This window comes from Podarcis melisellensis (assembly GCF_964234715.1).
Source record: "Podarcis melisellensis genome assembly, chromosome: 13".
Taxonomy (NCBI): domain Eukaryota; kingdom Metazoa; phylum Chordata; class Lepidosauria; order Squamata; family Lacertidae; genus Podarcis; species Podarcis melisellensis.
The window spans coordinates 35264856-35406271 of record NC_138545.1 but is presented as its reverse complement, the minus strand read 5'-3'; the positions used below and the strand labels follow the sequence as shown (position 1 = coordinate 35406271).

The window sequence follows — 141416 nt, the reverse complement described above, 5'->3', positions numbered from 1 at the left end:
AGCTAGTAGAGGAGTCCTAGCTAAAAGCTGGTCCAATGAAAAAGGAAGCGAAAAAGAGGGAAGGGTGCTGCGTGACTCGTCCTTTTGTTACCTGGACAGGTAAGGCCATGCCTACCTTCTATCACATGCAAAAGGAAGGATGCTCCAGCCAAGAGGAACAGGAAGTTTCGACTGGCTGGACCAAACATTCCCTCGCATGTCTTTTCTAGCGTTACAAGGAATGTTGTACTTGACTGCCTCTCATGGATCACATCTCACAGCATTCTGGCCTACGAACCGGCCCTACCATTGGGCAGAGGGAAGTGGCTACCTCAGGCAGCTGGTTTGGGGTGTCGTGTTGTTACGTCATTTCATGTTTTATTATTTGTGCCACCAGGAAGCGGGGGAGGAAGTGGGATTTCCTGCTTCAGGTGCCCAAACAGTGTGACCAACATTAGATGCTAATAGTCCTGGTTAGTAATCCAGCTGCTGTGGGGTTTGTTTGTTTTTTTACTACTCCCTTGGTAGGACATGAGTCTCTTAATTTCATGGCCGTGGGTTCGAGCCCCACACTGGGCAAAAAAGATTCCTACGTTGCAGGGGATTGGCCTAGATGACCCTCGTGGTCTCTTCCAAAGCTACAGTTCTATAATTTCCAAGTTGTCTTCAAAGGCAGCCCCGCATGCAACACGACACAGTAGTCTAGAAGGAATGGTGAGAGAGCATGGGTGCTAATTTGTTCTGACCACTAGCAGAAGCCGACAGGGCTGTCGGGCTCTCTGCTCGGCCAAGCTGATAAAGCTCATTTTCTTCCCCCGAGTCTTCGGAATCGCCTCCCGACGTATAACGACCTGAGCCTTTGATAAGGCTCCAAGGCATGTTCCATTCAGCAGAGTTTCCAGCACAGGAAAGAGACGAGATTTGATATACAATGAGATGAAAAAAATGTTAAGATATACTTTTGTGAAAAAACCAGAAGCTTTTCTTTTAGGGGTGGTAGGAAAGGACATAAGAAGAAAGGACTTTAAACTTTTCCAATATGCTGTAACGGCAGCCAGAATCCTGTTGGCCCAGAAGTGGAAACAAGAAGAAATACCGACGATAGAAGAATGGAGACTAAAACTGATAGACTATGCGGAATTGGATAAATTAACTGGGAAAATCAGATATACTAAAGACCAAAAGTTCATCAAGGACTGGGGGAAATTGGTGGATTATCTGAAAAACATATGTGGTATAAACACAACGTTAGTGGGATTTCAAGAGGCACTGTAAAAAATCAAATAAGTATTGTTTATTAAAAATAATGGGAGTAAGGAGGAATAATGGCAATATGAAAAAAGGGAATGCGTATTAAAGATATAAAAATGGATGACTGTCGGAGACGCTGAAGGAAGTTCAAAACAGGCATAATTTGTTGTATTCGGGTTAAAATGTATAACTGGATGAAAATTAATAAAATTTATTGGGGGGAAAAAAGGAAAGAGACGAGATTTTTGGGCTACATTGTAAAGAGTTTATTTCTAAGCTACGCAGTCAGAAAAGACATCCTCTCTCTATGAAAGCAGAGAGCAACTGGACAAAGGAACAAAGGAAACAGGAAACCACCAACGTCACATCCCGTCTCCTCTCCCTTGAGACTTCCAACAGTCTGGAAGCCCTGGAATGTAAACAGAGTCCTGTGACTCCAAGCAGCTGCTCAGTGGCAAAACAGAAACTAACAAGGGCATGGGGTGCTGTGAGATGATGTGTCGATGGACTGACTCAGTCCAAGGTAATTAGGCTAATTCTCAGGTCACATCCACCAAATACACTCATATACCACTTTAACAGTCATGAAGCATGCTGGGAACTGTAGTTTGCTAAGGGTGCAGGAAGCTGTAGGTTGGCGAGGTCAGCACCCTTAGCAAACTACAGTTCCCAGGATTCTTTTGGGTGATCCCTGACTGTTATCAGTGGTATCAGAGTGCTTTAAAGGCATGCGGTTGATTTGATCACTGTCAATCTGGTAGGCTGGGTCACTCAAAAATTAGCAGGACCTTGGACAGAGCCATACTAGCCATTGAAGTTATGCAGCCCAACTGAGCTTTTCCCTCTCCCAAGATCTGCTCCCTTGCTAAGAAAAAGTATTAAAGGAACCATGAATGAATGGGAACCATGTACTCTGTCAACACTCTTGCTGGGGGTGTGGTCTGTGTGTGCTGTTTCCAGACCAAGTGGACTTAGTTGGGGTGCTGGTGGAGGGAGAGATCTGTTGGCATACGTCCGTCTCAGGAGGCAATGGAGGAGTGTGCCAAGCTGTTGGAAGGTTGCAGCGCCTGCTGTGACTGCAGAGACCAATACGGGAGAGACATGTTTTGTTGCAGCAGGGACAGATGAAGGTGTCCGGTTGTGCTTCTGCAGATGCACCATGGCGTTCCTTCTCTCTGCGCTCCTCCCAGCGGTCATCCCTCCTCTTGACTGCCTGTCTCCAGGCACTGCGGTTGTCCACAAGAGATTCCTACGGGTTGATGTTGCCAGCCTTCTTGTCACATTTGTAGACACCTTTGTAGAGTAGGGTTGGTCTGCCAACAGCTGCCTGTGGAGCATGGCCTTGGAGACGCTGCCATCTTCCATTTCTGTGGACAAGACCAAGCCAGTGTGGACATTTCTGTGACAGGAGTGCAAACGTGCTGGGCATGTAGGCTTGGGAGAGAACATCTTTGTTTGGAATTCTGTCCTGCCGTGTGATACCCAAAATCCTTCTAATGCAGCGCATGTAGAAGGTGTTGAGGCGTTACTCCCAACAGTGAGAATTCCCTATAAATCACTATGTAAGCGGGTGGCACTGTGGTCTAAACCACTGAGCCTAGGACTTGCCGATCGGAAGGTCAGTGGTTCGAATCCCCGCAACAGGGTGAGCTCCCGTTGTTCGATCCCAGCTCCTGACTGTCTAGCAGTTAGGAAGCATGTCAAGTGCAAGTAGATAAATAGGTACTGCTCCAGCAGGAAGGTAAACGGCGTTTCCGTGTGCTGCTCTGGTTCTCCGGAAGCGGCTTAGTCATGCTGGCCACATGACCTGGAAGCTGTCTGCAGACAAACGCTGGCTCCCTCGGTCTCTAGAGCGAGATGAGCGCACAACCCCAGAGTCGTCCATGACTGGACCTAATGGTCAGGGGTACCTTTACCTTTACCTTTAAGCCAGAGGTTATCAACCTTTTTGAGTCCACGGCTCCCTTGACCAACTACATTCCTTCTGCGGCACCCCTGTGGGGCTCAGGAGTCCAGTTATGTCACCCCTCTCCTGCAAAGCTGGCAGCCTCTCACCCTTTTTTAGAATACTTTCCCTTGTGGAGGGTTCCCTCAGTCTCCTCTCCCCTCTCCTTGGGAGTCCTCTGGGCAGCCGCTGCTGCCACCCCTGGTCTCTGAGCTGCCCCCCCCCCGCCCCAAAGAGAGGTGCCTCCTCACACTGCCCCACAGGGGCCTGGGACTTCTCTCTCCATTCCCAAGAGCAAGGGCTGGTGGACTGGCTGGCTGACTGGGCTCCCTTGCCCACTTGCTTGCTTATTCCGAGGCCGCCTCAGCCCCTGGCAACCAGCACCCCCTGGCCAGCCCCAGAGGCACCATTCGCCTGCAGAGCTTGTAGCCAGGGCTGCAGCAACAAACAGCCACACAAGCCTTTGGGAGGCAGAGACATGAGAGGGCATCAGAGGAGGGAGGGAAGGAAAGAGAGGCAGAGGTCAGTGCTGTCTGCAGCACCCTTGACTATCATTCAAGGCACCACAGAGTGCCCTGGCACACTGGTTGAAAACCACTGAGGTAAGGTGGTACATGACCCCAGTCAAGCTTGCAAAAATTTACCACTTACCTGATAATAAATGTTGGAAATGTAAAGAGACTGAAGGTACATTCTTTCAACTATGGTGGACATGCCCAAAGATTAAGGCTTTCTGGGAAATGATATATAATGTAATGAAATGAAAAAGGTATTTAAATATACCTTCCTGAAGAAACCAGAGGCCTTTCTCCTGGGTATGGCCGGCCAATTGGTGCCAAAGAAGGATAGAACATTCTTTATGTATGCTACAACAGCAGCAAGAATACTCATCGCAAAGTATTGGAAGACACAAGATCTACCCACCTTGGAAGAATGGCAGATGAAGGTGATAGACTATATGGGACTGGCAGAAATGACTGGCAGAATCTGAGACCAGGGAAGAGAGACAGCAGAAGAAGATTGGAAGAAATTTAAGGACTATCTTAGGAAACATTGCAAAATTAATGAATGTTAGAATGACGTTGGTTTAGAAATTATGTGGTTTCCAGCTGTAATGGTTTAAGTAAATAGAAAAGAAAGGCTAAAAATTAAATGAAAAATAAGGGAGAGGATTTGCTGAATTAATAATTAGAAATTGGAATGCAGAAAGGGGAGTTATGAGGAAGTCGGGGAAGTAAGTTACAAGAAAATAAGGGATTGAAACTATACTTGTTTTTGTTTTTTGTTTGTTTGTATTGTTGTTTTGTTTTTATATAAACTTTGAAACTTTAATAAATATCTTTTTTTAAAAAAAGAAAACCACTGAGGTAAGCAGCCAATCGGCCTGACTTCAATCATACAACCCAACAACCCTTTAGAAATCCAATACAGTGGTACCTCTGATTATGAACATAATTCGTTCTGGAGGTCCGTTCTTAAGCTGAAACTGTTCTTAACCTGAGGTACCAGTTTAGCTAATGGGGCCTCTCGCTGCCGCAGTGCAATTTCTGTTCTCATCCTGAGGTAAAGTTCTTAACCTGAGGTACTACTTCCAGGTCAGCGGAGTCTGTAACCCGAAGTGTTTGTAACCCGAGGTACCACTGTTTATTTCTTAGTCTGGAAACGAATTCATTTCAATGGCCATTGTGTGTCCTTTGTTTAGGCCAAGGGTCAGCAAACTTTTTCAGCAGGGGGCTGGTCCACTGTCCCTCAGAACTTGTGGGGGGCCGGACTATATTTTTTTGGGGAGGGGAGAGAACGAATTCCTATGCCCCGCAAATAACCCTGAGATGCATTTTAAATAAAAGCACACATTCTACTCATGTAAAAACACACAGATTCCTGGACTGTCTGCGGGCTGGGCTGAGAAGGCGATTGGGCTGCATCCAGCCCCCGGGCCTTAGTTTGCCTACCTGTGGTTTAGGCTGTTCCCATCCTGGAGCCCAATACATTTTGCTGCCTGAGGCAGAGGACAAGATAGCACCTGCCTGTGTCCATTCCCAATAAGCCTGCCACTTGGCTCTTACTTCAACCCTGGAGTTGTGGCAGCATCTCGCACGGCACCAGAGGGCTCTCTCTAGTTTAGGGCAGATTGCAAACTATGCACTCACCCCTCCACATTTGCCGCCCGAAGCAGCTGCATCACTGCCTAATGGTAGGGCCAGCCCTGTCTCCGATCCTGCCCCCCCCCTTCAGAATCTATTCAGTGACTTGGAAGACTGGTGGCAGTGGGTGGGTGGGGGAGACTTGCTGTGAATTATTTGCAACTAATTACTTCTTGCCTCTATTTTTGTCCTCTCGTTCTTCTCCACTCCCACCTCTTCCCCTTCCCCTGGGAAGATGCTGTCATCTCCGACTCTGATAAGGCATTGCTGTTGTTTTCCCCACTCCCTGTGACACGTCGATAGGAAAGCAGGCTAAAAGCGGATTTAATTATATATAGGGGGTGTTTTCCAAAAACAAAGCGGTGATGGCGGCTGTATTGGCTGCTTCACCCTCCTCAGGTACAAAGCACTTTGCCATTCCTCGTGTTCCACATTACTGGAAAATAGCAAATGGGAGGGAGGAAGTCACACAAACCACCTCCCCTGCATTCAAGAGAGATCACAACAGATCTCTCAGCAGCAGTGGTGCCTTGGCGATCCCACCCTTCCCATTCCCCAGAATAATCCCCTTCCTAGATCAGAGCAAAAGTCTATCTCAGCAGCCTGAAGGGCCAGCATTAAGAATTCCCTTTCCATTAAGCAAAGGGCCATAGCTCAGTAGCTGTCAGAGAGCGAGCCGGCAGTAAATCACACTGTCAAAGTCGGACTTAACTCTTTATGAGCAGAAACAGGATCTCCACAGACTTGGCTGAGTTTCAGGCCTAATGAGCGCAACAGCTCATGCCCAGTAGGTCTTATCCCATAAAAATTCGCTGCCAAGACTGATCTGCCCATTTCAGCCCTCTTCTGGTTCTGGAAGGCAGGGGGGATGAGGAAGAAGGGAGCTTGTCGCAGCAGGAGTGGGAGACAGCTGTGACTCTTCACCAGCCTGACTCATCTCTGCCTCTTGGCCTCCCTTTTCCACTCGCTGGCTTCAGCTTCTGCCTCTGATTCTAGATTTCTCTCTGCCCCAGACTCTCCCAGCTCACTAAGCCCGGTCACCTCTTCATCTGCCAACACCTCCTCTGCCCAGTCTTCTCCCTCTGGCCACTCATCGTCATCCCACCAGCTTTCCCCAAGTTCTGAACCTCCTTCCCTTGGGGGTTCCCCAGCTGGTCCTCACACTGTTCCTCTGCATCCAACCACTGTCCATGACAGTGGCAGGACATCTGCGCTGCATGCAGAAGGTTACAGGTTTGATTCCTGGTGTCTCCAGATAGGGACGAGAATGTTTCATTGCCGGAAACCCTGGAGAGCTGCTGCCAATTGGAGTGGACCAGACTGAGCTAGATGGACCAAGCGTCCCATCAGAATCCCAGAATCCTGAATTGGCTGCTGTTATGTATTCAGTGGTCTGTGCTTGCCTGAGCTTCAGTCTGGACTAAGGATTCTGAGCTCCTGATTCGAGACATGATGGCCAATCACAGAACATTTCAGGACTTGGACCTCTGCCATTGGCCTTTGAACTCTGAGTCATGATTCGCAGCTTGGAAGTTTAGACAGCCAATCATACTGGGAGTGGGAGTGGCCCAGGCTTTTCAGAAATGTATATAAGCAGTTGTTTTGCCCCTGTTCCTCAGTTATGTAGTTCAATAAAGGTTCTTGCTGTTATCACTGTGTCTTGCCTTGTGGGAACCCAGCCACACTTCAGCTTCAGTAAGAATTCCCTTCCTAGACCAGAACAACTAGGATGGGGGACTGTGTGTTGAGGTTCCTCCATTGCAGGGGGTTGGACTAGATGACCCCTGGGGTCCCTTCCAATTCTATGAGAATAGAGGATTGTGCTCCTAAATATAACAACAACAACAACAACAACTTTTATTTATATCCTGCCCTCCCTGGCCGAAGTTGGGCTCAGGGCGGCTAACACCAGATATATAACATTAGTATAAAATCAAACGGGACATGGGTGGCGCTGTGGGGTAAACCACAGAGCCTAGGGTTTGCTGATCTGAAAGTTGGCAGTTCGAATCCCCACGACGGGGTGAGCTCCCGTTGCTCGGTCCCTGCTCCTGTCAACCTAGCAGTTTGAAAGCACATCAAAGTGCAAGTAGATAAATAGGTACCACTCCGGCGGGAAGGTAAACGGCATTTCTGTGCGCTGCTCTGGTTCGCCAGAAGCGGCTTAGTCATGCTGGCCACATGACCCAGAAGCTGTACGCCGGCTCCCTTGGCCAATAAAGCGAGATGAGCGCTGCTATCCCAGAGTCGGCCACGACTGGACCTAATGGTCATTGGTCCCTTTACCTTATAAAATCAAACAACAATCAAATTACTTCCTAAAAACAGGTCAAATCAAATGAAAATCTAATTAGATGGCTTTCTGCATCCGCCTTTCGGATAAGAGGACTGTCTTCTGGAAAGTAGGACCCAGGTCACCCTAAAGAAGACCTCGAATTATGAGATGTGCCGTCCTTTCTGACATGTTAAACCTCAGACAGAGAGGTTTGGAGTCAGAATGGAAAAGCACCAGGGCCACACAAGCAATCAAAGGAGATCAAATGCAGGCTTTTCTGCTTGGCTGCAAAGCCTGAAAAGTGATCAGACCCGACATGGACAAAACCAGGCTCCGGCCGCACAGATCATTAGGAGATCGAGGTAATTACACACAGAGCTGTTCTTCAGGCAAGGGGAGAGCTTGGCTTCCTATCCTTCCATCCATTAGCGATCTCTATTTCCAGCAGCCCGGAGGCATGAAGCCATGTCCCCTGAGCAGAGGCAGAGTCCAGGGGAAATGCTCACTTGATGAGCAAGAGAGAGATCGACCTTTGTCGCTCTGATTGTTTGGGAAAGCAGAGAAAGGAAATCAGCACGATTGTATCACGATTGTATCAGAAGTTCAGAAGGACAGACAGTTTGGGGTGGTGCAATTTCTTCCATGCACCCTGTCGCCACCCCAGATTTTGCACAGCTGTGACCCAAAGTAGTAGCCCCTTACATTTGGAAGGAGGGAAAACACTGTTTCCCTGTTGTTTTCTATTCCACACACACACACAGAGAGAGAGAGAGAGAGAGAGAGAGAGAGAGAGAGAGAGAGAGAGAAGAAGAAGAAGAAGAAGAAGAAGAAGAAGAAGAAGAAGAAGAAGAAGAAGAAGAAGAAGAAGAAGAGTAGTAGTAGTAGTAGTAGTAGTAGTAGTAGTAGTAGTAGTTTGGATTTGATATCCCGCTTTATCACTACCCGAAGGAGTCTCAAAGCGGCTAACATTCTCCTTTCCCTTCCTCCCCCACAACAAACACTCTGTGAGGTGAGTGGGGCTGAGAGACTTCAGAGAAGGGTGACTGGCCCAAGGTCACCCAGCAGCTGCATGTGGAGGAGCAGGGAAGCGAACCCTGTTCCCCAGATTACCAGACTACCGCTCTTAACCACTACACCACACTGGCTCTACACCACACTGGAGAGAGAGCCACAGCTAGTTCACAGCTTTTGCAGGGAGGGTCTTTACATACTTTTTTTTACATAGCATTTTATTGATATTCCAAAACTAACAAAAAAATACATAAATCATAACCAAATTTTTAAACCACAGTTTTTTTGGTCGATTTGCCACTCCCCTCTCTTGGTTCCATTGCAATATGCTTGTTCATGCACGTCCATAAAACCTTTTATACTTAACAATCCAATTTTAAAACCTTCATCTTATTACAAGTGACTTTTAAAAGTTGTTGTTGTTGTCTAGTCGTTTAGTCGTGTCTGACTCTTCGTGACCCCATGGACCAGAGCACGCCAGGCACTCCTGTCTTCCACTGCCGCCTGCAGTTTGGTCAAACTCATGTTGGTAGCTTCGAGAACACTGTCCAGCCCTCTCATCCTCTGCCGTCCCCTTCTCCTTGTGCCCTCCATCTTTCCCAACATCAGGGTCTTTTCCAGGGAGTCTTCTCTTCTCATGAGGTGGCCAAAGTATTGGAGCCTCAGCTTCAGGATCTGTCCTTCCAGTGAGCACTCAGGGCTGATTTCCTTCAGAATGGATAGTTTGATCTTCTTGCAGTCCATGGGACTCTCAAGAGTCTCCTCCAGCACCATAATTCAAAAGCATCAATTCTTTGGCGATCAGCCTTCTTTATCGTCCAGCTCTCACTTCCATACATCACTGCTGGGAAAACCATAGCTTTAACTATACGGACCTTTGTTGGCAAGGTGATGTCTCTGCTTTCTAAGATGCTGACTAGGTTTGCCATCGCTTTTCTTCCAAGAAGCAGGCGTCTTTTAATTTCGTGACTGCTGTCACCATCTGCAGTGATCATGGAGCCCAAGAAAGTAAAATCTCTCACTGTCTCCATTTCTTCCCCTTCTATTTGCCAGGAGGTGATGGGACCAGTGGCCATGATCTACGTTTTTTTGATGTTGAGCTTACCAATGTAAAAAAAAAAATCTATACCCAAAGCTTTAAAAAAATATGCATTAAACATTTCCCCCTTTTTGTAATAATTTGTCCTGCATAATTCAATAATTTATTTGCCAATCTTTATCTTCTTCCTTTACATCTTTACATACAAAAAGTGGTCATATTGGTTCATTGCCTGCCAAATCCACAGTAAAACAAAAACCTCTGTTAAGATCAGCTCAACAGCTTCGCCAAATAAGTGAGTGAGCTTTTCAAGTTCTCCAGAAATCCCCATTGGACAGGGTGTTAACAATAACAGGATGTGGCGGGGTGGGGGGGGGGAGAGAGAAAAAGTTGGGCAATTGTGCAAACTCCCCAGATCTATCTATAGAATTGTAGAGTTGGAAGGGACCCTCGAGGGCATCTAGCCCAGCCCCCAGCAATGCAGGAATCTTTTGCCCAACAAAGAGTCTCATACTTGACCGAATTGATGGTTTGAACCCAACCAGGGACAGCCTAAGGCAGGAGTTGGCCTAGATGCCCGCAGGGTTCCTTCCGATTCTATGATCTTTAATACTGCTTTCCAGCAGTGTTCACAGAACAGGTGTTAAGCTAATGTACCTGTAGTTTCCCTTCTGGACCCCTTACTTAGGAACTGGTGTTACCTGGTCCACTTTCCATTTTTTATATATATAAAATAATTTTTATTAAAGATTTTACATTACAAAAAATAAAAAAACAGAAAAAAGAAAAAATATCCAACAAAAATTGTTAAAAACAATCCTTCTTTCCATCTCCTTAACTTTCATTTACTTGTTTCTCGGACCTCCTCATACCACCCTTTTTTGTATTCCAAATCAAATTATTAATTCAACAATTTCTTTCCCTCTTTTTAATACCCAAATCTTATTCTTAAATTGTTACAATCTTAGATTTTTACTTATATAAACCCATTTTTTCATATTCTTTTGACCCATCACAGCTATAAACCGCTTAGTTCCAATCCAACATTATTCTAAAATTCCTTAATTTTACAATGTCTCTGTAAATAATCTTTGAATTTCTTCCAATCTTCCTCCACTGACTCTTCTCCCTGGTCTCGAATCCTGCCGGTCATTTCTGCCAATTCCATATAGTCCATCACCTTCATCTGCCATTCTTCCAAAGTGGATAGATCTTGTGTCTTCCAATATTTTGCGAACCTGGTCCACTTTCCAGTCTGAAGGCTGGTTCTGTGGGACAAGTTACATCTTTTTCCCAAGAAGACCAGCAATTTCACATTTGAGTTCTTTAAGAACTTTCAGGTGGGTGCTATCCAGACCTGGTGATTTGTCCTTGTTTTTATGTTCCCTTCCCTTGGGTTCCCTTCCGGGGGTGGGGGAGTTAGTCCAGGAAGAAAGAATGGCAAGTATTTACAAAATGTGCAGAACACACTTGAATCCAGATAGATAGATAGATAGATGGATAGATGATAGATAGATGCCTAACAGACAGATTCATAGTACTGTACTTGACAGGAGTGGAACTGGGATTCAGGAGTCCCTAGCTTGCGCTGTCCAAAGCTATTTCACTTCATCCATCACAACAATACACACATTAAAAAAGGATCTTTGATGTTCAGGAGAAATGAAAGAAAACCATAAAGTGTTTCTGACAGGTGGGTATTGACATGCCGGTGCCACTAGGGGGCAGAGCACAAACGGGACAAAGAAGAAGAAGAAGAAGAAGAAGAAGAAGAAGAAGAAGAAGAAGAAGAAGAGGAGGAGGAGGAGGAGGAGGAGGAGGAGGAGGAGGAGGAGGAGGAGGAGTTTGGATTTGATATCCCGCCTTTCACTCCCCTTCAGGAGTCTCAAAGCGGCTAACATTCTCCTTTCCCTTCCTCCCCCACAACAAACACTCTGTGAGGTGAGTGGGGCTGAGAGACTTCAAAGAAGTGTGACTGGCCCAAGGTCACCCAGCAGCTGCATGTGGAGGAGCAGAGACGCGAACCCAGTTCCCCACATTACGAGACTACTGCTCTTAACCACTACACCACACTGGCTCTCCAGAGGTGTTGTGTCCTCCTATCTGCAAACAGAAACACGCAAGTGGGGCTTGCAGCAAAATTGTTGCGAGGAGGAATGCTCCTGTTCAGGTTTCCAGACTGTTCATTCCCATCACCGGCACTCCTCTGTTCCTCCAGCACCACAACAGTCAGGCTTCATCTGCACTCAGCATTTAAAGCAATAATACCATACCACTGCAAACAGTTGTGGCTTCCCCCCAAAATCTAGGGCAACCCAATCAGATGGGGAGGGTACAAATAATAAAATTAATTTTGTTGTTGTTGCTGCTGCTGGTGGTGGTGCTGAGGGTTAGGAGGAGACCCCTATATCATTCGCAGAGCTATACTTCCCTGCGGACTCTGGGAATTGTAACTCTGTGAGGGCCTCTTCGCAACTATCAGCCCCCTTAGCAAACTACGGGATTCTTTGGGAGGAAGTTTAAAGTGGTATGATTCTGCTCAAACTGTATAGTGCAGATGGGGCCTCGGTCATGCCTGCGGAGCATACTCTGTCCTCATAGAGTTAGGATTGTGTTTTTTTTTTATAAAATACCGTACTTTTTGGTCTATAAGGCGCACCAGACCGCAAGGCGCACCTAGTTTTTGGAGGAGGAAAACAAGGGGGGGAAAAATTCTGAATCTCAGAAGCCAGAACAGCAAGAGGGATCGCTGCGCAGTGAAAGCAGCAAGCCAATTCTGGCTTCTGGGATAGCTGCGCAGCCTGCATTCGCTCCATAAGACGTACACACATTTCCCCTTACTTCTTAGGAGGGGGAAAGTGAGTCTTATAGAGCAATAAATACGGTATATTTTGTACTTCTGTAAACCTCGCAGTTGCCCCACCTTGTGTGTGAGAAAATGAGATGTGCCTCTTCCTACCTGCCCACCTGTCTCTTTCACACACACACACACACACACACACACACACTTGCATTTCTTCAAGGCCATTTAAAATTCCCTAAAATAGCAAAGCGGGCCATTTATAACGAAGTAGCAATCAATACGTTGCGCAAAAGCACACACTTTGCCAAGCAGTGAGAAGCTCAAAGGCTGCTGATCTGAGTTCCTTTCGGATGGGAGAGCACTGGAGATGGCGAGTGCCTTTGAAATATTTGCTTTATTTACCACAGAGGGAGAAGTGGAGGTATTTGTACAACACAGGCAGAAGATCCTCACTCCAGGAGCAAGCAGGGCACTGTAGCCCATCTTCCAGAGCCTTCTAAATTCCCGGACAAGATCAGAAGCAGAATTGACAGTTCAGATTTTAGGGATTAGTGCCTGTGCAGAAACCATTTTGCAGAGATTAAGGGTGTCTCCAAATTACCAGTTTATGGAGCATTCATCCTGATTTGCTTGCACACAGTTCTCAAATAAATTGCATCATGCCTGTTCTTTATTGAGAAAACATGTTTACAGGGAGGCTATAGGATGCTGAGCATACATCCTGATTTGTTTGCACAGAAGCTGTTAAGTTATGGGTGAACATATCAGACGACACAGCGATTCTTCAAACAGCTCTTGTTTATTCACAGGCCAGGACAGAACTGAACTGAAGGGTTCAGCCAGCCTGCTTATATAGAGCTCCAGTACAACATTACTGTAACAACTTTCTAAAACTATCCAATCACTGAACGTCACTTTCGATCCCTTATTTGCATAACTATCTACAGTATCCCCCTGCTGGCCCAAGGTGAGAACTTCAATACATAACAGAGGCAATATGTCTTTGCACCCCTCAGTCATTACCCCACACTTTTCAGTGTATCTCCCCACTTTCCTAGTCACAAGTAGACTGGTGGGGGGGTGTAACTGGATTTGATGTGCCAGAGCAACAAACACTTACCCCCATATATGCCCACTCAACCACTTCAATCAGTGGAACGGGCACTGATTCAGGTGCTTATTCCACTCTTGTAAGCAATCCATCTTTTAGTGTGGCAGCAGCTAGACTTTGGAACTCCCTGCCACTTGACACTAGGCAGCCACCTTCACCGTAACCTTTTCAGCTCCTGCTTAAAACATTTTTCCTTAGACAAGCCTGTTGGTTTTAATCACTTTCTGAATATTTTCAAATACATGTTTTTAACTGTTCCCTTTAAAAAGGTATTTTTTATCTTACAATACAGTCACTGCAAAGAAAAGAACAGACCCTCCAGGTGCCCTCTTTGTTCCAGGGACAGTCCTGGATATACAAAAGCCATCCTGGTTTCTGATTTGAGCCCGGAACATCCTGCTTTTCCTTAAAGGTAAAGGGACCCCTGACCATTAGGTCCAGTCGTGGCCGACTCTGGGGTTGCAGCGCTCATCTGGCTTAACTGGCCAAGGGAGTCGGCATACAGCTTCCGGGTCATGTGGCCAGCATGACTAAGCTGCTTCTGGCAAACCAGAGCAGCGCATGGAAATGCCGTTTACCTTCCCACCAGAGCAGTACCTTTTTATCTACTTGCACTTTGACTGCTTTTGAACTGCTAGGTTGGCAGGAGCAGGGACCGAGCAACGGGAGCTCACCCCGGGGAATTGAACCGCCGACCTTCTGATCGGCAACCCAAGAGGCTCAGTGGTTTAGACCACAGTGCCACCCGCATCCCTGCTTTTCCTTAGGATGTTCCTATTTAACTGTTCTTACCTTACAGTTTTATTTTATACATTTTATATATATTTTCTAAAGCCTTTCGAGGTTTTTCTTGCAATCAAGCGGTATATGCATTTCACTAAATAAATAAAAGAAATCGCACAGACCTAAATATCTGGTATGCGATTGGAACCCCTCCTGCAAAACAAACATTTTTTTGAGGCAATACAACCGGAAAGCACTAGATGGCGCCATTGGCAAATGCTTTCGTTGAACCGTCCGCTTTCTATTTGAGACAGAATGTTTTTTTAACAAACAAAAAAAACCAGGTGCATCCTAACAACTGCTTTGAATGTGCCTAATTTAGCTGCCGCAGTGCAAACAGATCGATGCTCTGCTGAGTTTGAGCAATGCCATGTCTGGGGCTGTGAGCAAGCGATGCCTTTTGGGAATGCACTGATATACGAAAGGTAGCAAAAGAAACATGATGATCCCTTGGGTCAGCTGTTTCTATTTCCCCAAAGACTCCCCCCCCCCCAGTAAACATAACCTTCAGTAAACATAACCCTCAAACCAAGGGCTGAAGGAGTGTCTCCACCCCCATCGTTCAGCCCAGACACTGAAGTCCAGCTCCGAGGGCCTTCTGGCGGTTCCCTCACTGCGAAAAGTGAGGTTACAGGGAACCACGCAGAGGGCCTTCTCTGTAGTGGCGCTTGCCCTGTGGAATGCCCTCTCATCAGATGTCAAGGAAATAAACAACTATCTGACTTTTAGAAGACATCTGAAGGCAGCCTTGATTAGGGAAGTTAAGTGTGATGTTTTTAATATTCTGTTGGGAGCTGCCCAGATTGGCTGGGGAAACCCAGCCAGATGGGCGGCATATAAATAATAAATAAATTATTATTATTATTATTATTATTATTATTATTATTATTATTATTATTATTATTAGACTACGTACAAACAAACCTCAGTTGTTGCTTTTGCTGTCGCAGATTATTCAGAGTTCTTTCCTTGGTACTTACTCGTTCAACTCTGTACCCTATGACTCTATTCTGTGCCCCACACAAGAAGGGACTGTGTGTTTCAGATACCTGACTGGCCTCAAAACAGAATTCAGCCTGAGTTTCAGAAGACCAAAACAGCAACAGTGTTAAACGGGGTAAATGCCTTCCCCCAGGCAAACGAGCATCCACAGTGCACTCGAGGACATATCTAAGTGGAAAAAAATCAAGGAGGTAAGTGACAAGTCAACCAGATGATCATCGCTTTAACCAGCGTCCCACAGTCTCAAAAAGGCAGCTGAGACGTGCAGCTTCCATTTCTGCATCTCAATTGTAGTCCATGAACAGCTTCCAGGTGGCAAAAAAAAGTCCATTGATTTTGCTTTGCCTTTGGCCAATTTTTATACTGAACGTCAGTTTTTCCTCCCAGAGCAAAATGATTTAATAGTCTGTGGAGCCATAACTCAAAAGTCCATTTGTCTACTGGTTTCCAACGTTTTGCAATTTCCAGGCATGCTGCTAATAACAAAAAAGGGTATTAATGTTTTATATACCAGGTCTTCATTTCCTCCCTTCTCTTTTCTCACTAGAAAAAAACAAAACAGAACAGAACAGGTTAAGTTTTACTCCGAGTCGACCCATCGAAATCAATGTACCTCCTAGTGGTTCAGCAATAAAGTTGCTGGCGCATTTGCAAAGCTAAGCAGGGTCCAATATGGTTTCAGATTGGATGGGGACCATGTGCTAAGATTTCCTGCATTGCAGAGGGTTGGACCATATGGTGCTTAGGGTCCCTTCCAACTCTATGATTCTATGACTTGGCAGCCCATTGGCTTGATCCAACTGGCTCTTCTTGCATTCTGGAACTGGGCTGTCTCACATTCACGCTACCTGCACATTTGAGCCGCTTCCTGGCTTCCTTCCTGTCCTCTGAAGCAGAGAACCAGTCTGTTCTGGGCTGAAACCACACCATACAAGGATCTCTCCATAGCAGCATCCCAAACAGACACATTCCAAAGGAGTGATGCATCGTTTTGACCCAGAAGCTGTGATTTCATTTCTAAAAAGAGATGCTGAAACCCACCAGCTCCATTAAACCCCAAAAGCTCTGCATAAACAAGATCTCTTTCGGCAGCGTGTGGACCACAGAGGCAGGCTTATTAGGGCAAACGGGACCCTGCCCTACCAACGTCCGTCGCTCCTCATTCTTGCCTTACCTGCCTGCCTTCTTCCTGGAGAGATGCCACCTGCCCTACTCAGCTAGAAAGAACAATATTGTGCTCCTCCTGGAGTAGCTTGTCCACCTTTGGCTCCCTGTCCCAAACTCAGCTTTCACCTGTAGCTCCTAGAAGCTGCCAGCATGCGACAGCAGCCACACCATGGGAAACGGCTTTGGCTGGCCGGCTAAACCAGGAGAAGGTAGCCAATGGGTCTCCAACCCTCAATGAGAAGTGTTATGTACTGAGGTTCTCACCCTGGGCCAGCAGGGGGATACTGCAGATAGTTCAGGTCCACATATGCAAATAAGGGATTCACCAGTGATTGGATAGTTACAGAAAGTTGTTACAGTTACGTTGTACTGGAGCTCTATATAAGCAGGCTGACTGAACCCTTCAGTTCAGTTCTGTTCTGGCCTGTGAATAAACAAGAGCTGTTTGAAGAATCGCTGTGTCATCTGGTATGTTCACCCACAATTTAACAAGAGGGATTTCCCCTGCATGCAAAGACAGGCTCCAGCAGAATGAGCGGACAAGAGCAATAGAGCCAGTGTGGTGTAGTGGTTAAGAGCAGTAGACTCGTAATCTGGTGAACTGAGTTCGCTTCCCCGCTCCTCCGCATGCAGCTGCTGGGTGACCTTGGGCCAGTCACACTTCTCTGAAGTCTCTCAGCCTCACTCACCTCACAGAGTGTTTGTTGTGGGGGAGGAAGGGAAAAGGAGAATGTTAGCCGCTTTGAGACTCCTTCGGGTAGTGATAAAGCGGGATATCAAATCCAAACTCCTCCTCCTCTTCTTCTTCTTCTTCTTCAATAGTGGGTCCAACGGCCAAGAACATTCTGCAGAAGGAAGTGAGGAACAAGTGGAGCTCCTCCACCTGGGAAGGGAGCCCATCTAGGAAAGGAAACGCTCTGATCCTCAACCTCCTCTGCCTTGTGGGGTATCTTCGGGAGGAGAAACAGCTCAGGAGTAAACACTACACAAATCCAGAGTAGAGTCCCTAAGACAGTTGGATGTCGCCTTGTATGCTTCCTTCTGGCAACTCCTGCAGCCCAACTGGTCCCAAACATCTTGCTCTGCTTTCCTTTGGACACATCAGCGAGGCAGAGAGGGAGGTCTTGTCTCTGAGCAGCCCAGGGCTGCCATACACACTTGCCCAGGTTTGTGCACCAGGGATGCCGCTAACACGGTGCTTTGACTTTACCGCTCATTGTCTCTCGAGACCAGGGGTCAGCAAACCTTTTCAGCAGGGGGCCGGTCCACTGTCCCTCAGACCTTGTGGAGGGCCAGACTATATTTTTTGGGGGGTGGGGGAATGAACGAATTCCTATGCCCCACAAAAAACCCAGAGATGCATTTTAAATAAAAGCACACATTCTACTCATGTAAAAACACGCTGATTCCCGGACCGTCCGTGGGCCGGATTTAGAAGGCGATTGGGCCAGATCCGGCCCCCGGGCCTTAGTTTGCCTACCCATGCTCAAGACAGATGGGTGCCAACAACTGCAAGTTAAATTATCGACCAGTCTATGGATGTTCGCAATGCAGCATGCAGGCTTTGGCGTTACACAGAACTCTTCTTTCCGGCCAAGATCTGTGTAACCTGGTCACATTGCAGTCATTGATGGAGACCGTCTGTCTAATGCAGGGGTGGGCAAACTTTTGTTAATCTCTTTTTTAAAAAATAATATTTTTTATTAATTTTAACATATCAATTATAACATGTACCACAAAACTTATCACCTACACAATATTTTTAGACTTCCATCAGCACCTCTGATGATCCACCGTTTTAACCACTTCTTATGCATTTCTTAACTTTATATTGCCTTTACATCTCTTAACAAATCATCCTCCCCCTTGTCCATTTTTACAATACTTCTAATAATACTCCTCACAAAACCTCTTGCAACCCTACAAACGCCGTCTGTTCTTCACAATTACTTTTCAAATAGTCCGTAAATTTACTCCAGTCTTCCGTGAATTTCTGGTCTCGCCAGTTTCGAATCCTTCCTGTTAGTTTATCCAGTTCTGCATAGTCCATTAACTTCGTCCTCCATTCTTCAATCGTCGGTAACTCTTCTTGCTTCCATTTTTGGGCCAATAATATTCTTGCTGCTGTTGTTGCATATAAAAAGAGCTTACATTCCTTTCTATTTATGTCACTCCCCACAATGCCCAACTTTTGTTAATCTCTTAGGGGTATCTGCTGGTTGTGGATGGGATTGGGTTCCCTTTTCTTGGTGCCAAGCAAAGCGTGGGGAGAGGAACAGAACACACTTGCCAGAGGTCTGACTGAGAGCATGAAGAGTGCTTTAGAAATTAGTCCACCAGCCACTTGAAACTAGTCCAAGAGCCACAGGCCGCCCACCTCCTGGTCTAATGGCAGGCAGCTGCTGTAGAATCCTAGAAGTGCAGCGATGGGTCTCAAGGGTCATCCAGACCAACCCCCTGCAAGGCAGGAATTGCAGCTAATCACTTGGCCCTTTCCTGAGTCCTGCCACCTGCCACCACTTCAGATCCGGTTATCAGGCAACTTCATATGCTCAGCTTGGATCAGGATCCTAGAATCACAGAACTGTAGAGTTGGAAGGCTCATCTAGTCCAAGCTGGAATCTCAGCTAAAGAATCCCTGGCAAACGGTGACTCAACCATTGCTTAAAAATCTCCAGTGAAGGAGAGTCCACCACCTTACAAGGGCTTCGAAGAGCTCTTACGTGTCAACCTCCTTCTTAAATTGTGCTGCCCAGAATTGGACACTGTATTCCTTTTTTATATATACTAATTTTATTGCTTTTTCATTTTTATCCTAATCACAGTTTCAATACACAATACAATAAATTCAAGCATTGCTCTAGCAGAGCATCGACCTCCCCCCGCCCCTCTTTCTGACTTCCATACATAATTACTTATTTCTTAGCATTTCTATAACCACTTTTTTTTACCTTCTCTCTTATTTTTGTATTTCCCCTTATTAAATGCAAATCAGTTCCATATATTCTCATTACAAAACATTTCAACTCATTCCTACAAACGTTTTCAGATGTTTACAATGTTCTTTCATATATAATATAAATTTGCTCCAGTCCTTCTGAAACAGTTTGTCGCACTGATTCAGGATCTTCCCCATCAACTTTGCTAACTCTACGTATTCCACCATCTTGCTCCTCCAATCTTCTAGTGTTGGAGGTTCCTGCAGTTTCCATTTCTGAGCCAAAAGTATCCTTGCAGCCGTTATGGCGTACATAAACTAATTCACATCCTTTTTCTGAATTTCATCTCCAATTATACCTAGCAAAAACGCCTCCGGATTTTTATTGAAATTGCATTTAAAAACCTTTTTTAATTCGTTATATATTATGTCCCAGTAGGCTTTCACCTTAGTACACATCCATCACATATGAAGGAAATTCCCTTCCTTCTCCTTACACTTATAGAATCATAGAATAGAATCATAGAATCATAGAGTTGGAAGAGACCACAAGGGCCATTGAGTCCAACCCCCTGCCAAGCAGGAAACACCATCAGAGCACTCCTGACATATGGTTGTCAAGCCTCTGCTTAAAGACCTCCAAAGAAGGAGACTCCACCACACTCCTTGGCAGCAAATTCCACTGTCGAACAGCTCTTACTGTCAGGAAGTTCTTCCTAATGTTTAGGTGGAATCTTCTTTCTTGTAGTTTGGATCCATTGCTCCGTGTCCGCTTCTCTGGAGCAGCAGAAAACAACCTTTCTCCCTCCTCTATGTGACATCCTTTTATATATTTGAACATGGCTATCATATCACCCCTTAACCTCCTCTTCTGCAGGCTAAACATGCCCAGCTCCCTTAGCCGTTCCTCATAAGGCATCATTTCCAGGCTTCTTTTGGACACCGTATTCCAAGTGTGGTCTGACCAGGGCAGAAGAAAACAGTACTATTACTTCCCTTGATCTGGACATTCTGCTTCACTTGATGCAGCCTGGAATTAGATTAGCTTCTTTGCTCTTGCATCACACTGTTGACTCACGTTAAGCTTGTGCTCTACTTAGACGCCTACATCCTTTTCACATGCACAACTAGCAAGCCAGGTGTCCCCCATCTTATATTTGTGCATCTGGCAATTCCTGCCTGGGTATACGACTGTGATGGCCTGGGATTCAGATTCAGATGCTGAACCTGAGGAATCCCAGCCTGCACAGGATTCCCCACTTCCAGAACCAGCTGAGCCGGGGCTGGGGCATGAGCCTGAAGGGTCCTCACCTGTGCTGGGTCCTCAGGTGCAGGCACCAGCTGAGTCTGCTCTGGCTCCGGAGGTGATGAAGAACCCATTGCCTGCAGGTGCTCCACTCTCAGCCCCGTCAGAGGAAGCTGAGGTTGCCTCTGGGTCCGGTAACCCTCCAGCCTCTCCTGAGCTCAGGGCAGAGAGGCGGAGGGAATTTAGTTCCTGCAGGAGGAGTACTCGCCTCCAGGCCAGGAGAGTCACCTGTGGACCGGGGCCGCCCTATGCCTCGGGGCAGATAAAAGCCAGCCAGCCCCAGTCCCAGGGAGCAACATTGTTGGTCGCCAGCTCCTGCCTGAACCCTGCCCTGCACCCAGCTTCAGCTTTTATGGACTGCCTCCATATTGCTCCTTCGACCACGGACTGGACTTGGACCTCGCCTCTCGGTTAACCCACGGAACCAGCACGGCGACCGTACATGCAGCAGCGAAGGAAGCTTCTTGGGCACCTAGGGTGGCACGGCCATAGGGGAGGGGCAAACCACCCATGGGGCAGGGTGGTGCACCCATAGGGACCGGACAGCCTACGGCTGGGGGGGAGGCAGCGGGTGGACAGCGCAGAACCTGCGGGGACCCAAGACATGTGGCTCAGGCACGCTGTAGGCCCTGAGGTGAATGCCACTGTCCATTTTGTCACCCGTGTCAGGGTGACACCCGGGGTAGACCATTCCCCCTCCCCCGCTTACATGTGTCTCTCATGAAATTAATTTTGTTAGTTTGGGCCCAGTTCTCCAGTCTGTCATGGTCATCTTGAATCCCAATCCTCAGTTACACAGAACCCTGCCTTGGCCTGAGGATGATAGGAAACCAGCCCTGTGGAAGTGAATTTCCATGGAGGTTATGGAGCTAATTAGGGTTGCCATACACCCGGAATTTCACGGAGATAGTTGGAGTAAAAGGTAAAGGCAAAGGATCCCCGGACAATTAAGTCCAGTCAAAGGCAACTATGGGGTTGTGGCGCTCGTCTCACTTTCAGGCCGAGGGAGCTGGCGTTTGTCCACAGACAGCTTTCCAGGTCGTGTGGCCAGCATGACTAAACCGCTTCTGGCGTAATGGAACACCCTGACGAAAGCCAGAGTGCACGGAAACGCCGTTTACCTTCCCACTGCAGCGGTACCTATTTATCTACTTGCACTGGCATGCTTTCGAACTGCTAGGTTGGCAGAAGCTGGGACAGAGCAACAGGAGCTCACCCTGTTGCGGGGATTCGAACCGCCAACCTTCCAATCGGCAAGCGCAAGAGGCTCAGTGGTTTAGACCACAGCAGTTGCGATCCGTGTCCAGGGAGAAATTGCTGAAGTGTCCTGGAAAGTCCTGACGTATGGCAACCCATGTCAGAAGTGTAGATTTTGGTGAATTTCTTTAAAAACAGCTCAAAAGCTTCAAAGGCTTAAGAACGTTTGTGTCTGGATTTTCACTTCTTGAAATATGGCAAACCTACCCCTGGATCCAACAGGGCTCTGCCTTGCTCTTGTTTTAGGGGTTAGGGCTTGGGGAATCCACACCAGAGCTTGAGTTCAGTCGGGGGGGGGGGGGGAATAGAGGTCTCAGAGGTCTGGGAAGGGGGAAGTCTTCTGGACAGGGTTAAATAACTAACCAGAAGATGGGGAAAGGGGGTGGGCTCAGAGCAGGGGACACTGACAAGACTGGGAGGAGCAAAGAAGAGAGCAGGAGACATAAATTGATGCACTTGTAGCTTTTGAGCTCTGCAAGGAGAGAGAGAGGGAGAGAGAGAGAGAGAGAGAGAGAGAGAGAGAGAGAGAGAGAGAGAGAGAGAGAGAGAGAGAGAGGAAGGAGAGACTGCGGGAGAAGCAGCAGCTTTCCCCCTCTTTTAAAACTCCCTTGCTTTTCTGATTACTGGCAAAAGACAGTGTCGAAGGAGGGATCATCAGGCAGGCAAGATGGGCACTCTCAAGCTACTCTTGGCTCTGATCTTCCTATCTTTGCAGATGTTTCATTTCGAAGGGGAAGCAGTGGTTATGCCAGCATCGCAAGAAGAGGAGGCCTCTTTGAGAGACCTAGCCCCCAAGGTAACTTTGGGTTACTCCTGGATTTGGGCACGGGAGGTATTTCGTGAGAGCACGGGCTTAACTGTCAACTTTCCTCTTTTTCTTCTCGTTTCTTTTTTGCCTTGTATCGCTTTGTTCCTCTACCATCGAAATTCTTTCGATAACACATTAATGGCAGCTCAGGGTCAAGTCCTATTGAAATCAGTGGGGCTCCCTTTCTCAAGCGAGTGGGGTTTGGATCACAGCCTCGGGGTTCGTGGTATTAAAGACTGAGAGACTGAAGGAATGAAAGTAGTGGTGAATTTTTTGATGGGTGTATTTTACTGCAAATGTGGGGAAACAGAACATCAGGACTGATAACATTCTCCCCTCCCCGCAACCCTCCAGGATGATTTTTAAGTATTTAAATAGATTAATACATTAATCGATTTACTGGACAAATCAACACTCTGTGCAATAAATTCTACACCTGCTAATATGAAAAAAGGGATATAAGGTCAAATAATTATATATTTATGCTCTACTGTCTAGCATAATAGCTGGCAAGGTGACTTACCAAAATTTCAAATCATTATTTTTGGGCATCCGGGAGTGTGTAAATTATAAATAGGATGCTTTGCACAGTCAGTTATGACAAGATAGACCTTTGTGCATGTTCTTTAAACCACTGGTGATGTTTCGTGTTGTTGTTGTTGTTGTTTAATTGTAAGCTGCAGTGAAAGTCCTCTGAGTGAAACTTGGGATATACAGTGGTACCTCAGGTTACAGACGCTTCAGGTTACAGACTCTGCTAACCCAGAAATAGTACCTTGGGTTAAGAACTTTGCTTTGGGATGAGAACAGAAATTGTGCTACGGCAGCAGCGGGAGGCCCCATTAGCTAAAGTGGTGCTTCAGGTTAAGAACAGTTTCAGGTTAAGAACAGACCTCCAGAACAAATTAAGTTCTTAACCTGAGATACCACTGTATGACTGTTTGAAAGAAATCGGTCGCTGTGTTTCACTTTGGCTGTGGTGTGCAAGGAGCTCTGCTGTTGACAGTCATGTAGGAAATAATCTTACATGCTAGGCAGCTGTGAAACACAAAAGAGGTCAACCAAGAGGTTGCCTTAAACAGTTGTCATCAATACAGAAGGTGGGACACTTTTGAGTTACAAAGAACACCTGATCAGGTGGATCAGGTGTGCTGTGCTGTTCGGAAGGTTACATACTTTGAACCCGGAACCAGTGCCTAACCATGCCTGGCACAAAACACAAGGCACAGAGGTACTGTGTACATTCCCACATTGATAAACATTGCATTTTCATGCCCCAGGCTCTTTTGTACAATATCCTCCTGCCTCAGGGCTGGAGAACCTGTTATGCGCCATTTGCACCACCCATTAGAAACACTCCTGCACCACTTTAACAGCCATGGATCAGCATCCTGGGAACTGCAGTTTGTTCAGGGTGCAGGCCTCACAGAGCTACAACTCCCAGCACCCCTCAGGAGTTCCCAGGATTTGCCTTGCCTTCTAAACATAGCTGTCAACTTACAGATTTGAAAATAAGGGACCGGCAGTCTTGAAAATAAGGGATCAGCAGCCAAAATAAGGGATCAACAATTACCATATTTTTTGCTCTATAAGACTCACTTTTTCCCTCCTAAAAAGTAAGGGAAAATGTGTGTGCGTCTTATGGAGCGAATGCAGGCTGCGCAGCTATCCCAGAAGCCAGAACAGCAAGAGGGATTGCTGCTTTCACTGCGCAGCAATCCCTCTTGCTGTTCCGGCTTCTGAGATTCAGAATATTTTTTTCTTGTTTTCCTCTTCCAAAAACTAGGTGCGTCTTGTGGTCTGGTGCGTCTTATGGAGCGAAAAATACGGTACTTTGATAAAATACATATTTTGTTGCGTGCAAATGGCTTTAGATACCTATTAGGTCCATAAATTATCATATAGCATATATTCAACACAAAAAAGCAACAATTTGTTGTTGACAAAGGACAGCTGGACATAGAAAGGGCCCCATTACCTTCAGTAGCTTATTTAAGGGACATCATCAATAAGGGACAGCAGCAGGACATGGCGCTGGGATAAGGGACTGTCCCGCCAAATAAGGGACGCTTAACACCTATGCTTCTAAAGTGGTCCAAGAGTGCAGTGTGTATGTGCATCCAAATGCAGCTGGACTCCCAGCTCTTACCAGCTCCAGCCAGCACAGCCAATGGTCAGATATAATAGGAGCTGACATCCAGCCGTATCTCACGGGAGGCACAAATTTAGCACCCATGTCCCACGGGGTCCTGTTTCTCAGATATGTACTTGCCCTAGCTTAGAGAGCTAGAAGAGGCTGTGAGCACACAATTGTTCTGGCTTCCACTTGGCAGTGGCAACCCTGGATATCTTGTCTGTGTTACCAGAATGGCTAGATGACTGTGCTTCCAGCTTTCCTGTGCCTTGAGCAGCAGCTCCACCTACAGAGATCAGCTTCCCTGGATCAGGTATGATGGCACGTTCGTGCCATGAGGTCTAGCAACTTGCTTCTTGAAAACATGGAGAACCTGCGTCTGCTGTGCAGATTCCAAGAAATAATCAGGAGGTGTGATCCTGGCCTCATTCCTTGGGGTGCTTCTCGAGAATGAGTTCTTGCTTGTCTTTCAAGCCACTCCTAAGTCAAAAAACCCTCTGGCCTTTTCCAGGATGACCGTCTGCAGAGGAGAGCCTTCCAGGACTTTGCTGACTTGGTGAAGAGGGGAAAACTCCAGCAGTTCTACGGCTTGATGGGGAAACGGGCCAGAGGTGAGTAAGGAGTCCTTGCAAGTCGGCCTTATAGAATAGAATCATAGAATCATAGAGTTGGAAGAGACCACAAGGGCCATCGAGTCCAACCCCCTGCCAAGCAGGAAACACCATCAGAGCACTCCTGACATATGGTTGTCAAGCCTCTGCTTAAAGACCTCCAAAGAAGGAGACTCCACCACACTCCTTGGCAGCAAATTCCACTGTCGAACAGCTCTTACTGTCAGGAAGTTCTTCCTAATGTTTAGGTGGAATCTTCTTTCTTGTAGTTTGGATCCATTGCTCCGTGTCCGCTTATCTGGAGCAGCAGAAAACAACCTTTCTCCCTCCTCTATGTGACATCCTTTTATATATTTGGCTATCATGAACATGGCTATCATATCACCCCTTAACCTCCTCTTCTCCAGGCTAAACATGCCCAGCTCCTTTAGCCATTCCTCATAAGGCATCATTTCCAGGCCTTTGACCATTTTCGTTGCCCTCCTCTGGACACGTTCCAGTTTGTCAGTGTCCTTCTTGAACTGTGGTGCCCAGAACTGGACACCGTACTCCAGGTGAGGTCTGACCAGAGCAGAATACAGTGGCACTATTACTTCCCTTGATCTAGATGCTATACTCCTATTCATGCAGCCCAGAATTGCCCTTTCCATTGATAATTTCCAGGGAGTTTGCAATAAGCAATAAAAAGACAATAGTAACAGAAATTTCTGCTATGTGACAAAGAAATTCAATAATCACAAGTGTTGATCTGCTCAAACAAATAACTTAATTTGTTTGCTTGTATTTGGGTTAGTAGTGATGTTATTGGGATGTGGGTTGCACTGTGGGTTAAACCACAGAGCCTAGGGCTTGCTGCTCAGAAGGCCGGCAGTTCAAATCCCCGCGATGGGATGAGCTCCCGTTGCTCAGTCCCTGCTCCTGCCCACCTAGCAGTTTGAAAGCACGTCAAAGTGCAAGTAAATAGGTAGAACGGCGTTTCCGTGCGCTGCTCCGGTTCGCCAGAAGTAGCTTAGTCATGCTGGCCACATGACCCGGAAGCTGTACGCCGGCTCCCTCGGCCAGTAAAGCAAGATGAGCGCCGCAAGCCCAGAGTCGTCCACGACTGGACCTAATGGTCAGGGGTCCCTTTACCTTTACCGGTGTTATTATCAGAGGCTGATTTAGGGGAGCGTGACTGATTCTCCTGCACTGGGCACCGTAACAATGACTTACAACGTAAGGAGAGAGGCATGGGACGGGAGGTGCCAAAATTTGGTGTTGCACAGGACCCTGCTAAAATTTGAAAGCACAAAGTCTGCCACTGGTTATTATGCTCCTAGTGCTTAGAGTGAATTTGTCTAAATAGGTCAAGCATTGTTGTTGTTATGGATTTTTATTGAGAGCAACATCTTTGCCTCAGGCAAGACAAAAAATTACGTATTTTGTGTTTTTATTTTTTTGCTGATCCCCAATTTCTTCTCTTCTCCCAGAGCCAACACAGGAACGGCCAAGCAGAGAGCTACTTCCACCTTGGGCATCTTAAGCGAGATCTGCTACTTGGTACCATTTCCTCCGCTGCTCTACAGCCCCTGTGGATATTACGTCGCCTGTTTCTCGAGTAGCCAAGAATGGCAAACATTTTGGGTGTTTTACAGTTCCCATTATATCTCCTTTCATTGTTAAGCACCAGCCTGGTAACATAAATGTGTTTGCGAATCTGTGGGCTGTCTTTGCTTTCTCTGCACCACGTTCTTGTGAAATAAAGCCAAGATGGAGCGGTGGCAGGTTTTTTTGTTTTGTTTTGTTTTCAAGTCCATCGTAGTGTTTGTGGCTTTAAATGGGGTTGGCAGTGGCGACTGGCATTCATTGGGACTGGTCAGGTGACGAGTGGGTCAAGCCAGTGACAGGTACAGTCAACTAATTCCAAGTCTTGTCTGCCGCCTGTTCTTTGCTGAGTTTTGCAAGGACTTGACTCAAAATTAAGAAGTTGGCAGATAATAGCCTTTGTCGCGCAGAACTAGTTGTCAGGTGGCAGATAGGTGGGGACAGATTGAGGTACTGGTAGGTGCTCCATTGTTTCCATTAGACCAGCCACCACTGGGGTTGAGAGTAGCAGTAATTATTATTATTATTATTATTGTTATTACCCTGCCCATCTGGCCAGGCTTCCCCAGCCACTCTTGGCGGCTTCCAACAGGATATTAAAAACACGATAAAACATCAAACATTAAAAACTTCCTTAAACAGGGCTGCCTTCAGATGTCTTCTAAAAGTCAGATACAGTGGTACCTCGGGTTACATTTGCTTCAGGTTACATACGCTTCAGGTTACACACTCCGCTAACCCAGAAATAGTACCTTGGGTTAAGAACTTTGCTTCAGGATGAGAACAGAAATTGTGCTCCGGTGGCACGGCAGCAGGAGGCCCCATTAGTTAAAATGGTGCTTCAGGTTACGAACAGTTTCAGGTTAAGAATGGACCTCTGGAATGAATTAAGTACTTAACCTGAGGTACCACTGTATTCCCGGAACTTGGAAGAATGTGAGCGAAAACAGGTTAGAAACACATGCCAGAAACCGATACAAGCAAATGGCTTCACCTGCATAGTTTATAGGGGATCAGTTTTGTTTGTTGCAAAACAGGCGATGGCAGGTTAAGTCTCCAAAAGTCCAAAGCTCAGATCGACACATTGCACAGACATTTCCCCCCAGGAATGATCGTGCTTGGAATACTAGAGCAGAGAACATGCTTTATTGAGAAGTAGATACACTGGTAGCATATTCTAACATATCCAGGAAACAGAGATTCACTTCTGTACAAGAATGGCCAACCTCCCCTCCCCACCTGAGAGGGCGCCACCTCACCATTTGCTAAAAACTAGAAGCTGAGGGTGCTGGATGACACTTGCCAGTAATGTGCACAGAAATCTAAACTTTGGCAGATTTAGGATGGCAATGAAAAGACAAAACCAAACACGAGAGCCAACCACAGGAGTGCTTGCGGAAAGATCTGTGCTAGAGGGATCGGCTTTCAACTGGAATCCATTTTGTCCCAAGATGGGAGACAAGGAGAGACATTTCTTTTTTTTTGGGGGGGGGGGAGAGAAGTTCGGCTAGAAACAAAGAGGTGGTGTTCCACACACGCAGCAGACTAGAGGCCAAAGACATGGCGAAAGGATGGCTATTTATGCCCTCAGGGTGTTTTGCTTCAAGTTGGAAGGGTTTTGTTTCGTTTGCCAAACCTTACAATCGAAAACCAGACTTGCTGGAAATGGACGGCAGTCTGAACGACAGGTGGAAAACACACTGCGCTCTCTGGCCAGGCATCCCCAAGGTCCAAAGGCTTGTGCCAAGGTAATTTCTAGGAAGGAAAGAAAATTATGTTCTAGGGATGACAAACAGTACTAAGATGCAGCCTGGAGTGAGGTGGTGCAGGGGGGCAAATATGTGACTCGCACACACACACACCCCCGTCTCTTTTGTGGCCTCTTTGGTTGCGCTGCATGTGACACACACACAGTCCAGCTTGGTCTGTGGCCCGTGACATGTGCCCTCAGACCCTGGGCTTTATGCAAAAGCACCTCAGCGTTCAAGGGGGTGGGCTTTTGGCCCCCCAAATGGTGGGGTGTCACCAGGCGACTCTGCAGTGCGGGGCAAATGCCACCAGACGATTCGCAATTCTGAAAGCACGCCAATGGCGTGTGAGGGGCACAGACCTTCAAAGAGCGAACCTGTCAAGAGGTTTCTGACTCTGTAAGGAAAGGGACCTCTCTGGCTGCAGCTTTTCAATGGGTTGCCCTCTCTGTGAATAGCAAGGTTAGGCAAAGTGTGCTCGGCGGAGGCTTCCCTTTGGTCTCTGAACACTTAAGGCGAATTTGTGAGCTTAATACCTAGAGCAGGGATGGGGAAGCTGTGGCTCAGCCCATCATCCCCTAAACTGGGGTTGATGGGAGCTGCAGTTCCCATCTCTGACTTTACAAGACATTTTTAAACGGCCAAGCACTCTCCTCTTTAACAGACAGCCCATCAGGTCCACCTACCGCACAAGCTTCCTGCCTTTCCCCTCCCAGTCCTTGGGAACAAGTGCCACACAGCTCAGGGAAGGGTTTCCGTCCCAAGCCGGGGAGTGACGATCACTTAAAAGATGGGAGGGCTCCCCTTGAAAAGGGGCACACCCATTATTTTTGTCAAACTGGGGCTACGTGTGCTTGCACACACACTTTCCAGGCTCTTGGAACTATTTTCACAAATGTTATAAGGGCGAATTTGTCTTGGGACATGCAGCCAGGTACGGCATCCCAGAAGTGTGGGAGAAAAGCAGCCTTTCTGGGGGAACTCATGCTTCTGCGAGACCATCAAGCGAAAGCAGTAGAGAAGGTCAGAAATGACGGGGTTGGCTGCCTGGCCGTGGTGGCCCTTAGGGGCTCTCGTAATCTATGGGTGAAATAAGCACACGTTCTGGAAAATGGCAGCTGGTTTACCCACTGGCAATCCTTTAAAAACAACGGCTGTTCGCCTCGGCCAGAATGGAGCTGGGGAAAGGTCCAGGGTGGTCCCCGGATGAGCACAAAGGTTCAAGAGATGCAGGAGCGTGGACTGCAAAAGGAGCCAAAACGTATCGGGGGGGGACTAAACTACTACCGCATGAAGGCAAGCCAGGCGACTGCAGCTAACTCCTGCCTAGATCTGGAACTATCAGACCACCGCCGCAATTCAAAGTAGCACCAATGCTGGGCAGCAAAAGCTACCGTGCAGGAACAGGCTGGCAAAAGGAGCGGCGTCCAGCTGGCAGTGCTCTCTGAGCAGCCGCAGCGGTGTGGCTGAATGCACGCTCCTTGGCCTGTTAGGTGCGGGTTTCTTTCGGAGCAGGCGGAAGCTCAAAGGACAAAAAAGGCCGGAAGCGGTGAGGAGGCACCAGGACAAGGGGGATGGTAAGGGCTGCTGGTCCTGCCATTTCTCCTCCTGCAAAGGAACAGTTATAGCTAGCTCTTCAGAAGGGTTTGTGGTCAGAGCACTCAAAAGCAGCTGCGAGGAGGAGAAAGGAGCTCCATGTTAGGCGACACTGGGCAAGGGCACAACTACTGCAGGAGTGAGGGAAGTGGTGCTTTTTTTCCGTTAGGCCGCTTTCCCCCACCGGGGACTCAGCTGTGTGGCCCACAGAGATAGCAGCATGGCCTTAACGTTCAAACTTTTCGAGGGAAGGGAAGGGGAAGCAGCCAAAGGGCGTCCCCACATTCAGTCAGAGCCTCCCGGAGATTTCCTGGCCTGCTGGGAAGGAAGAAACAACTGCTGTTTGCACATGCTTGGTGTGCAATATCCAGTTAGCGCTCAGACCCGCAAACGGGTATGAGAAATTGATGGTCTCGAAGGAGCCCAAGGGGGTGTCTGATCATTTCCACCTGCAGCGTGATGGGGAGGGGGGTGGTCCCACAAACCCACCTTTAGGCTGGGAGGGGTGCAGCAGAATAAGAGGGGGGTGGGAATGTGGGGTTGAATGGACTGGACCAAAATTTCATATGACGGATGGGAGATAATTGATTTCGAATGCTCTCCTTTGTATAAAAAAACCCCCTGTGGTTAGAAAACTAGGACAGGAGATAGAGAGCCTGCTAGATTCTTTATCCCTGTCACTGCTGGTTTTCTACTGAAAGGGAATTGCGGGTGCCCCACACTCTGTATCGTGCAGGACCTTTACCACCTCACAGCAGGTGCCGAGCAGGCCCTTCAAGGCTGCATGGAAGCAGGAGGCTGAAACAACTAAGAAATTACGAGTTACGACACCATCTTATGGACTAGGGCCTTGTGGTTCACGGAGCGGAAAGTTGCAACGGTGCGCTGGAAGATCTTACTGCCCCTTCCCGGGGCCACATTAACACTGTATCCGTTCTGATCTTCCCGACCTTGCCGTGCGGAGGAAGGACCTGGGTCAAAACGGTCCCGGGGAGAAGAGAAACATCCTGAAGGCATGTGAAAGAGGGGCAGGGAGGGTTGGTACCAACAGCAAGTCACAACTCTGCGATCCCAAAGGAAGTTCCTAATGCTGGAAAAGGAAATGGGGTTATGGTGGTGGTGGTGGTGGTCGGCGGCGAGGAGGTGTCCACACTTCTCAGAGAGGTTGGTCAAATTAAGTGCCCTTAGGAGGGGTCCATTTCAAACAGCTGGGATCCATGCTTTTATTGCTGTTAGACCGCTTGGCCTCTTTGGCTATCCATTCGTCGATAAGATCCTGAAGGGAGAGGGAGAGAGAAAGGGAAGGCGCAGGTTAAAAGTCTGGGGGAAGCTGCTAACAAGATGATAGAGTCTAGCATGGATAAGGATGCCCCTAAATTCAAGGAAACAAGCACCGTAGTGGTTTTGTGCTGCAAAATGACCCAGCTTAATCAGCCGGGGCTTCCATACTAGGAGAACTCTCTTTCTGTGTAACTGCCAAGTAGTAACTTCAGTTTCCATCGTGCAAACGCGGAACTCCATTTTTGAGAATCTGCTGGACCTTTCCTGCTTGTGTGTTGTGTTTTCTGCAGGTCAACTTTTGTCATGGGGGGAGCTCAGGCTTGATGTTTTAGAGGGGGGCTGCAGGAGCCTGAAATATCTGGGTGCTTTAATGCTATGCTAGAGAGACTAGAGATGGAAAGAGAGGACAGAGAAGACTTAACGAAGGAAGAAGGTTGATTTTGTTGATCTCTCCACATTCTGGTTATCGTCTTAACCCGATGTTTGCCGAGCCCCATCACAAATGTAGCAAGGAGGCGATTTTCCTTAGCAGTCAGGGTTTTCTGTGTGCTAGCTAAGTAGCAATTAAACATTTGAGGCTGCAACCCTAACCACAGTTACTGGGGAGTAAGCCTTGCACTGAACAAGTGAGACTTACTTGTGAGCACAATCCTAACTATGTCTACTCAGGAGTAGGTCCCACTGGAATTCAGTGAGCCTTACTCCTAAGTGGAAAGGATTAGGTTTGCAGCCTAAGCCCACAAAACTCACCAGCTTGCCCAAAAAATATTAGTAGCCTCCTGGGGGGTGACAAAGGAGTGAAAAGCCCCCGTGTATCCTGCTTGGTGCAGAAAAAGGATGTGGTGTTGCACCTCCCATTCTGTAGGTTCATCACTCATTGGCATGCAATTCCTTATCACCTGTGGCTACCAGGTGAGTTGACTCTAGACTAAGGCACTTCAAACGACACTGTAGACAAGAGACTGATGGGTGAAACAACCCAAATGTCTCCTGAAAGGTAAATGAGATATGCAGTGCAGAGGCAGCATGCAACGGGAGCCACAAGAGGGTTCACTTAATGCAGTGTTTCTCAAATTTGGGTCCCCATCTGTTGTTGGACTACAACTCCCATCATCCCTGACCACTTGTCCTGCTAGCTGGGGGATGATGGGAGTTGAGTCCAGCAACAGCTGGGGATCCAAGCTGGAGAAACACTGGCTCACTGGAACCTCATTCCTGCGGTCTGTCTGTACTTTGTTCTTTTAAACTGCCGTGGCTTTTCTACTCCATAATAGCAGCTTTGTTGTGACCAACTGGGCGCATGTCTGATGTTGTCAAGAACCATGGCAGCTGGAACTGGAGCTGTAGCAACCATCATGAGCAGAAATACAGAGGCAGGAAAGGAAAGAGAGACTCTGTGGGTGGGGGGAGTCAAGGAACAGGGAAGCTACACACTTTTCCTGGTAGCCATCCCTAGCCCTAAACCAGGCATGTCCAAAGTCTGTTTCAGGGGCCTAATCCGGCCCGCTGGTCGGTTTAATCCGGCCCCTGTGGCAGTTTATTTCCTGGGGTAAAATCCTACAAAAACCTCAACAACTTAAACCCTAAAAAAAGTCAACACCTTTAGTTGGCCCTTTGGTCGGCCCTCATGGCCCTCCATTTCATCAAATCTGGCCCTCTTGGTAAAAAGTTTGGACACCACTGTAAACATAGCAATTTCTCACCACTGACTGGTTACATGCACAAAACAATCCTGCCATAGGTTTCTGCGCTAAGCTGGACTCTCTGCTTTTCGTTCACGGCAAATCTCGGGCGGAAGAGTGATGCTTTTCTTAGAAATCTCTTGAGAGAAACACAGCGACCCAAGAGAGGTAGATACCTCTCTCGCAGGTATTAGCCCCACAACTTACCTGCCTCTTTAAGACTAGGTGTTTGCCCTTCCAATACTTGAGCATCTGAAGCGCTTGCAGAGTGCTAACAATGTCAACAGGGTTGACGGCTGTCTCCTGGCTGATTTCTGAAACAGAGAAGAAAGAGTGTGTTTTACTGAGGGGCTTGGGGGCTATATGGGATAAACCACCAAGAGAGCTCTTGTTGTCTCCTGCCAACTCCAGCTTTAAATGCACAGAAGCATCAGGACCGAACGTCTTCCACGACTCCAGACAAGATCCCCGAGAATGATGGCTGAGAAAGGTAGGTAGGAAGCAGATGAGCAAGGCTAGCAGAATCTCAGTATACAGGGGAATGTAAACGGGGGTTCAGCACCCCACATTGCTCCTTTGGCATTCGAGGAGCAAAGGTGGGAGAAATTACATTTCAGTTTGGGGGAAGAAAGACTAGAACAGGGGTCGGCAAGGCTTACCGGCAATGGGCCGGATCACTCCCGCAGAGATCGCCTGTGGGCTGGACCGGAACAGAGCGGTGATGGAAATTGCGTCTGCACATGTCCGTGGTGCCAGAAATCTTTTCTGCGCATGCCCAGATGCAGAAAATCGCTTCTGCGCAGAAGCGATTTTCGGTGTCTGGGCATGCGCAGAAGCAACTTCCGGTATGAAGGAGCGTCTCCACCCCCATTGTTCTGCCCAGACGCTGAGGTCCAGCGCCGAGGGCCTTCTGGCAGTTCCCTCATTGGAGAAGCAAAGCTTCAGGGAACCAGGCAGAGGGCCTTCTCAGTAGTGACGCCCGCCCTGTGGAATGCCCTCCCATCAGATGTCAAAGCGATAAACAACTACCTGACATTCAGAAGACATCTTAAGGCAGCCCTGTTCAGGGAAGTTTTTAATGTGTGACATTTTAGTGTATTTTTGGTCTCTGTGGAAGACGCCCAGAGTGGCTGGGGAAACCCAGCCAGATGGGCAGGGTACAAATAAATTATTATTATTATTATTATTATTATTATTATTATGTGCGCAGACGCAATTTCCTGTGCCGCTCAGCAAGTCCCTGCACCACACTGCGCGTGGGGAACTTGCTGAGCAGGTGGCTTGGTTCAGGAGTGGCTCGTGGGCCAGTAAAACGGTCTTTGTGGGCCGCACACTGCCGACCCCTGGACTAGAAGGGTTGTTGTTGTTGTTTTAAAAAGGTGCTGTTTGCTACTGATGCACTGGGGAGTAACATCTAGAACCCACCTTTAATGGAGATCTCTTTGCCTTGAAAGTTATGCAGATAGCGGAGAAGAACTTCCTTCCAGTAACTACGGTAGCTAATAAGGCCCAGGTCTGAGAGGGGCCTTTCTGGGGAGCCAACCTTTTCTTCCACTTTGGAGAGTAAATAGCCTGTTGAAAGAGAACAAAGCAGACTGTCTGGAACCTGAATCAAGTGGTCAACCATCCCCTAGCTGCTGTCAAAAGCTCGTAGCTCCCTGTCAGGCAGTTTCATTTTAAAGTCTTTTTTAAAAAGTCATTTTTTTTTTTTAACATCACAAAATCTTGTGCTACTGCAAAGCTAAAGCACCTCGAAAATATGTAGAAAATAGCTTATTTTGGAGGTGGCCAAATTTTGCTTCCAAGCTAACTGGCCCTCGACCAAAAAGGGTTTGCTATGGAAAGGTGGTGATCACTAAGAAAGCAGCTACCACGTTTATCTACCTCTTAACAGCCCTGAGACCCTGGTCATACGGCCACTAGGGTTATAACTTTTTTACAACCTTATGCTCCATTAAGATTAGTTAGATGAACTTTTACCTAAAAACAAAGGAATGAACTTTCATTTCCAAAACTCTTGAAAAAAGGTCCCCCCGAAATCAAAAAATTGATTATTGTATATGCAACTTTATAATGCATTATGTAATATGCATAGCATACGGTATATTATAATACAGTGGTACCTCGGGTTAAGAACTTAATTCGTTCTGGAGGTCTGTTCTTAACCTGAAATTGTTCTTAACCTGAAGCACCACTTTAGCTAATGGGGCCTCCTGCTGCTGCTGCGCCACATACTGTACATTATGCATTACTTCTTACTGCTTAGAATAAACCAAGGTTGCAGTTTGTTTTGTTTCTGCCTCAAGCACCATAAAGTTCCCGCATCGCTTTGATTGAGCATTGATTACTTCTTGGTATCTGGAGTACGGATGGCTCCTGCTTCCAGTGATTCTCCAATAGTTTCAGGAAGTTCCAGACAGCTGTAAAAGTCCTAAACAGTTCCATAAAGTTTTTAAAATCTATGCACCGAATGAGGGGAAATCTGAATTATTCAAGAGGTTGCATGAAACTTTACTGGACTATTTGGACTATAATTTAATTCTGATGGGGGATATGAACGGAGTAGTATCTACAAACATGGACAAGGCACAAAGACAGGTAGTCACCAAAGATGGTAGACTACCAAAAACTTTTTTTGAATTGACTGACAATATGGACTTGATTGACATCTGGAGAACAAAGAACCCCCTGGGGAGAGAGGGAACCTTTTTCTCTGGAGCCAAGGTGACATGGACTAGAATTGACCAAATATGGATAACTAGAGGAATGGCACCAAAGATAAAGAAAGTGGAAATCTGCCCAAAAACTTGCTCCCACCATAACGCTGTAAGGATGGAGATGAAGCAAATAACAACTGGTTCCTTCAGATGGAGGATGAATGAGACCTTATTTAGAGATGAAGAAGTGTATAAAAAGGCCCAAAAAACTCTGAGAGACTACTTTGAAATAAACATGAACACCAATGTTGAAAAAAGAGTAATCTGGGACAAAAGCGCTAATACTTCTGAGTAGTAACATTACATATACAGTGATTCCAACTTTCATTTCGGGGTGACCTTTTATTCACAACTGAGAAAAATTAAGTCCATAATGGCTTAGTGTTTCTAAGCAAAAGTTCATCCCTATACAATAAAGGAAATCATTGTTTTGAAGGGAAAAAGTCAAAAAGTTATAACCCTAACAACCATGCTGCGTTAAAAACCCCCTCAACTGCTCTGTGTCACATCTGAGGCTATGAAACCGTCTGATTTGTGGCAGTATGTAAGCATTGGATTAAGAACAAAAGCGCGTGTCCGTCCACACTTACTGAAGTCGATGAGCATTTTGCCGTAACCCTGCCTCATGTACTGAGGCATCGTCAGGATACAGGAAACGTTGTAGTTGAGGAATGAGTTCTTCTCCTGGAAGTAAACAGTATAGCCGCGAAGGGTCATGTTTGACAAGAACTGATCACATCGTGGCAAAAGTTCAAATGCATGGCTTTTGCAAGCTGATCAAAACAGAATGGCTGCAATGCAAAGAATCACAAAGCTAGTCTTGGACACCCAAGGAGCCTTGAGACCAGGGGTGGGGAACCTCAGGCCCAGGAGTTAAATGTGACCTTCAAGGCCTCTCTATGGGGTCTTCAAGACTCGTCCCAGGCCACACTCCTCACTGGTCCTGCTCTGCACCCTCTCTGAATGGTTCTGTTTGCCTGGAATGCATCCTTGAATGGAGACAATGTCTCTTGCCTGCCTAGATCAGGCATCCACATTGGAGAGCCAGTGTGGTGTAGTGGTTAAGAGCGGTAGTCTCGTAATCTGGGGAACCGGGTTCGAGTCTCCGCTCCTCCACATGCAGCTGCTGGGTGACCTTGGGCCAGTCACACTTCTTTGAAGTCTCTCAACCACACTCACCTCACAGAGTGTTTGTTGTGGGGGAGGAAGGGAAAGGAGAATGTTAGCCACTTTGAGACTCCTTATAGGGAGTGAAAGGCGGGATATCAAATCCAAACTCTTCTTCTTCATCATCATCCCCAAACTCGGCCCTCAATCTATTTGGGGACTACAATTCCCATCATCCTTGACCACTGGTCCTGTTAGCTAGGGATGATGGGAATTGTAGTCTGAAAACAGCTGGAGCACAGAGTCTGGGGATGCCCGGCCTAGATGGACAGGTGTGGGTGACGAAAGCCTTCTTCTGCATGGTCTGGATGCAGTCTACTATACAAAAGCAACATGTTTGGCTCCACCCTCTTGTCCCACCTGCTAGGCAATGTGGCCCTCGGGCTGAAACAGATTCCCTACCCCGGCTTTGGGCCTGCATTTCTCAAACATCAGCTCCCTTTAGGGCTTGGGAATGCCAGCGAAAGCTCTTTTGATATTAGCTCATACAGAGACAACTTGAATTGGCCTTGTTTGGCTGTGGTGGCCATTTCCCCAAATGTCTGCCTGGGCGATGAGTAGATTCCAAAATATTTGTGAGGGGAAATGCCAAACTGGAAAAGGAAGTGAGTAATCGTAACCTTCAACTTCATCCTTAATACCTGTAACAGGATGCACACAAGACTACTGAGCTAGGTTCGAGGTGCTTCTACAAAGCCCTGTACAGCTTGGGAGCAGGATACCTAAAAGACTGTCTTACCCCTTCTTATGCCCAATCTATCACTGCACACTTTATGAGAGGGCATCCTGCAGATACCATCTTATTAAGAGGTCTGTTCCATAGGATATACAAATTGGGACTTTAGTGTGGTGGCCTCTACTCTTTCGAACTCCCTCCCCTTGAATTTTAGACAAGCATCGTCTCTATTGCTCAGGGTGCTGAGTTCAAAACCCGCACAAATTGAGAGTTGGGCAAAACAGTCCATTTCTCTTACAGAATTTGTTTGTTTAATCCTTTCACTGAATCTGCACCAAAACGGTGATTTTATCAACCTATCATGTAAAAATGCACGAGGCAAAAACTTGAAAGTGCTGCACGTCCAATGGCAAACTATTAAAGTTTTTTGATGCAGCACTCCTAGTGGCCTTGCTGCACGTGTCAGAGACCAAAGTTAAACAGAATCAATAGTTCTAATGGCCGTTTTGGAAAATGGCCTCTCACACTGCCAGAGAAAGTGAAATTCAAATTGTTCCTGTGCTCTATTTTGATCAGCATGACAAAGCACTGTACCTGGGAATTCAGGTCAAATGTAAAGGAACAAACAGAACCCACACCAGGCCTTCATTTAACCTCACATCACACCTGGACTTGCAATATTCCTCTGTCAACAAAACAGAGACTAAGATTGAGATGGGAGAGTTTGGCTGCCTGGGCTAACAAGCCCTTCCTGAGGAGCAGGCTAGAAGCTACCTTCTCTGTTTAAAACAGTGGTGGCCAAACTTGGCCCTCCAGCTGTTTTTGGACTACAACTCCCATCATCCCTAGCTAACAGGACCAGTGGTCAGGGATGATGGGCACTGTAGTCCCAAAACAGCTGGAGGTTTGGCCACCAGTGGTTTAAAAGATGAGGATTCAGTCCACAAACCTGATGTTGATCCAATTCTAAGCCAGCAAACCAATGAGCAGAACCACCACCCACCCAACAGTCTTTTCAAGAAAGCTCAGTAGATTTATAGTCGGATCTGATCCCACTGTGGATCTGAGACAAGGTGTGTGTGTCAGGGTGTGGTGCTCCCTGCCACACAATGCAAGAGCACATTCAAAATCCTGATTTCTGATTAATATACCTCCGAAACCCAGCTCTTATGAATGTTACTGGAAGCAGGTGTTTGCACATGCAACTATAAGGGGGGTGGAGGAGCCTCATGAATACCAAGAATAACTGGCTCTGTTTGGCACCAGAAGTTTGCACTTGTAACAAAGCCTGAATAAGATTCCAGTAAGCAGCCTGGCTTTCATTTGTCTTTGGACCATAAGCTTGCTTTCCGCTGTTAACTATATTTCACGAACCAACTCTTACAGATTCAGTGCCCAGCCTTTGAACCCCCTCTCCAGAGCAGGCCCGTCGTTCTGATTTAATGCCTAAGTCGTGGCCAGTGCCCTGGTTGTGGAACAGAGCTCGAGAAGCTGCTACCGACCTTGGAGAAATAGCCTATCAGGTGACAGCCGGTGTTGTCGGCTTCCGTCATGACGTAGAAGAGGAAGGGCTCCACATCGTAATACAGGGTCTTGTGGTCCAAAAAGAGCTTTGCCAGAAGGCAGAGGTTCTGACAATATATCTGGAAGAATCAGAAGGAATGTCAAAACACAGATGTGTTGGGAGGAGGTGGCCAATTCTAGGAACCACTCTCACTGCCCCCAAATCCTGAAAAACCTCTTTGGCCAAATCTGCTTCTTTGAAGCTGTGACTGTCCCATCTCTGGTTTTCTGAAACTGGTCCCAATACATTTCCAAACACAATTCAGAGTGTTGATGTTGACCTTTATAAAGCCCAAAACAGGTGATGCTCGGAAAAGGGAGGGCATCCTCTGAAGTATGCGGCTTGGCTTACTGGCATGAGTCACCTGAACCCAGATGCTCTGCAGATATTATTTGTCAGTGCACCCAAATCTCCAATTGTGCCTCATTGTGACCCAGATTCTGTAGATCAGCCTTTGCCAAAGTGGTGCGGTAAAGATGTTTCGGACTAAACATCTGCTGGTAGTCCAAAACCTCTGGGGGCATAAGGTTGGTGAAAGTTCAGAACCTACATTGGCTCCCAGTATGTTTCCGAGCACAACTCAAAGTGTTGGTGCTGACCTTTAAAGCACTAAACGGCTTTGGCCCTGCATACCTGAAGGAGTGGCTCCATCCCCTTCGTTCAGCCCGGACACTGAGATCTAGTTCTGAGGGCCTTCTGGTGGTTCCCTCACTGTGAGAAGTGAAGTTACAGGGAACCAGGCAGAGGGCCTTCTCGGTAGTGGTGCCCTCCCATCAGATGTCAAGGACATAAAGAACTACACAACTTTTAGGAGACATCTGAAGACAGCCTTGTAAAAGGAAGTTTGTAATATTTGATGTTTTTTTTTTAATATTCTGTTGGCTGAGGCAACCTAGTCAATGGGTAGCACATAAATAATAATTATTATTATTATTATTATTATTATTATTATTATTATTATTTAAAGAAACTGTGGTATCGGTTTGAGAAAACATCTGCTTCAGGCATGCACTAGTGTATACATTTAATATGGAGTTCTGTGGACACTAGTAAGCCAGGCAAGACTACCTGTTTAATACCCTCAAAGGCAATGGAGTTAGACCAATTTAACAACCAGTACCATATCCAGGTTTTGAAAGGCCTTAGGGCAAGACATCCTCTATAGGACACCCTCGTGCAGCAGGTCCCAGGGCTGTCAATGGGCCCCTGCTAGGGTATGACCTCTTGCCAGATGCCCAGTAATGCCAACCCTTGGCACTGGTCCTAATGAGAGCCTTAGCATTTTTCAAAGAGAGATGGGACAGGTTGGGGCAACAGACTTCAAGGAGAGCCAGCTGGGCAGCCTGCCTATGGCCCACAAAAGACAATGTGTTGCACAAATTCTCTCCTCCTCCAAAACCAATTCCAGTTAAGTATGTTACCTTGTTCTTTTTCCCATCGACTTCAAACACCGAAATGGAGCCTTTACGGTAAATTTCGTCACCCGGAGGATGCTTCCAGACACATTTCGCCTACGGAGAGCATTGCACAAGCATTAGCACGGTCGCCTAGCGTGGCCAACGGCATCAGAAGCACAAAGAGGCGGAAGAGAGAATCGCGAGGGGAAGAACGAGATACTTACTAGGGGGCACAATAACATAGCAGCAGAAGCAGCTACACATTTTCTGCTCAGCCAATCAAAAGGCGGTGTGCCCAACACTTACCATGTGCCTGCGTAGTATCGTCTGGCTCTTCATGTATTTGAGGCAGAACTCGCACATGTAGAGGCGCCCCAGTCGCGCATACTCCTCTGGGTAGGGAGAATGGTACCATGTGTCCAGCTCATAGCGGCCAAAAGCAATCGTCTTGATCATGTTGCTCCCTTCTGTGATCTGGCCCTGAAGTCGCAGCTTTTCCTATTGCGAGACAAGGGGAATCAAAATTATTTTAAAAAAGAAACAGTTCACCATGCTATTTATTCATACGATCTATGCTAGGCCCATGTGAGAAGAGAAAACATTCCCACCCAGGGACGCGGACTTATAAAAAATATTGGGGGGGCCCGGGAAAGCTCATGAATAATAAATAAGCTCATGAATATGCAAATAAAGTGGCGCCGCCTCCTCGTGAGCGAATAGGGGAGAGCGTGCTGCGCCTATTAATCAGCTCCAAAGGAAATTGGGTGGAGCTTTTGCTCGGGAGGGAGGGCAGGAGGCATGCAGCCCGCCCCTCCCTGTGCATTTTGGGCTGGGGGAGGGGCGGCGATTGCGCTCTGCTGGAGGGGCGCCGGAGATTATTGGGGGGGCGGAGCCCCCCCAAACGAATTTTTGAGGGGGCTCGGGCCCCCTCAAGCCCCATGGAGTCGGCGCCTATGTTCCCACCCACCCCAAAAACTCCTCTGCAATCAAAACAAACTCCAGTATCGGGAAGAACTGAGTTTTGTATAAGTGATAGCACAGATTAAGGAAATTTATGCGGAGTTGCTTATTTTGCAGTTTGTTTCACTAATCGCAGGGAGCGGCAGAGCTATAAAAAGCATCAAAGCCCCACTCCGATCTTTGGAAATGCAAATTGCCCCACCCACATTCAAGTCTCTCTTTATTTAGCCTTAAGGTCTACAAACTTGCTGCAAACAGAAAACTGAAACTGTTAGGAAACTGAACTCTGCAGCTTGTGAAATACTGTACGGAATTGGCCAACTACGGTCTGGATCCTTCCCAAGTTAACTGCGTTTTCAAATCCATGGAACTTAAAAGTCAAAACTAGCTGGATCCAATGATTTCAAAGGCATTCAAGTTCACACCCTGGCCATGTCTATTCAGCCCCAATGATTTCAATGGGAATTAACCCCAGTTTAGTGCACATAGGACGGCAATCTAATTTAGGCTGGATCAAGCCCAATGTGTGTAAATTCAATGTGAAGGTGTCTAGTAGAGGACAGCAGCCGCAGCCTCTGTCTCCTCTTCCTCCCCATGGTGCCTTGAGAACAGCTGTGGAGGGAATTGTCTTCAGCCTGAGGGCAACATTCATAGAATGCTGGAAGGGACCCACGGGTCATCTAGTCCAGCCCCTGTTAATCTCAGCTAAAGCATCCATGGCAGATGGTCATTCCCTTCTGAACAACCTTCTGGGATCACATGATCGTGGGGGATGAGACCAGAGGCAAATGCAGACAGAGCAAAACATGTTATTTTCACTTTTGTGCTGTAGTGAAGGTTTTTTCACATTCACCCGTCCCTCTATACAGACTTTTTAATGTTTGATTTGTTGTGTTTTAGTTTGTTGGAAGCCCCTCAGAGTGGCAGGGTAACCCAGTCTGGTGGGCAGCTTATATACCAAATAATCATCATCATTATCATCATCATCCTACAGCCAGGCAAACAACAAGTATCATCAGAGTCCCAGGACACACTCCAGCCCATCCCTGTGATAAGGATTTAAAATGTTCTCACGGTATAAAATTTCCAAGTGTGTTTGGGGGTCTTATAGGAGTCTTTTGGCAAGTTAAAAAAATAACAATTCAAAGAGCTCTATTCAGTGTTCACTCAATGTCTTCACGCTTCTCTGTATTTGCAGGTTCTGTGTCCCAGGTACAGAGGTACCTTGGTTTTAGAACAGCTTAGTTTATGAACAACTTGGAATAAGAGTGCTGCAAACCCAGAAGTAGATGTTTTGGTTTGTGAACTTTGCCTTGGAAGCAGAACATGTTCCGCTTCCTGTTGAGTGTCTTCTGTTTGTGAATTGAGTCCCCCGCTCACAGAGGTGATATTTGGAGCTTTTGATTTTGCTATTATTATTTTTTTGCATTTTTGTTTGTGTGGCTTTTTCATTTTTTTTACTGCGACTTGTTCTTTGTTTTATGGGACTGACTTGTGACTTCGCTTCTGTGACTTGTTTTTGTGACTGTGTGGAAGCCAGTTCAGCTACTGGCAAACTCGACCCTCCAGATGTTTTGGGACTACAATTCCCATCATCCCTAGCTAACAGGACCCAGTGGTCAGGGATGATGGGAATTGTAGTCTCAAAAACATCTGGAGGGCCGAGTTTGCCTATGCCTGTGTTAGATAGTAAAGTTCCTATTAAATTGCTGTTTTAGGGGTTGTTTTGCATTGTCTAGATCCATTTTCCATTACTTTCTATGAGAAAGCAGGCCTTGGTTAAGAACGCTTTGGTTTAAGAATGGACTTACGGAATGGATTAAGTTCGTAAACCCAGGTACCACCCACATTCCCCTGAATGGCATTCAATGGAGGCAGGATTCCTTGAGGATGCAGGAGGGCACAAGCGGGTGAAGGCGTGGTTAACAAGCAGCTATTGGGGCTCTGTGATTTCCCTCTGCCCTGGACCACACTGACTCCGTGCTTTACATCCTGGGCCGGGTTCTCAGAAGTCCTGAGAAAAATCTGGAGACACTGCCCGCTTGCCTTTCATTTTCGAAGCCTGTGTGTATTTTCTTCCTCTCTCGTTGTGAACAAGATGGGGGCACAGCAGCAGAGGTGAGCTGGCATATGTGTAGCTTTTAACGCTGCATTCCTGCTGAGGCTTGAGGACTGGGGTTGTGGGGAGGAAGTTGGTGGCAAATCATGGCTCCCTGGCATCACGGTGGTTAACCTGACCTGCTGTGCAGCTCTGATCACAGTTAGCCGTTGGAGACGGGAAATCTGGAAGGCCAGTTAATAAGCTCCCCTCCCCAAGACCTGAACAATGCAGAAAGCCTGGAGGTCTCTGCAGCTTGCAGTCTTTTTCAGATTAACTCCCAACACAAATCTGAAGAAAGTGCTGTTCTCAAAGCCACCGTGGCCACATGGAACAGGGGGCTCAGCACTTCCACGTGACTTAACAGAAGTACCAAAGCATTATTCTGGAAGTGGTGGTCCACTCTTAGCAGAACCCCAAGATAAGCCACACTGGACTGCCAACTACGGTGTACTTGCCCCTTTTGATTTGCTGTGTATGCTTTGATCTATGTTTGCCAGAAGTCTCTCCCTAATCTTTTGGGGGAGAAGCATGGGCCTGAGGGGTCGTATCACAAGGAAAGCATCAAACGAGCTTCAATCAAAAATGAAAAAGGATCCATTCTCTTGCCCCAGGGCTTCTGGCACTCTTCAAGCTGGGAAACCGAAGCGATGCAGACTGCACCTCGGGCAACTGCTTTCGGAAGTCTGGCACCTCCTTACGCAGCAAAAGACAGCGAGGTGGAGGCCCGCGCTCAGTGTAACTGTCACCGCGGAAAGAAAGTGGCGCTTCTCCCAAACGAGAACACTTACGAAGCTGTTTCATCTTCTCACACTTTTCAGCGCCGGTCCTCGGGGGCACGTCAACACAGCCATCCACATCCCAGCAGCTGGCTCAGAAACAGTGGGGCTGGGCATATACGTCTGCATATCTTGGCTTCCAAAGATTATGGCACATGTAGTTCTGCAATTCTCTCCTCCAGGTTTTTTTTCTTTTCTATTTAAACCTTAAGCAGCTCGGTCTGCTTTGAGCAGAAAACGGGCAGGCCAAGAGAGCCTGCTTAACCCATGGCGCTCTCGTCGTCTTGCAGCTCAAAATTGCTGTACTCAAGCTGCTTTTTCACTCTGGGGAGGTGGGAAGGAGCCACCCCATCCTCTTCAAATGGAAAAGAAGCTTGGGGAGGGAGGGTTTGAGCTGGGAAAGGACCAGGAGGGAAAGGGTGCATATTCCCACCTGAATGTCTTCTCAGGCACAGTCTCCCACCCCAGCCTGCTTTGAGTTTGAGAAAGAAGCAGAATGATGCAACTCCGCTTAAGACGTAGCTTAAGCCTCAAGCAACCTAAAACCTGCATCTCCAGATAGGCAGTGAGGTTTCAAAAGCATCGTCTTTTCTCTCTAGGCATTTTCTCTCTGGAGGTCCTTTGGCAGGACCAGTGCATCTACAGCGAAACTGCCATTCAGCTGACATAGCCCCGGTCCGACTGAATCCACGTTCTGCTGCCATCGGCAGGTTAAAAAAACCTTGTTCTGCTGCCAGAGCTTTCCCACACAATTGATCGGTCCACTTTCCACACGCCTCTTCGTTGTCATTTTTTAAAATGTGCCCTTTGTTAGCGTTTTCTTAATTATTATTATTATTATTTTTGAAAAAAGAAAGCGGTGTGAGAGGCTGGTCTCATTGGGAAATGTGCTGTGATTATTTCATCACAAATCTAAAAAGAGGCCAATGCAAAACCATTATGTGGCATGTGTCGCAGCTCTTACGATGCATCAGGACTGCAACTGCAGTGTCTTTAATACCTGCCCTTCATCCAAGACAGGGTTTCCCAAACCTGGGTGACCAGCTGCTTTGAGACTACAACTCCCATCATCCTTAGCCAACAGGCCAGTGGTCAGGGATGATGGGAGTCATAGCCCAAAAAAAGCTCAAAACTCTGGTCAAAGACATAGAATTCACCTGCCCACCCCCAACAAGGAGGGAAAACTAAATAGATATTTGATGCTGGTGGGGAGATTGTAAAAACAAAAAACAAAATCAGCTGTGTACAAATTACTGTTTATGAGTGATCTAAATTGCAAATACAGTGGTACCTTGGTTTACGAACTTAATCCATTCCGGAAGTCTGTTCTTAAACCAAATTGTTCTTAAACCAAGGCGTGCTTTCCCATAGCAGCAGGTGATTCAATTTACAAATGGAACACACTCAACAGGAAGCAGAACATGTTCTGCTTCCAAGGCAAAGTTCACAAACCAAAACACCTCCTTCCGGGTTTGCAGCGTTCTTAATCCAAGTTGTTCATAAACTAAGCTGTTCTTAAACCAAGGTACCACTGTAAAGAAAGATACAATAAAAAAGAAAAGCAAACCTTAACTGATCTAGTAAATGGTTTGTAGTGGAAACATCCAAGAAAGGGCCACATTTTGGGGTGGAGAGAGGACACTGAGAAGATTAGAATAGGGGAGTGGCCGTAGTTTACCTTGATCAAGGCCACAGCAGACAGAAGCAGTCCAGCTTCCAAGAAATGGCCTGCTATACTTTAAAAAATGGTTTTATTTGTAAGTTGTCTTGAAGTGTTTCCTGAAGGGCAATAGATACAGTCTAAAAATATAAGCAGATGCACAGCAGTTGAGAAGCTGGCAATCCTCTTTCATTCTGCTATGTGAATGGTTCCACGGTGCTCCTTTATCTCCTTCTGCTGTTCTGCCATAAATACACTTAGCCTTCAGTTCACATTAATCTAAAAGCGTCAATGAACAGAGAGGTGAGGCGTGGCCTGCACTTGGAAACACAGACCCTCTCCTCATTTCTTCAAGCTTAAGTCTGGTAACAGTGGGAGTGGCACTTGCTTGTGGTCCCCATCCCCACAAACAAAAGTGGGGTCAAGAGCTCTGATTCCCAGGAAAAACAGCAACTGAAAGATTGGGACCAGTGGGCTGAGCCAAGCTCGGAATACTGAGCACATGTATAGTAACAGTAACTTGGAAGACAAAAAATCCACATACAGCTCCTCAAATACCTTGTTCTCAGAACTGAGGAGTCAGAAACCCACAACCTGTACCCAGTTAAAGATCCATCATTGCTTCTCCAATCCTCCGCAGGCTCAGGAACCAAGAGAGACCACCAAGATTCTCTACACCACACAGCTCTCTCTGTCCATTCTACTGATTCAAGCTTCTGCCCCCTGCCCAACTGTCCTCCCCTCGCAGCGGCCGTGATTGGTGAGGGCCTACTGCCAAACGCCTCCAGCAACATTTGCCTCAGATTCTCCGTTACCCTATTTTCTCCCTCCATGCAATGCATATTGTTGAATATCTGAGCCCTTTTGAGGAAGGAGCCCATTTATTTATACATAACTGCTGTCACCCATCTCTAGACTCTGAGGATACGCCAAGATACTTTCCCTTCTTTTTGCTCACTTCTCCCCACCCCTTGCTCAGAAGTTTGATTCTGTTCAAACGGAGTCACAAGCAATTCACACTCAGCTAAGCACAAAAAAAAGAGTACAAATGGTTTTACTTCAAGCCTAGAAGGTGGAAGGATGTGTATCTTACCCAGCCCAGTCCTCTTACCAGATCCTCAGAGGCTCTTGCTTGTGCTCGTCGGAATAACTCGAGGTCGTACTCACTGGTCAGATTCTCTAGAAGGGGCTCTCTGGTGTTGCCGTAGGTTTGCCGGTGCTCCTACACCAAACAGCAGAAATAATCTCTTAGAAATAGTTTGCCTGTCCTGGGGAAAGTGGATCCCCTCAGCCTCCACTCTCTGCCCTTTCTTGCTGGACAGCGAAATTATACTGGCTCCTGCTTTGAGGGAAGTAGAAGGCCGAGGGAATTCATCATGCAAAAGGCTGGGCTGGATGAATCCCAAGCCAAAATTAAGATCGCCGGAAGAAATATCAACAACCTTAGATATGCAGATGACACAAACTTGATGGCAGAAAGTGAGGAGGAATTAAAGAACCTTTTAATGAGGGTGAAAGAGGAGAGCGCAAAATATGGTCTGAAGCTCAACATCAAAAAAACAAAGATCATGGCCACTGGTCCCATCACCTCCTGGCAAATAGAAGGGGAAGAAATGGAGGCAGTGAGAGATTTTACTTTCTTGGGCTCCATGATAATGGCAGATGGTGACAGCAGTCACGAAATTAAAAGATGCCTGCTCCTTGGGAGAAAGGCGATGGCAAACCTAGACAGCATCTTCAAAAGCAGAGACATCACCTTGCCAACAAAGGTCCGTATAGTTAAAGCCATAGTTTTCCCAGTAGTGATGTATGGAAGTGAGAGCTGGACCATCAAGACGGCTAATCGTCGAAGAATTGATGCTTTTGAATTATGGTGCTGGAGGAGACTCTTGAGTCCCATGGACTGCAAGATCAAACACATCCATTCTTAAGGAAATTAGCCCTGAGTGCTCACTGGAAAGACAGATCATGAAGCTGAGGCTCCAATACTCTGGCCACCTCATGAGAAGAGAAGACTCCCTGGAAAAGACCCTGATGTTGGCAAAGATGGAGGGCACAAGGAGAAGGGGACGACAGAGGACGAGATGGTTGGACAGTGTTCTCGAAGCTACCAACATGAGTTTGACCAAACTGCGGGAGGCAGTGGAAGACAGGAGGGCCTGGCGTGCTCTGGTCCATGGGGTCACAAAGAGTCGGACAGAGCCCCTCCTCTGTGTTGTTGGGGCTACAGCTTCCATCATTCCTGACCACTGCTCAGCTGGCAGAGGCTGATGGGAGTTGTAGTTCCGCAACGTCTGGAGGGCTACAGGTTCCCTACTCAGTGGAGACCGACTGGACCGGGAGGCAACAGATATAGCACAAAACACAACTCCTACAAGGGGAGGTTGAAGGAACTATGTTTAACCTGGAGGGCGGGGGAGAATAGAGGGAAAATCTACGGAAGCATTCTTCAACTGCTTGAAAGGCTGTCCGACAGAAGAGGGTGGAGGATTGTTCACTGCTGTCCAAAAGGGCAGGACTAAGTCCAGTGGATTTAGAGAATAGATTTTGATTGAACATTAAGAGAAATATCCTAATGGTAAGAGAAGTTTAGGAAGGGAACCAATTACCTAAAGAGGCAGTGGGCTCTCCCTTATTGGAGGCTGTCAATGAAGAGGCTGGGCAGGGGTTGCTCTAGCACTTAATTTCCTACATCGCACAGGAGGCTGGGCTGGGTGGCCTATAAGCCACCCCCCTCCAACTACGGCCTCGCGCAGGGCCAAAGGACACAAAGGTCTGCATGCAAGAAGGGATGGGAAGCAGCAAGGCTGGAATTCACAAGCCAAATCGAAATAACGGGAGGAGTGTTTAGCTCATGGCTGCCTATTCTTGTTTTGGTTCTACTGTATAGCACTATGACCTAGAATCTTGGGATCAGATGCAGTTAGAAATTAACTATTCCCTCTATGCAGGGTGTGAAATACGCCATGACATTAAGGGTGGCCTGATTCTGCCAAACACACACTCCTCAGAAAGAGAGAGAGAGAGAGAGAGAGAGAGAGAGAGAGAGAGAGAAAGCTTCTGTACCATGTACTTTTCCTTCTGCTCCTTAGTCAGCCCAGCATTCCTCTTCTTCCTCATCTCCGCTACTTTCTCTTTGTACCTTAGCTGTCTTTCAGTTGGTGCCTACACAGGGGATGACAAACACAGGACATGCATAGGAGGCGGCAACCTGCCCAGGATCCTGAGCCCTCTGACCCCAAAGCAGGCCAACTATTGCTTCATATGCTATAACAGAGGTGGAAAGCCTGGGTGGCCCCTCCAGGTGTTACTGGACTATAACTCCCATCATTCCTGACCATTCCTGACCTGTGCTGACGGGAGCTGGAGTCCAGCAACAACCTGGAGGGCCACAGTTTCCCCAACTCTGTGCTATAGGCCACACCTTTCTGACACGGAATGTCGCATATGCAATATGGCACAAGTGTATACTTTGCTCCCGCTGCATGGGTCTGGCAGCTCAAGTGTGTCTGTGCGGAAATGGATTCTTGCACTCCACTCCATACATAATGGGATATATGTTTCTTTGGTACACAACACCAGCTCATGTAGCAAAAAATACTCTGAATCAAACTGCACTAAGCCAGATACCAAATTCTATGGAGGAGGAGTGTTGGCTGTGGTGTTGTGAAGTCTGCTGAGCATGCCCAGAAACATTCGCATTGCCAGAAATCTGGCAGGTGCAGAGGACCATGGCACTGTCAGGTTTCTAACCTGCTATTATTTTGAGTATGCTTTTGCGGGAGTTAGATGCTCGTCTATTGCAATTCCATGTCAAACGGTTCAGACCATGGGTAGGCAAAATAAGGCCCCGGGGGCCGGATCCGGCCCAATCACCTTCTAAATCTGGCCAGCAGACGGTTTGGGAATCAGTGTGTTTTTACATGAGTAGAATGTGTCCTTTTATTTAAAATGCATCTCTGGGTTATTTGCGGGGCATAGGAATTTGTTCATTTTTTCCCTTCAAAATATAGTCCGGCCCCCCACAAGGTCTGAGGGACAGTGGACCGGCCGCCTGCTGAAAAAGTTTGCTGACCAACATGAGCCTGATCACTGGGAACTATTACTGGATGGCAGAACAGGACTCTTGCCACACTGCATTGTATTATGTGTGTTTTATCTCGGTATAGCAAGATGGTATACTTGAGACCGTGCTTGAAAAATATCAGGGATTATTTACATGTCCCTCACTTGGCAACAGAAAGATGACAGTGAGAACTGCCTTCAGTGAAGTGTATGGCATTTGAAAGGATACAAAACATATTATTATAATTTATTAAATTTGTATACTGCCCTATACCCGTAGATCTTGGTAGGGTTTCACACATACCTGTCGCTACTGCTGAAGGATGAACATGCACAGAGTAATCTCAATCTAAAGAACCACACCCCGCGAACAAGGCACAAATCATTAATTCTTCTCAAGTTATCACAGGGCAAGTTATATTTAATTGTTTTAGAAACTAACATGTTTATTCTTCTCTTGGTAAAACTAAAGCATGGAACGTTCCTCCACACAAGTTTTAGATTACTCAGAAAATGTGGTCAGCAAGATAAGTAGACACAGGTTCAGACAGAATTTCCACACAAAATTGCTTTTGATTCCGGGTTTTTAAATTTTTTAACTGTTCTCTGAAACTGAGATGTCAATGATCACTAGAAAAAAGATGGTCCTGTTGGGGTGTCAAAGCCAGTGCATACTTGATAAAGGTGCAACAGTAAATATATAAGATGGAAGTACCTGATGTCTGGTAGCATGCCTGTTGTTATCATCTTGTCGGTGAGACAGCATTCTGTCCTCAACTTGTTTATCGCGGCTCTGCGCTCTCACCTTGAAATCCAGAGAGAGATCGTATCAATCCTTCCCTTCTCACGCCATGCAAATTCTTGCTCAGATAATGTAAGAACAGTCCAACCAAAACCACAGTCCAACCAAAATCACAGCTCCATCAGGAATTTGTGCCCCAAATTACAGGTGGATTTTTAGATTTCATTGTTGTATTTTTGTATTGTCTTCTGCCCCGGGAACCATGGTGGCTGAAGATGTAGGGTATAATTTTACAAAATAAAGAATAATTTAACTAATTCCAGCACACGCATTCAATATGAGAAAATCTGATCACCTCTCCCTGCCCCATTTTACTACCTCAAGTTTAGTTCAGCAGTTACTACCAGAGTCCCTAGTAAATAATTTCTTAGTCATGTGCAAAAAAGACTCTGAATATCATGCACAGAGAGACATTTGCTGCAAACAGCTGGTGTTCAACAGCATACTAATTTTTTTAAAATGTTAACTTTCCTGGAAAAACAAAACAAAAAGGAAATCTGTAAATTGAAATTTTGAACACCAACATACAGACTCACCCAAAGCCTACAAACGAAGGGTTCGATTCAAATTTCAAATAACCATTTTAAAACTCAAATCATAGGCTTGCTGGATTTTTGGACAGCCATGCACAAGCCTGAGAACAGAAATTCCTATGTATGCTTCTAATAGTGTGCTTCCCGTGAGAATTTTGTCCCCGTGTTTGTTTCTTTGTCACAAATCACAACGCTCAGAGGAGAGGAACTGCACCAGTCTTTGACAACCTGGTGCTCTCCAGATGGTTTTGACTACAGCTCTCATCAGATCCAGCCAGCACTGCTGATAGAAATGGTAATCCAAAACATCTGAAGGTCAGCAAGTTGGCAAAGGCTGTGCTGCACATTACATGGCCATGCTGTGTGTCCAAACACTGAGCACCGCTTCTCTCCTGCAAAGCAGCACTGAAAAGAGGAGAGACGGTGGGTGGGATGAACTGGGCTGTAATTCTCTCCGCTCCCCATGCCATTCCTCCTGACTGATCTCTTTCCACTGCCACAAGCTCGTTTTCCAAGAGAATAAATTACCTTGCATTCGTCCGCTGAAAGGTTATGATACAGTGGGCATCCAGATATGGAGAAATGCCGCTCGTGTTTTCCCGTCAGGTGTCCTGTGGAGAGCCAAAGGAACACGCCTTAGGGCTGGTAACAAGAAAGGGCACGTGGGGGATTTGGGCAAGAGGAGAGTCCGCTTTTGAATTATCAGATCAGGGAAGGTTCCACTGTACCTAATGAATTGCAGCCAGGCGTCGGGCATTTCATGTTGAAGTTGTAGCTCTCGTGGAATCGGCGGCGTTTGGGACGATGGGAAAGGTCACTCCCCGAATCCTTCATGGACATATCCTTGGCGATACTCTCATCGTGAGACATGTTGGGGCTGGAGATGTCGATGTCGGACTCGGAAGACGGGGCGTTCCCAGTCGGCGTGCGGGGGGGCGACTCATCGTGGTCAGCGACGTTTTTAGTGTCTGCGTAGAGTCAGAATGTTACAAAAGTGAGCAGAGCCCAATAAACGGGGGTGGGGGGGAGTCCTCCCCAGAATCCCTTGTAGGTCAAAATGCCAGGCCTAAAAAAGCAATACAGTGGTACCTCGGGTCACATACGCTTCAGGTTACAGACTCCGCTAACCCAGAAATAGTACCTCGGGTTAAGAACTTTGCTTCAGGATGAGAACAGAAATCATGCTCTGGCGGCGCGACGGCAGCAGGAGGCCCCATTAGCTAAAGTGGTGCTTCAGGTTAAGAACAGTTTCAGGTTAAGAACGGACCTCCGGAACGAATTACAGTGGTGCCCCGCAAGACGAACGCCTCGCAAGACGGAAAACCCGCTAGACGAAAGGGTTTTCCGTTTTGGAGGCGCTTCGCAAAACGAATTTCCCTATGGGCTTCCTTCGCAAGACGAAAGCCCATAGGGAAATCTCCAGGACAGCGGGGAAGCGCGTCTTCCCCACTGTCCTCGGACCTCCTCCGAAGGCTGGCGGTGGGGCGGAGAGCCTTTCTCCCCGCGCCAGCCTTCGGAAGGCTGCTCCGAAGGCTGGCGGTGGGGCGGAGAGACCTCCTCCCCCCGCCAGGCTTCGGAAGGCTGCTCCGAAGGCTGCTCCGAAGGCTGCTCCGAAGGCTGCTCCGAAGGCTGGCGGTGGGGCGGAGAGCCCTTCTCCCCATGCCAGCCTTCGGATGGCTGTCCTGAACACTTGCGGTGGGAGGAGGGTTTTCCTTCCCACCGCCAACATTCAGAATGCTGTTCTGAATGTTGGCGGTGGGGAGGAAAAACCCTCCTCCCACCACAAGCCCCAGGAACAGAGGAGAAGCGCTGCGCCACTTCCCCTCTGTTCCCGGACATGTCCTGAAGGCTTGCGGTGGGGAGAAAAGCCCTTCTCCGCACCGCCAGCCTGGCAAGCGGTTTCCATAGGAACGCATTAATTGATTTTCAATGCATTCCTATGGGAAACCGTGCTTCGCAAGACGAAAAACTCGCAAGAAGAAAAAACTTGCGGAACGAATTAATTTCGTCTTGCGAGGCACCACTGTAAGTACTTAACCTGAGGTACCACTGTACAGTGGACGCTTGGGTTGCAAATGTGGTTCGTGCAGGATGCACGTTCGCAACCCGTAGCGGCGCTTCTGTGCATGCGCGACTGCCAAAACCCCGGATGTAACCCGTTCCGGTACATCCGGGTTTCGGCAGGTGCGTAACCTGAAAAAATGCGACCTGAAGCAGCTGTAACCTGAGGTATGACTGTACTGTACTAGGAAATGTATTGTTGCTCTCCTGACCAAAACTGCCAGGGTGATCTTGATCTGGAGAAAGAAATCAGAGGGGCAGATAAAAGACGGTTTCAACTGGGCATCATCTCAGCTGTGCTTTCCCTCTCTTTGGGATCAACACAGCAACTAGTATTTCGAAAGCAGCCTTGGCTAAGCTAGTGCCCCTCAACCTAACCTAGAAGTCATCAAAGTTCTAAAGAAATCCGATGAAGAACATGACAGAAATAAATTCAGCATGATCCCAGACTGTGCTAGTTTTAGCCACTCTACATCCTGCCCAGCTATTTACAAACCTCTATCTGAAAAGTCAACCACTTGCTCCGTTTCAGATCCTGACGAGCGGGTCTGTCGAAGGGGATATTTCTTGGGAGTCACGGGTGTGGGCTGCTGCTGGCTACGGGTTACCCTCCGGGTGGAATAAACAGGCTCCTCTGCTCCAAACGATGGTGGGTTGCGAACCGGGCTGGAATCTAGTTTTAAGAGGATGGGGAGGTAAGGAAGTGGGGAAACACACACGCAGGTGTTTCATTGGGATAAACCACCTGCAACACTCACACTGCAAAAACATCTGTCCCCTGCATGGAAGGACACAGTGCAGCCTGCCTTCCCAACATCATCAACATACGTTCTGAGGATTTAAGAATTTTAATATAGCCAGGATTTTCAAAAGCACAAGTTAAGGAGCAAAGAACAGCAAGGTAATAAATGAGCTTCTTTCTGATACTACTCCACGTCCAAGTTCAGATTTTGAGTTTATGAGAGCCAGTGTAAGTTACAGATGTGAGTGAGCAGATCCTGGGTTCAAATCCCAACTCAGCTCTGGTCTCAGAGCCACTCTCTCAGCCTCTCTCTGGAATATAGGAATAATACTGGAATACCCAACATTTGCAATGCCTCTCCTTGCTGCTTCTTTGCATGCACCAAACAGAAGTCTGGAAATCCTCCAGGGAGACAGAATCCTAATTATTGACCCATCAATATCCTCAACTTGATGTTCAAACTCGTTTTAAAGGTGTTATTATTTAGAGATCATTCTCTTACAGACTGACCTGTTGCAGGTCCACAAGGTGGTTAATGCAGAACATGCAATGACTTACAGGGCTTCAGAGGTGGGTGGGGCTAAAGCTAGCATGTCTCCAATTCAGATTTTGGCTGTGCCTGCATAGAGTGGGGTGGGGTGGGGAGGGCAGACACCAGCTTATTATACAGCTCATGCCATTTAGAATAAGGCTTAAGACCAAACATTCAAACGCTCTACCTTGGGAGCTCTGGCTGAGCCTGGCGGAAGAGCGAGTCACACGCGCAGACTGGCGTGGCGTCCCGTCACTTTCTGAACTGTCTGTATGCTCTGGGTCCGTGGAGAAATCGGAGTCTTCGGTTCCGTCAGAACTGCTGCCAGCGTTCCTCTGAAAGGCCAAAGACTCAGCCACATAAGCAACACGCATCATTTTATCTGGGGTCTACTCCTTGAGGAGCAGCACTAACTAAAACGTTTCAGAAAAACGGATATCGTAAACTAGAAAGCATTGCGCACTGTGCTTGCAGAAATACCAAGCCAAAATAGAAACCTCTTACAACGGATTGGAACAAAACGCTTAGGCTAAAGCACTGATGAATCTCCACGCATCCACAAGAATATTTCTCTTTGCGCTCTTGCTGTCCAGACCGTGCATACAGCTATATGTGAGTGCTCATTTAGTATATGGGATTGCAATGGGACACGGTGACGGTACTGATCTCTGATTTCAGTCAAGAGGGATTGCATAGGTCAAACCAAACTCTCCAGAACTTTGTCTAGAAGGCAACAGGAACAATCCCATCAGAAGAAATGAGCTCGGTTGTATGCTGGCCACAACTTCAAAACAGTCTTCAGCATATTGTGCCTGTAGCCCAAGTCTCATGCTTACTCAGTCAACACAATAGGGGAGGATATGGTACAGTGCATTAGCAAGCCTCAAGTGTGCAGGCAATTCTTCTTCCTAGCATAAAGACAAGTGGTGGTAAAGGTTCACCTCCTTGATTTCTGTTGCTAAAAGGACACAGGACTGGACAAAAAGTGGCAACTCCACCCAGTCTGTGTATACCACAATCTTCACGTCACAGGAATCAACACACTCTGAGCAAAAGTCTGTTTTTGCAACTGCCACCAAACAGGGATGAGATCTCAAAAGCCAGGGAACAAAAGCTATAGCTGAACAATTCATCCAGGGGCACACAGCAATCCACTTAAGACTGAAAGTTATGAAGCAAGGATGGGAAACCTGTTGCTCTTCAGATGGACTCCAATGCCCATCAGCCCTGGCCAACACAGCCAACAGTTAGGCAGGATGGAATTTATACTCCAACAACATCTGGAGGGCCACAGGTTCCCAAACCTACTACACAGACTAGCTTTCCTCAAGTCTGAAACAAACATTGTATTTGTAGAAGCAGCTGCTGCTCCTTTTAAATAGCCAGCCTAAAGCCAATAACTTTTTTCCTTTTTTGCCAGCACAATGCATCCTACTCTGCAGGAAAGAGTAGCCGAGTTTGGCTCTTGAACTCACAGTCTGCTACTATTGGCATCAATTTTGAACCTGTCACAAAACAATTCTCTTTTTGTAGGATCACGACATTGCAACAGATGAAAGACCGTTCACCCATCAGCCACTTCCCACACATTCAAGAGTTGCTGCCTGGTTCGTATAGGGCAGGCATAAATATAACAAGTGACAGAAATGCAGTGATAGGGAAATCTGTTGTTGCTACCTGTAGGGGGTAGGTGGGAAAGGAAGGATTGTACACCATCCATGTACACAACCAGAAATCACCCCCACCTCACACACAGTTGGTGCAATATATTCAGTAGTCAGAGCAGGAGCAGACACCAGGTGTGTTGCATAGAGGGGGGCTGCAGACCAGATGGCTCTACAAGAGACTCAAGCATGTGAGACAAGCCAGCACACTGCAGGGAAAGGCAAACATCTCAATTTGGCTTCCACTGCAGGACTGAACAAGCATAAAGAATAGCCCTCCTCTGACTCACGATTCTTTCAGGACCTTAAGTTTGACCATGAGAGCAAATTCCCCCATCGTGCTTTCCAATTTCTATTGTAATTCCTCCCACTTTTTTTTGTTTTTTTGTTTTTCCTCTGACTCTATTTCCCCACTTGTAACGATGTGTGTGACACAAGAGGGATACCAGGGAAGGGGGAGAAAATAATCTAGAGTTGCAGGGAATGAGGATTTCATTTATATAGGACTCCAAACAGATATGAAGCTGGGTCTTCGAATGCTGCAGGTGCCATCCCAATTCATTTCAGATTATGACTGGGGCAGTCAACCTTTTTTCTGTTGAGGGCCACATTTACCTGGGGGTAATATATTGTGGACCTGCATGGTGGGTGCAGCTGGAGACAAATGTGGTCAGGACCAGAGCCTAAAGTAGGTTATCCTACCCCTTCTCTCTCTCTCCCCATGACTTTCTTTCCCCCAATATTTGTTCCTCCTTTCCACTTGCATGAAATGAGACTATTACTCGTTGCTTTAAGACAATCTGCACAAGTAACAATACTGGTCTGCTAAATGTTATATTTTGTTGCTGTGAACCTTTAGCAAAACAGGCACCTTTTAATATACAGACTAATGAGATCACTGAACAACCTGGAAGGACCAGATGCTACAGCAGTGCTGATTCTAAGCAGATAGGAATCGGGTCAACCCCCATGGTGTATATGCATGTGTCTCATAAAAGAAATACATTTTTAAAAGCAATACAAAGATTGGAACTTTGAGCCTTCGAGGCTCCTTGTGAGCAACAACTGCATGTTTAACATGTTGTGGGCTAGAAATCTGCTCTTTTAAGATAGATCTGTACAGGGTAGCAAAACTTGGTTCTTGCCCTAGTTAAAAGATTCGATGGTTCAAAACCAAGACTGCAGCCCAATTCAAGATACAGCTACTATGAAACATGTCCTATTATTAAACCTCTTGGTGAATTGTAATTCACGTTGCAGCCTCCCTTCCTTTGTTGCAAGAGACTATGGAAAGTCCTCTTAAAAATGTGTAAAATTCCTACTCTCCTGAAATAAAGCTAATTCTATCTGTACTTAAAACTGGATAGTTGCAAAAAACGACTTGGATTTGCAGCCAGAATGATCAAGCCTTTTATACATGCAGACCGATTGTAACTTATTTACTTATAAGAAACCCCTACAGAATTCCATGGGACTTACACACAAGTAGGCACAAAACTATAGCCATGGCTGCTACCCATCCCCATGGCCCAGTCCATCTTGCTTGCTGTGTTTTGAACCCTCTGTGCCATTTTCCCTCTCCTCCAATCATAACAGCGAGGAGGAGGACCTTTACGCGACCATGTCCCCCAATGGGAAACGGAGAAAGAAGAGAGGGGCGGGACCCCGTGGACGCCAATTCAGGCCAGAATGCCCGGCCAATCAGCAGCTACTTCAACACCCGCTCCCAAGGCACCTAGCCAAGTATGAAGTCGTTGGGAACAGGAGCGACGGGGGAGGAGGGGAAAAGAAAACCGCGCCAGTAGGAAGTGATAGGGAAAGCAGCCAATGGCATTTCAGCTCCGGAGCCAATGAGCAGCGAAAGGAGGCGGGACACAACAATCACCGAAAGGGTGGAGGGAAACAAATAACCGTTGAGGGTGGGGGCTGCGCTTGACTGATGGCGAAGATGGCCATAGAAGTTGCGGCGGGAGGCAGCGGCGACCAATCAAGACGCGAGATGAAGCAGGGGCTTGAAGGCCTACGTTTTTAACTGGTTTTCGAGCCTGACGGTCTATGCAGCTAAAGGAGAGGAGACGGGAAGGGGGTTTGGCTCGGTTTGCGCTCTCTCACCTTCCTACGCGACATCCTCGGCGGAGGAGGCGGCGGAGGCAGCGAGGGTGGCTGCGCCCCGGCCGCCGCGTTGGCTCCGGCTGTATCCGTGGTGACTGGCGTGTCTCCGGTTCTCCAGCGCTAGGCCGCGCCGCTTTGTTTTCCCTTTCCCTCCAGCTGCGACCTTTCAGCCGACTCCCTTCACTCTTCCGCCGGGACACACGACGGGGATACACACACCCCCGTCCTGCCTGTCACGTGACGCAGACAAACCTCACCTCACGCCGACGGCGCTCCGCCATCTTGGAGTCGGGATTGGCGCCTCTGAGAACCAGTCGCCGGTGAAGTGCCGCGGCCATCTTGGTTGTGGGCAGCCCTTCCACTCGCTTTAGCAAGGGCGGCCATTTTTGAGGTGGGCACCGTTGGTGGTTTCCTGCACTCCGAGGTCGAGCGACCTCAAGTGCAGTGCGGTTCGCACTCGCCCCGATGCTGGATCCGCCATCTTTGGTTAGGGGCCCAGCCTGCGTTCTTCGTGGTGGAAGAACCATCTTTACTTTGGGCAACGGAGGCGGTGCTTCCCCTATGTGTAAGGAAAAGGTGCACGATTATCTCTTTCAGTAACCCTTGGGATGTTGGAGAAGTTACAAAGGGCTGAATTACTGAATCTAAGGCTCCATCTCGTTGACTGCTTAGGTCGATTAATCAGTTTAAAACTTCTACTAAAAAACTTCTGACTAATTAGGCAATGCATTTTTTTTAAAAAAAGAAGTTAATACAGTACATTGGGGGTGTCAGGTCGTGCAGTTTTCTGAAAAACCTTGCTTTTTACCTTACAGTAAGAGAGAAGTCCTCTAATGGTATAGCAGCATGCATAATCTAAACTAAACGATACTGCTTTATTCATATGCCAATTAATCAACTAAAACACAAATCATATTAAATATGGTGCCTTGTATCATTTATAAAGAACAGGTTTGGCAGTCCCCTAGCTGTATGCATGCTTATGCAGAAGGAAGTACCGTTGTGTTCTGTGGGGCTTACATTTAAGAAGCCTGCATGCAAATCTTTTACTGTAATGTGAGCTGTAAGCCTTACTTGAGATTTGTTGCCTGTTCCAAAGCATGTTTGGTTGGAAGTAGCCCCATTAAAGTGGGTTCTCCCACCACCAGGTAGCTATGCGTAGGTCAGTGCTTAATTTGGATCATCTAGTTCTAATCCAACCCCCTGCAACACAGGAATAAGAAGCTGTCCTATACAGGGACCGAACCTGCAACCTCAATATTATCAGCACCACACTCTTAACTAGCTGTTTAGGATCAGACTACAGTTGCAAACACACTTCTCTTTAAGCACATTCTTTCAGAGAATTCTAGGCACAGTAGTCAGAATTCTCAGCAAATCTTAACAAACTACAGTGCCCAGAATTCCTTGTGCTGGGGGTCAGGAGATGCTTCAAATATAGTGTATATGCTGTATGGCTTTATAATCTTTCTGTTCTTTGTCCTCACAGCTACCCTGCAGTTGAGGCTTGTTCCAGGTTCTTTACTTTCAGTTCCTAGTGCCTTATTCATTTCAGAGGTTCAGATGAAGTTCACAGAACCCTTATGCCCACAGAACATACGCTCTTGAGCCATCTCTTCTGTTTCCTGAGATATTGTGCCTTTCTTTGCCAATAGAATGTATGCCCCACAGCTTTGTTTCAGCTCAAGCAGAGACTCCCTGGGAATCTCTCCTGCAATTTCTCAGTAAAGAAGGAATTAAAGAACTCCTGTGTGTATAAAACAAGCTTGGGGCCACCCCAATCACCATCATTCATGTCACTCAGATACCCTATGAGATATCCTGTTGGTGCATTTGGCTCAAAACTTCAAATAAGGGGGGGGAACCAACCAAACACACATCTTTTTAGCCCCAAATGGGTCCCTGAGGTGATGTCCAGATTTTAAAATCTCATTTTTATTGCAGTTTAAAAAACACGATGTAGGGACGCAGGTGGCGCTGTGGGTTAAAGCCTCAGCGCCTAGGACTTGCCGATCAAAAGGTCGGCGGTTCGAATCCCTGCGGCGGGGTGCGCTCCCGTTGCTCGGTCCCAGCGCCTGCCAACCTAGCAGTTCGAAAGCACCTCCGGGTGCAAGTAGATAAATAGGGACCGCTTACCAGCGGGAAGGTAAACGGCGTTTCCGTGTGCGGCTCTGGCTCGCCAGATGCAGCTTTGTCACACTGGCCACGTGACCCGGAAGTGTCTCCGGACAGCGCTGGCCCCTGGCCTCTTAAGTGAGATGGGCGCACAACCCCAGAGTCTGTCAAGACTGGCCCGTACGGGCAGGGGTACCTTTACCTTTTAAAAAACACGATACATAAACAGAAAAAAGCAGTGCATGGGAGGGGCATAAACAACTACTGTAGGTCAGTTTAAAAAGAATTGCCACAGCAGGAGGTTTACAGATTAAAATCAAAGCAGAATAAAAAAAAGTATTTATGGCACTCCTCAGACAGTGGCATAGTAAGTCTGTTTGAGATGCTTTGTGGGTCTAGTCCATGTATAATATATCCAGGTTTCTGAATACAGCTAGATTACAGTAACAGGTAATAAGGTTGAAATTTAGTAATAGTGTTGTAATTAAGCATGAGTAGAGTTTTGATATTGAAATCCAAGCTATCAGCCTATCTTGTCTTAGTGCTACTGATAAATAGCTTACTCATACCCATGGGTGAGCTCCCCACTGTCTTAACTAGGCATGCAACTTATCAGCAAGTTTAATTTATGCCTCTTAAAACATGGAAACTTGTTAAAGCCAGATGCAGACATAAGCAAATGCTAAATTTATGGTGGTTCAACTCCCAAAGGGAGCTAAATGCACCAAACCTGTTTGGTATGGAAGTGTCGCCCAGCTGGGGGGTGGGATGCGAACATCAGTGTTCTTGCACTTGGACCATCATTGATGCAATGAGGTTAAATGGCTCAGCTGCACTATAAACCTGAGCTGTGCGAGTGGGTGGAGACAGGATATGGTGCAGAAAGGACGTGGGAGGGAGTAGGTCAGCAGTCTAACCATAAAACCAGGATAAGGAATGCATCTTCATCATTATAATATACTCCGGGGTGCTACAAAAAGCAAAGCAGTGGTTTTGGTCCTTAAGACGTAATCCAAAACACTGCTGGGGTAATGCCTTTCTTAAGCCAACCAAAATGTCACAAGATAGTGTGGTAAGCTTTCGAGTTCTCCATAAACCTTCATCAGGACAACAAAAATGGAGGAAGCTAGTGATAAAGGTTGCAACTGGACTTTCAATTGAGGCTATGATATGGAGGTACCAAGGCCTACTAGGAGAGAGAAAAATAAAATGGCTAATTTCTCATTTCTGAAAATACAAAAGCCAAGTGCTGCCCTGGTCTATCTCCTTACCTAGGCAAAACTACAACTGTGTTCTGATAGGCAGAAGCTATCAATCTTCCTTTTATTTGAATTACAATGGAGGTTGTTCCAAAAGCATAAGAACCTAACATAAGAACAAGTGGGTAGCTCTGATGTCCAGATCTAGGACCTACATTTTAAGATGTGTAGCTCCTCTCAAGCACATGCACACTACAGACATACTAGAACAAGGACTTGGGAGCCTGGAGCCCACCATATGTTGCTGGACTACAACTCCAGTCATCCCTGACATTGGCCACCTTTGCTGGGTCTCCTCGGAGTTGGAGTCCAACAACACCTGGAAGGTCAAAGGTTCCATATTCCAGTATTAGAACCTTGAATTGAGCTGTAAGATGAAGAGGTCTGTAGCACTTAATTTTTGCCTCTACACGAAAGTACAATTCCCAGGATTAGAGGGTGGAGTGGTTTACTCCATAGTAATTCAAACTTGTAGTATAGGCATACACTGTCCCTTCTCTATCCCATTTTTCTTTCTTTTTTAAACAATTGTTGCAGGACCCACTTTAGGTGAAGGCATTTCTGGGGCTTTAATAAATTGTGCACACAGGTCTTTTGAATATTTACTTGGAAATAAATTGCACTATGTTAAGTGGGACTTACTTCCACATAAAAACAGAGACTTTGGGTTCCTTCAATGTTAAGACATTTGTTAGTTTTTTTAAGGTGCTACAAAATGAAAGTTAGTCTTGCAACAGATCTATTATGGCTGCCCCTCTGTCTTTTATTTGGTCAGGACCAGAGACTGAAGTAGGTTTTTATTTTGTTTACTGACAAGCATTAATAGAGTCCAGGGTGGCGGCTTGTAACAGAATAAAACTATAAAAATAAAATAAATGTAAATCCTGTAAGACATTGAAACAATTTAAAACTGGCTAGTTAGTCACATCTATTTACATGTGCATAGCAGTCTCAAGGCTTTAGTGTTCAGCACACTTGTATGGAAACAAGGCCCATCCATTTCAAAGGAATTTATGTGCAAGTAAATCTGCTAGGTGTTGACTCCTCTGGCCCTGCAAGAATGGTTTAAATCCAGTGCTGACCTGTGAATCACTTGGCAAGTCTTTCTTGTATACCGTCTGGCTCTTTACAAACCAGGGGGGCTGGGCTAGGATGTGGAGATCTATCCTGAGGTTCTGTGCAAGGAAGTTGTCTTGCAGAAACAGGAGCACCTGCTGCTACTTTATCCCTGCCTCTTATCTCCTTCAGGCTTCAGGGAGTCTGCTCTAGCTTCTATAAGAGATAGGCACACCACATCAGCTACTTTGCAGACACTCCAGAGAAGACTAGTAAAGGTAAAAATGCCTTTCAAAATAATAAAGCATAAATAAATATGGAAGGAAGGCAGGTTCTTTACATGACTTATTGCACTCCCAAATTTTAGCACAGATCCTTTAATTTGGTCCATTGTTTGCATGGAGATGCAGTTGGAAAACTTCCCCTAGAATTTTGACTTCCTCCACCTTGTAATAGCAAAATGATCAGAAAGGAGGCTTTGCCTCATTATGTTTAAGAATCTAGGGAGAGTTCAGACTTCCAAGTAACTGAGGAGGAAAAAAATGTTCCCCACCTTGACATTTAATTGCTAAACTTCAGAAGTGCTGAACCTCTGCTCCTTAACAGTCCAATATTGCACTCCATCTCATCTAAGTTGACTGCCAAGTGCACTATCTCTTGCACCAGTGCAAGCCAGTTCTTCTCCTAGTCTCCCATCTATTTGCTATTCCACCGTTCACTTCGTATAGGTAAAGGTAAAGGGACCCCTGACCATTAGGTCCAGGCGTGGCCGACTCTGGGGTTGCGGCACTCATCTCGCTTTACTGGCCGAGGGAGCCGGTGTACAGCTTCCGGGTCATGTGGCCAGCATGACCAAGCCGCTTCTGGTGAACCAGAGCAGCACACGGAAACGCCATTTACCTTCCCGCCGGAGCGGTACCTATTTATCTACTTGCCTTTTGACGTGCTTTCGAACTGCTAGGTTGGCAGGAGCAGGGACCGAGCAACGGGAGCTCACCCCGTCGCGGGGATTCGAACCACCGACCTTCTGTTCGGCAAGTCCTAGGCTCTGTGGTTTAACCCACAGCGCCACCTGCGTCCCACCTCACTTCATATACTTGGCACTAATTTTTGGCCTAGTTTCTATCAGTGTTCCTGCAACGTCTGTGCTTCCTCGCAAGCTGTGTTTGCCATCTTGTCACATGCCTCGTAGGCCCAGAGAGGGAGAGAGAGCATTGGTTACAGGTAGGGCTGTGTTGTCAGGGCCTCTGCATTTAGAGGCTGTTGGTGGGGACAGAGCATGCCAGCGATAGCATATGGGTTAGCGATGTGTGACAAATATCCACGTTCTTTCTTTGTACACGGAAATGAATGTTAAGGCTGCTTCTCATGGGGCTGCTAGTTCTGTGTTACAAGTCAACGCTCATTCAGTGTTCTTATGAGTTCAAGACCTGAGAGTGGGGATGGAAAACCAGATAACTTTACTACTCCCAAATTCAGATGGATTCCAACTGTTGCTTGGGTGCCCTGGCTATTGAATGGAGTTTTATTCCTTGAGAGCTCTCTCCTCCCCAAATCCTGGAGCAATCCTAGAGGGGGTGCGGCACTCTGAGCACGAAACATTTCTGCTGATTAAGACATGCCCCTACTGCTAATAACCACCGTGTTGCCAAGCCACGGCTGTAGCCAGGATTTATGCATTGGAGGGGGGGGGAGAGCAGGACGCCCACCTGTCACCATCCTCTGCCTGGCTCTGTGCAGATCTGGAATGAAATGTCTCAACAACGGTTGTTTTAAATGTCTTTCTTTTGACCCCTTGTGCACTGAAAATATCTGTCAACGTCTTTCTACAATGTGTACTTTTAGTTAACTGTTTTGATTTACTTGCTTGATTTAGGGGGGCAGTTCCTCCCCCGGCTACGCCCATTTCCCACAGGATATAAAAGGTGGATTTAGAAGGAACGCCAGCTGTTTCCTTTCGGGGGTTGGTTATTTTTTTTTGGGGGGGGAGAGAGATAAAGTGCTGCTTTGCTCGGTCGAATCGCAGCTTGCATTAAAAAAAAACCCAAAAAAACCAACCCTGCATTTCCCTCGCTCCCGCCTCTACTTTTGGGGCACGCGCGCGTACGCACGCACACAAAACCCCACCACAACTCTAGAAACCCCCAAGCCGAGCAGCCTTGCATAGGAGCCTTACCAGCACAAGTCTATGAGGACCGTCTTAAGCAAACCTGCAGGAAGAGGAGGAAGAGGTCGCGCGCTGCGTGCAAGAAGCCCGAAGCCTCCCCATTGGCCCTCCGTTCTGTGCAGGGCTAGCGGGCAGAGGGGGCGGTTCCGTGGGCGTGGTCTTTTACCGGGGACCCCGCCCAACCCAACTCCCCTGGCCAATGATCGGCATCCTCTGTGCGGGGTCCCGCCCCTAGCGCGTTGAAAAGGGGACCCCGTGCCAGGGGCGTCCCGCGGGCGGCTCAGTCGCGGCGGCAGAGGCGGCGAGAGAGGGGTTGCAGCCAGGCGCTCGGGAAGCTGCTGGCGCGGCCACCTCGCCCGCGGAGCTTGGAAGGTGGCGGGGTTGGTCGATGGCGGCAGGCACCTCCTCGTGTTGCCGGGGCGGGCTGCAGCCGCTCAGGGCCACCGTCCCCTTCCAGCTGCAGCACCGTCGAGGCGGAGATGGGGGCCGGGCAGGTAACTGGGGGGCGGGGGCGTCCGTTAAACGAGACCTGGCTAGGCCTAACTACGTGGTGGGGGGGGACAGGGTAGGTAGCCGCTTCAGGGGGCAACAGGTTTGGGGCCGTAGGTGGGCAAGCAAACAGCGAGGAAGGGGAATAAAACCGGTAAGTTCGAGGGGGGGGGTAGAAAGAGGGTAGAAAGTGTTTCTGAGGGCTGTTGGGGGGCTGAGCAGCTGGGTGGGGTGCAGTAGAGAGGAGTAGGTAAGGTGGGGGAGCCATGTTGGAGAAAGGGGTGCATGAGGGCAAGTGATGGGTTCGGGGATTGGGGGGGGGGCTGAGAAAGCAATGGATGCAAATTGCTATTAAAATAATGTGCAAAGAAAGCGAGGGGGGGTTGAGGTAGTTTCTGAGGTAGTCGGGCAATTATTAAATTTGTATGCGGCCCTTCATCTGAGGGCGATTGGTCTGTGGAGTTGAAGGGGCGAAGGTTAAGTCGAGGGGGCGCAGGGTATGAACAATGAGGGGACCCCCCTCCCCCCAGTTTACAGCTGACAATAAGCTTATTAAGCATGATTGAGTTCAGGCAATCTGCAGGGACCCAGGTTGCTGGGTTGGAACAGGCAGCAAAAACTCCAGGAGAGATTCTCCCATCAAGAAAATGTAAAGTAATGCATATTGGGATGAACCAATACATACACCCCTCAAAAAATCCTGCCTCCATATTATACTGTTGGTGCGTGGGTTGGCTGTGTCCACACCAAAAAGCTCCCCTGAAAAAAGCCTACGCTTCGAGTGTTGGAGAAGGCTAAAACAACACAACGTTGGAGATTAATAGGCTGCAAGTATCATTGTTGCCATATGATGTGGCCACGCTTTGGAATGCAGCCAGAGTTGTATTATTTTGAAGGGAAAAAAGGGACGTTGCACAGCTGAAAGAAGGCTCAGAAAAGAGCAGCTTAAAATGAAGTGGGTGTGGAGGAAGAAGGTGGGCGGTGCTGTTTTGGGGGGTGGGGGGGTTCCCTGGAGCTGCTTGCATTGCAGGCTGGAGCTCTGTTTGTGGCCCAAGTTAGGATACCTATATGGGAGAAGGTATGAAAATATGTATATACAGTGAAGAAATGGGATGGGTCAAATTTTGGATGGGAGCGTAGAAGGAAAAAAAAGGGTCAGCTTCTAGAGGGGGAGCCATAATAGCCTGCTGCAACAAAAACAAGAGTTGTGGCATCTTTTTTTTAGAGGACTAATAATTGATGGAGGTGCTGCAGGTGGAACCAAGCAGGTTCAGGTCTCGGAGGGAATATTTAGTGGCTTTCCTGGGCTGTGAAAATGGAGGCTGCTTGAACAGGTGGGGATTTGTAAAAAACATTTGCAAATGGTCTTGGAACAGAGGAAGCTATAGGGCAGGTCAAACAGTGGGTGTGGAAAAGTTAGGCCAAGATCAGTGAAGAGCAGTGGCAGCTGAGGGCTTCTGTGTTGTGAAATGGTGGGAGCAGCAAGCACCTGGGGAGGGATGTGGAAGTAATGGGGGCAGCAGTAGCAGGGTGTTCTGCTACGTATTCGGTGTACTTGGCTATGATAAATGGCTAAGGAACATGGTAGGAGCTTAATGTAGGTAGGACAGGAGAAGGATTTATTCTGGGGAAATGGGGGGGGGGCAGGACAGAACATTGACAGAGATGGGGAGTAGTGGTGCCCCATTATAACACTCTTTCCCCTCTCTGCTGCACTTTGATTTCATTGCTATGATATGCTACCACCTCCTTTCTCTGCAAGGTTTTTTCTTTTTGGGGGGGTGGGGCGGGAGAGGCAACTGTATCAGGGTCATCTTGATTTAGCACCAGCCAGTTCGTGGCCAATCTTCATTTGCAGACAAAATGGTTAGCCTATTCAGGTGATTCTGTACATAACAGCAAAAAGCAGGAGCTAAAGCTGTCGGCGCATCTGCATGATGGATTGATCAGAAGTTGAAAACAGAGATAAGGATGTGCCTGTGCCTGTGGCAACCTCAGTCTCTTGCTGTTCCCCTCCTCTAAATTCTTCTCTAGGGCGTATAGACGCTGTGTGTTTGTGCTTTGGGAAGCTGGGCTTCTCTTATTCTGTGGGGAGCTTGGCTTGGCTTACTGATCTTCCTTTACTTCTCTTGTGGTTTGCTTGACTTACTGTTTTAAAGAATAGAAAGCCATGCCTGTTTAATCTTAGGGTGAGTACCTAGTGCCAGATCATATGTACCTGTTGCAGTTCATATGTACCTAACACCTTATGCAAGCTCCCATAAAGGAGACTGAACTGTGAAAATAAAGCATTAACAGTTGTTCGTTCAGATTGTATTCTTGTAGGGATATATGTGTTTTTCCAGGCCTATCCCAAAGAGTACGCCTGAACACTTCATAGTGCTGTGTTGTTTTTTATAAGTTGAGGAAACAGTGCATTTTGGGTGAAGTCTTTTCACCTCTGCACATTTTAGTCTTAGAATCTGTTGCTCAGCTTGCTGGCAAAGGAGTGAAGTTCTTTCAGGGAGCTCTGGTTTGATCTAGTAGCTGAGGCTCTGTAAGGCTGTATTAGCTGTCACATCAAACCATTGATCCAGCTTTTGGATGCTTTTTTTTTAACTTTGCAGTTATCTCTAGCAGTAAGACATGTCAGTGAAGGTGGATCTGATCACAACAGAGTCGCCTTTTCACCAGTTTGGTGGATGTGCATCTTATTGGAGAAACTGCTGAACTCTTTATTTACCACTAAATTGGTGGGGTTTTGTTTTATGATGTTGGGGGGAATTAATAACACTGGGCTGCTAGAATAGCCTGTCTATTCTTGCTCCATGTGCAGCTTATGACAACTTACTAAACTCTCCCAGGCAGCACACAGCAAGTCAGGATGCTCTGAGGTCGGCAGCAGTCCCATCATTAGTTGACAAATGCATTATTTTCAGTTGCCAAAGACAGAACCATAATGAAATCAGTAGAGTGCAATGTTATGGCCAGACTCCATAAGAAATTGCCCCAATTTCTGGCCTAGCTGCTCTTCATTAAAGGTGTACCTTTATATCTATTTTATTAGTGTATTGATGCCAATGTTTTCCTTTGAAAATATTGAAACCCATCCTAATAAGATGTTTGATTAATAAAAAAAGGATTGCATTCTTCCATTTCCCCTTTTGAAAGGAGCGTATCTTTTTTACTTCGTGAATCACCTAAAGGAGCTAATGGTGAGATCTGAACTGAAGGAATTCAATCCCAGTGTTTAAAAGTAAGGCTGTGTGTGCTGTGGGACAAGACGTAATAACTCCTTAGTGCCTTATTTTGAGCAGCTGACACACATCACAGCCATGTTCTCTCTGTCCTAGCAAGGGGGTGTTCTGTAAAAACACCCTCTGTTCCCTAGTAATTCCTTTCAGACCCTGCACTACACACATAGAGAAACTCTTCCTAGAGAGAAAGTATTTCCCCCTCTGGTGGACAAAGGCATCCTGGGGACCCTCATGCAACAACATTCCTATCAGCAAAATGGCTGGAGTTCAGGGCATGTGTTTGCCAGCTCAAAGGGGAATACAGAAGTGTAGATTTCACTTGTGTTTTGTGTACATAATACAAGCTGAGTGTGTTTAAATAAGGAACCGAGAGCTCAGGGTCAGATGATGCTTGATGCCAGGAGATTTGAGTGTTTGCACCCAGATCTGCAGAAACCCACAAAAGCGGGGCGGGGGGGGGGGGGGAGAGAGGTTACTACTTGAGAAGCAAAAAGGATATGCAGTGGAGATATTGCATTCCTGCTTTGCTCTTTAAATTGCCCCCCTCCCACGCACATGCACGTTTCTGCAAGATTGTGGCAGATCCAAGTTTAAACACACGCCTGCTTCTGTTTTCTATTACCAGCGCAACAAATGGAGAACAGAGAATTGCTCCAGAGATCCCACAAGGCATTAGCAGCGTTATAAGATTTAGATTCCCCTCAAGGCTGCTTATCAAAATTAGGAGGCTGGGAAATGCCATCTACTTTCAGTGAGACCTGATCCCTTAGATCCCATTTTCTCTTTCATTATCCAGTTCCGACTCTGGTACTAGTTAGGACCGAGGTGTGTTTTTTGTGTGTTCCGTTTTTTAAAAAAATACCCTTGTTACCAGAGGGCCTTGACAAATGACTCTCATTTGCAGAAAGTAGTTATTGCCGTGCCAGGGAAAGTACACACAGTGCCTTAGAGGCATGCGAATTTATATTTCAGGCTGAGTGGGTAGAATGAAAGGAATACAAGATGGCAAGGCAGGTAATAGGCTTGCATGAAGAGGTGGTTGGGTTCTCTCCCCCCCCCCCCAAAAAAAGAGTTCTCAGCCTGCTTTGCATAGGATGTCTGTGCTCATGGCACCTGGGCAGAGGTGGTGGATGGAGCAGAATTAATAATATCAAAAATCTTCCCCGTGGTGGTGAATACAGTGGGCACAGCCTGTGCTTTTTCTTTCTCTTTGGGGCAAAGGGAAGTGGGCGTGAGAAAAATCCCCTTGGCATCCGCCACCAAGCTGCTCTGCCGCCACCCTGCCTTCCTCAGCTTTAGGGAGCCTGCGGTGGGTGGTTGCAGAGAAAGCACATTCACCCTGCAGCCCCTTGTGCCACAGCTCCTGCGGAAATGATGAGCTAGCTCTGAGCTCAGCATTCTGCCTCCTTGGTTACACACGTGTTGGGTGACACAGTTCAGCCTTGCACACTATGTGAAAACGATGCTTCCGGCTTCTGTTCAAACTCTGGCAGCTAGACCCCCAATCCTGGTGCTCGCACAACCCTGACAACGGGCCCAGAAGCACTAAAATCTTGTAAGGTTGTGGTGGTAGTGGTTATTCCCCCGGTTAGGTGGTTAGCAATCCTAAAGTTATTGAGGAGCACAAGAATGGAAAGGAGGAAGAGGAAACCTCAGTCCTGTTTTCATTTGGAGATGGTTGGCAGTGTTATCATGGGAGGATTATCACCAGTGTTGCAACCAGTGTTTGCTTAAGGTGCCAAATGGTTCCTTAAACCAGGGTTACAGTCGCCAGAATGGAATGCCTAGTTGCAATTTTTGGGGTCAGGCGGCTCGGAAGTCATATTTTTCAATATGGCTCTTTGGCACCTGGAATTCTGATTGCAGGCAAAATATAGCAAAATTCTTCTACAGGGTGTGCTGCTAGTGTGTGAAAACGGTCACGATCCAAGGATCCCTTGGCATGCGCCTCCAGATGGAGACGTCGGTCACCATCCTGGCACCCGGACATCTTCACTTGGCCTCAAGTGGCTGATCGGCAGGTGCAAAATGCACCTGGTAAATTTTGAACGCTGGATGCACGTGAACAGAAAAGCGGCTACCAAGAGAAGGCAGGTAGCAGTGGAAGGACTGTTGCTGGCTGGAGATGGATAGCAACCTTGGATTCCCCAGCCTTGCTCTGCTGCACCTGGAAAACAACACCACCAGCCCTGCCCATCAAGAGCAAGAACCCGGCCACTCCCATAGCTTGAGCCTACTCATTTGGAAACACAGCAGGCTGCTGTCAGTGGGGCAAGCCCAAAGGGTAAGAGACTGTCCCTTTGGGTCGCTCCTTCGTGGAGTGATTTGTTGTAGATGGACTTACTGAGACATTGGACCAGCTGGGATGGGGATATGAGTTAACTTGGCTGCTAAGTGAGAGGTGGAATGCTCTGTAGCTCTGTCTGTGTGGCTGGTAGGTGCTTTGTGGTTTTGTTGTTTAATATTGTTGCGGTTAACCTGTATTCATAGGTTGAACCCTTGAACCAAAAAAGCAGCAGGTAAATAAACCGTAGAATAACAAGTTGGCCCCAAGGAAGACAAGATCTACTATGGTTTGATAACAGTTCTTGCCACAGAACTGCATCACCTGGCTCGAGTTTTTTTCATATCACATGTTTCAACAGGCGCTAAAAGGTTTATCACGGAGGCAAGAGCGAAGTAAGGAAATTACAAATGTACATTTGTATCTGTCAATCAAACCCATGCACAATAGGTAAGTATTGTCAGTTATGTCCTATTATCGCAGGGCAAACAACTCAACGTTATGTAAGCCCTGTTGAGTCACCTTTACGTTTCGTTTTCTTACTTACCTCTTCTTAAAACGATCACCCCATCTTCATTAATACAGTATCCTGCAAACACAACTACAACAGAGGGTTGTTACCATCTTCTATCTAACCCATCAAGACACTGGCTGGAATATATTGGAGCAAAAGTAGGAGGAGGCAAGTTATTCTCTCATTTTAAAAAGAAAAAGGCTTTCAGCCAAAGTTTTCATTTTTTTTGTGTGTGTGTGTTTTATACCACCTAGGAAATTCAGCTGTTCGCGCCTCTTTCCACCAACGGCTCATGCCACCTCGTTTTATTTAAGACATATGCACCGCTTTCTGCTATAAATAGTACAAAAGGCTGCTTGCAAATACCAAGGATAAAAATGGTGCCTGATGCCTATGTGAAAGATTCCCTCCTTGGTACCTTCTCTTCAGCCTCTCTGGGCCAGGCGGTTCCCCTGTCCCTGTGCTTTGAGGGAGGTTGCTCCAGAGAACTTGAGAGCAGAATGCTCTGCAGTTACCAGATGCCCATCGCCAGATGACAAACGCATCTCTTCAGCTGCCAAAAGCCCTGAACCATAATAAAATCAGTGGAGTGCTACATTAGGGCCAGATTATAGAGGAGCAACTCTGGGGTTTGGCACAATTATGGCCTGGCTGCAGCATCAAACGGTTAATAGGCCCATTTTCCCTAATATGCAGAGACACTTTCTCTCCCCCCCCCCAAACCCCTTCAGTTGATCTTCCAATTCACTTTCAGTAGGAGTGTTGATTTCAGCATTGCATGGTGGTCTCTTTCTCTCTCTTACTCCACAATTAGGATGTTTATGAACGGTTTTTTAGCATTGCAGCAAGCTCAGTCGTGGCTGAGGGCCAGGCAACAAGTTTTTGATGGTTATATATGAGGTCTGGTGGCTGCCATTGCAGTCTCTCGATCCATACAGTTGCTGGGACTTGTCCCTTCAAGAGAAGAAGCATAGGTCCAGAGTGTGACCCACTGGCACCTCCACCGTGCATCTGGCATTGCGGCTGCAGGATAGGGGCCAGTCGTAGGGTGTAGCCTTCTTTGGCTGATTATAAAATGCATTTGGGGCTGGGGTGGAGGGGGCAGAAGAATCCCCTACTGCTGCTTGCCTAGGGCCTCCTTGGGTGCAAAGTAGGCAGCAGTGGTACAAAGTGCTGTAGGTGAGCAGGCCGAGAATGCTAGCACTCATGCAACAGAGCTGCACTCACAGTGCTGCCCTGCATGCAGTGTGTCTGCGCTCCCGGGTGGGAAGGTTTCATTGTCTCCATAAGCAGCCTTAACACACTGGTACTGGGATTGGGGGGGCCCAACTGCATGTTTCTTGCAAACACAACAAAAGGCAGGCGGAGGTTCTCCCTCCATCTCACAGAAGCATGAGGAGCAGGAAGAGTTGGAATGATGTATTGGAGGACAGATGCCCTTAACCTTTCTATGCATACACCACTTTACTGCTAAGTCCCCCTCGGCTCCTTGGGGTGTCTGTGTTTGAAATTAGCCAGGAGCCAGGGGCATTTTGCACCTGACTGCCACTTGTGAAGATCTCTGGGCACCAGGATGACGCCTGACATCTCCACCATCTGGAGGTGCATGTCTGGAGATAACTGGATCTGGACTGTTTTCACACACTAATAGCCCATCCTGTAGAATTCTTTCAGTTATATTTTATTTGCACAATCGGAATGAATTTCAGGAACCAGAATGCTTTTTCTGTGCAGCCTGAGCAGGAGCAGTCCACAACCTTACAGTTCATTGTTGCAGCTTGTCTTCACTTACCCCACCCTACTGCCCTGCTCAGTTGTGAAGAATATTCTTGCATTATGAATGGTCTGTGTCACCATTAAGGGGAAAAAGAAGAAGAAATAGGATGATATATATTTGGGCTGTCCCCAGATAAAGTTCTCAAGGTTCTTAACCCAGCTCAAGGTTGTCATCTGAACTAGCAAGATGTTTAACTGAGAATCAATCACAGCCAGTCCGTCATTTGAAAAATAAGACTTGAGTTGTTGTGCCCCCTAAATGGCAACTAGACATTCTGTTTTGGCAACTGCAAGCTCTGTTTAAGGAGCGATTTGGCCCCTAGCTTTTATATTGTATCTTGAGTTTTTAATACTATGGAAGAAAAACTACGTTTCAGGGCAGGGTAATTTAAATTGAAGTAGTAGTGGGTGGTTATTTCCCCCTAAGGATCTCCACTGGCATGCTCTCATAAGATGCACATGTGTCTAGCATCAGTGGGGGGAATCCAGATGTTGCTGAACTGCATCTCTCAGCACCCCAGGCCTTGCTGGTGGGGGCTGATGGGAGTTGGAGTCCAGCAGCATCTGGAGGACGAAGGACTCCCAACTCCTGGAGCAGCATGTCGTTCTGCTCCTGGCCTCTTCTTCAAGAGCAAAGTTACTCTCTTTCTTTACCCATTAGATATCTAAACATGAAACAGACGGACAGGGTGTGGCAGTGGCAGTTGCCTGTTGCTGGTGCATTTGATTCCGAGAAGGCACTTAATTGTGGAGTGGATGCTAACGAAAGCCATGATTTCAGTCCTGGTCTCGTTCTCTTACCAAGCTGGAAAATGTGATGCTTGCTTCGGTCTAAGTTGAGTAAAACTGCCGTGTGAGCCACCAGCTAATTCCTCTCAGTTCTGTAAACTGGAAAAAAAATCTCCTGTCAACTTTTCCTGCATTTGAGGTCCAAGTTGCTCGTTTCAATGCCCTTAGTACCCTCTCGTGTATCGTGGTGGGGTGGGGGGAGCCAAGCAGTCTTGCCTGGCATCATCGCTGCACAGATGGCTTAAATCTGGCATTCTGACAGCCTTTAAATGCAGAGCTGAGATCCTGATGGGGCATTTGTGCCGGAACAGTAGAGATTAGTCACCGCTTAATGGAAACAGTTCTGTGGAAGCTGACATACAAACTGCTAACATAGGTTGTGCTTCTGAGCAGACAGGATCTTGCTAGGCTTGGTAGAGGAGGATGCACCCTGGAGGTAGTGTGCTTGAGTTATCCTTCTCTGCCCCACCCCAGGGGGATGCTGTTGGCATAGTTTATTCTCCCCATTAAAGGTGCTTATGTCTCGAGCTTCTCCGTCCAGTAGTAACTTGCCCCTGCTGCCTGGATATATGGGGTGTGGGTGGGCTGTGGCTCCTCAAGAAGACCTCTGCACATGTTCAGAAAGTAGGCATTCCAAAGTGCATTGCCAACCTTAGTCCTCTTGACCTCCACTCTTAAGTGTAAGCCCTGGCTGGTGAATTTTCCCAATTGCTGCCTTTCATGTACTGTTCTCTCTCTCTTTCTCTGCTGAAGCACTCAAGGCTTATAATGGACAACATGCTCAGAGGCATGTCACAAGAGGGGCAAAAGGAAATCCAGGCACCAGCTTTTCCATAACATTACCATGTTTCTTGCTGGAGACTGGCTTCCAAACTCGTGCCTGTTAGCCGTGATGGGTATGGGTATTTTTTCCCCTGTGCCTTCAGTTGGAGGCAGCTGTGCTTCTGAATACCTGTTGCTGGAAACCTCAGGAAGGGAGAGTGCTCTTTTGCTAGAATCCTGCTTGCTGGTTGGCCACTATGAGAACGGGACGCCGGACTAAATGACTCATTCGCCAGATGCAGCAGGCTCTTCCTGTGTTCCTAACAGCCCAGAGTGAATGGCAGCTGGTCCCCGCATTGATCTGACATGGTGGGTCCTGGCTATCTCATCCCTTTTGCTGATTTAGCCGGGTGCAATTGCAGTTTGATGGAGTCAGTTCTAAGAGGGGGAGAATCTAAAGGACTGTTGGACCCAGGCAAACCAATAGAGGGTGGTGGAAGAAGCACCACTGTTTTCTCCATGCTGCTTTTGGCTCCAGGAGAGCAGTGTGGTCACCTAGGGTTTCCCCCTGTGTGCCCAGTGATCATTCTTGCTTGCTGCAGTTTGGGCCATTCAGTGCCGCTATCTGGAGGAGAGAAGGCTGCTTCTTCCTCCTTCCCACCCGTCCAGTGCCAGAACTCTGGATTTCTGGGAGCAAAATGGAATCAGTGGGAGTAGTTTGGGCCAGAAGACTCGAGGCTTCTGCCCAGAGATTGTCTAGGCAGTTAAAACGGAGCAGCAGAATCTACTGGTCCCTGCTTGCTAATCGGCTGATAAGAAAGTAGGTTATGGAAACTAGCAAAGCAGAGGCTTCGGAACAGACATGAGCGGTAGTTGGCAGTCATCCCCTTCTCAACCAGGGGAAAGGGAGCATTTCTCTCTGGCTTGCAGCACATTGTGGTGATATTTCACTTTTCAGGAACTTGCTGTTACAAAAAACCGAGGTGACTCATCCATCTGACGCTGGGGGTTTTCATTGGAACCTCTCCGCCAAATAGTTTCCTTGCAGCCTAGGTGCTGTGCACCAGTCCAAGAGCAGAGAGGGAAACCACTGTGAAACTTTTGCCTTTTTTTTTTTTTGGAAGCACCAGGCATGTTGGCTAGTTAGTGTGTGTGTGTGTGTGTGTGTGTGTGTAGGGGTGGGGGCTGCTGGTTAGTTGGTTGGTCAGTCGGGATGCTGCTTGCCAAATAGAGCAAACTGGGCGTATTCTTGGCCGGGTGGAAATGTTTGGATGCCGAAGGACAAAAATTCCACTTTGCGTCGTCGGTGTGGGTGGATGGTGCTGATGGAAGAGAGCTTTTATATTGCGAACAACTGCTGGCTCTTCTCCTGCCTAGCAAAGAATGGAAAATAAGAGTGTCTCTACTATGAGCTGGATGTTTTAGCTACTGGGCCTAGTGGAACTGTAAGCAGTAGGATACGTGCCGGGGTGGAGGGAGGGGAGAACCCAGAGCAGGCTTACCCAAACTTGGGTCTCCAGCTCTTTTCCAACTACAATCATCCCTGACCCACTGGTCTTGCCAGGTAGGGGAGTTGTAGTCCAAAAACAGCTGGAGAGACAAGTTTGGGAAACACTGATCTAGAGCAGGGTTTCCCAACCGTGGGTCTCCAGCTGCTTTTGGACTACAACTCCCATCATCCCTAGCTAGCAATACCAGTGGTCAGGGATGGTGGGGAATGTAGTCCGAAAACAGCTAGAGACCAAAGGTTGGGAAACACTGATCTAGAATATCTTCCTACCCCCCCCCCAAAAAAAAACTGGTGCTCTCCTATTAGCCTTGACTATTGCCCATGCTGTTGGGAGCCCAAAATGCCTGGAGGGCACCAAGGCTGGCATAGAATTGGCAGTATCAATTTTCCTGACTTTCAACAGTGTCCAGAGTCTGGGGCTGTTTACTACCACTTCCTTGTTGCAGCCAGGCTGCTCACAATAATAATAGGCTCCATCTGTGCGATATACATTGAAAGCAGTAGCACGCCGCTTTAAACAGCCATGGTTTGCCCCAAAGAATCCTGGGAATGGTAGTTTGTTAAGGCTGCTGACTGTTGTTAGGACCCCGCCCCTTTCCTCTCTGAGCTGCAATTCTTAAGAGCGGTAGTTAACAATCAATCCCTCTTCCTAGGGAACTCTGGGAATTGTGGTTCTGCGAGGGGGAACAGGGGTCGCCTAACAACTCCCAACAACATGCTTAGAAGGCTATGGCTCCCATGACTCTTTTGGGGAAGTCCATGTCTTTCAAAAGGGACGCAGGTGGCCCTGTGGGTTAAAGCCTCAGCGCCTAGGACTTGCCGATCGAAAGGTCGGCGGTTCGAATCCCTGCGGCGGGGTGCGCTCCCGCTGCTCGGTCCCAGCGCCTGCCAACCTAGCAGTTCGAAAGCACCTCCGGGTGCAAGTAGATAAATAGGGACCGCTTACCAGCGGGAAGGTAAACGGCGTTTCCGTGTGCGGCTCTGGCTCACCAGAGCAGCGATGTCACGCTGGCCACGTGACCCGGAAGTGTCTCCGGACAGTGCTGGCCCCTGGCCTCTTAAGTGAGATGGGCGCACAACCCCAGAGTCTGTCAAGACTGGCCCATACGGGCAGGGGTACCTTTACCTTTATGTCTTTTAAAGGGGTGTGGTGGTGCTTATATAAATGTGTAATGCAGATGGGGATCTAAATGTTTCCTTTGCTGCGGGTGTTGAAGATTTGTGGTGCTCGTTTTGTGGTGGTTCTGAAAGAACTTCTCTACATGGGAAGTTTCCGTGGAATGTTAATACTTTCTTTGGGTCATTGCTAGGTTGCTGTTTTTCCTTGTGCTACTCTTGTCAGAAGGTTTTGCACTGCGACTTGGGGCTATTGCTGCCTGTGCCTCCCTGCAGAATGCAGTGCAAAATAATAATAATAATAATAATAAATAATAATAATAATAATGGCAAAGTTCTTGGGTGCTATCAACAAAAGCTGCATAATTCTTCTGTTGTTTTTATCCTAATAACTCTCGGCCAGAAGAAACTCAAAAGTGGCTAACAGTTAAAACATACAATGCTTTCGAACTACTGTAGAAAGATGACCTGGTCATACTTGGCAACTTGTGCTATATTTGGCAGCTCCCCTAAGGCTACTAATAATTGTGGTTGTACCTTGTATGTGTACTCTTGTCTTAGTGTAGCTAGTGTTCACAACCTATTTTATGACTTGTGGTTGTTGTAGTAATTTGCAGCTTTTATTTTGCACTCATGGTTTTGGTTTAAACAATCGCGCTATGAGAAAAGGGCAACCCGCAGTTGCGTATTGCAATAAATGGAAACCACAGTGGCAGCGCTTGTCAGATCATCCAAAGGTTGTAAGGCCTGCCTAGGCAGAAGCGTCGAGCAGTTTCTCAGCCATTCCAACTGCTTTAGGCTGATGGGTCTTGCAAGGAGAAAGGTCTTCCAGGCTACAAAAATGTTGCTTCTGTTTAAGGTTTCTTTTCAAATGCAACGTGCATTCATACCGGTGTATGCTTAGCTGCACGTATAAGTATGATGTAAGAATGCCTGAGCACATGGTAAACTTATGGAACCAGACCGCACATGAGACATTGGGTTTTTGCAGCAGCATGAAACACTTCCAGCACTCAGACCACTGTCTGGAGAAGAGTGGTGCATGCACACCCACACTCAGAGAACTCAGCTACCCATGCATTAATTCAAAGAGAATATTTTATTGCAGTGTTGTTGGTTGGACTACAACTCCCATCATCCCTAGCTAGCAGGACCCCAGCGGTCAGGGATGATTGGAGTTGTAGTCCAACAGCAGCTGGAGACCCAAGTTTGAGAAACACAGTTTTATTATTAAATTTCTACCTCGCCCTTCCAGGAAAAATGGGGAGTTCTTTCCAGCATTGGGGTCAAGCTGAGATGAGTAGCAGCAGCAGTTCAGATACCTACTGTACTGTTAGTGAAAAACAGTGCAGAAGTCGAGTGGAGAAGGGAATGTGGGACTCCCATTAGCTCCTGTGGCTCTGGTTGTATTGTACGCAACAGTATTATATTCCATTGTGTGCATTGATCGTATGTATTCAGCCCGCTGAATTCTATCCATGTTTTCTTTCTGACCCTCTGCATCTTGCAGTCGTATGAACTAGGAAGGGACTGTTGCATGCCTTCCTGAGAGCCAATGCAGCTGAGTATTGGGGGGCACACGAGGAAGGAGCAGAACCCCCCTTTTTTCCTCCTCTCCAAAACGCTGATTCCCTGCCCCCAACTTCATTCAGTGTGTAAAACAAGACTAGGGAATTAAAAAGGAGCTGTCCCAGACGGAGGAGCCGAAGATGTGAGGCAGCTGCCATACTGGTGGTCCAAGATAGTGCCGGTTCCATTTATCTCCGAGCTGTTCTGTTTTGGACGTCCCCCCCACTCCCCAGATCGGAGATGCTCGGCTAGTGATGGGAGTCTAGAATATGCAGCCAGGTGTGGCTGGGCTGAACCCAGCCTAATGGACTAGGCTGATAATAGAGCTGTGCTGTAAACAGGACACCCCACCCTGCCTCTGCTTCTCTCGCATGCCATCTTTGTCTTGCAGCAAGCATTGTTTTGCTGCCTCTGGTGTATTTTTAGGCCGTGCTGCTTTGACGGGAGCTGAGAAGTGCTCCCAGGCCAGCTGTTGGGGCTGCAATCTTTCTTGGCTCTGCTCTCTGTCTGTCTATGCAGCCACTGATTTCACAGGTGCCTTCAGCGTGGCAGGGCCTATCAGGTGCAAGTTATATGGGGGGGGCGTTTACCAGCTGACCACCCCAACCCTGGGATCGTGAGTTTGTGCAGACTGCCTTTTCACCACTGAGCGGCCACATCTCTAGGGTTAAAGGGCAGAGCTTTCAGGCTGCTGAACCAGCCTTCCGAGCTGGCTTGCGACTGCTCTGAAACGGAGTGCGCATTGCATGCGCCTCAAATAGAGCCTGCCTGATGCTCGGTCAACAACCGGTGGAGGGGGTGCCTTAAATAGCTGCTAAACTGCTGTGAGTCAGGAGCTCTGAATCTGAGCTGCCAGAGATCTCTCCTTGGCAGCGTACCAGGAGGTCCCGGCTTTGGTTATTACGAGTGCATATTAATTTACGTGTAAATGAAAAAGCAAACAATCTCCAGCCTTGGGGCTTGGGTTGGCATTTCTCTTTTGCTTTAAACACGGTAGCTGGGAGCGTGATAGCTGAGAGTGAGCTGGGAGCCAGGAAATCGTCACTTCAGAGCTCTCCGGCTCAAACCACAAATTTGCGGGTGGCTCTGTGCCACTTGGTCTGTGTCAGCGCTTCCACACACCCCCAAAGTACATTGATAACGCAGGCGTGTGCTGTGGGAGGGGCTGTAGAGTTTGCTACGATAATGTGTTGTGAAGTGGTTAGATATTCCATAAATCTGAAGTATTACAATGCGGTTCTTGGGGCCTTTGCAGCTCATGATAACAGCGTTTTCATTTCTTCTCCCTAATCAGGCTAGTACCAGTTACTTGCCAATAGCCCAGTATTCTGCTGCTGCTACTACTACTGCTACTACTACTAAAGTGGGGAGGGTGAAAACTTTGATGCAAGGGGGTGGCTGCTGCCCCCCTTTTTGCTTTACGGAAGAATCTGGTTGGGTGAGAGAAGGAAGCATGCACTCTGTGCCGGCAAGCCGGGGGTGTCTAGCCTTTAAAAAGCTAAATATGAAAAAGCAACCCCCAAGAAATGGGGAAGCTGGACAGAGCAGGGCAATAACATACCCTGGATGCAGTGTTCGAAACTCCCATTGTTCCAGGCCAGGGGTCAGTAAACCTTTTCAGCAGGTCCACTGTCCCTCAGACCTTGTTGGGGGCAGGACTATATTTTGAAAAAAAGAATGAATTCCTATGCCCCACAAATAACCCAGAGATGCATTTTAAGTAAAAGAACACATTCTACTCATGTAAAAACACGCTGATTCCCGGACCATCCGCGGACTGGATTTAGTAGGCGATTGAGCCGGATTCAGCCCCCGGGCCTTAGTTTGCCTACCCATGGTTCAGGCCAGGCATAGGCAAACTCCGATCCTCCAGATGTTTGGGACTACAATTCCCATCATCCTTAGCTAACAGGACCAGTGGTAAGGGATGATGGGAATTCCAAACATCTGGAGGGCCAGAGTTTGCCTATGCCTTGTTTAGGCACATTTTGCGACAGGGAATTTGGTTAGCATTTGGTTTCTGAGCTCTGAGTGCAGCACTGTGCCTACAAATTCAGATTAAAATTGCAGAGTATGGAAGGAAAGGAGGGCCCTTTTCTGCCTCTCCACTTCCAGCTACTCTTAAGACCCTCTTAAGAATATTAGGGGTATGTGCAGGGGAAGCACTAGGCCATGTGAAAAATGAGCATAATATTTTAGCTGCAGTTCATTCATTTTCAGCTTTCTATTCTTGTTATAAAAGAAAGTGTGCCTACACATTCCATCCCTGCACCCATAACCTAGGTTTAAAGTGCCATTTAGCTCCTAGCTTTCATATCTCAGTTTCTAACACTGCCTGGATAATGGGCAACTTCTGGGGTCTAAATGCGGCCCTCCATGCCTCTCTGTGTGGCCCCCAGGGCTCTTCCCCAGGCCACACACCGCTCCCACAGGCCACATTTTCCTTAAGTGTGTTTGTTTTGCATGGCTGGAATGTGTCCTTTAACTGCGACCATGAACCTTGCTTCCCTAGGAATAGGATGCAGAGGCAGGTCTCCGTGTGTGGAAATAATCTGTCTTCTGCCTGGACTGTTGTGACTCACTAATACCCCATCCTGTAGGATTCTATCAGTTACATTTATCTACACAATCGGAGTGAACGTCTGGAACCAAAATGCTTTTTCTGTGCAGCCGGAGCAGTTGCTATTAACGAAAAGAAGTCGGAATAGGCCAATATATATGTGGACTGTTTCTGGATCAAGTGACTTTTCTTTGAATTATCAAAGCTCTTAATCTAGCTCAAGTTGTCAACTGAACTATCCAGATGTTTAACTGCGGGTCAATCACAGTCATTTGAAAAATAAAGACTTTAGAGCCATCTTGCCCCCAGATGGCAACTAGACATTCCATTTTGGCGACTGCAACCTTGGTTTAAGGAGCCATTTGGCCCCTAGCTTTATATATCTGAGATTCTAACACTGGTGGAGAGAGCGCAGTTGCACTCAGGTCCTCCTTGCAGGTTTTCCATAGGCATCTACTTGGCCCCTGTGATGCTGGACTAGATTGGCCTATGGCCTGATCTCTTCTGTTTTTAAGGGGCCTGACTCTACACAAGGCAAAGCTTCCTACGCGTCTTGAGTCTCCATTATGATTAAACTGCATGCGACATTGTTCAGGGCACAGCTTGCTTTATATCCATCCGTCGAGGTTCTTGAGGTGGCGAATGTCACATATATGCTGCTCAGGACCCATGTGGTTAACAACACTTGTGAGTGCTGTACAGTGTGCTTCCTTTGCCAGTGAGTGAGCTGGCTCTCGCACATCTGAAATCAAAAGTGCAGAGGCTCTTGAGGTTTCAGTAATAAAACCTGCTATGATTAACACTTAAGATCAGGCACCGTGGCCTGCCTAAGCCTACCTAGTGGCTTTAGATAAAGTTGGATCATTGCTCAGGGTTGTTTCCAAGAAGGGTATCTCTCCTGTTCCTACCAGGAGATGCCAGGGATTAAGACCTTTTGCCTTCAAGTTTTGTGCTTTTACAACTGAGCTGTGGTCTCGTGCCTCCCCTGCCAACAAGCTATGGCTTGGCAAAGCTGAGATCTTGGGTCCCTGAACTGAGGGTTAGCCTATCAACTTCCAGAAATGCTGGGGACCAGGGACTGGGCATGCTGGGAAGCAGGAATGTTCAGAGCACAGCTGTTCCTAAATATGGCTGCAGCCGTTGGCATCAGAAATAAGTGCATAAAATAGACTTGCCCCGGCACAGTCAAGGAAATAGTAATCATAATTTTACTAAGAAAATAGTTGCAGATCCTTCTAATAATTGGGGGGAGGCCTACACCAGGCCCAGCCTACATGCGTACAGTCTAAAAATAAGAGGAGGGGATGCATTCCTGTACAGAAGCAATTGGGAAGCGAATGTATTAAGATGCAATTAGATGTCTGTCCCAAGGGCTAGGTGTTACACCATCTCATCTCGTATTTCATCTCTAAGCCTGTGAGGAAGGTTCAGCTGAGAGAATTGCCCAAGGCCACTGAGCAAGCCAGTGGATTGGGGGGGGGCGTGTTTCTCACGCTAAATTGGATACAGGTGCAGTTTGTTCAGAAGGCGCTTAGATTGCCTCTGTTGCAAAGGAGGTGGGAGTCCCCCTTTCCCTTTGGAAAACCCCGGGGAAGGTGCAGCCAGTCCTTTTCACACATAGAATCAGAGTTGGAAGGGACCCACGAGGGTCATCTAGTCCAATCTTTTTGCCCAACGTGCGACTCGAACCCATAGCCCTAGACTAAGAGTTTCACGTTCTACCAACTGAGCTATTAAATAACAACAACAACAACAACAACAACAACAACAACAACAACAACAACAACAACAACATTGTTTATACCCCGCCCATCAGGCTGGGTTTCCCCAGCCACTCTGGGCGGCTTCCAACAGAATATTAAAATACAATAGTCTATTAAACATTAAAAGCTTCCCTAAACAGGGCTGCTGTCTTCTAAAAGTCTGGTAGTTGTTCTCTTTGACATCTGCTGGGAGGGCGTTCCACAGGGTGGGTGCCACTACTGAGAAGGCCCTCTGCCTGGTTCTCTGTAACCTCACTTCTCGCAGCGAGGGAACTGCCAGAAGGTCCTAGGCACTGGACCTCAGTGTCCAGGCAGAATGATGGGGGTGGAGACGCTCCTTCAGGTATACTGGGCCAAGGCCTTTTAGGGCTTTAAAGGTCAGCACCAACACTTTGAATTGTGCTCGGAAACAGTCGATGCTGCCTGTCTGTCTTAAAGGGGAAGGGCAGTAGTAGTGCTTTGTTTACAGGTTCACCCTTCCCAACTGACTTGTACAGGAAGAGGGTTTAGCAGGACTTAAAGAAACGCTTGGAAACTTGTTGCTAGCTCCTGCGTCTAGAAAGCTGACCTGTTGCATTGGCCCTCCAAGGTAGACAAGTGAGCTCTTCTTGGCTTTGTCCCTGTTCGCCTGTCACAGTAAACCGTAGCTAGGAATATGCTGTGAACACAGAGAGGGGTCCTGTTTTGTTTCTCCCCTAACATGCGTACAGGAGTTGCAAGCTGCACTTCTAGGCTTAGCTTTATGTCTGATCGTGGTGTTTTGCTCCAAAGAAACCACAGCACAGAGCCAAGGTTTATTCTCATGGCTTGTTTGAGCTAAACAAATGGTCCATCATAAAGCTAAAGCCAGATATCCCGGCTTGTCGCTGCTGTACATGGTAAGGAGAATTGCGTTCACAGTAAACCATTAACCATGCGTGGCAGCCTTTGCGTCCTGGAATTCCCAAGGCCAGCAATAATGAAATACAGTCGAACACATTTTAAATTGGTTACAGTAAATAAGCAATGAAAGCAATAAAGCGGTGCAACGAGTAACAGGAGGTCGGTAGCAATAAAAGGAAAAAGAATTGAATTTCTGACGAGCAAAAGCAGAGTTTTGACTGAGCATCTTATAAGCAAATCAAGGGAGGATCAGAGGAGTAAAAAGAGCGACTCAGATTTGCATGAAATTTGTGCATGCTGGTGTGCGCGCGCTGTGTATAGAAATACAGTACATTTCACTCTAATACAACTCACTATAGTGGGGAAGCTTGGCCAGCTGACCAGGGTGCCTATTCGGTCTGCTGTCGAGGTGCTGACAGTTGTTTGGCAACATCAGGACCCCTCCTGCTCCTCCCTTCTTAGGGGTCTTGAAACTGGGACCAGATAACCTTTTGAGCCTGTAAAGCTGTCTTCCATAAAAAGTAGGGCGCACAGACCATCTTCCAAATGAGCTTTCCTTGGGGAAGAGTTTCCAAGCCCGGGGACCGCTGCAGAGAAGGCCTTAATCCCACGTGCTCCCCCACCACATCTTGGATGGCGAGGGTTCACAGAGAAGGGTGTCAAATGCCATCCAAGTGGGAGGAGGCAGCCTTAAGGAGAGGCTGGCCCCAAAGTGGCGGCTTTAAAGGTCAAAATTAGCACTTTGGATTGTGCTTGGGAACTGGGAGCCAACGGACAAAATCCAAGCTTTGGTAAATACTCCCCCGTCTGTGGAATGTTCTCCCCAGGGAAGTTCGCCTGGAGCCTTCATTATACACCTTTAGGCGCCAGGCAAAAACGTTCCTCTTTAACCAGGCACTTGGTTGATCAGATTTACATCCTATGCCATTTTAAAATTGGGGGGGGGGTAACTGGGTTGTTTTTACTTTTATTAGGTATTTTGTATTTTTATATCTTGATTTTATTATGTGAACCACCCTGAGACCTCCTGGTATAGGGAGGTATATAAATTCTAATAATAATAATAAATTAATAATACTACTACTCTAGGTGCTGAATTTTGAACAAGCTGGAGTATCCAAATGGGGAATCTATTTTTTTAAAAAAATACTATTTATTAAATTTTCCCCTTTAACAATCCAATCAAACCATATTAAATATTCCAAATTATACATAGTATTCAATAATCAAACAGTCGAAGTACTACGCCAAATTATAAAAAAAATTGGAGGTATCTTCCCATGGTCTGAGGTCCGGGGGCTCTGATCATCTCATACTTCTACAGCTTTCATAATTTCCACGATAGTTCCCATAAATCATTCCGTTGTTGATCCTCGTTGCTTTTCACAGCCTCTGAGTTTATCAAACAAGCGAGATCAAACAAAACAATATATTCTGTGTGGAATTTATGTCCAGAGTTCCCTCCAAATGGGGAACCTAAGGCACCTCTGGCAATGAACAGATAAAGTGTCGAAATTATATGAATGGCATATGCAAAAACAAAACGCAGCCCCGTCCATTTGCAAAATTTTCGGGCGATTCGGCAGGGTGCGGAGGGAATCTGCTAATAATTCTTCCTTCCCTTTGGGGTTTTTTGATTTAGTTCTTGTTGCTTATTCAGAAGCACACGCATGAGAAAGGTTAGGAAAACCATATGGCCGGCCTATGCACCATACATTTAAAGGATTTGGCTGCCTGGGAATTGTAGTTTGCCCCCTCACTGAGCTACACTTCCCTACACTACAGATAAGCTCCTGCTGCAGGTAGAAGAGATTGAGGAGTGATGCTTCAAATTCTTAACTTGTTTCTCTTCCTTTCTCTCCAGCCAGTGTCCCATGTGCTGCGGCCGGTCCGGTTGAGAAGGCCTGCCGGAACAGGCCCCCCCGGGTGAGGCGCACTTCCTCCCTAGACACCGTCCTTGGATCGTACCTCTTGGGCCAGTGGCCTCGGGATGCGGAAGGAGCTGCCGTAGCGCATATGAGTGACAAATCTACCCAGGTACTGGAGCTACCTTTTTGCAGGGACAGTGGGGGATCATGGAGGGATGATGGGACAGATCCTGAAGGTGGCAGGAGATGTTGCCTGGTTGGGCTTGTGTTCCCAGAGGTCAGGCTGGGATCAGCAGCGATGTGTTTACATGAGCGCTCTCAATTTAAATGCTTTGTAAGAAAAGCTTTGCCAGATCAGGCCAGAGGTTCACTTTGTCCAGAGTAGTGTTGCATTGAGAAATCGTCTGAAATGATTATGGCGTTCAGATCATGATACTGGTTTCAGACAATCTGAGCTATTGATAAACCATGCCAGTTCAAATGGCCTGCAGACAGCAAAGGCGTAGGCAGGCAGGCAAAAGGAGCCCAAGGTGGGGGAAGGAGGAAGCAGCCGAGATACATTCCAGAGTCGGACATCATGGTGTTCAGCTGCTGGTATATCACAACGTTGAAAGCCAGATATCTCTCAGTCATACTCACCCCAGCGCTGTCCCGTGCCTTATTGCAAACTTCCAATTTGTTGCCAAGTCCTGTGCGGTTCTGTCTCCAGTATAGCATTCTTGGTGCCCAGCCCCAGTCAACACCGTGCAAAGTCTTGGGGGAACTTTCCCCCTCCATCTCCCAGGAGTGGCCCTTGGCTACAGGCAAGAGGTGCCTGGAGCAGGGCTGGGCGATATCAGATTTTCAGCATCGCAGTGTATCACCAGCCAAACATTGCGGTCAGGCGATATACCATGATGTTGAAAAACAAGCTGCATTGGCCTGTGCCTGTGAAGCACGGGTTGAAATTGCCACAGCTCTCACCGTGGGAACTGAGGCAGCTTCGCCCCTTGCCTAGCGGACTGGGACAAGGCAGCTTGTTTGTACGGCTCAGCTGGGGTGTAGGAGGGCTCCTGAGCCGTGCTCTCCCCATTTGTGCGAGAGCCAGCACTGGGCTGGCGGATCCTTTAACTGCTCAGCTGAGGTTAGCTCACTCCTCAGCTGATCAGTTAAAAGATGCAGAGGGAGGAAGAAGCTGTGTCGGTGCCTCACCAGTGCAGATTTTTTTCCTCCCTCTGCACAGTATGATATATCGCTGGTGAAACTGCCACCAAGTCCCTCTGTTAGCAGCACTCGCTAGAGGAAGTTGCTAGTAGAGGGACTTCGGAGCGGTGGCAGTTTCACCAGCGATATACCGCTGAGTGAAGTCGACATCGCGGTCTGCTCCTCATCCCGGTCCTGGGCGATATATTGACATATCGCCCAGGCCTAGCCTGGAGGTGCTGTTTTGCAGTTGTGTTGCACAACCACGGGATTTGGCTTCTGTGGCAAGGCAGGTGCTCTGAAGAACCTCTGCTTTCATCTTACTTGCAGCCCACACGGTTGTCAAGCAGACAGTGCTTGATGGGAAGCGAGCCGGTTGCTAAGGAGGCATCAGTTGCTGGATGACGAGCAGCGAGCGTTGCAGTCCAGCTGCATCTGGAGTGCCGCAGGTTCTCCATCCCTGCTTCACTCCACAAAAGCATTTAATATGTCTGTTAGTCCTTAAAGGGTGCTACCGGACCATTTGGTTGGAGAAGCAGGCAAAAGACAGGTGTGCCCTTCCCAGGCATTCAACCCAGTAGCTGAATGTAACCTCTTTGTTCTAATTATCAGGTTATGGGTTCAATCTCCGTATGGGACAGCTGACTATTCCTGTATTGGCAGGGGGTTGGTCTAGATCAGGTTTCCTCAACCTCGGCCCTCCAGATGTTTTGAGACTACAATTCCCATCATGCCTGACCACTGGTCCTGCTAGCTAGGGATCATGGGAGTTGTAGGCCGAAAGCATCTGGAGGGCAGAGATTGAGGAAGCCTGGACTAGATCCTCAGGGTCCCTTCCAACGCTACAACCCATATTCTGTCTCCACATTTGGTGGCTGTACGTTGTAAGGAAGAGTAGGAAGCATTAAGGAACTTTAAAGTGGGGCCTGAAGTCAGAAATGGAAGTACTTAAAAAAAAACTGTGTGTGTGTGGTTTGTGTCTTTTGGCCGGACAGCAATACCCCCAACCTGGAGAAAGCAACCCATGAGCAGAAATGGATTTGCTGGGCTTGGAGTGAGGGCTGTCTCCAACAGCCTGCAACTGTACAGTGGTATCTCGGGTTAAGTACTTAATTCGTTCCGGAGGTCCGTTCTTAACCTGAAGCTGTTCTTAACCTGAAGCACCACTTTAGCTAATGGGGCCTCCTGCTGCTGCCGCACCGCCGGAGCATGATTTCTGTTCTCATCCTAGAGCAAAGTTCTTAACCTGAAGCACTATTTCTCGGTTAGCGGAGTCTGTAACCTGAAGCGTATGTAACCCGAGGTACCATTGTACTGAGAACCCTTAGTGCTGCCCCACAGGGGACCGTATTTTGTTCAGCAACAGCATTGCCCGGCCACCTTTCCCTTTGGCTGAAGCTAAACCAAGGCTATGCACCTGGGGAGGGGAATATCCCGGTCACTGTTTTGCAGCCCTCTTGTAAAACCAGATGTGCAAGGGTTTAAGCTGGACTTTTTAAAATTTAACTTAGATTGTGCAAAAAAAATTCTGCTGGAAAACATTGAGCCGGGTAAACTAAAAGTCTAAATGCCTTTCCCTGCAAAATGCATGCATGCCCAGGCTGGGTGAGAGTGCTGTCCTCAGTCTCAAGCCCTGCTCTTTGTGTCTGGCTTTCTAGGGAAGGCCTTCCCTGTTGTGCTTCTTCTGGTTAGAGGCAACGCTTGACTTTTGCTTGGCTTTTGTTGCAGAGGCAGCTGTCCTCCTGGAAAGGGGCTCAGTGCTCCGAGGCTCTTTCAGCTCGGCTCGCCGCCCTGGGCCAAAACCCTTATATAACATTTCTCAGGGCTGTGTGCCATGCGCTGATTTTGAGATCGAGGGCTCTTGCGATGGAAGAGAGGCTTGCTCAGCGCGAGGCGTGTGTGCTCCCGGATGGAGCGGGGAGCCTCCAGCCATCGAGGAAGCCTTGGCAACCCATAAATATTTCTGCAGAGCAACAAATGGTCCTTCTGAGACAAAAGGACAGCCTCGGCCCCTTTCAGCTGGAGATGAATCTAGCCTTTTTAATTGGAGTGCCGAGATAGAGAGCGTGTTACAAAACCAGCCTCGCAAGCAGTGACCAAATAGGTACATTAGCTTGAGTGGCTCCCTGCAGGGTTCAGCGTCTCATCCATTAAGAGAGGTACTCGGAGTAGCAACAGCTTGGAAAGCAGGCAGATCCATAAAAAAACAACCCACCATTAGGCAAAGTTAACAGCATGGCGGGAGCTGGAAAAGCAGCCCAGCGAAGCTATAAAAATACAACATAACTTGGCCCCAAGGTATTAAATCCTAGAAAAACAAACCTGTTAATTGGGAGTCTTAAGCTGCAAAGCAGTGGCCGGGAAGGTTTCCCTGGGGATAGAATTCCAAAATGGCGGTAACATCACCAAGCGTGCTGTCCCTCCTGGCCAGACTTGGGGCTGGTTTTCGGCGCAGCGGTAAATGTGTGCCTGCGCCATACCTCTTCAAACCATGCGTGGAGTCTCACATTGCTGAATAGGCTTCTGTAAAAATGAAACTCCTTCGCATGGGGAACTTGAAATCCCTTTCTTCTTGACATGCTAGACTTCCAAGTGCAGGGAGTTGGGAGTGCCTGCAGGAGTACTGATGTGTACGTGAAGCGGTGGAGTCTTCCTGCAATTTGACCGCTTCTGCAAGAACCAGGCCTTGGGTCTCCTGCAATGTTGGAACCTACAGCCCTATGGCATCTGCTGATCTGGGTGACCAAAGAAGTACAGTGGTGCCTTCAGGTTACAGACTCCACTAACCCAGAAGGTAGTACCTTGGGTTAGAACTTTGCTTCACGATGAGAACAGAAATCATGCTCTGGTGGCGTGGTGGCAGTGGGAGGCCCCATTAGCTAAAGTGGTGCTTCAAGTTAAGAACAGTTTCAGGTTAAGAACGGACCTCCGGAACGAATTAAGTACTTAAACCCAGGTAACACTCTACATAGGAAGCTTCCTTAGATTGAGTCGGACCTGTAGTCCATCTAGTATTGCCAACACTGATTGGCAGCATCCTGCAAAGCTTTTCTGATGTGGGTCTTTCCCAAGCTTAGGTAGAGAAGACGAGGATGGAACCTGGGACCTTCTGCATGAAAAGTAGCTGCTCTAGTCCTGACCTATGACCCTTACAGAAGAGGTTGGATCAGAGCTATGCAAGTCCACCTGTGCAAGGCAGGTCTAGGGTAGCCCTTGCACAGTGACTGTAACGTTGGTTTAGCCAAGGCGCGCAGCCAGTCTGGACAACCACAAAGGCTTCCTTACTGAACCTGCCCCAGACCAAGGAACTTGGGGGTTGCCCCATTTTCATCCTTGCAGCAACCCTTTTAGATAAGCTCGGTTGAGAGCCTGGGCCAGCCGAGGACTTGAACCCGAGTCTCCCTAGCCCAAGGCCTGCATGTTCTGGTGCTGCGCCCACTTTGCCGCCTCTCTGCCATAGGGGGAGCGTGGGGATCTTGGGGCAGACTGCGCAAGCTCAGGTCGCAGGTGAAGCGAGTGCCTGAAATCCTTTTTTTCTCTTGTGTGCAAGAGCTGGTTTAACGTTTCAACAGAGCCTCCCAAACCTCCTGCCTTTCTGTGGGTGCTGTGGCTGGCTTTCTGCTGTGAAGACAAAGGATTTATTTATATTTATAGCCTTGGGGATGAGACTCGAGAGGCACGCCCTTCCCTGCAGATTATCTGACCTTGTGGTTTCAGACCTTGTGGTTGTCTTCTCAAAGCACTTTCCTCCCCTTCTCTCCTGCTCGGCGGAAGCTGTTTGGCCGCCACTAGAATAACGTGTTTGGAAACTTCCTGCCTCATGGCAGAAGGCTGGGCCTGCGGGGGCAGGGTGCTCAAAGCCAGGCCTCCCCCTTGGCAGCAGCAGCAAGAGCTTGCAGCTTGTGTGTGTGGGGGGGGTGTTCTCTCCTGCCCCACATTCCCTCTCCACCCCCTAGCCAGTGCACACTTTATTATTTTTATTTGATATTTATTTATTTCTTAATAAATGTTACAGAAAATTAAAATCAAGTAGACAAATACTAATACAAAATTAAACTAAAGAAAATACATGTATCCCTACCCTGTAAACATTATTATTATTATTATTATTATTATTATTATTATTATTATTATTATTGCCCCACCCATCTGGCTGGGCTTCCCCAGCCACTCTGGGCAGCTTCCAACAAAATATTAAAATACAGTAATGCATCAAACATTAAAAGCTTCCCTAAACAGGGCTGCCTTCAGATGTCCTCTAAAAGTCTGCTAGTAGTTATTCTCTTTGACACCTGGTGGGAGGGTGTTCCACAGGGCAGGTGCCACTACCGAGAAGGTCCTCTGCCTGGTTCCCTCTAACATAAACCCTGTTTATGTTCCCTGTAACATACCTCCATGACTTCCCTCCACCACGACTCGACTTCCTTTAGCTCAGATTTAAATACTGTCATTGCATTCTTTGGACAAAACATCTCTTATAGCCACTTCTAATTATTCTTCTTGCTTATACTTTACATACTTAATCCATGCATGTCAACATATTCTTTTTAGAGCAATGTTTTGTTCCATATACTCCTCAAAGCTTTTGTGTACACTTTAGGAATGGAGGCCGCCTACAGCTTTCCTTGAGCCCAGGACAGGCATGAAATCTGCCGGCTGATGTGCATTTCAGCAACGAAGCAAAATAAAACAAAGCTTTCTGGGCTCTCCGCTGCAACATGATGTGGGGTTTCCAGGCAAGGCAGCTCAGCCGTTCCTGCAGCCGGGGCAGCAAGCTTGCACTAAGGTGCAGCAGTTTCACCTGCAAATAGTTTTTTGAGATGTTGCTGCCACGCGTGGGAGGGGGGTTAGCCTCCCCCACACCGGCGGCATGGGTGGAATTTCCCCCTTGTGACCGGTGCTCCGTAACTTGAAAGATAAGGGTTTATCTCGAGGTTTTAAAAATACCTCGAGGGGCGGTTGCTATTTGCTCCTGCTCCCGAAAAGCTTTGCTGAAGGGTTGGGTGGCAACTCTTGGCTCCGCATCAACACTTGTGGGCACATTTTTTCCTGGCATGAAGTGGGGGCCGGGGGGAGTCATTGGCATTCTACAGTTCCACAAAATGTCTAGGTCCTGCCCCTTGCAACTCCTCTCCCGCCACTTGCAAGGCCTGTACCAGTCAGGATTTGCAGCGGTTCGAGCTAACTTTCCAGGGTTGTTCAACAGGGCTGTTTAAACAAATTTTTTTTTTAAAATGGCTGCCAGATTTCCTGTTTTACAACAGCCTTTCTAGGGAGGCCGGTTTTGCTGATAGAAAAGCCCCTTCTGCTGCCTTGGCAGCTGGGGAAAGAGATGTCCCCAGACCATGGTCTTGAGTGCAGAGCTCTAAGGTGATTGGGCCTTAATAGCTTTCTCTGCACTAGTATTGCTAATTTGCTACCGGTCTTGGAACATGCCCAACAAGATGGAAGCGTAACGTGTCCCAGCAGCCCAACCATCTGGGTTGTTGGACACGGTGGCCTGTCTTCTCGCTTGTCCTGTAAATGGGGGGTAAGGTGGGGCCTTGAATGCTGGGGGTCTGGCAAGCCACTTGTCTGCAAGCGCTTGCCCGAACTTAGGCAATTCTGCCACCGCCACTTCCTTTGCTTCTGTGCAGCCCCACCTTGAGGGCCGTTGATATCACAGGCCAGCAGTACTTGCATGGCAAACCCCTTGAATAGCAGGAAACAGACAAGTGCAATGCTCACCATTAAGGATTGCCTCTTGCCATGCAAACTGACCCAGACCCTTCGCTTGTCACCTGAGGCCCTTCTCTATGCCCCCCATCCCAGAGAGGTCCGGAGGGTGGCAACAAGAGAAAGGGGCCTTCTCTGTGGTGGCTCCCCATCTATGGAATGCTCTCCCCAGAGAGGCTCACCTGGCACCATCATTACATGTCTTTAGGAGCCAGGCAAAAACATTCCTCTGTACCCAGGCCTATGGTTATTAAATACTCTATGTATGGCCTGTGAAAGTGTGGGACTGTTATGATGATGACTATTTTATTATTAGGCTTTATATCAGTATGCTTTTTATTATGTTTTCATCACCGATGTTCTGTGATGTGGTTTTAATGTTGTACCACCGCCCAGGGATCTTTTGATAAATTTATATAAATTTAATAAATAATAATAAATTTCCAGGCAGGTCACAGAGATTGAATGAGAGCTGCTGGGTGTCATAAAATGAATATAAGGCTTTTCCTTAGTCTTTGAATAATGTTCTGCCTATAGTAACTAATTTCGTTGGCATCTTTACTTGGAATCTATTAGGAATTTGCTTGTAGCATTCAGCTTATTTTTCTTAAGAGTTTGCTTTGTGTACATGCAGTGTTAAATTGCCCTGAGACTTTGTGACATGATGGGCTACGGTTCCTGAATAAAGACCCAAGCATGGAAGCCTATAGGTTTGCTGGAAATGTTATTGCAGGGCTATGTGGGAAGTAGGGCTGGGCGATGTCTGGCTTTCAACATTGTGATATGTCACCAGCTAAACATCACAAAATACAGATATTATTATTATTATTTATTGAATTTATATACTGTCTTATACCCGGATATATCACGATGTCTGAAATAAGGATGGTGCCATGTAGAAGTGTTGGTTGCCTTTGTGGTTTTTCTCACGTTGTGATTTTTGCTGGCACCTGCTCTTGTGTTTTGCTGCCCCCCTGTATGAGGCAGGGGAGAGCTGAGCCACCAGAGTTAACAGGGGTTGCAGGAATCGAGAGATGCCTTGGCGGGCTTCAGTTTTTCACACTTGGTGATTTTTGCATAGCACACACCCATCAAGATTTGCAATACATTGCCAGGTCGAAAATTACGAAACTGATAATCACGATACGGACTCCAAACCGGTTTTTGATGATATATCACCCAGCCCTAAGGTAAAGGTAAAGGGACCCCTGACCATTAGGTCCAGTCGTGACCGACTCTGGGGTTGCGGCACTCATCTCGCTTTATTGGCCGAGGGAGCCAGCGTACAGCTTCCGGGTCATGTGGCCAGAATGACTAAGCAGCTTCTGGAGAACCAGAGCAGTGCACGGAGATGCCGTTTACCTTCCCGCAGGAGCAGTACCTATTTATCTACTTGCACTTTGACCTGCTTTTGAACTGCTAGGTTGGTAGGAGCAGGGACCGAGCAATGGGAGCTCACCCTGTCGCAGGAATTTGAACCTCCAACCTTCTGATCGGCAAGTCCTAGGCTCTGTGGTTTAAGCCACAGCGCCACCCGCGTCCCATATCACCCAGCCCCAGTGGGAGGCATATTCTCCCTCAAAAAGAAGTGGTATGGAGCTCCACTTGGACTTCACTGGCTGAAATGTGGATGAACACTCTTCTTGAGTTAAGGTTTTCCTCCTCTGTGAACACTTCTGGGCATAATTTCCTGAAAGCAACTTGTGTGGAACACAAGCTCTTTGTGAATTTTGGCTATCGTACTCTGCAAGGAAGACGTGAAGGCATAGAAAGTCGTTCGCAAATCTTTCTTGAAAGTTTTAGTTGGGCTTTCTCCATCCAGGCCTGGGTAATCCATGACATTTTATACCAACGTCGTTGTGTAGGAAAACGGCGGCCAAGCATTCTGCCCTGGATTCCAAATGCACTGAGAGCAGCAGCCAGAGTTTCCTAGGTAGCATGGCAATGTGGTTGTACTCTTAGTTCCCATAGGAAAGTGATCCCCCCCCCCCCATTTTCCAAAGTCCCACAAATTAGCCCTTTGGCATGATGCTTCCTCCCTCCAATGGCATGTTTTCAGAATGACTCTTGCAAAGTAGACTGCCGTGTTGGAACTCGCTTGGACTGGCCGTGCTCTGCTGAACGCCTTGCTCCCTTCTTTGCAGACTCCTGTGTCCTGGCACGAAGCAGAGGTGGGGAAAGCCGCTGCCCATAAGCGCTCGGCCTCGTGGAGTAGCGTGGATCACCGCAGAGAGGTGAGAGAGCTGCTTAGCAAGCCAAACAAAAAAGATGCTTCCCACACAGCACAGTGCACAAAGGAAACTCAGCCATTAGCCTGCACTGAGCATCCCAGAAACCCAGAATTAGCATCCTTCACAGATAACACAAAACGGCAGGTAGTTTTGTCAAATAAGGTACCTTCCCACTAGGCCCTGTGCAGGCTTTCCCAAGCTTAGGTCTCCAGCTCTTGTTGGACTACAACTCCCATCATTCCTAGCTAGCAGGACCAGCAAACAGGAATGATGGGAATTGTAGTCCAAAGGCAGCTGGAGGCCCAAGTTTGGGAAACCATGGTTTATAGTAATAAACCACTTGTTGCTGCTGTTGCTGAATGCTGCTTGTGATCCCCATAAGCAGTGGCAGGGAGGAGGCACCATGCTCACCAAAAGCAGCAGTGGCTGGTGCACATTGGTAGGGCGTGAAGGCAAGGGACCCAACAGCAGGGGGAGCCAGAGCCAGCTGATTCTGCCTTTATTACCATCCTCCTTGTTGAGTTCTATACAGAGGTGTAAGCTGACACCCTCTGTGATGATTGTAAGTAAGAAGGCAGGGAGTAGGGGCTGGCTGACTGAGGACAGGCTGAGATGGGTGGGGCAGCGCCCCATTTGCCCTAAGAGGCAAGACTCTGCAGACAACGTCAGGCTAGTGGTCCATTAACTCAGCATTGCTTACAGTGCCTAGCAGAAGCCTTGGAACTAGCTCAAAATAAAAAAGGAGATTATTATTTATTTTTTAAACAAGGTTTCATGCACCCAATGGATTTCACACAAGTATCTTTGAGGGGAAAATATAATAAACCTGGCAGTGTCTCTTCTCCAGTGAGGGAAATTAGAGGCCACCTAGATAATAAGCTATGTTCCCAACTCCTTCTGTAGGTTCTCTCAAACAGTTCAAGGTGCTTGTTTCTTCCCGTGCAAAAGCTATATGGTAAAACACATTGGATGCATCGAGTTTCTCATATATATACACATACGTACATACACACACATATATACATATACATACATATATGTGTGTGTTTTTTCCATGAATAGTGGTTATTAGGTGTTGCCTCTGCCTTTCGAAAGGATGCTCTTTGTGTTTGTGTGGGTGTTTTAAAAAAACTCACAGCAGAAACAGCCCCACAGATTTCAGAGGGAGCCCCCTGCAGAGCGAACAGAGGCCTCCATTGCCCACAGGAAGCAGAGCAGCTGTTGCTGCTGCAGCTTCCCTGGCTTGTGTTTGCAAAAAACCAGGCCTAGCTGTGTGACTTCCAGTTGCTTAAAAGACAACACCTCAAAAAGGTGACACCTCCTTAGAGGAAAGACTGGTCCTATCAGAACGATCTGATAATTGGGCAGCAAGTTATCCCAAATGGCTGAGTTCCTTAGAGCAGTGTTCCCCAACCTTGGGCCTCCAGCTGTTTTTGGACTACAACTCCCATCATCCCTCGCTAGCAAGACCAGTGGTCAGGGAAGATGGGAATTGTAGTCCAAAAACAGCTGGAGGCCCAAGGTTGGGGAACACTGCCTTAGAGCATGGTGCTGATAATGCCAAGGTCACAGGTTCGATCCCTGCATGCATCATGGGACAACGGCTTATTTTCCTACATTGTAGGGATTTGGACAAAAGGATCCTCAGGGACCCTTCCAACTCTACGAATCCATGGCTGTCAGCCGGCACTGGAAGGGCACCTTGCAGAAGTTGCCCCCTGTGCTTGTCATGCATTGCGCATGGGCAGAAGAAATTGTGAGGTCCTTTGCCTCTTCTAAATGCAGGTTGCATTCTCATCCCCCAGATTGCCAAACTGAAGCAGCAGCTCCAGAGAACGAAACTCGGTGCCCGGAATAGCAAAGAGAAAGACCAGATCTCCCCCGTCCAGGGGGATCATAGTGTCCTCTCGCCCGCCAAGGTATGCACCGCATCCCTCTCCTTTGTTTGCCCCCATCCGGCCAGAGGAAAACAGGGTCCAGCTGTCGATGGACTCTTGGCAAGAGACGAGCTCAAGGCTATTTTTGGGAAAGAGTTTGAAGTATTCAATTCTGCTGCTGCATTGGCAGGGTGGGGGAGGGCAAAACCGTTCTCTTCAGCCACACCCAAAACAATGTGAGGAATTTGGGGGGCGCACACACACTTCCTACTGGCCTGTGCTGGCTGCTGTGTATGTGGAGGTCAAGAGCCTTGCTCCAAGCTCAAGTGATCGTTCTTGAGCTGCCCTTTGAACTAGGCATTCAAGGTTCATTTCTCAGGATCCAGGTCTCTCGGCATCCCTTGGACCAAAAAAAGGAGAGGGTTCAGGGTTTGAGAGGCATGTGATTAGAAGGGTATTATGAAGCAGGACTTAAGAGAGACATTTGAGAGCGCATTGCCAGATGGGTCAGGGACGGGTTGCATGAACCAGTGCTCTGAGTCTTCATCATACTAGACCAGAGTGGTGGAACTGGCCTATTAAGTATGCACCTACTTGACCGGTGCCCTTCCAGATGTTGTAGCCCCTGCCCACATGGCCCAGTGTCAGCAGTGCCTAGGCAACACGATGACCATGTACGTACGCAATAGATAATCTTTATAGAATTCCTTCAAACCATAACAAGTACAAAATGAAATCTTTAGTCTCAAAGTCTCTGAAAATCTTTAACTGAAGCGAGGTACCAGACTTTGAAAGACAAGCTGTGAAGCTTTGTGTATTCAGCAAATATGATGTCCAACACTGAACAGTGATTCCGGATATTGACTACTGTTTCGTAGAATTCGTCAGCGGGGTCCCCAACCCCTGACCTCTCAATATCCCTTGGGCAAACAAAGAGGAGAGCATTCGAAGCTCAGTATTAGGGAAGGACATGATTGGCTGTAGAGCAGTGGGTCTCAAACTTTCAGAATAAAAATTTGCTCGTGCCGCACCCAGTTTCTTTAGTGATAAGAAATACATTGGAAAATTAAAAGAAACAGCTAGCTGTGCTTGACTTTGGAAAGAAACCTATCCATATTCTGCAAATTAAGATTTTTTTTTAATACTGTACTATACTGAAATGTTTAAATGTTTCTTTGATTTTCCTTGAATCTTCCCATTCTCGCCACACCCTTAAAGAACCATTGCTGTAGAGAATACTTTCCTTGCAAAAAAGGTGTCGGCGGCTTGTTTTACCACATTGCTGGATGTCCTTGTTGCAGGTTTCCCCACCTGCACCCTTTCCAGCCCTGACTGTTGCGCCGATCAGCCCCTGTTTGCACAACAGCCTCGACGGTCTCAATCAAGAACTGGAAGAAGTGTTTGTAAAAGAGCAAGGAGATGAGGAGCTCCTCAGGGTGAGTTACGGCTGGTTCCCAAAACTCTGCTGGGCAGAACACACCTTTGTGGCCCCTTTTGCCATCTTTTGCACCACTAGTTGAATACAAAGCTCCCATTCATGACATACCCTGAGCTGTACACTGAAATTCTCTGTACTGAAATTTCCAAACACTCCTCTAGAAACAGTTATGGCTGTTTTAAAGTACAGATAGGGTGACCCTACAGCATCAGCAGCTAGCCACAGCCAGCCCCTTGTTCTCAATGAGGGCCGCTGACTTTCTATGGTGATTTTATTTTTAAAAGAAATCTCCAAATGCTTGAGGAATCCTACGGTTGTAACCTCATCTCCCGTGACTTAGAAACAGACCACACCTAAAGGTTCATAACACACTTTAAGCACATGTTTGATTTGGTTCTTTTGAACTCTGGGGCTGCATTGCATCCTTCCCTCGCTCCATAGCTGGCCTTTGAGTCACAGCAGATGTGCAACGTCTCCTCTGGAGGGCAAACTACAGCTGTTTATAGCAAAATGCCTGCACAGCTGCAGGAGAGGGTCTTGGTGTTTTTTCCCCTCCCAATAAATGCATTGATCTTGCAGTAAAGGTAAAGTAAAGGGACCCCTGACCATTAGGTCCAGCCGTGACCGACTCTGGGGTTGCGGCACTCATCTCGCTTTACTGGCTGAGGGAGCTTCCGGGTGATGCAGCCAGCATGACTAAGCCGCTTCTGACGAACCAGAGCAATGCACGGAAACGCCATTTACCTTCCCGCCGGAGCGGTACCTATTTATCTACTTGCACTTTGATGTGCTTTCGAACAGCTAGGTTGGCAGGAGCAGGGACCGAGCAACGAGAGCTCACCCCATCGCGGGGATTCCAACCGCCAACCTTCTCATCGGCAAGTCCTAGGCTCTGTGGTTTAACCCACAGCGCCACCCGTGTCCCTCTTGCAGTAGCTGCCCTGAAATAGGAGCTGGGGTAAAAAGGCCCTAAGTGAACTAGTATTAATTTAAGAAGTGTCTTCCTTCTAGATCCTGGATGTCCCCGATGGCCACAGAGCCCCAGCCCCGCTGCCGAGAAGCACCAGAGAAGCCTTACTGCTGCGGGTGGAGCACAGCAGTAGCAGCTGCAGCAGCCTCTCTCTCTCTCCGTCCCCTTCAGCTGCCTTTGGGCGGTCCCCACACACGCCTGTCCAAGCAGCAACAGAGGAACTTTCCCCCGGTGTCCTGGATAAGCCGCCAGTGGAAGCTAAGGGAAAAGGTAAGCCAGAAGGGGGCCTAGTAAGAGGCATGTTGGGAGCCTTAGAAAGTTTGCCCCCCCACCCTCTTGACCCCCACCCGTCCACAGTACGAAAACACAGCCTGGAAGCTGGAGGACAGCATAGGGTGCTCCTCAGGCATCACTATTTATCGAACAGTCATCCTGATTGGTTTGCAGGGAGGTCAGACGGCATTGGTTATTGAATGAGCCTTCGCTCTGATTGGTTTGTGTAGATGACGTTGCATCAAAGCAAGTCTCCCCACAATTTTCCAGACGCTTACTGCAAAAAGTCCGATCTCTCGGGGAAGTGGGTTTTTGTTGTTGCTGTTTTTGGCGCAAGATCCTCCCAATCCTGAAGGAGCGTCTCCACCCCCATCGTTCAGCCCAGACACTGAAGTCCAGCTTCAAGGGTTTTCTGGCAGTTCCCTCCCTGCGAGAAGTGAGGTTACAGGGAACCAGGCAGAGGTAGTGGCACCTGCCCTGCGGAACGCCCTCCCGACAGATGTCAAGGAAATCAACTACTATCTGACTTTTAGAAGACACCTAAAGGCAGCCCTATTTAGGGAAGTTTTTAATGTTTGATGTTTTATCATGTTTTTAATATTCTGTTGGGAGCCGCCCAGAGTGGCTGGGGAAACCCAGCCAGATGGGTGGGGTATTAATAATAATAATAATAAAATAAAATAAAAAATTGGCTTCAGTGGTATGTGATTGAATCCTGCCAGAAAACTGATAGCACATCAATGCCCATAGACTCGCCTTGGAATTGTGGGGGAGGGTAACCAAAAGCAAGCAATGGAGCATGAACCTCATTTTACTGACTTGCCCTACATCGCTAACTCAAAGCAATTAAGCCCTAAAATAAAGAGATCCAGCCTGCTCTTCCCTTTCCATGGATCATCAGTGTCCACAAACCAGTTGAAGGGAAGAGTACGAATATTAGGGATCGCAAACAGTGTAATGTGCCTATACAAGGTCACAGTCTAATTGGCTTGAACTTCTTTCCAAATCTAACCCTGCTCATTCAGGATTTCACATCTTTTATCCCTAAATAATTGCCATTCTAATTATTTGGGCATTTAGAATCCTCCTGACTGTAACGTGTATCAAACCAAATTTCTCAGGTCTTATATGAAGATAAATGGTGAAAATCCCACCATACGTCCGCCATATGATCTCTCCTTTACATATGGACCTGGCTGCTAGTTTTGTAACCTTTTCTTTTTTTATGGCAGCAAGGGCAGGGAAAAGCCTGCTGTATTCTGTGATGCTCTATGGAGCCCAGTGAAGGGGGAAAAGGATGGAGGGAGGACTTGTAAATATTGGAGGCGTTTCTGGGAGTGCCCCCTGAATGTGTAAGAAGGAAAACCAGGAAAATGTGGTGAAGGGAGAAGTTGGAAACAGGAAGCTGAGTGTACAGAAGACGCAACAAGAATAGCTTTAGAATCAATGACCTGGATGGGACATTACGCAAACGATTCTTCCACATTTAGATGCATTACAGCATTACTGGTTCTGCATTTGTCTCTGTCACATTTAAGCCTTTCTCTTTTTCTTTCCCACTTCCACCAGAAAACGGCAGCACTTCTCCAGTCCTTGCTTTTGCCCTGTCTCCTCGTCCCAACCACACCTATGTGTTCAAGCGGGAACCTCCGGAGGGTTGTGAGAAAATCCGGGCTTTTGAGGAAGCTGCGTAAGTGAGAAGGGTACTCGCCTCTAGGGACACAGCAGGCCGAGATACTGCAGCCTTATACAATGCAGTCCACTTCCTCCAAGATCAGCCCTGGGAAACTTCTGGCCTGTGGTCCAAATTAGGGGGTCCAAATTTAGCCCCTGAGGCTGCTTCCCCCAAAATACACACCCATGCACCTGATGTCATGTGTGGGACAAATAAAATACAGTGGTGCCTCGCAAGACGAAATTAATTCGTTCCGCAAGTCTCTTCGTCTTGCGAGTTTTTCGTCTTGCGATGCACGGTTTTCCATAGGAATGCATTGAAAATCAATTAATGCGTTCCTATGGAAAACGCCTTCCCCCGACCTCTTCTGGCGGGCGGCATTTTAAAATCCCCCGGGACAGCGGAGGACTTCTCCGCTGTCCGGGGCGATTTAAAAGCCCCTGGGAAGGCAGGCAGGGGGGACAAAGGCTTTCTCGCCCCGCCGCTCGGCTTCGGGACATCGTTCCGATGCCGGGCGGCTGGGGGAGGCGTTCCTGCCCCACCGCCCGGCATCGGGACGATGCCCCGAAGCCGGGCGGCTGGGGGAGGCGTTCCTGCCCCACTGCCCGGCATCGGGACGATGCCCCGAAGCCGGGCGGCTGGGGGAGGCGTTCCTGCCCCACCGCCCGGCATCGGGACGATGCCCCGAAGCCGGGCGGCTGGGGGAGGCTTTCCCGCCCGGCCGCCCGGCTTCGGGACATCGTTCCGATGCCGGGCGGCTGGGGGAGGCGTTCCTGCCCCACCGCCCGGCATCGGGACGATGCCCCGAAGCCGGGCGGCTGGGGGAGGCGTTCTTGCCCCACCGCCCGGCATCGGGACGATGCCCCGAAGCCGGGCGGCTGGGGGAGGCTTTCCCGCCCGGCCGCCCGGCTTCGGGACATCGTTCCGATGCCGGGCGGCTGGGGGAGGCGTTCCTGCCCCACCGCCCGGCATCGGGACGATGCCCCGAAGCCGGGCGGCTGGGGGAGGCGTTCTTGCCCCACCGCCCGGCATCGGGACGATGCCCCGAAGCCGGGCGGCTGGGGGAGGCTTTCCCGCCCGGCCGCCCGGCTTCGGGACATCGTTCCGATGCCGGGCGGCTGGGGGAGGCGTTCCTGCCCCACCGCCCGGCATCGGGACGATGCCCCGAAGCCGGGCGGCTGGGGGAGGCTTTCCCGCCCGGCCGCCCGGCTTCGGGACATCGTTCCGATGCCGGGCGGCTGGGGGAGGCGTTCCTGCCCCACCGCCCGGCATCGGGACGATGCCCCGAAGCCGGGCGGCTGGGGGAGGCGTTCTTGCCCCACCGCCCGGCATCGGGACGATGCCCCGAAGCCGGGCGGCTGGGGGAGGCTTTCCCGCCCGGCCGCCCGGCTTCGGGACATCGTTCCGATGCCGGGCGGCTGGGGGAGGCGTTCCTGCCCCACCGCCCGGCATCGGGACGATGCCCCGAAGCCGGGCGGCTGGGGGAGGCTTTCCCGCCCGGCCGCCCGGCTTCGGGACATCGTTCCGATGCCGGGCGGCTGGGGGAGGCGTTCCTGCCCCACCGCCCGGCATCGGGACGATGCCCCGAAGCCGGGCGGCTGGGGGAGGCTTTCCCGCCCGGCCGCCCGGCTTCGGGACATCGTTCCGATGCCGGGCGGCTGGGGGAGGCGTTCCTGCCCCACCGCCCGGCATCGGGACGATGCCCCGAAGCCGGGCGGCTCGGGGAGGCGTTCTTGCCCCACCGCCCGGCATCGGGACGATGCCCCGAAGCCGGGCGGCTGGGGGAGGTTTTCCCGCCCGGCCGCCCGGCTTCGGGACATCGTTCCGATGCCGGGCGGCTGGGGGAGGCGTTCCTGCCCCACCGCCCGGCATCGGGACGATGCCCCGAAGCCGGGCGGCTGGGGGAGGCGTTCCTGCCCCACCGCCCGGCATCGGGACGATGCCCCGAAGCCGGGCGGCGGGGGGAGGCTTCAAAAGCCGTCCGGGGGCTTTTAAATCGCCCCGGACAGTCCCGGGGCGATTTAAAAGCCCCCGGTTAGGCAGGCAGGGGGGGCAAAAGTCTTTGCCCCCCCGCCTGCCTTCAAAAGCCGTCCGGGATAGCGGGAAGCGCTTCCCTGCTATCCCGGACCGCTTTTAAAATGCTGGCGGTGGGGAGCAAAGCCTTTCGCCCCCGCCGGCCTTCCTGGACCTCTTCTGAAGTCCGGAGGGGGGGAGAAGGCTTTGCTCCCCACCGCCAGCATTTAAAAAAAGGTCCCCGAGATTTCCCTATGGGCTTTCGTCTTGCGATGCAAGCCCATAGGGAAAATCGTCTAGCGAAGCGTCGCAAAAACCGAAAAACCCTTTCGTCTTGCGGGTTTTTCGTCTTGCGAGGCATTCGTCTAGCGGGGCACCACTGTAAAGTGTACCCCTGATTGGCACTAACAGCAAGCCCTACTTGACAAGAACAATCAGCTGACTGGCCGTGACAGCAAACTCTGCCCAAAGTTGGGCTTTCTATAAGAGCCTGTTGGCTGAAAGGTTAAACAGCAAATGGTGCAGGGAGGAATGCTTTTCCTAATGTCATGGTGATGTCAAGTGATTGATTTGTGAGTGGCCCACAGGGGTTGGGGGAACATCATGATCCAACCTACCAACCAGCCCTCAGCATTCCTAACCATCAGTCACGATGGCTGGGGCTGATGGGAGTTGGATCCTGCAGATGTTGTTGGACCACAGATTCCCCGCCCATGTCCCAAAGTGCAAAACGAGGAACGTCAAAGAGTCTCTTCCTTCACACACTCCTCCTTGCTGTTCCCACTGCAAAGGATCTTTACAACCACCAGTCGAAACTCTCAGCCAGTTGATGGCATCAATCCTTGCATTCCTCATCTCTTTCTCCTTGTGGTTTCTTCCTCTCCAGGCCTCCAAGCCCTGATCAGACTTTCCTGCCCTCCTGTCCCGATAAGAACAAAGTTCACTTCAACCCAACTGGCTCTGCCTTTTGCCGATTCAGCCTGGTGAAGCCTTTTATTCCCAGTGTGGACTTCCTGTTCAGAGACTTCTCTTCCTCTCCCAGCCCCATGCCACCGGGCACGTTCTCCTGCCAGCCCACTCACACGGTCCCAGTCCTCAGTTTGCGGAAAGACTCGAGGGGAGACGACTTCGTCGAGAACCCAAAATCTCCTCCGCTGAGCTTGGAGACTTGGAAGCGGCACCAGGCTGAAGACACCGTCCTCTTCCACAGCTCCCTGGTTGTCTGAAGCTCAGAGGGGCAGACCCCAAATGAATCTGTGGTCCCTCCATGGCCTGTGGAGAAGAGTGCCTTGGAATGGAGAGAACAGAGCACTTCTAGGACACAAGTCCTCCAGCAACTGCCTTAAAAAATGCAGACTGTCACTGGACTTTTCTGCAGCCGCAGTAGTTTTTTCCCTTTTGACTCCTGGTACTTAAAAGCACTTCGTTTCCCTACAAGTTCATGTCACTGTCCTGCTATTGCGATGTCCAAAGAGCCCCTCATCCTCTCTGATGGAATATACACACTATAAGCTACCGGGTTTTTCCTCCTCTTGTTTGCTTGCTGGGTGAGGCAAGAGCTCATATATGTTTTGTTTTGTTTTGTTTTGTTTTGAATTATCCTAAGGATGTTTCTCAGGCTTTCCACAGACTAGGGAGGATGAAAGGGTTTACATGTATCCAGAGGAACTGGTGTACGCTGCTCTAGCAGATGGCTGCTGGGCAAGAGTTGTGCTGGGCAATCTGTTTCCAGGGAATGAGACACCTAGAGATTATTTTGCATCCTGCCCTGCACTCTATGAGACTAGCATTACTGGAACACAGCTAAATGCTTGAAAGAAGCATTTTCTCTTCCAATCATGCTGTAACAGTTAGAAGTTGAATTGACAGAAATTCAACTTGTGTGCCTTTTTTGAGGTCTTACTCCCTTCCCTTATGGAGTAAGAATAAGGGAATGTTCTCTCTTTCCCCCCTCCCCCTTCATACACTCCCCAGAAATCTTTTCCAGTGGACCTCTTGAGTTGGTTTCTTGCAACAGTTCTGGCAAAGGAAACTGATGCTGAAGCCAGAACAATGTCTAAAGTTCCCTGGTGGAATGCAGCTCTTAGCATATCAAATCCACTTCCTTCCTTTTTTTTTTAATTGTAATTATTTGGCCAGTCCAGTTAGGTCTGACACTACTACAATTCTGGCTGATGAGTCAGGGGGATCTGCTCAGCTTTAACCCTACTTTTTAATGCACAGAACACTCCAAAGATCCCATGGTTCACTTAAACTTACATTTTAGGCCACCCGCATCCCCACCCCCCACAGCACAACTGTGAAAGGCCTTAAACCTGATGATGCCTTGATTGCAAAGTATTAGAAATGAAAGCAACTCTTCTTTTTGCTAAGCCTCTGGATTGCATTGAAAAGGTTTTCTTGAACCTGAGATGGAAACTATATTTTCTATTTGAAAACAGTATTTTTGCAGCTACTTTTGAAGTTTTGTAAATTTTAATGTATGTATCACAAAAGCTTAAGGAAGAATGTTAGCCTTGGAGGATCACTGCCTTGTCTTGGAGAGGCTTTTGCAGATTTTGGTGTTTAAACCAATTAAAAGAATAAAATTGTTCGGTATCTGAAGTATCTGTACTGTGCCTTGTCTGAGTAGAGATTGGTCAGTGGGATTGGATGAAGTGTTGGACACACTTGCAGCTCTGTAAAAAGAATAAGAAATCTACAGATGGGTGGCATATTCTTGGGTTGGTATTTGCTTGTTAACCCATCAGTTGAACCTATTAACTAATCTCTAGTGAAAGCGTTTGGCTTAAACTGGGAATAATATACTTTAGGAGGCTGTGGATTTCAGTTAATACAGGCTTTAAGTATACATCTCCTTTCCTGATGATGTCAAGACCATCCTAATGAGCTCAGAGACTGGTAGCAATGCCATGTTAAAACTTAGAGGAGCAGAAGAGCCAAAACATTTTTTCAGGAGACTGTGGACTTTGGCTGATGGGAGGTTTGTGACTGCCACATCATTCTTCCCATGTCACGTCAAGGCCATCCTAATGAGTTCAGAGACGAGTGACAGTAGTAGATGGCAACAATGGCTGCATAGCATGCTGAACTTGGAGAAGCAGAGAAGGAGAGACATTTGGGAGCCAGGTAACATCTATAAAGACCAGGTGTTCAATTGAGACAGCATATAAGCTTCAAAGGGAGTCACCATGACTACTGCAGTTTTTGTTTGGCTTTTTTAATGATCAAGGGACATATCAGTTTTCTTAATTAAGCAAAACAGTCCACTCTGGGTTGTAAAAGGCAGGATTTAATTAGGGCAACCTTCCCTAAAAGGGATTTAATTTGCTAGGTTTCTTGAGCCATTAAAATCAGACGCAGAGGTTAGGAAGGCGCATGTCAGCTCCCAGCTCAACCAAAAGGCCACGAGGACGGGGGTAATTTTAGGTAGAGATGAAGGCTAGCAAGTAAGAAAAAGCAGCTTGTGTGTCTTTTGTGCATCAAATTGAAGGCACGTTCATACCAGAGGGGACTGGAAGTGGCATCCCGCCAGGACTCTGCACTTGGTACCTGTGCAGGCGCTGCTTCGTTTATTCCTCCTTAATTATAATTACTTTGGGGGGGTGGAGAAGGAAGGCGGTAAATAAGCGCATTAAGTAATTTACTGTAGCATCAAACGCGTGTCCTTTAGAACGCCCTGACACGTGTATCCCAAATCCTCACGTTATCGTGCCGCCTAGCCGCTGCCCCCCGCGGCTCCGCCTCTCCCGGAACCAGCAATAAGGCTCCGACACGAGGCAAAAGCCCTTCCCCGCGGGCCCCGCCTCCCGACGAGCCACATTTGCCGACGTCTAAACCTGCCGCCCGCTTCCTTCTAGGCCCCGCCGAGGTGCTGCCTTCCGCGGCGCCTGAAGAGGCGCGAAACAAGCGCGAACAAAACAACGCGGGCGCTCCGGAGCAGCGGGAGAGAAGACCCCCTCAAGCGGACCCGCGCGCGGCTCGGCCGACCCCCGTTCAAACAGCGTCATCCTCCTCCTCCTCGTCAGGCGCCGCGGAGGGCAGCCCCCGGCCGGGAGTCGGCGGGGGTCCTTCCGGGCCGCCGTCGCAGCCGCCTCTATGAGGCCCTCTTTTCCCCCGCCGGCGACACCGCTGAGGGATGTTTGCGTGGAGCTGCCGGCGCTGAGGCTGCCGGCGCCGGGAACGGTTCCAGGGCCTGTCATGGGGGTGAGCGGCGGGCCCGGAGGCGGCGGCGGCGGCGCCCTGTTCCCTGAGCGGTTTCGTCTGCCGCTCTGCTGCCTGGGCGTCTTCGTCTGCTACTTCTGGTACGGCGTCCTGCAGGAGACAATGTAAGTTGCCCCGAAGCCGCGCACGACACGCGCCTCTGGCTTTGAGGGGTTGCTTGGTGGCGACCTCAAAGCCGCCGCCTCCTCCTCCCATATGCACACGTCTTCTTCCTACCTTCGCAACGTAGCCCCCACTCTCTCTCCACTGACTTGGGGGGCGGGGAGCAGTGCCGGATTTACGTATAAGCTAAACAAGCTATGGGACGTGGGTGCCGCTGTGGTCTAAACCACAGAGCCTAGGACTTGCCGATCAGAAGGTCGGCGGTTCAAATCCCCGCGTCCGAGTGAGCTCCCGTTGCTCGGTCCCTGCTCCTGCCAACCTAGCAGTTCAAAAGCACGTCAAAGTGCAAGGAGATAAATAGGTACCACTCCGGTGGGAAGGTAAACGGCGTTTCCGTGCGCTGCTCTGGTTCGCCAGAAGCAACTTAGTCATGTTGGCCACATGACCTGGAAGCTATACGCAGGCTCCCTTGGACAATAAAGTGAGATGAGTGCTGCAACCCCAGAGTCGGCCACGACTGGACCTAATGGTCAGGGGTCCTTTACCTATCTTCAGGTAGGGCTGGGAACATTCCCTGTCTGAAACCCTGGAGAGCCACTGTCACTCTATGCAGATGGTACTGAGCAAGATTAAGCAAGTGGTCTGACTCTGCATAAGGCACCTTTCCCTTCTGTTTGGTGGATTTACTTCTTACGTCTCTTCCATTTCTTACACTCGCTGTTTGAGGAGGAGGTTTTGCATGGGTTGGATTTTTATACAGGCGCCTCCCCACTTGTGCACGATCAGCACAAGAGTTCCTGCAGACACACGTGTCATTTTCAGTGCTGCAAGGGGACAGAACAGGGGAATCCCCACTTAGAACAGAACCCCTCTGTGTAGGGATTCCCCTGTAGAGTGGTACCTCGGGTTACAGATGCTTCAGGTTACAAACTCCGCTAACCCAGAAATAGTACCTCGGGTTAAGAACTTTGCTTCAGGATGAGAACAGAAATCATGCGCCGGTGGTAGTGGGAGGCTCCATTAGCTAAAGTGGTACCTCAGGTTAAGAACGGACCTCCAGAGCGAATTAAGTTCTTAACCCAAGGTACCACTGAATTTTACTTGTTATGAGCTGTTTGAGAGTATATGTTTCCTCTCCCTATGCCTCCCTGCCTCATTATCTGGCTTCGATCTTGTGTCTCCCCTACCTCCTCCACAGTTAAAGCACTTTCAAGAGTTGGACTGCCCTCCCTTCCTATTCCTTGTAGTCTGTTTCCAAAGCAGCTGTTGCCTCGTGGCCCTGCAAGAAACCACACAAATCTGAAAAGAGCTACAGTTTGTGTGTTCTCCTGACGGGGACACAAGTGCAATCCAGCAATTGCATTCCTGTGCTTTGTTCCCCTCAGTTACCCATGACTGCACGGGGGGAAAGATCCTGATGCCGTTTGGCTCACTGAAAAGAAGTAAATGTACCTTGGCCTATCTCAGATGTACAACCCACCATAAAACTAGTGCATGCCTACCCTTTGCTACTGACACATGCAAATAAGTTGAGTCATTTGATATATTTTCCTTTGCAACTGACTGTACCCTCTCAATTTGGTTTTCCTGCAGTACAAGAGGCAAATATGGGGAAGGAGCAAAGCAGGAAAAGTTCAGATATGCTCTGTCTTTGGTCTTCATCCAATGTGTGATCAATGCTATTTTTGCCAAGCTGTGTAAGTACTTTTTTATTTATTACAACCTTTTTATTCCGCCTTTCCTCCAAGGAGCTCAAGATTGTATGTGTGGTTCTCCCCCTATCCATTTTATCTTCACAAGAACTCTGAGGTATGCCAGGTTCAAAGACTGTGACTGGCCTGATTTCTCCCATTGAGGTTCTATGACTGAGTGCGGATTTGAACCCTAGCTTCTTGGGTCCTAACCCAATATGCTAACCACCACTGTATTAGAAATTAGTGATGTGGCTGCTCTGAGCCCTTTGCCTATCCCTTACTTGTGAAAGTTTTTTGTAAAACCCACCGGGGTTTGAAGCACACCCGTTGCAGGAAGGAGTTGCTTTGGCCTGATTCTTATTAACACCTGCAGCCAGAGATTTGGCTGGCTGTTTTAAATCCAGATAGGAAATTCAGTTCCCTTTTGATACCTCTGCATCACCCTCATCAGCTTTCTCTGAGGAAGGGAGGAGCGGGTGAATGAGAATTCCTGTTGCTTGTGTGCTTTCCTTTCTCTCCCGCCACATGCCTTTTGGTTTTGAAAACTCAAAATAGGGTAGGGGCAAAAAGTCATGCAGAAGACATCTCTGTTCCTCCCCCCCCTTTTCCCCCCATTCAAAAATGGCTTCAGAAAGGTAGCAGAAGGTTGTACACTCTTTCAAGTGCATCCATTTCCTCAGCACACTACCATTGCAGGTGGAAGGGAGAGTTAGTCTTACCATCAAGCAACTTAACTTAGCCCCCTTTATCTTCCTCCCTCCCCTCCTTTAAAAATATTGGCCTGCTGGATACTCCACAGAGATTTCCTGGATGGGGGGGAAACAGCTTAGGGGAGGGTGATTTGGTCAGGGGAAAAATGGCTGAGGGGGAAAGGATTATGTGCCCTCTATTGCCTACCATCCCAGCTGCTGGTGTAATCAGTTATACAGGGTTCTGATGCTGCTGTCTCTTTTTTAAGAGTATTGTGAGAAAATTGCATGTGTAATGTCTTGTTTGGCTGTAAGAAACAACACGAAAGACTTTTAGGGTTCTGGTTCCCTCCCCCCTTGAAACAAGTGTTAGAATGCTGCTGATTTGCACCAATGTATACCTGTGTGGTCCTCCTAGACATGGCTTTGCCTCTGTTCCATGTTCAGGTTTTAGAGTTAAGAGGCCTGAGCACCTTAACCATTTCACCTTCTGCATATGAAAGCCAGGGCCATGCAGTTCTGCCATTGGTTGGCCTGCTCTTGCTTTGTTGCCAACATGCCTGTTTCTTTCACCTTTTTCTCCCCTAATCAGTGATCCAGTTTTTTGACAGCGTCAAGGTGGATCGGACACAGAACTGGCTATACGCAGCTTGCTCTCTCTCCTACCTGGGTGCCATGGTCTCCAGCAACTCTGCCCTGCAATTTGTCAACTACCCAACTCAGGTGAAGAAGGGGAGGTTGCTAGTGGGGAGCAAGGGGGTTAGCAGGAGATGAAGAGGGTCTGGGAAATGGGATGTTTCCTGCTTTCTGGTGCACAGCTTGGTAACCTTTTCACTGCAGCGTGCACGATATCTTAAGCCCAGGGAACATCAAAGAGAATATATTGAAAGCAGGATACCAGCTGCATAAATGTGGCAGACATGATGTTCTTCCATGATGGTTCTGAAGTAATGGTGCTTAAATGAGACGGGAGTAATAAGAGGCTCTCAACAGTGTGTGACCCCCCAAGGGGGGATATCAACAGTAGAGCAAACCATTTTGCCTGCCTTTTTGGTAACTTAGAAGAGTTTGGTGCTTAGAATCTGCCAAACAAGGCTTGCTCCAGGATTTGGGGACACCCATATTAAAAGGAAGGCAGCCAGACCAGCATACAGTGGTACCTCGGGTTACATACGCTTCAGGTTACAGACGCTTCAGGTTACAGACCCCGCTAACCCAGAAATAGTACCTCAGGTTAAGAACTTTGCTTCAGGATTAGAACAGAAATCGTGCAGCGGTAGTGGGAGGCCCCATTAGCTAAGTGGTGCTTCAGGTTAAGAACAGTTTCAGGTTAAGAACGGACCTCCAGGACAAATTAAGTACTTAACCCGAGGTACCACTGTACACCCCACTTCAACATTCACCCAGATCCCCCTCATTTCTCTGCTACATACACAGGCCCCTGCACACTTTTTCCTACAGAGGTTTATGGGGTCTTTCATTGTCTGCTCCTCTTCCAGTAAAGTTGGAAGTAGCATAAGCTGCTTATGCTGCTTAAAGCTTTTCTGCAACCCAGAGCAAAGTGACAGTATCCTCTGTTCCCTGAGTCTCCTGCAGTGTGCTGACAGAGACAGAAGACTGTGAGAGAGGTGCCCGGACACATGGCACAAAGTCGAGAGTGATGGCCCAGTTGTTTCAGCAAGCCCTCCCTAGGCTTGCAAATCTAGGCATTTTGCTTAACCCAGACAGCCCTTTGCACCGGCCATGATTCCAAAGCAGGGGCCATGGCCTTTCTGGGATTGCTGAAGGGGATGAGCAAGATTGGAGATGTGTGCAGGAGACAAAACACTGCAGGTGGGGGAGGAGCAGGGATTCCGAGAAAGCCGTGGCTTCAGGAATGTAGACGCCAAGCAGGAATGGCCAGTAACACCACCAGGAAGATTTGGCAGGCGATGTAAAAGAGGGAGGGGTGTGATTTTGTAATAGTGGAGAGGGAAGAATGAGGTAGCAAAGAAGGAAAGGAGGGAGAGAGTATAGAGTAGAGATAGAGCACAGAATGTGAGAGCTTTTAAAATTAAGGACTAGAAGCTTAAAGAGGGTGCCAAATGTGATGAGTTTGAAAAAGGAAAGAATAGAGATTCTTCGTTTCTGTTCAATGAGTATCTTCTACACATCAAGCATCAGTTTTTCTCCGGAGTAGAGTTGACTCAAGCACTTGCTGATGCTGCTAAAGGTGAGGTTATGGAATGTTAGGTCTAAATAAATCTCTCCATTTTCTCCCATGTAGGTGCTGGGGAAGTCCTGTAAACCTATTCCAGGTACGTAGTCCCTGTGCTGGTAACCAGAACCATGTTTTGTTCTTTGCAGAGCAACTACGCGGATGAGTTGAGCATATCAACAAAATCTGCATGCCTGCTGCTTGGTTTTGCTACGTTTGCTTCCCAGATTCAGACTTCACCCCAAAAAAGTCAGAGATAAGGACTGGAATGGCAAGGAGGGGAGTTTAAAGGCTCTTGAGACTTTGCTGCCTGCCGTCTCTTTAATGAGCCCAGAATGGCATGTTTATCCTCAAACAGTCCTGAGTGGTAGGCTAGACAGAGAGGTAATAATGGCTTGCCCAAGCGCAGCCAGTGACTATGCGACCTGAGTGGAAATCTGAACCTAGATTTCTCCCATGTCGAAAGCAACCCCTCCAGTGCTTCACTTTCAGGTATTGATGCATTCTGTCCCATCCATCAGAAGGATTGGGTAGGTAGCAACACTTTTCAAACGATGCAGCTGAATGAAAACGGAAAGTGTGCTAAATGTTAAATAACCACAAGTCAAATTAAAAGTGACCCTTAATGCCACTCGCCAAAAGCTCAAACCTGAGCAGCAAAGGGGGTTAGAGTGTGGTTTAAAGGCTCCAGATACACCTCTGAAAGTAAAGAGTGGGCTGGAAGCCTCATATAATACAAGCTGTTCTAAGCTGCTTGGAGGGAGAGGTGGCTCAAGATGATAACTAATGTGCAGGTTCTTTTCTTTTTTAAAAAATAATTTCCATTAAAGATTTTCATGAACTACAAAGAACGTGCAACATCTCTCACCTTTTTTTTCTTTACAAAAACATTGTATATAGTCAAACCTCGATTGTCGAACGTAATCCGTTCCAGAAGCCCGTTCGGCTTCTGAAACGTTCAACAAATGAATCACAGCTTCTGACTGGTTGCAGGAGCTTCCTGCAACCAGTTGGACGTTTGGCTTCCAAAAAACGTTCGAAAACTGGAGCATGTACATCCGGGTTTTCGGGAGCTGAGGTTTGACTGTACTAATAGAGGTTCTACTACTACAGACACCCATGGAGCCTTTAAGTAGGAACTGGCAATCTGCATATCTTTTAGAAATGCTGTGATTCTCACATGGAGTGGTGCACCGCAATGGTGCAACAGGAGAGGATGGCAAGTATTGTTGGAAAATTCCAGGACAATCAAAGAAACATTTAATTAGACCGAATATAAATGAGATTACCAGGCATAGGCAGGCTCATGCCAGAGGGTCATTTATAATTATATTTTGGGGGTGATTCATGTTCTTATGCAGCTGCATTGTTTTATCCTTTCTGGATGCCCCAGGATCATATTATAAAGCAGTTGTGTTCTATGTTATGAATCAGGCACTGCTAGGAGTTCCTTTTTGTTTTCCAATGTATTTCTTACCAATAAATAACTTGGTGTGGCGCGAGCAAAATTTATTCTGGAAGTGTGGCCCAGGGGGAAAGTTTGAGAACCATTGTGCTAACAGGGTTGGAGAATTCATTTTGGGTCCTCCCCACAGATTGATTCCTGGGAGGGAAGGGAGCCTGTAAAAGCCAAGCTGGGCAATGCCAACCCACATTTTGTAGCCCCGTGGGATCCCTCCAGATGCAAATCTGCAAGCAGCTTTTGTTCGTTTGACCGGGGCCTTTTCCAAAGCCATATTCTCACAGGACCAGGCAGAGACTCAGCAGGTTTGGAGCGTCGCTTGGACTCAGTGTGCCAGTTCATCTTCTTGAGACTGGCCTGTGTCCTGCTCTTTGGGAAGCAATATTGCCGCAGCACGGAAGCTGATGTTGCAGAGTCTACAAAGGTCAACAGTTGGTTATAATTTGTAACAGAGCCACCCAGGGAGTCACCTTGCCCACGGTTCCTTCCTTTCTCTCTTTCTAGTCATGCTCCTGGGGGTGACGGTGCTAAGGAAGAAGTACCCCTTGTCCAAATACCTGTGTGTCTTGCTGATCGTCACAGGCGTGGCCCTGTTCATGTACAAACCAAAAAAGGGAGGAGACATCGGGGACGACCACCTCTTTGGGTATGGAGAACTCCTGCTGGTAAGCCCCTGAGCATTAATAAGTCTGTGGCAGCAGTGGCAGGGTGCTTGATTGGTGTTGGACACAGCAGGAGGGGCACCCATGCCTGGAGCATTAAGCCACCCTTGTAGAATAAGTCCACACAAGTTACCAGCCTGCCACTTCCTTCCTTTATTAGCCTACTGGGGGGCTGGCAAAGGAGAGATGGAGAACTCCATCCATTTTGCAGCAGCCTGCTGCATTTCTGTGCTGGATGCTCAAGAAGGGGGGCTTCTGTCCTCTGGCAACCCACTCAGTTTCTCTGCTGGCCACAGAGGAGGTAAGGAGTTCTCAGTCCCTCTGTGGCCAGTCCGGTCGCTCACTTGCATGCAATGCCTTGCTCCCTGGAGATCCCAGCACATAAGCGGCACTCAAAACACTAAAATACCAATCTACGTTCTAAATCTTAAATTAATAATCCAAAAATTGAGAGAGCTATGTACAAGATCTACTACAGAGGCCACAAACAGAAAACTCATTCAAATTGTGTCCAAAAGGAAGATTCAGTCTTTAAAGGTTCCTTTAGCCAGGCTCCTGTAGATGTCAACAAAGGTAAGTTGGATCAAACGGAGTGTCGGCTTAGTAAATGAATACAGTGGTGCCTCGCAAGACGAAATTAATCCGTTCTGTGAGGCTCTTCGTATAGCGTTTTTTTCGTCTTGCGAAGCAAGCCCATTGACAGCTTAGCGGATTAGCGCTACAGCTGTCAAGCGGCTTCCAGCGATCAGCTGTTAAGCGGCTTATCAGCGGAACAGCTGATAAGCGGCTTAAGAAAAGGGCAAAAAAAGCGGAAAAAAATCGCGGGGGGATGCAAGATTTTTTTCGTCTTGCGAAGCAACCCCATAGGGGAATTCGTTTTGCGAAGCGCCTCCAAAACGGAAAACCCTTTCGTCTAGCGAAACTTAGCATATGAAGTTGAATGTATGTAAATACACCAAAATCTTGAGGGAGAATTTCCTGAAGAAGAAATTAAATATAGTTTAATCTAAGAAGAAATGTAACTTATGGACTCGAATGTTTATAAATATTTCAAAACCGTGAGAGAGAATTTACTGAAGAAGCCCGAGACTTCATGGGCAAAGCAGGTGACAAATGCCGGCACCCTGTCTAACTCTTGTGCGTAACGTCACCGACACTTCGTTTGATCAAACTTATCCTCGCTGATATCTAACCCTTGAGCGTAACACCACCGACACTCTGTTTGATCCAAGTTACCTTTGTTGATATCTACAGGAGCTGGTCTTCTACGAGAATTGGCAACATAGGTTCATTTCTTCAGCCCTGGAGCTCCCAGGCACGTGCTTAAATACAAGGCTGGCGTAGTCAGCCACGCTGAACTGGGTGATGGTTGATTTATTAGCGCACTTGGAGGACTGACTGCAACAGGGAGTTTTCTCTGCCACGGGGCAAGGAACCTGTGGCCCTCCAGATGTTGGACTGAAGCTTTTGGTTCAGCTCCACCTCGCTGCCCAGGAGCCTGGATAGCTCAGCTGATTAGAGCGTGGTGCTGATAATGCCAAGGTTGCAGGTTTGATCCCTGCATGGGACAGTCCTGCATTGCAGGGGGTTGGACTAGATGATCCTCAGGGTCCCTTCCAACTAGACAATTCTATCATTCTATGACTCTTGAGAGGCTTCTGCGTGTTAAGGCCTTCGATACCTCAACGCTGGATGGGACGCTCTAGTTGATCACTTCTTGTGTGAGTCATTTTCTGTGGGTTCTGATCGTGCTCACATTTCACCTATAAAACAGCCCTTTCTCCTCTATTGGAGGAAGGGGGAAATCCTGTTTGGATTGGCTTCACCTACCTCTCCACTGGCAGGAAGTAAAAAACTTTGAGAGCCTACAACTGGGGCTGGGACAACCCCTCTCTCCGGTTCAGCTTCCTGCCAGTTCCTCTGCAGGTTGTTCTAGCCAGCTGCTCTAGGCTCGGCAAAATAGAAAAGGTGGGAACGCCATCTTGGAAGGGATTTTCCCTTTGTTCTCCCTTTGTCTGTTCTTGGTTCCTTTTTCTGCTCCCTTCCACTGCTACTCCTGGATGGAGTGGCCAGTGCTCTTCGGGCCCTCCTCGTCTGTCACAGCCTTTCCAGTCTGCACCTGTCACCATCTACAATCATTGGGAAACTGCATGGGGAGCATGCCTGGGCAGTGCAGAAGAGCCCCTCCCCTTTGGGCCTACAGCAACGTGGGTGGTGGCATGGGCTGGGGTTGGCAGGGGGCAAGGCAAACACTATCCACTATCCCGGTGCATAGCATCGTGATGAAGCTGCAACAACCGAAGGAAGCTGCTGTGGTGCAAGGGGTTTGCCTTGGAGAAGGGGCGCGTTCTTAAAGTGCGTTCAGATTTTAAAGCAGGGTGGCTAACCTTTCTCAGCTGGAGGACCAGGCTGCTCTTTGCCACCTCTCCAGGAGCTGCATGGCACAGGGCAGGTGTGGCCAACCATATAGGCCACACTCATGTGCACATGTGTATACTCAATAAATCATGGGTGCAAAAAGATGACTCCATCTTTTGTTCATTGACTTTGTTTGGCAGCTGGTAGCTCCATAGTGTGAAAATTGGGATGGGGGGAGATTTAAATTAATAACCTGACTTGGTGGTGGGCTTCCGTACTTGTGCCTTAAATTAATCCATACACTTACAGTGGTACCTCGGGTTACATACGCTTCAGGTTACATACACTTCAGGTTACAGACTCTGCTAACCCAGAAATAATACCTCGGGTTAAGAACTTTGCTTCAGGATGAAAACAAAAATCACGCGGAAGCAGTGGGAGGCCCCATTAGCTAAAATGGTGCTTCAGGTTAAGAACTGACCTCTGGAACAAATTAAGTACGTAACCAGAGGTACCACTGTATGTGGAAATGGAGACCACCTTACCACTTTGTAGAGTAGCTGTTGTCATCATTGAACACAAGCGTACTTTTTGTTTGAGGCTTTTAGGGAGGTCAGAGGGAGATGCAGATAAGGCAGGTATGGAAAACAAGGAGGCAGGAATAAGTGTCTGGGAAGCTGTGCGTGTGACTTGGAGATTCTTAAATCTTCATTAGTAACTGCCTGGATGTGTTAGCTTTCCCACTCTAAAGGCTGGATATTGGCCTCTCCTTAAAGCTGCAGTTCACTGTTCTTGGAAAACACCACCCATTTCTGCGCTGCAGAACCAGATTTGGCGTATCCTTGTTTGAGTGTTGTGTTTGTGGGGGAATGTGTGTGTTGCTAATCCCCTTGCTAAGCAGGTTTTGTTCAGCCCAGCGTGCCGAAATCAGCAGGCGTACATGTGTGTGTGATTTCTCCTTCTCTCACCCACCCTAGTTGCTATCCTTGACCTTGGATGGACTGACCGGAGTGTCTCAGGACCACATGAGAGCTCATTACCAGACTGGTTCCAATCACATGATGCTGAATGTCAATCTGTGGTCAACTTTGTTCCTCGGAGCCGGTAAGCACTTTCTTGTGGCACAGGAAGCGGGGGAGAAGCAGGACGTCCTAGTTTGACCTCAGTAGCCCTGATCTGCACCGTCATGGAAGCAGCCGAAGGCTAAGTGCATGTGGCTGTACCTGCAAAAGGGGGTGAAGGTCTAAGCCTGGTTAGTACACGAGCCTTGGATATGTCAGAATCCTTGTGGCATGTAAGGCACGGGGGTGTGCATTCTCTTATCCCATTGATGGATATGGTCTGTCCTGCTTTCTGCTCATACACAATATGCCTGGGTCCAGTAAATTCACCTGCAGGAACCTCTTTCCACGCCTAAATTGTTGTTTGCTGAATTAGGGTGAACCTTTCCTTGGTTGGCAGCTAGACTGCCCAGCAAGCCAGTTCAAATAAACTGGATAGCTCAGTCGGTAGAGCATGAGGCTGTTCATCTCAGGGTTGTGGGTTCGAGCCCTGCGTTGAGCGAAAGATTCCTGCATTGCAGGGAGTTGGACGAGATGACCATCGTGGTCCATTCCAATTCTGAATATGTTGACGGCTGCCTCCCATGGGTTGCCACTGCTCTGCAGTTCTCCACATGGCCATGGAGTGGTGCTGATGTCACCTGTAGGACTCCCCTTCCCAAAAGACCATTCCTGTGCACAACTCAGTTTTGCCTGGGGTCCCACTGCAGCTTGGCAGCAACAACCTGTTTCCGCCGTTTGGCGTCTCCCTCGTTCCAGCAACCTGGGTGGTTTCCACATTCTGCTAGGCTTCCAAGAGTTAAACCTTTGCAGTTTGGCTCCCCCCCCCCCATGCAATTGTTAGACCTCTCCGCTGAGGCTGCCTTAGGAGAAACAGCTGATAATTAATGAAAAGGAGCAGTCCCTTGCAGCCAAAGTAATTTGGAGAATGATTGTTCCCCTGTATATTATTTTAAAACAAGGCAGTGTGTTAAAATGAATTCCGTAGAAGCTGCAAAGGAAGCCGGTTGGCCTGTCGTCTTCAAACGAATTATTAAGTATTAAACTGCGCAGTTTCCTTCTCCAGGTGAGTCAAGCCGTGGTCCACAGTAACAGGCAAAAAACCCCAAAATACAGAAAACACCAGCCTTGCAGGGTTTGTTAGCCAATCTAACCTGTGGGGAAGGGTCTTCCTGACTGGAAGAGGAAGGGTGATCAGCCTGAATGTGAGGTTCAGCCAGCAATTTATTTTTGCTTTATTTCTTTTTTCTCAAATGCCAATCTTTGACAGCACACCAGACCATTCCTCTTAGCGGCACATCCTTAACTGCGTCATTTCTTGGTGGCCTAGAGCAGAAGTGGGGAAGCAGTCACCCTCCTGGTACTCCTGGACTACAGCCCCCATCATCCCTGACCATTGGCTATGCTGGCTGAGGCTGATGGGAGTTGTAGTCCAATATAATAGGGAGGGCCCAAAGTTTCCCACTCCCGGGAGGATGGTGACGCTACCCTGCAATTGGGACCTTTCCTGACTCTGAGATTTTAGGAGGTGGAGTCTCCAGCTGATGGGCAGTGTTTGCAAAAACTGCCTTTTGACTCTGCTACACCTTTACCTGCCCCACGCTTGATGTCACGCATATGACTACCGGTGTAGGTGTGCCTGGCTGTCAGGGACTGGCAGGTTCTGGTGAGTGTGCCACGGGGGAAGCGGGGCCGCAGTCTGACTTGGGAGAGGGGGCAGTGGCTTGTAGGAATCTGTACCAGCCAGGAGGCAAGAGGCAGGGAAAGCTTCAGAGCTGGAGGGTGGAGCCACAGGATAAGTCAGAAGAGGAGGCAGGTTGGGAAAGTGAAGGGGCAAGGGCTTCCCTACCCTCCTCAACACTGTCTCCCAGAACCAAGAGGGGGTTGAAATGGGAGGAGCAGAGGATGTTTCCATGCAGGCATGGTCTCTGGCTGTGTGCACGCAGTCCGTCGGGAGAAGGTACATAAACCGGCGGAGGGGAATTGGTCCCGTGTTGCTGCAACTGCTCCATAGAGCGTGGACCTGGGAATAGCTGCCTAGACGCTAGATTGGTGTGCGTAGGTATCCAGAGTGACGGTATTACCTTTGACAATAAAGACTTAACTATCTGCTATGTAGAACCATTGAATTGTAGAGTTGGAAGGGACCCCGCGGATCATCTAGTCCAGCCCCCTGCAATGCAGCTGTCCCTTATGAGGATTGAACCAGCAACCTTGGCATTATTGGCACCATGCTCTAACCAACTGTGCTGTCCAGCTTTCCTTTGGCTGGGAAGCGCCTGTGACATTGGCCAAAAGGACCTTGCGAACCAAGTGGGGAGGCCTAATGGGCCTAATTTGAATGCTTTACATGCTGCCTTTGGCCTACCTGGAAAAATGGGGGGTTCTGCTCCATTTTCTCTCTGCTGAAGGTGGCTGGAGGCTTTTGCATGTGATGGCAGATGAGAAAACATGAAGCAGCTAGGCAGGCACGTCAAATTCAAAAACAGCTCATTGAGCAAGGAGCAGGAGGGACTGGCTTTTTCCTCTTCCAGACGCTGCTTGCAGCGTTGCAGACTTACCTGTGAGCTAGACAGGACCTGTTTTCTTGTGGAACAGGAGATGGTCAAGGATGCAGAATGCTGGTCGAAAGTTGGTGGAAATACTTGGAGCCTGAATTGCCTGCAGACAAGGCTGCCATAGTTTAAAAGTAGTTGTGAGGGAGTCTCCAGCCATTTTGGCACAGGAAGAAGGACCGGGTGGGGCTGAAGTGGAAAGGAATCACTTTGCAGTGTGTCCTTCAGGGGGTGGGAGAGGATTCAGTGCTTTGATTTCATCCCAATCCTTGCATCTTATTTATATATTTTACATAACTTAAATGCTGTTTATCTGTATGTGTAACCTCTTAAGCAGTGCGCTCACGCACACACACACAAACACACACACACACCCTGTGTATTTTGGAGGATGTTCCTTTTGGAAGACATGACAGCAGCCACAGGGGGCGGGGAACCAGGGCTCCAGTTTCCGTGTATTCAAGGAAGCCGGCATGCTCCCCTCCTAAATGACAAAAAGCTCCTTTATTCTGTAGTCTGGTCGCAATACCAAATAAAAAAGAGGTGTTATGAACAGGAGCAGCACCTCTGCTGCACACAGGATCATTGTTAGGTAACCGGTGATACTGAGTCATCTTCCTTTGTTTTCGGAAATGGAGAAGGGGGCTTGTCCTCTGCTAATGTCCATAGCACCAAAAAGCTTGGGAACAATAGGATATGTTTGTTCAAGAAGAGCCTGCTCCCCTGTTCTTCCACAGCACACTTCTCTCATTTTCATTGAGGAGCTGTAGAGTGTTAGGCTTTGTGAAGTGTAAGTAACTGTTCTGGTTAGACGTAGCCTTATCCTGCAAGCTCTTTCAGGGCCGCCTGCCTGTTTTTACTCCCTGCCTGAGTGAAGGGAAGATTGAGCTGTAAGCATAAATAAATGTTTTGCCTAGGAAAGTTTAAAGACACTTAGTGGCTGAAGTTGGGGGGAAAAGGAGAGAGCTGAATTCTAAACAAACATGTGAGAGAACACCCAAACTACCAATAGAATCAGAATGCTTTTATACACAATCACACACAAATTACTTTGATTCATTCTGATAAGCTCCTGCTATTGGCGATTTAGATTTTTCTCTATATCACTTATCTGTTTCTGGTCTGTGCCAGAATGGAAGACTTATATCTGTGGACCCTGCATACACTGCCTCAAGTTTAATTACGGAAGAAAGATGGGAAGAAATATTTAGGAAAACAATATGCACAGATGCATGTGAACACAGCTGCAGTTACCTTTCTGGCATATTCCTAATGCACACCTAAAACACACAAAGGCAGCAGTTTCTTCCAGGTTCAGATTTCTCCCCTGCCAGTATTTTATGGTTTTGAACCACCCAAATTCGGTGGTTGAATATTGTCAACTGGCCAGTCCCAGTCAAGTGAGACCGTTGAGCCCAGTAGATTGCCGGCCTGATCCATCACAGCAGTTGGAGCCAGATAACTTTGAACGCCTGCTGATTAAAGCAGACAGAGGAGAGCACATTCTTTATTTCTAAACATGCCCCCTCCCTTTGCAGGTATCTTGTTTACAGGAGAGCTTTGGGAATTCTTGAGTTTCACCGAGCGTTACCCCGGCATTATCTACAACATCCTCCTCTTTGGCCTGACAAGCGCCCTGGGCCAGGTGAGTGGCGTGCATTTGCTATTCTGTGCATTTCTTCATTTTAACCAGCCCAGGATGTGTGTGTTAACCCTTGCTCTGTTCTCAAGGCGTTTGGCGAAAGGTAGGATAAAGTCTGCTGCTTGAAGTACATGGATTTCCGGGTAGGTTGTTCATGGGACTATTTCCAGAGTGAGAGGCCCTTCCCAGGATACGCTTCAGCTAACTCTAGGTTATCCTGATAGGATTTCCCACTGCTCATGAAAAAGATCTTCCTGTACATGGGTAGGCAAGGGTCTTTGCCCTCATCATGTGAATCAGGAGGGGACGATCTGTGTATCTTCTCCCATTGGTCCTGTGCACTACAGATGCCTTTTAACTCCTGCAGATGATTCCCAGAGACTGCAGCTCAGGCCATTTTGTGGGGTGTTCTTAAGGCTCTGCCTCTTCATCCTGTCCCTGCAGTCTGACTTTGACACTTTGCTGGCAAGGAAAAGACGTTCTGTGTGTGCTTGGAGGGGCCATTCTCTTGCATGTTCTGCAGCTGGGCTTTCTGTCATCTTCGCCCCTTTCACCTAGATCCCTTTTGCTCTGACGTGCAAATCAACAAGAGAGTGCCTTTTGCCTTTCTGCTCCCATGCTGGGTTCAGAAGCCACCCATTTGGCTCCTTGCAACGTGTAGGAATCGCGTCCCTGCTTTTCTTCTTTGCGTGGACCTCTCTGCTTCAGCAGCAAGGCTGCTGCCACGTTCCCTAAGAGGGAGCGGAGGACACAGCCTCTGAAAAATGAAACTCTGCCCAAATCTTTTTTGGCCTAGGTGGGTGAAAAGCAGCACTACCTCTTCCCAGTACTCCAAGGGGAAAGGGCCATGTAACCCACTGTTGCGTCCGGTCACGTGCAAACTCGACAGCGCAGGGGCACGTCCCGCAGAAAAACCACCTGGGAGGATGCAAAATCTGTGTTGCTGTGGTTTGTTCCCTCGTTGATGGCATTTTACCATTGTACTGTGGAGAGTGTATTAACTTAGGGTCTGTGTGTATGGTTTGGGAGCTGCACGGCCAGGGAAAAAACAATGCTGTCCAGGGTTGTAAAGACCGCAGAGAGAATAATTGGGTGCACTCTTCCCACCTTAGATCAAATCTATTCTGTCAGGTGCCATAAGAAAGATAAGAGATAGCGCAGGATAGTACTCATCCCGGAAATTATCTCTTTCAGCTTCTGCCTTCTGGAAGAAGGCATAGGGTTATAAAGACCAGGACTAGCCGCCTGAGAAACAGTTTCTACCCAAATGCAATTCTGGTTCTAAACACAGCATAAGGAGTCTCTATAGTATATTGTATTTTAAAATGGGGTTTCAGAGTTTTTAGGGGTTTTTTGAATGTCTTGTGTAGATTTTTCAATTTCATTGTTCTGTATGGGACAGTGACAATAAAGATACCGTATCGTATTGTATCGTATCGTATCCAGCCTGACTGTGCATCTGCCCCTGTCTCATTGCAGAGTTTCATCTTCATGACTGTGGTATACTTTGGGCCCCTGACCTGCTCCATCGTCACCACCACCCGCAAATTCTTCACCATCTTGGCATCGGTCATCCTGTTTGCCAATCCGATCACCGGCCTGCAGTGGGTGGGCACCATCTTAGTATTCCTTGGTAAGTTTCGGCTCCGTTTGTTTCTGGGCGAGTTTTGACTCCGTTTCCAGTGGCTCAGTCGGGAGAGCACAGGACTCTTAATCTCAGGGTCGTGGGTTCGAGACCCACCTTGGAGAAGCGATTCCTGTATTGCAGGGGGTTGGAACAGATGACCCTTGCGATCCTTTCCAACTCTACAATTCCTAGCAAAACTGCCAAAGCGGTCCTGCAAAATCTGGTGCTTTAAGTGGCATTTCCTGTTGGGAGGGGCAGCCTGGCTAGTCCCTCCCCGTGAGGGTCTTTAGGTGGGACAGTGCTATCCTTCTCTCCTGCCCATCCATTGGGGAGGTGGGGGGGGGGCAGGGAATGGTTTTATTATTAATTTTTTAAAAAATCTATTTACAGATTCCCAGGGTGGCATCCAATTTAGAATAACAAAAGGCAATAAAAAATTTCCATATAAAGCATTAAATACACGGGAGCAGTAGCCATAAAATCAATAAAATCCATGCAGAGCTGTAAAGACAATAGTAAAACCCATTATAAAATACGCTGGAAGGCCTGGGCAAATTAAGAGGCGGGTGGGAATATTTGCCTGGCGCTGTGTAATGTCAAGCTTCTCCAGGAATTGCATTCTTCTGACTACAAAGCACCCAACCTGCACCTTCCGTGGGCACCAGAGGTAGGGGAGGTCATCTGATGAGCAAATGATCTGGGCCGATTCCCCAGGGGAAATTTTTGGGGGGTTTTAGTTTTTGGTTATGAAGCGCCCAGAAAGCAGAAAAGCTTTTAGGTGAGTTTTTCAGGGGGGACAGGGGATTATTTATTTACTTATTTACTTTGTTCAGAAAGCATTTTTAAGACAGGACCATCTAACTGGGTCTTGTCCGCAGCTGTTTTATCTAATTGCCACGATGCTCTGTAAAATCAAGGATTGCTGGGGAGAGTCTGCTGCTAGGTGGAGGAACCGCCACAATGTAAGCCCTGCTGCACTCTCACCAGCCAGGGCAAAAAATCGGGAGGGAGCAAGTTTGTGCATTCCCCACCTCCCCTCACTTACTAGCAATGGGAGGGAAAGTGGCCAGAGCCCAGAGGGCGTTGGATCCAAACGCAACCATGTTGCCCCCAGAGCACTCTGTTACCCTTTCTACATAGAGGACAGGTCTGCAACAGCAACAGTGATGCTTCATAGCCCCTCTGCAGAGGCTGCTTTCCACGCACGTCACACTCCAACCACAGGGAATGAGGTTCGCAGCATCCTGCAGGCCCTCAGCCGCTCCCAGAGGGAGCACTAGATTGTTCCCTTTCCCAAGATTTTGGTTCCTAATAACAAGCCACGTGAATACATATTGGTATAGAAAAGGAGGCTATCATCGAATGAATAATGAAAATACAGTGGTACCTCCGGTTAAGTACTTAATTCATTCCGGAGGCCCGTTCTTAACCTGAAACTGTTCTTAACCTGAAGCACCACTTTAGCTAATGGGGCCTCCCACTGCTGCCGTGCCGCCGGAGCATGATTTCTGTTCTCATGCTGAAGCAAAGTTCTTAACCCGAGGTACTATTTCTGGGTTAGCGGAGTCTGGAACCTGAAGCGTCTGGAACCTGAAGCGCATGTAACCCGAGTTACCACTGTAGGACCTTCTGTCCTATAGACTACTGTGGTCAGAGAGAAGGTCTCAGCTCCTGGTTGTGCTAGTCGTGTGAACCACGTGTGTATATATTCATAATGTATAAGCATAAATGTGCATTTTTGTGCTTGGAGAAAGAGAGTGTGTGTCATTCCATAAAATAGTTGGGGGCTGCATGCTATTTATTTATTTATTTATTTATTTATTTGATTAATTGATGGATATACCACCCTTCATCATAAGATCTCAGGGCAGTTCACAGAATAAAATACAGGATAAAAGCACGAAAATGAATAAAACAAAACAGCAAAACATTACCCCCCCCCACCCCTTTGCACAGACACATTCAAAAGACTGTGGAATACTAATCAGCCAAAGGCCTGGTTGAAGAGGAGCATTTTCTCCTGGTACTATGGATTGCAAATGGCCCCACCCACAAAGAAGGGGAAGGTGTATGCATGCTTGGACAGGGGCGGGGACCCAGAGATATACGGACTTGCATTCAATTTCTTAAAAACTGCAGAGGAGATGACAAAAAAATCAAATGGAAATGAAATGACTGCATGTGTGAACTTGTGCAGGGGGAAATGAGAGGAGGAAGGAGCTTAACGGTTACGGGGTCGGTCAGCTCAAGCAGCCTGCACACAACGCGAGTCACGGTTTCACCATCCCTACAAAAGCAGGGAGCTTTCCTGTTTGAGGCTGCCTCAAACAGGAAGCGTCAAAGGTGCCAGTTTTGCCTTCTGAGAGCCAGCATGGCTCTTGGGGAGTAATTGGCCAGCAGGGGCGAAGGCAGAAGCACTTCTCTCTCCCATTCATTGTAAATAAAATCTCGCACACCCACAGGAACGACCTATCTGCTGTGAGAATAGCCTCTTAAAGCCGTATTCCCCTCTTGTTTCTCTGCAGGACTTGGACTGGATGCCAGATACGGGAAAGCGTCCAAGAAAACCTCACATTAAGACAGCAGTGGGTCCTTCTCTTGGAAACCTCAACCTGAACAAACTGTTAACTTATTGTCTTACTCCCCAGCACTTATCGGATATAGACTCGTGCTTTGGGGGAGAGGGGGTTTTATGGGAGTGTGGGCAGGGCATTAGTTTGGTGCTGCTCCAAGAAACTTGGAATATTTTTTTAAAAGAGAAATCAGAGGTTTTGTTTTAATTGAAATCAACAACGTGAAGGTTTCCACGTATACTGCCTCCTCCCCTCTGTGCCAGGAATCGAAGCTGAGGTTGGCAGGCGGCAAAAAAGAGAAGCAATTGACGAAAGGAGAGGAGCCCTTCATAATAAATAAAAGGAGGAGAGATTGAGAGAGATTTGTGTTCTCGCTTTTTTTGTGACCTTGTGGTCCTTCACTCTTGGAGGCTTTGGGCGGGAGTCACATGGACTTCCTCCAATTCATATGTGGGGAACCTTTGGCCCGCTAGATGTTGCTGAATGTCATGGGCTGGTTGGATGCAGAGGAATGGTGGGAGGAACTAGCTTGGGAAACCTCCAAGGGAAGAAGGCTCATAGCCTAGGGAGCGGTGGTGGGATGACAGTGAGGGAGAAGACTGGGGAGAGGAGCTGTCGGAAGCTTGAAGAGGTAACAGGGTTTGGTGAGCAGGGAGCATCTGTGGCGGAGCGAAGTCAGGAATCAGAGCTGAAACAGCCGAGGAAGGAGGCCAAGAGGGAGAGATGAATCAGGCCGGTGAAGAGTCACAGGTGTCTCTCCTGCTTCAACAATCTCTCCTTCCCCCATGGTTTCTCAGAACCAGAAGAGGCATGAAAAGGGCAGAGAAGAGGTTGGCTTCATGCAGGCGCAGTCTCCAGTTGCTTGGACAAAGCCCTGGAGAAGGGGGGACTTAGATGACTGTGGGCAGGTGGGGACTTTCCATCTCAGCAACTGATTTCCATGGAGGAAGACCACCAGGAATGAATTGCTCTGCTCATTAGGCTTCATACACAGCTGGGTCTGTAGCGATCGTGGTTTGTTTTTTTCTAATAAAGCGTTAACTCCAATTTTGAACTGTGTGATTACTGACCGGCATGCTCTGTGACACTGAACTACAACTCCCATCAGCCCTAGAAAACATGGCCAGTAGCCAGGGATGTTGGGAGTTGTAGTCTAGCAACAGCCGGAGGGCCAAAGGTTCCTTACAGGTTCTGTAGCAGCTAACTGAAAACACACTGTGTACACATTGTAGCGTAGGTGTTTGTGGGTTAACATTACAGTGGCACCTCGGGTTAAGTACTTAATTCATTAACCTGAAACTGTTCTTAACCTGAAGCACCACTTTAGCTAATGGGGCCTCCTGCTGCTGCCATGCCACCGGAGCACAATTTCTGTTCTCATCCTGAAGCAAAGTTCTTAACCCGAGGTACTATTTCTGGGTTAGCGGAGTCTGTAACCTGAAGCATCTGTAACCCGAGTTACCACTGTACTTCACTGAAAAGCCCTTTTCTTCAGGGAGCCAACTGACAGAGCCGTCCTATATATGTTGACTCAGAAATAAGTCCCAGTGTGTTTACTGGTGCTTACTCCCTAGCTAAGCATGCATGGGGCTGCAACCATAGCTTGAAGACTTGGATTTGAATCCTGGGGCTGAGGCTGCAAGCCAACCTTTGCTATGCGCTCACTAAACTCTGAGCAAGCTGCTGCCTTCCTAATCTCTAAAAATGGGAGTTAGCAGTCTCTGATCAAGAAATCCTAACTAGGTATTAAGGTATGCAAATAAAGCATCATTTGTCATCCTGTCTCTTCCTCCCCCTTCCCAATTTTTGTAGATAGGCTGAATTTAATCTGTTTTCTCAAGCTTGTTGCTAACATTGTAAAAGCTGTGTTCTGGAGGTACTACTTCGGAATGCAGGTATATATGACCTGAATTTTCCTTCTGTGCAAAATTATAAAATAAATCCACATAGGGGACAAGGTTAACACAGGAACCCTTCTCACGCCCATCTATGTAGATTTCTGTGTGGAGAGAACTGGTTAAATGTGTCTACACTCAGAAGCTGTAAGGCCCAAAGTCTTTCACCTCTGCAAGAAACAGTCATATTTGTGTTTTATAGAAGCTGGGATCTTGTTGCTTAGTAGAAGAAGGCTGGAGAAAGGGAAATAGACAGAGAAGGCTGGAATGCCAGCAGAGGAGGACTTAATAGACAACAGGAGCCAAAGAGATGTTTCATTCTGCACCTGTATGTTTTTTCATTCATAACTGCTTTCCAGCAAAATATGTGATGGGTTCTCTGAATGAAAGATGAGACCACCAAAACTCTGCGCCATTTACTGAATTCTGGTTCTGGTCTGTCATCACACACACACACACACACACACAGAGAGAGAGAGAGAGAGAGAGAGCGCAGCTGCTTTTGGGGAAGTTGAAGTTGTACGGGGTTGTGATTTTTTGCAGTCTAATCGCAGAATGGTCATATTTCCAGGCCTCATGTGTGCAGAGGGGAAACTGGAGAGAACAGCGCCAAGATGAGTCATAGACTCTCAAATAATGAAGTAAGTCGAAAGAAGGCCTTTCACTTTGATCCTTCGTGATTATGAGCGCTTAACTCGCGCCAGTTTGGACCTTTTCGAAGCTGCAGCTTCATTTTCTTTGTGTATCTCTCCCTGGCTGCAAGATCATACAGGGACTTGGCTGCACGCAGCTACAGCCTGCCAGGGCTGGCAGCCATTTCTGCCTCGCGCAATGCTCATCCAGTGCTTGAGCCTGTTCTGCATAAAAATAACACAACAACTGCGTTCGTAAGAGAAAGCAAATGGGAAGGAAGGTGACTTCGGATCGACTGTTTCTGCACACAGCGTCACAACTCCCAGAAGGTTTATCTCTGCTGCTGAAGATCTCTTCTCCCAAATGCCGCTGAGCCCTAGCCAATGGACACGTGCATTGCAATGTTTTTAAAAGGGCCTTCCATTGTCATTAAGCACCAGCCCTGAGAGCTGCACCAAGCCAGGCCGTGTCCTGAGCGCACAGTAACAGGGAGGGACTGTTAGCAGAAGGATGCCTTCAAAACCAGAGTGCCAGAGTCTCTGTGGAGCAAACTTTACACATGAAAGCGTGTCTCCACCAGCTGTCGCCACCAGCTTCCATCTGCTCTGTGCCTTTGGCCTCTCGCCCTTCCAGATGGGACCTTGATCTCCCATCCTCAGTGGCTGCTGCAAACTTGCTCTTCCCCCTCCGCTCGTCTTTTCTGATTTCGCGCCAGTCTTCGGCTGACTTCTATGTTAATCTCTTCTGATGTTCTCAGTCGCTGCTCCAGGAACACTTTTTGCTCCCCTTGCTCCAAAGGGTGTGTGGTTGTTGTTGTTGTTGTTGTTGTTGTTGTTGTTGTTGTTGTTGTTGTTGTTGTTGTTGTATTTTTAAGGATAAGAAAAGTTAAGGAGTTGCTGTAGTCAACCTGTTCCTGTTTTCTTAAAGGTCAGCCAACTTGGGGCAAAGGGAAGATCTTTTTCACAGTCAAGGAAAGATGGTGTCTTCATCTTCCTTCCTTTAATGAGCTCTGCAAAATTTTGGAATGGTTTCCTGTTAGAGCAGGCATTGAAGCGAGGGACCCAATCTGTAGATGTGTGCTTTCAACAAGCCAGGCATGGAAGAGAGAGAGAGAGAGGCTATTGACGCAGGCTGTTTCAACCGGTGCCCTGTTCCCACTGGGCAATTCCAGTCGTCCTACTCCTTAATTAAGAGTGAGAGGCTTGTTTGGAAGGTGCTTGCTTTCAGCTCGAGAGCCTTTTAGTCCGCAGCCCCCGAGAGACATTGATTTGTTAAATGGGACCGCCTGCTCAGCCTTTCTGAAAGTCTGTTCCAGCCTAAGAACAACCCTGTGAAGTAGATTCAGCCGAGAAGGCCAGATCCCAGCTGATCAGAGAGCGGCTTTGGAGTTGTCTTGATGGCTAAGTCAGAGAGATGGGCGTGGAGTCTGGCTGTTCTTATCCCTGGTGAGAAACGAGCCCTTTGTCCGTGCTGACTCTTTGTTGTTAATCCAGGGCTGAGACATTGCATTCAGAACAGGGGCTGGGATTGAGTCTTGGCTCAGTAGCTTTTAAAAATATTGTTAACAAAAGTTGGGTGCCTCCCCGTCTCTCTGCCAAGCGATAGCAAGATCCCAGGGGGTTCCAGGCACTCACCTAGGGTCTGTGGTCCTTTGGAGAACTGAGACACAGTGGAGACTGTTGTAGCTTCAAGAAATATAGTTTATTCACCTGTTTGCATGTTCAGTCTGCCTGGGGGGGGGGGGGGTCCTGTATCTTACAGCAGGACCATTTCAATAGGAGAAGCTGTGCAGCCCTAAAGTTCAAGGCATCTCTTCCAGCCAACCTTCAGCCAGCCTGCCCAAGATGAATCCCAGTATTTCTTCTTCCTCCCAGAACACCTTGCTAAAAACCTCTATTTTCCTGTCACCTCACATCCAGTTTCTCTGGCAACCTTCCAAACCTCCAGTCTCGGCTTGCACAATTAGGAAGTACAGTTCTCTTGCATTGCCAATGCCTCTTTATTGTTTCTTAATGGCTCTAGTTTGGCCAGGTTGTATGCATAGGCTAGCCCAGGAATTCCTCTGCAGCTGGTATTTCTCCCTTCATATCCAAATAATCAAAATCCTACCATTTATTAATTTCTAGGGTTTGGGGGGGTCCCCCTCCCAAATTTATAACAATATACACATTTTCTTATTGGAAGATGAAACAGTACATCAAATTCATCACCTTTGGGATTAAACAGACCCTTGCTCTCAGCAAATCAAAGGCAAAAATTACCCCCCCCCCCCGAATCCCCACCATGGAGTGAGCTCCCGTTTGCCAGAAGCGGCTTAGTCATGCTGGCCACATGACCCAGAAGCTGTACGCCGGCTCCCTCGGCCAATAAAGCGAGATGAGCACCACAGCCCCAGAGTCTGTCATGACTGAACCTAATGGTCAGGGGTCCCTTTACCTTTACCTTTATTCCACACAGAGAGCTGCAATTCCCAGAGTTCTCTGGAAAGAACAGCGATTGATTGTTAAACCATGCTGGAAATCGTGCCTCGGTGAGGGGTAATAATAATAATAATAATAATAATAATAATAATAATAATAATAATAATAATACCTTTATTGTCACTACACCACCTGTGTGCAGTGAAATTAAATGAGCCCCCTCCCCCCCACATACACTCAGTCTTGCTCACGCTCTATGTGCTTGTCAGAAGTCAATTACACCACTATTTTTTTCCATTCAGCAGCCCAACAGCCCACCAATAAAAACTGATATGTTGTGTTGTTTAGTTGATTAGTCGTGTCCGACTCTTCGTGACCCCATGGACCAGAGCACGCCAGGCACTCCCGTCTTCCACTGCCTCCCGCAGTTTGGTCAAAAACTGATATACGGATGTCCTAACAGCTCTCAGCACAGTTAAAAAACAACAGCTCCCAGGATTTTTAGGAGGAAAGGCATGACTCTTTAAAGTGGTACAATGCTGCTTTGAACATATACAGTGGTACCTTGGTTCTCAAACTTAATCCGTTCTGGAAGTTTCTTCCAAAACCAAAGCGTTCCAAAACCAACGCGTGCTTTCCCATAGAAAGTAATACAAAAGAATCCATTCCAGACTTTTAAAAACAACCCCTAAAACAGCAATTTCACATGAAATTTACCATCTAACGAGACTATTGATCCATAAAATGAAAGCAATAATCAATGTAAAGGTAAAGGGACCCCTGACTATTAGGTCCAGTCGTGGCCGACTCTGGGGTCGCAGCGCTCAGCTCGCTTTATTGGCCGAGGGAGCCGGCGTACAGCTTCCGGGTCATGTGGCCAGCATGACTAAGCCGCTTCTGGCGAACCAGGGCAGTTCACGGAAATGCCGTTTACCTTCCCGCCAGAGTGGTACCTATTTATCTACTTGCACTTTGACGTGCTTTCAAACTGCTAGGTTGGCAGGAGCTGGGACCGAGCAACGGGAGCTCACTCCATGGTGGTGATTCGAACAGCTGACCTTCTGATCGGCAAGTCCTAGGCTTAGTGGTTTAACCCACAGCGCCACCCGCATCCGAATAATCAATGTACTGTACTATAAAATAAATAAGACAGTATTGTAGATGATAAAAATTAAAATTAATTATTTTTCTTACCTGCACTGATGATAGTCATTGTTTGGATGGGGGGCTTTTATCCATTTCCACAGTCACACAATCAATCAGTAGCTGAACAGGGTTCCACACAGACACAAAAACAAATTAACCGGAAAAGCCTCAAAAACAAAAACACAAAATAAATAGCAAAAGCAAAAGCGCCAAACTTAATCCATTCAGGAAGTCCATTTGACTTCCAAAATGTTCAAAAACCAAGGCACAGCCTCTGATTGGTGGAGGTGCGCTGGAAACAATCGCCGACAGCCTCATCAGATGTTCCGCTTCCAAAAAACGTTTGAAAACCGGAACGCTTACTTCCGGGTTTTCGGAGTTTGAGAACCAAAGCGTTTGAGAACCAAGGTACCATTGTAGTACAGACGGAGCCTTAGTTTCATTGATCTTCCCCACCACCAGCAGTAATTTCCTTACATATAATTCAGTCACAACATTGCAATAGATTGTTCTCTAAGAACAGAGGAACGAACAAAACCGGTAAAAACATCAACCGCCACTTATGGAATGAAGGCATCATTACAACCGAGCTGATGTCAAAATAGCCTTGAGCTGTGACCCACAAAATTTTCATCGCTACACTCATGCGACTGCTGCAAATAGTTAGGGCGATTGTAACAGCTCCCGGCCAGGAAATGGGTGCCACAAACTTGACACGCTTCCAAGGTAAATGGTATCCGGAACAACCTGTTCTCGGTCGTCGCAGCAAGGAAACTTGCTGTTGCGCTGAAGCAGGGATGAATGGTTGCTCTCTTAATGCCTTGATACCAACTGATGGGAGCAACTGTTCCTGGAATACTGTGCTTGGCTCTGGTCTCTGCACCTCAGAAAGGAATGTGTCCATAGGGCTTTTTTTCAGCCAGAACTCAGTTCTGGCACCTCTCAGGTGGGCGCCATTGCCATTCTAAGAGAACAAGGTTCAGGGTGAGTGCCGGCACCTCTTTCTCTTGAAAAATAGCACTGAACTCTGTACTGAAAATCCTCCGGAAAAACAATCTCTCAAAGGACCTGTTGATGGCATTTTATCATTGTACTGTTGAGTGTATTAACTTATGGTCTGTGTGTGTGGTTTGGGAGCTGCACGGCCAGGGAGAAAATGCTGTCCAGGGTTGTAAAGACTGCAGAGAGAATAATTGGGTGCACTCTTTCCACCTTGGATAAAATCTATGCTTCCAGGTGCCATAAGAAAGCTGCAGGGATAACGCAGGGTAGTGCGCACCCCGGAAATGATCTCTTTCAGCTTCTGCCTTCTGGAAGAAGGTACAGGGTTATAAAGACTAGGACTAGCTGCCTGAGAAACAGTTTCTACCCAAATGCAATTCTGGTTTTAAATGCAGTATAAGGAGTCTCTATAGGAGTATATTGTATTTTTAAATGGGGTTCAGAGTTTTTAGGGGTTTTTGAATGTCTTATGTAGATTTTTCAATTTCACTGTTCTGCATGGGACAATGACAATAAAGATATTGTATCGTATCGTATTGTATCGTCAGAGAAAGGTGTAGCAAAGGGCAGCCAAAATGATCATGGGGCTGAGAGAACGTCCCTGTTGAGTCTCTTTGGTGCAGAATAAAGAAAGTGGATGGGAAGGTTGTGGTTTTCCCTCCCTTCCTCTATTCATAGTGGAAACCCAGCTCACCCGAATCATCGAAGATTCAGGACAGGCAAAAGGAAGTACGCAGAATCATAGCAATGGAAGGGACCCAATGGGTCATCTAGCCCAACCCGCCCGTGCAATTCTTCAATATTTTGAACTGCAAATAGTTAAAACTACGGGATTAATTGCCACACTGTTGTGGTTGTGGCTCTTTCGAAAGGGGTTCGTGCTGGATACATCTTCTGATGGGTACTAGCTCATGATAGCTCTAGGACCAAGGGTGATGGGTGACACAAGTGAGGAGGGGGCTATTGCCCTGTGTTGCTTTGGGGCTTCCCAGAGACATCTGACTGGCCACTGTGATAACAGGATCCTGGCAGAGACAGGCCTTTGGTCTGATCCAGCCGGGCTCTGCCTGTGTTGTTGGTTAGGAACACAGGAAGGTGCTTTATACAGAATCAAGCCATCGGTCCATCTACCTCAGTATTGTATACCCCAGGGTTGGGGGGGATCCTCCACTCCGCAGGCCAGATTTTGCCCATCAGGCCTCCCCATTTGGCCTGCGAGGCTCTTTCCCCCAAACTACGCCCAGCTGCCTAGACATAGAGTCATCGAGGGGCTCTGAGGATCATCTCGCCCAACCCCCTGCAATGGAGGAATACGCAGCTGTCCCTTATGGGGATCGAACCTGCAACCTTGGCGTTGTCAGCACCACACTCTAACCAACTGAGCTATCCAACATGTGACTCATGCAGCCGATCCTTGCAGAAAGCACTGGCGGCAGCTCCTGGGTTTCAGGCAGAGGCGTACCTGGAGGTGACAGGGATCAAATGTGGGACCTTCTTCACGGAAAGTAGATGCTCCCCCAGTAAAGCCCATTGCCTAGTGACCTGAGACCATTTCTCAATGGCTGGGTTGCCGCTCAGGCAGGATATCGCCCCTTTTCTGTATTTACGCCCTCATTCCCTGCCAGTTTAGCCTTGGTCTTAACTAAAACAGTTGCTTTTGCTCAGAAGCTGCCCTTGCCTGCTGTGTGTGTGTTTGCTTTTTTTTATTTTATTTTGTTTCTAAAAATGTACTTCTAGCAGGAAACCCTCTGAGGAGCCTTGTCAGTTCTCGGCCGTTGCAGAGATATGAGTGGGCTATTCACACGGATACCGAACCAAACAGCAGATTATGATGCTTCTGCCTCCGCAGGTCCTCTAGGAAGGAGTTGCTTGATAGATCAGCTAGGAAAGGTGAAGCTTTATCTCTTAGCCAGCCAAGATGTGGCATCCGTGGGGGGAAGAACTTGGCAGACCATCTCTTCTCTCTTTCATCTCTTCCTGTCTCGGCTGGTCCCCAATGCAACTCCATTTTCAGCATTTTCTTAATAAATAAAATTGGACTGGGGAAGAATGAGCACTAAACCGGAGGGGGCTGGCATGACCTCACATGTAAATATTAAAAGCTTGAGTAGGAGGGAATCTACTTTCCTAGCCAGTGCAGAACGAAGGCATAGCTATCAACGCCCTATTCTGAGCAGGACATCCCAGAATTACAGAAGTCATCCTGGCTTCTGACTGGATGCCATAATGTCCCGTTTTTGGGTCCGGTGCTCTTTTGTCTTGCGCCAGAGAACTGAACCAAAATAAGCTTGTTTTTGGGGGGGTCTTGCACAAATCAGCTCTCTCATGCCAGAGCACTGGACCAACAAATACTCATTTTGGGGGGTCTCCTGATTTTGCACGAGTCAGATGGCTCCCATGAGAGCTCAGGGCCAAAAATCGAGCTTCAGGCAGCTGGTGGTTTTTTGGAACCCACCCAAGGAGCTGGAGAGAACCCTGTCACATAAACCTGTTGCCTTACCAATCTCTATGCAGCCTGAATTTGGTAGTTACAATTTGAGAGTAAAGTGCCTGACAGAACTTACAGCACAGTAGACTGGGAATGTGAAAAGAAAAATATTGGTTTCATCTGCTGGCAGAAATTCCATAACCTTTGCCAGAAAATAACAACACAAAACTAAAACTGCTTGGGAAACAAGTCAATCCTTCCCACCAAAACTGTGGTCTAACTCTTACTTCTGTCACAGAGGTGGTGTCCATATGATGAGTTTTCCATCTCCTTGAGGGGGGAGAGCTATAGCTCGGTGGTAGAACCAGTGGCGTAGCGTGGGTTGTCAGCACCCGGGGCAAGGCAAGTAATTTGCGCCCCCTAACCCGTGGATTTGCGCCCCCTAACCCCCAGATGTTGCGCCCGGTGCGGCCGGCCCCCCCTGCACCCCCCATGCTATGCCACTGGGTAGAACATCAGCTTCACAGGCAGAAGGTCACAGGTTCAAACCCCCCCCCCCCGGCATCTCCAGGTATGGTTGGGAATGTTCCTCATCTGAAGTCCTGGAGAGCTGCTATTCATCACTGCAGACCAGAAGCTTCCAACATGGTGCTTTCCAGATGTTTTGGACCACAACTCCCATGAGCTCCAGTCAGCAGAGGGCAATGGTGGAGGAGGATGTCCATAATATTGGCTTCTCCTAATGTAGACTATACTGTACTGTGCTAGATGGCCCAAATGCATGCCAGTTTTGGGGGGGAACCATTGACAAAAGTGACTAGAGTTTTGTGCCAAGTATGGCCAGCACTGGATACGGCCCATTTTTTAATCATTACTATATTACTACACATTTATCTCACTTTTCCTCCAAGCGGCTCAAGGTGACATACACGGCACAGTACAGACTTCATCGCCACAGTCCTCCTCTATCCCAAGTACTGGGGGAAATGAACAGAGTGCACTTGTAAGTCATATTTGGATTTATTTATTTTTTAATCTTCTTTACCCTGTCGCTGTGGATTCATGCCGTACCCTCCCTGCAATGCCATAGCTTTTAGGGCTTACTTCGTTTGTTTGTTCTTTTCGTCTTGCCCATGGCAGCTCAAGCAGCAATTCAATAAGGCAGCCTTTCTGGAGACACGAGACTCTCTTGCAGGGGCATCCTTTTATAATTGCATGTGCAAGAGAGAAAGTACCACTGAGCTATCCGGGATGCAGGACCAGCTTGGACTGTATCCCTCGCCACTAATGCGGGTGAAGTTCTGCCCTGCCAACTGTTGTGTGGTCCTTCCTGGGCATCTTCTGCGCACGAGGCCTTTTCATAAACACGCTGGTCCCACAACACTGCTTGTATTTTCCTCCCTTCCTGGCGCCAGAAAACCGACAGCTGTCTCCGCGAGCGCGATGCCCACTTTGCTCCCTTCCTCTGTCCTCCCATTAAGGCCTACTTTTTGCTTCGCCTTTCCTTTGCTACCGTTGTTTGTTTGCCATCGCTTCTTGCCACTTGTCATACTAGATAGATCACCCTCTTCTTCTGCCGTGCCCTTTGGCCAATTATCCTTCTCTGCCTACCTGCAGATTGGTGGCGGGGGGCGGGGAGGGGGCTTGGAGAAAAGGCAGCAATAAAAAGCCCTTCGCTTCCCTTCATCAAGACAGTTCTCACTTCTCCTTTTGCAAAAGCAGATTGCGGAGATAAAGCCGAAGATTAATTTCTCTTCTGCTGGGGGCTGGGGGTGTCGGGGGTGGGTGGGTGGCATGGGGGGGGGGTAGAAGCAGATCTAAATAACCCAGAGAAGCTTTTGACAATTCCCACCCCCAGCCTTCTCCCCCCCTCCACCCCCCTCCAGTGCTCGCCAGCTAGGTGGATGCTAGCTGAATTAGTGGCGTCTTTGAGAAAGGGGGAAATAATTTCACACACCATTAGGGCTGTTGGGAAGCAGCAGGATCAGTTTTTAATGAATACAGGATCAAAAGCATCTTCAAGGCAGGCAGCCGCTGAAAACAAGAGACAGGCCTCGCCGGGGAGGAGGAGGAGAGGACGGAGATGCTCCTAATAAGAAACAAAGAACGGACTCAAAGGCACTAGGGAGCCGGTGCCTCACAACTGAGCATTTTAAAGTATAATTACCTCCTCTCTAAGAAATTAACTTTGATATTCCTCCCCCCCTACCTCCCCCCAAACAGGTGTATATATAAGAGCATCACACAGACGGCATGCAATTAAAATCCCCAGATCGTATTTAAAGGTGATAAGAAACCAACAAACCAAAGAGCTCGGCGGTTGACTTAACAAGACCAAGTTCCCCTCCTCGAGAGCGATGTGGAAGCTTGAAACTTTTGAATCTCTGCTTCTGCGGCGCTGGGGATGGTGAAGATGTTGCCTACTAGACTAGCCGCAGATGGAAACACACAACACACTTGCTAAGCAATCTCACTGCCCTTTCCCATCAGTGTGTGTGAAACATCCATGCCTTGGCAATGCTAAGCCACTGGCTTGCTGCAAGCCAATCCTTGGCCTTTCTCTGGTGGGCTCAGAATAGCACCTGAGACCCAGATGTGGTTCAGGACCAAGCAGAAGGAAAAGGAAAAAAGGGCACAACTTGAGGGTCATTTTGAGTTTACTGCATTTAACATATTTTATGTGTGTTTTTAAATGCCCTGTGCCACTCCCAGCTAGCATTCACTAGCCAAAAGGACCAAGGCAAGAGAACACACAGATTATTAGGTATCGGTTCCTCAGGGATCTCACCCAGTTATTCAAGCCCTACAGACAAAAACTGATGTTACAACTGTGGATAAGCAGAACCCAGTGTCCATTTAACTGTTTCCTGTCTACTTCTATGACATTGCTATATTTTAGATCCCTATAAGTAGCTCTGAGACTTTTATAAAAACAAAATAATAATAAATGTAATGAATAATAATAATTGGTTCTATCTCAGCAGTGATAAGAGCAGCATAGCAAATCTTGGAATTTCAAAAGGCAAATTGTCTAGCTAAGGTAAAGGGACCCCTGACCATTAGGTCCAGTCGTGACCGACTCTGGGGTTGTGGCGGTCATCTCGCTTTATTGGCCGAGGGAGCCGGCGTACAGCTTCCGGATCATGTGGCCAGCATGACTAAGTCGCTTCTGGCGAACCAGAGCAGCGCACAGAAACACAGTTTACCTTCCCACTGGAGCAGTACCTATTTTTCTACTTGCACTGGCATGCTTTCGAACTGCTAGGTGGGCAGGAGCTGGGACCGAACAACGGGCTGCTGTTTAAAAGATCAGCGTAGGAAGGAGGATTAGGGGGAAAGGGGACAACGACCTGGAGCTGGCTTAGATGATAGAATTACAGAGTTGGAAGAGACCCCAAGGAACATCTAGTATTCTAGTCCAACCAATAAGCAACTGTTCCATATGGGGATCAAACCTGCAACCTTGGTGTTACCAGCACCATGCTCTATAACCAACTGAGCTATCCAGGCTTAATTGTCACTGGTGTGGTAAACCTGAAGTGGTACAGTCCAGATATAGACTTACTGCCTGAGTGAGGGCCAAATTAGACATGATATTGGGAAATCTCTTATTGGATCTCCCACAGCCTGTTTGAAACAGGGAGGGGGGACTTGTTGCCTCTCAAATGTTTTGGTGAACTCCAACTCCCATCAGCCCCAGCCAGGCGAGCCAATGGTTAGGGGTGATGGGAGGTGCAGTCCAGCAAAATCTGGAAGGCCACATGCTTCCCAGAGATAGTTTAGAAAATGAAAGCAGCTGTGTGAGGGGAAGCATCAGGGCTGCAATATTGGTTAACCTCCCTGCTGCATGCATGACATGTACCTATTGTCAACCATCGCTTAGTGCTGCTATTTTCCACAAAGAATGAAAGCTTCCCATGGCAGCTTTTACTAAAAAAATAATAATAATCCAGGCAATCTATTCACGTTTTTCCTGACATTGAGCTCAGTTTGGCTGCAGCAGACCTAACCAGAAGTTGCATGATGAATGTGCGTAATACAATAGAAACCTACGCATGTCTACTCAGAAGTAATTCACTGGAACTCATACCCAATGTAAGAGAGTATAAGATTGCATATGCTCCAACATTTCTCTGATGAAAATAGGGAAATCCATAATAATGATAATAATAATGGTGTTATTATTTATACCCCACCTATCTGATTGGGTTGCCTCAGTCACTCCGGGTGGCTTCCAACATATATAAAAACATAAAGCATTAAAAAACTCCTGTGTACCTTCAGATGTCTTCTAAAGGTTTTATCTCCTTGACTTGGGGGTTGCATAACTCCATACCCACCAACTTTTCTCCAAGTAAAATAGGGACATCCTAAGGGAAAACAGGGTTGCGGGTGGCGCTGTGGGTAAAAGCCTCAGCGCCTAGGGCTTGCCGATCGAAAGGTCGGCGGTTCGAATCCCCGCGGCGGGGTGCACTCCCGTTGCTCGGTCCCAGCGCCTGCCAACCTAGCAGTTCAAAAGCACCTCCGGGTGCAAGTAGATAAATAGGGACCGCTTACCAGCGGGAAGGTAAACGGCGTTTCCGTGTGCGGCTCTGGCTCGCCAGAGCAGCGATGTCACACTGGCCACGTGACCCGGAAGTGTCTCTGGACAGCGCTGGCCCCTGGCCTCTTGAGTGAGATGGGCGCACAACCCCAGAGTCTGGCAAGACTGGCCCGTACGGGCAGGGGTACCTTTACCTTTACCTTTAAGGGAAAACAGGACATTCCAGGATCATATCAGAAACTGGGATGGCTTTTGTAAATCCGGGACTGTCCCTGGAATATAGGGACACTTGGAGGGTTTGGGATTGCAGCCAGTCTCAGTGTCTCAGAAGATTATTGTTTTAACCGAAAAGCAGCTGAGGGAGAGTAGGATCAGGGTCGAAGCAACAGCAGGTTGACAAATTATGACCTGAAATCAGCCAGAGAGGTTC

General features: G+C 47.9%; 3 protein-coding genes and 4 long non-coding RNA genes across 10 annotated transcripts; 3 read left to right on the top strand and 4 right to left on the bottom strand.

Moving 5' to 3' along the window:
- Positions 1–22484: 22484 nt before the first annotated feature.
- LOC309354354 lies at positions 22485–27263 on the top strand. Its single transcript, XR_014162202.1, has 3 exons — positions 22485–22807; positions 25465–25564; positions 27034–27263. It is a non-coding gene; the product is annotated as an uncharacterized lncRNA (long non-coding RNA).
- A 1785-nt stretch (positions 27264–29048) lies between these two features.
- On the bottom strand, positions 29049–59943 carry KAT7 (lysine acetyltransferase 7). Of its 3 annotated transcripts, none has more exons than XM_081884059.1 (15): positions 58985–59928; positions 55396–55543; positions 54431–54607; positions 52602–52841; positions 52402–52484; positions 51254–51343; positions 49540–49638; positions 47567–47695; positions 41283–41474; positions 41001–41090; positions 39518–39658; positions 36763–36856; positions 34881–35027; positions 33663–33769; positions 29049–31768 (listed from the first exon to the last, which is right to left on the bottom strand). In XM_081884059.1, exons 1-15 carry the CDS (start codon positions 58997–58999, stop codon positions 31667–31669), a joined length of 1854 nt encoding a protein of 617 aa, XP_081740185.1. In that variant the 5' UTR covers positions 59000–59928; the 3' UTR covers positions 29049–31666. The 3 variants fall into 3 exon arrangements, with proteins under 3 accessions (XP_081740185.1, XP_081740186.1, XP_081740187.1); XM_081884060.1 differs by having other exon boundaries at positions 47585–47695; positions 58985–59924; XM_081884061.1 differs by lacking the exons at positions 29049–31768; positions 33663–33769; positions 34881–35027; positions 36763–36856 and adding an exon at positions 36866–36963 and having other exon boundaries at positions 58985–59943.
- Positions 59944–65858: 5915 nt separating this feature from the next.
- Positions 65859–106677, top strand: FAM117A (family with sequence similarity 117 member A). 2 transcript variants are annotated; one of them, XM_081884249.1, is made up of 8 exons: positions 65859–66075; positions 86696–86868; positions 95741–95830; positions 97633–97746; positions 99006–99140; positions 100154–100382; positions 101955–102075; positions 104960–106677. In XM_081884249.1, exons 1-8 carry the CDS (start codon positions 65970–65972, stop codon positions 105297–105299), a joined length of 1308 nt encoding a protein of 435 aa, XP_081740375.1. In that variant the 5' UTR covers positions 65859–65969; the 3' UTR covers positions 105300–106677. The 2 variants fall into 2 exon arrangements, with proteins under 2 accessions (XP_081740375.1, XP_081740376.1); XM_081884250.1 differs by lacking the exon at positions 65859–66075 and adding an exon at positions 71986–72040.
- On the bottom strand, positions 91434–91759 carry LOC309354493. Its single transcript, XR_014162342.1, has 2 exons — positions 91601–91759; positions 91434–91502 (listed from the first exon to the last, which is right to left on the bottom strand). It is a non-coding gene; the product is annotated as an uncharacterized lncRNA (long non-coding RNA).
- Positions 105643–107925, bottom strand: LOC309354456. Its single transcript, XR_014162319.1, has 2 exons — positions 107579–107925; positions 105643–106751 (listed from the first exon to the last, which is right to left on the bottom strand). It is a non-coding gene; the product is annotated as an uncharacterized lncRNA (long non-coding RNA).
- Positions 107926–108156: 231 nt separating this feature from the next.
- On the top strand, positions 108157–127277 carry SLC35B1 (solute carrier family 35 member B1). The gene is made up of 9 exons (XM_081884318.1): positions 108157–108401; positions 109993–110096; positions 111375–111505; positions 113049–113079; positions 114946–115106; positions 118439–118565; positions 122616–122722; positions 124199–124352; positions 126872–127277. The coding sequence occupies exons 1-9, from the start codon at positions 108172–108174 to the stop codon at positions 126922–126924; spliced, it is 1098 nt and encodes a 365-aa protein (XP_081740444.1). The 5' UTR covers positions 108157–108171; the 3' UTR covers positions 126925–127277.
- LOC309354420 lies at positions 115113–118429 on the bottom strand. The gene is made up of 3 exons (XR_014162282.1): positions 117980–118429; positions 116255–117763; positions 115113–115575 (listed from the first exon to the last, which is right to left on the bottom strand). It is a non-coding gene; the product is annotated as an uncharacterized lncRNA (long non-coding RNA).
- Positions 127278–141416: the final 14139 nt, after the last annotated feature.

Coding starts and splice junctions, on each gene's coding strand:
- KAT7 (XM_081884059.1), bottom strand. Junction 51,344..52,401: donor TTTCAGCGGACGAATGCAAG/GTAATTTATTCT, acceptor CTGGATTTCAAG/GTGAGAGCGCAGAGCCGCGA. Junction 41,475..47,566: donor TGGTAAGAGGACTGGGCTGG/GTAAGATACACA, acceptor GTCTCGCAATAG/GAAAAGCTGCGACTTCAGGG.
- FAM117A (XM_081884249.1), top strand. CDS start 65,970: ATGGCGGCAGGCACCTCCTCGTGTTGCCGGGGCGGGCTGCAGCCGCTC. Junction 66,076..86,695: donor CGGAGATGGGGGCCGGGCAG/GTAACTGGGGGG, acceptor CTTTCTCTCCAG/CCAGTGTCCCATGTGCTGCG. Junction 102,076..104,959: donor CGGGCTTTTGAGGAAGCTGC/GTAAGTGAGAAG, acceptor CTTCCTCTCCAG/GCCTCCAAGCCCTGATCAGA.
- SLC35B1 (XM_081884318.1), top strand. CDS start 108,172: ATGAGGCCCTCTTTTCCCCCGCCGGCGACACCGCTGAGGGATGTTTGC. Junction 111,506..113,048: donor TTGTCAACTACCCAACTCAG/GTGAAGAAGGGG, acceptor TCTCCCATGTAG/GTGCTGGGGAAGTCCTGTAA. Junction 113,080..114,945: donor GTCCTGTAAACCTATTCCAG/GTACGTAGTCCC, acceptor CTCTCTTTCTAG/TCATGCTCCTGGGGGTGACG.